The sequence below is a fragment of the Jaculus jaculus genome, chromosome X (assembly GCF_020740685.1).
Source record: "Jaculus jaculus isolate mJacJac1 chromosome X, mJacJac1.mat.Y.cur, whole genome shotgun sequence".
Lineage (NCBI taxonomy): Eukaryota > Metazoa > Chordata > Mammalia > Rodentia > Dipodidae > Jaculus > Jaculus jaculus.
In genome coordinates, this window is record NC_059125.1 from 128,205,707 (window position 1) to 128,349,885 (window position 144,179).

Genomic DNA, 144,179 nt, shown 5'->3' on the forward strand with positions numbered 1-144,179 from the left:
ATGGGAGACAGAATGGATGCTCCAGGGCCTCCTGACACTGCAAAAAACATCCCAGATGCATGTGCCACTTTGTGTACCTGCCTTTATGTGGCTACTGCATAATCAAACTAGATCTTCAGGCTTTGCAAGCAAGCATCTCTAGACACAGAGCCATCTCTACAAGTCCAAATTTTGGCTATTTACATGGGTTCCGAGGAATGAAACTAAGGGGACAACAGGTCCTCTGAGGCCTCATGTTTGCTGGCAAGCAGTCTTCCATGCTAAGCTATCTTCCTAACCCTGAAATATTTTTCCAACATAAAGAAGAATAAAGTACCATTTTCAGGAAAATCAATATAATTGACAATGATCACATTAAGTGAGCTTTTAGTATCAAAAATACAAATGTATGCTTTTTATCATTTGTATTTCCATTTTACATAGGTAAATAAAATTATGTGTATATGTATATGATATGAAAATAGAAGCAAAATTTTCCAAGAGAACAAAGAGGAATAACAAGAGAGGGAAAGTGTGAGAAGAGGAGGGTAGAGGTATATGAAGTAGAAAATGGATAATGGACAATATATACTTGTATGAAAATTATCATTATGCAACACAGTACTATGAACAATGAGTATATACAACAAAACTATTTTTAAAATATTTAAAACATTCTTAACATCTATTATGTAATTAAATGATATAATGTACACATTTATGGATGTGTATTGCCCCTCCCCTAAATCAGATAAACCACAATATATTCAAACTAAATATTGCAATTAATCACATACTCTATAGAGACTTGAACTTATTCAAATGAGACCCTGGGTTGAAATTGTCCCACTAGCTGTTAAATTTCATCATATTTTAAGTGTCTTTTATATTTTACTTAATTTGGTCTTTACATCAGCCATGGGCTGGGACGTATCTAAAAAAGATATTACTGTTGACTATTTCACAAACAGGAAGAAGTGGACTCACTGTGAACATAGGTAAGTTTGTGACAGAGCCAATATCTTCCCAAGGGCAACTGCATGTTTATCTGTGATAGTTTCTTACTCTATATTGTGTGTCATTTAAATGAACACTTCTTACAATTCTCTTGTGTAACACTCATAAAAAGTTTTGAAGTTAATTCCCATGGCTTGCCTTCTGTTTGCTTAGAACATTTGTTTTTCATTATTCTAAGCCTACAAATTTCTTCACTTACATATTGATGGAGCGTTCTACACCCTCCCCCCACACACACCTGCTTACAATTAGTATATAATTATGGGGCTAGAAGTTTGAGGTGATGTTAACCACCAAGCTTGCCAATTTCTTAACAATGTCCATTGTGGCACATTTGAGGTTCTGTAAGAAGTAGTTTTAATTACTCAACTTTGAGCAGTATACTGTGGCTAATCGTGCCTCTGGGGCCTGGAGAAACCTTATGCGACATGCAGAGAACAGTTTTCAACTGAAGATAGGAACATCAATTTTTTTTAATTTTTTATTTATTTATTTGAGAGCAACAGACACAGGGAGAAAGACAGATAGAGTGAGAGAGAGAGAATGGGTGTGCCAGGGCTTCCAGCCTCTGCAAACGAACTCCAGACGCGTGCGCCCCCTTGTGCATCTGGCTAACGTGGGACCTGGGGAACCGAGCCTCGAACCAGGGTCCTTAGGCTTCACAGGCAAGCGCTTAACCGCTAAGCCATCTCTCCAGCCCGGAACATCAAATTTTTAATGCTGAGACAAATGTCCTTCTATTGAAAGGGCCCTGTGAGATGTGTGGTCAGTCAGTCCTCTCTAGTACTCCTGCCCTGCCACTCCTATTTAAAGGCTAATCTATAGTTCCTAATCCACCACCAAGGCCTACTTCAAAAAAGGGTGACTATAGAGTTCTAACCTGCTGTGTGAGAATTATGAATTTGTGTATAACTCCAGACAAGCATCCAATGAGTATCATAATGACTTGCTTAGACCTTTGAAATTAACTATGCATGCTCTCTTTTGCTCACAAGTTTTTACACTAGTCACAACTTTTCAAAGTAGCAAAATATACTTCCACTAACTTAGTCCTAAACTGTTGCCCCTTTTTCAACCTCAACTCCTGCCAGTCAGTGTCAGAATTTTCACTTCATAAGAGAGTACATCTCAAAGGAAGATAAAGATCCCATTATTTTTTTCTTTCCACCTTAACCAGCATTTGTCCTGGTACCTAGGCCTACATATAATGTCATTAGTTGTCTTCCATAGAAAAGAAATTTTTACAACCTGCTAGAAAAAGTAATCGTTTGGGGGCTGGAGAGATGGCTTAGCGGTTAAGTGCTTTCCTGTGAAGCCTAAGGACCCGGGTTCGAGGCTCCATTCTACAGGACCCACGTTAGCCAGATGCACAAGGGGGCACACCCACCTGGAGTGCGTTTGCAGTAGCTGGAAGCCCTGGCGTGCCCATTCTCTCTCTCCCTCTCCCTCTCCCTCTCCCTTTCCCTCTCTCTCTCTCTCTCTCTCTCTCTCTCTCTCTCTCTCTCTCTCTCTGTCTCTGTCACTCTCAAATAAATAAATAAAAATGAACAAAAAATTTTAAAAGAAGTAGTCGTTTGGTTAGAAAGTTTTTCTAGATCAAAAAAATTGCTGTAAGTGAAATGGACCTCAAAAATAGTCTAGATTGCAAAAGGAGAGGCTCAGGGATGGAGAAATAGCTTAGCAGTTAAGATACTTGCCTTTGAAATTAAAGGACCCAGGTTCAATTCCCCAGTACCCATGTAAGTCAAATGCACAAGGGGATGTATGTGTCTAGTGTTCATTTGCAGTGGCTGGAGGCCCATTCTCTCTCTCTCTCTCTCTCTCTCTCTCTCTCTCTCTCTCTCTCTCTCTCTCTCTCTCTCCCTCCCTCCCTCCCTCTTTCTTTCTCTCTGTCCTCTCTTAAATAAATAAATAAAAATAACATATTGTAAAGAAAAAAGAAACTAACTTGTGCTGGAGAAATGGCTCAACAGTTAAAGACACTTGCTTATAAAGCCTGTCAAGCACAGTTCTAGTCACCAGTAACTAAATAAGCCAGAAAAAGTAGTACATGCATCTGTAGTTCCTTTGTTGTGGTAAGAGGCCCTGCAATGCCCATTCTCTTTCTCTCTCTTTCTCTCTCTCTCTGTCTCTCTCTCTCCTTGTCTCTCTCTCTCTCTCACGCACACACATACACATAAATAAAAATATTTTTTAAAAACGAAGAACTAACTTGACTCAAGTGGAGAGATCACATTAAAAAGCTATGGGAAAGCCAGAGGTGGTAACACATGCCTTTAATCCCAGCACTCAGGAGGCAGAGGTAGGAGGATTGCCATGAGTTCAAGGCCACCCTGAGATGAAATAGTTAATTCCAGGTCAGCCTGAGCTAGAGTGAGACCCTACCTTGAAAAACCAAAATAAAAAAATCTGTGGGAGAGAGCTGTGTGGGAATCAGTAACGCATCCTACATTTCTGTATTTTAGTTATCATATATGCATATTTATATTTTAAACTTGATTTTTTTGGTTAATGCCAGTGCCCCCCAGCAAACAATAAGTATCCCAAAAGTAAAATCCATGTCTGGATTTTCTTGTGTGGCATTGTGTCATTGCTATCAAGCATATTGCAGCATAGGTGCTCATCAAATATCTGTTGAACAAATGCATTCATGAATAAATGAATGCTAAATGACAGATTGTCACAGATGGCTCTGCAAGTCAGGTGATGAAATACAGACTTTATAGAGTTAGAAAAATGATACTATGGAAATAGTTGGAGAAGACTAGGGTAGAGTAAGTGGGACTGGCAAGGCAAACATAAGGGCTATTTCAGTGTGGGGATCAATAACACATGCCCTCTCCGCAATGCACTCTCTAACCCAGCTGTCCCCTGACAGACATTTCTTTACCAGCTGCAGGTTCTGACATGACACCAATTTTATACAGAAAAAATGTGAAGAAACTATGGTTCAAAATAAGAAAGAATTACTTCTTAGTTCTCTGGAAAGTCTTGCAGTGGCGTATAGAAGTGCCACGGACCCAATTGCTCTTCTTGTCTCTTGATTTGTTTTCTCTGTGCCCAAATGCCATTGTTTCTGTTTCCTTTTTTTTTTTCATGCAGCTCTGATTTGGCAAAATTTAATTGCCTGTTTGGGATGCAGTCCCTGAAGCTCTTAGAAGTTAATTATTTATTTCTGGTAAGGATCAGAAACTTTGAACTCAACTCGTGAGATAAATGGTCTGGTAGCGCTTTGGAATGTCAGCCTGTTTAAGATGTTGTGCAGCTCATTAGCTTATTTTCTGCACTTGAAATTGAATCTAGAAAAATCGGGGCCAGTACATCATGTGTAGGTCAAAGACATGAAATTTATAGCTTTAATTCAGAACAAAACATGCTTACAGAGACAGAGGCTTGGTGGTAACTTCCAGATAAACATACAGATAAGAGGCATTAAGACTAGATGTTGTGAAGAGGAAATATAGCACCATTTCCATAAACTAAAATATGCAATGAAGGAAAGTTCTGATCACCTGTGTTTTGTGGGTAACTAATTAATAATCAAAAGATTTTTTTAATTTAATTTATTAGTTTTCTTTTCAGTAAATACAGGCAGTTTGGTACCATTATTTAGGCTCATCTGTGATCTACCCCTCCCATTAGACCCTCCTTGTTAATGAAAATGGGTCACGCATTGTGGAGTTAGCCCCCAGTTATTGGTATGATAAATGTCTCTGCAAATCATGACCCAACATGTGACTCTGACATTCTTTCCACCCCCTCTTCCGCAAAATTTCCCTGAGCCATGTTGGGTTCATTTTTGGTCTGCTTCAGTGCTGAGGTGTTGGGGGCCTCTGAGGCTCTGGCTCTCTGATTTGGTAGGAGTTCATTTTTCTCTGCGTTGGTCTCCTTCCCCTTTGTGCTGGTATCCAGTTCACAGGAAAACATCACCCTTGCTTATTTCGCCAGTTGTCCTTAGTTTCAGTTGGGCCCCTTTTGAGGTATGTTAGGGCAGCTCTCTTCTTAGGATCTGCATCTATCTGGAAAAGAGAAGCAGATTCTCCAACAGAGAGTAAGGTAGCACCCAGAAAATTGAGATAACACTTACTTTTTTGATAGACAGTATGGTAGGTTTAGGCCCTCTTATACCCCGTGATTGATGGTAGCTTGATATTGTAGAGTGGGCTTGTGTTTGGGTATGGTTCTGACTTGTTTCCCAGCTCCAGCTATGGGTCTAGTACCACTGAGTGGATCAGTTAGCCAAATCAAGAGCAATTGATTCCTCACCATGGCTGTGTACCACTATTGCACTTGTGTGGGCATCACATCCGGTTATTAGTTGCTAATTAACAATAAGAAGACAAATACCCCACTCACAAAATGGGGCACAGAGTTAAACAGACAATTCACAGAGGAAGAGATACAAATGGCAAACAGACACCTAAGAAAATGTTCATCATCCCTAATCATCAGAGAAATGCAAATTAAAACAACTATGAGATTCCGCCTTACCCCAATAAGCATAGCCAACATCAAAAGGTCAAATGAAAATAAATGCTGGTGAGGATGTGGAGAAGCAGGGACACTCATTCACTGTTGGTGGGAATGCAGGATGGTACAACCACTTTGGAAAGCAATATGGAGACTCCTGAAAAAGCTGGCTATAGAAATACCAACAGACCCAGTTATACCATTACTAGGCATCTACCCTAAAACCTTCAAACCAAAAGCCAGAGAGATTTGCTCAACCATGTTTGTAGCAGCTCAATTCGTAATAGCTAAAAGCTGCAATCAACCCAGATGTCCATCATTAGAAGAATGGATAACAAAGATGTGGTATATCTACACAATGGAATTCTATACAGCAGTAAGAAAAAACGACATAAAGAAATTTGAGGAAAAATGGTTGAACCTGGAACAGATCATTCTCAGCGAACTTACCCAATCACAGAAAAAAAATCGACACATAGTCTCACTCATCTGCAACACCTAACCTGAATCTGCCCAAGATGCCTTACATACCCAGCAAGCACCTCATGGACTAGACAATAAGATGGATGGGAGGGCGGGGAGGGAATCAAAGGGTGGAAAACAGTAATCCGGACACAAACGGCAATGGTACCATAAAATTCTACTTCCTAAAAGACAGACCAAATGGCTGAACCTTCACTAGACCCTTACAGGAAACACCTGAACCACAAGACACTGGAGAGGGTAGGATCAAGATTTTTGTTTCAAATACAGTATCATATTCTTGAAAATATTTTTAGTCTATTACCCAGATTTAGTGTAGACAAACAGCATTAGGTCTTTTTGCCAACATAGATATACTCAGAACCTTGGGCATATCAGATTATATATTTTCAGGGTTCTGATAAAGAGTAAGATATAGTGTAGGTTATGATAGTTCCAAACCTGAAAAACCATGAATAATTGTTCTTCAATAGAGAAATATTCTGCTTTTGCTACTAGTTGTAAAAGCAATACATCTCTCCTGGAAATTGTATATTTTACTTAAATACACTGAGTGAAAATTGCTTGGTTAGACAAGACACAGTATATCAGCCTACCTGTGGAAGGGTGGTAATATTTATGGAGATGTCTCATACACAAACCATATCCACAGATGGCATGCTATGATTGTGGTCACAAGAACTAAGGGCAAGGACCCCAGACTGCAGATGAGAATTCAGCATGAACTCTTCCAAAGGAATATACACTGAGGCATTATGTGACTGTACCAGCTTTAATACCATGAGACAGTGTAAAGAAAGTAACCCCCCTTGGCTACAAAACCTACTTTCAGTACTTTGGACTGAGATAAGTGTCATCAATGGGTAGCCAATGAGATATGAATGCTGTGTGACTCTCACAGATAATGTTTACTAGTGGGTTCTCACTAGATGGGCTTCACTTCTTCCATATTTTATTTTTGTTCTGTGCTGTGCTTTATCTAAATCCCCTACTAACTTTAATACTAACTTTAAAAAAATGCTTGGTTATTGTTTGCCTCTTTTTGAAGAAAGGGAGAGTTTGGTTTAGTTGAGCTCCAGGCCACCAAGATATACTAATAAACAAATAAACATCACCAAGAGGCAAAAGATGTCTAGACTATTAGATTGCAAATTGAAATAACATAAGGTCTCAATTCAGAGCATTTAATTGACCTCCATCCTTCTTACATTATAATTTCTCTAGGAGAGATTAAATATGAATGTGTATGGGTCAAATGTCAGTGAAAAAGTTTGTCCAATAACTAAATGATTTAATTAGATACCATTACCAAAGGGAGCAGATCAAAGGGTTTGTCACCTGGAATTTGAACTAATCTAAAAGAATTTTTCTTCCTCCAGTGATTTCCAGGCATTTGAGAGTTTGAGAATTTTCCAGAAGAATTTTGTAGGGCAATCAATGGTTGTTCCAAATCTGGAGGGTCTTGGAGAGTTGTTCTGAGCAGGTTCATTCTGCTGCATCTACTAATAGTTGAGAGAGACTTCCAACAATGTGTGGGTAACAAGGCAAGGTTCTAACTTCCTTTTTATTTTCTAATTTTCAATTTTTTGATGGAGGTCCCTAATCATCTATCTGGTATGGACAATCTCTAAGAAAGCAAGTGGAAGCCATCAATTAAATGAAAATTAGGATGTATACATAATCATAGGTAATAGGACTAAGACAGGAAAAATACTAGACCCAGTTTTCCAGGAATCTTTTAATGGTAATTCTGGGATGAAGCACTCAGTACAGCCTTTGGAGGTCAATGCCAGACTAAATGAAAAATAGGTTCCTCATTTAGATGCTGAGTAGTCTATAAGTGTTAGGGAGAAATTGTCTTCAATTTTAGTTCCATGGATCCAAACATTGTGCTAATGAGGACAAGGCCATAGGCTCACTCCCAACCTCTACCAGCACACTTAACACCATTTAAAAACAAGCTTGTCCCAAAGGCACAAAATGATGACCAATTTCAATGAAATGGCTCATCAATTTATTCTAATGGGTTCATAAGGGACTGAGTGAAACTCTTTATAACTTCTCCAATATTGGAGAAACAAAATATATCCTATGGTCCTATGGTTCATTGGGAATGACAGGCTTAAATAAAGAGGGAAAATATCTACTATATTTAATAATGACCAGCAAATTCAGTAACTTTGTATAGTTATAAGAGCAATGTAAGCTGTTGTTTTTTATTATTCTAAAAAATATTTTATTTTATTTATTTATTTATTTACAATTAGAGAGATAAAAAGACGAGAAAGAGGAAGAGAGAATGGGCATGCCAGGATTTACAGCTGCTGCCAATGAACTCCAGATGCTACCTTTAAAGGTATGCCTGGTTCACGATACCTGAACTACAAGAGCCCTCAGAGATGACTTATGCATTGACCTTGACAACTTTATTGTGATACAATTTATGTATAATAAACCTTTCTAATTACAATGTACAATTCTATGAGATTTGTCAGATTCGTACAGTATAGTTACTCCAATTAAACTACATCACAATTCATCACCTCTAAAAGTTTCCATGAGCCCTTTTGGAGCTTACCCTTTCCTCCATTCCTAACTCCTGGAGACCAGTGATCTCATTTCTTTCACTCTGTCAGCTTTCATCTTATCAAATTGTCTATAAAGGAAATCATACCATGTGTACCCTACTGTGTTTATCTTTTCTCACTCACCATATTTTTGAGAGTCCTCTATGTTGCTGCAGATAACAGATATTTGTTTTTTCATATTTGTGAATAATAGTCCATTGTATAAGTTTACCACTTGTTTTTATAAAAATCCATTTGTACTGATAGAAAAAAGTGTAATGATGTTCAAACCTTAACTTTCATAGTCCTAATGGGTTCAGTTGTGCCTGGAGCCTACTAAGAGGGATGAAGTGTTCTATGAGTAATTCATTTGAAAAGGGAGTTATAAAACTAAAGAGAAAAAGTTTCTGATCAATAATCTTCTGAAGATCATGAATACTTAGAAGCAGATCCAGTGTTCAAACTCAGATTTCCTATCTCCTGGGCTCACTTTCCTTCAGGCAATTCCACCAAAGATGACAGAGTTATATCCCACACAGCCTGATGAGATACCAAAGGCAAACAGGTTAGAAAACAATATGAAACAACACACCTACTGATGGAGTAGATACTTGGTCATTCCTCATATCCTCACTTCTGTGGGTTGATGTGACCTTGTTTGGTGGTGCAAAGGAAGTGTTAGCATAGCAGGAAACTGCCTTATGTGTTTACTCACTAAATCAAAAAAATTAGATGAATGAAGCCACTTGCCAAAATAATTTTTAAAGGTTGATTTAATAATAAATGAAATATTTATTAAAATCTTATTCACTGTATTTGTTGGGAAGAAGGGATTCATTGTAAGGGGGATGGAGAGTGGGACAAGAGAAAGTGATAGGAGGGGATTGAGATCAAAATTCATCATATACAGGTATAAGAGTTGTCAATAAACAATGTTTTCAAAATTGCCCATAATATAATTGTATTATTAAATTTGTATTGATTATTTTAATTGTAAAATATATATAAGATATAAAATATTTATATTTATATAATATATAAAATTTATTAAAATATAACTATAGTGTTATAATTCAAAACATGTATGCAGTGTGTAACAATCAAATTGGGATACTTAATATTTCCATTTCCTTAAACATTTAAAAAAATCTAAGTTTTTAACCCTTAATAACTGTTTAATAATGATACATGTCTATGAGGTACAGTGTGATAGTTCAACACATGAATGCAATAAGTGCTGAATATCAGGGTAGTTAACAATTCTATCTCCCTACCATTATATTGGATTTTGAACCACCAAGTTCTTCTCTTCTAGTTCCTAATAAAATACAATGTTATTTTAAATTAGAATCAATCCATTTTGTAGTGGAACACTAGACCTTTTTAATTCTCTGTGTGTTTTGGTGCATGATATCTAACCATCTTCTACACCTATGAGCTGTTATGTACTGTTGAAAGAAACTGAAAAGTAAACATGTCTGTATGTACTAAATGCAGACATATCCTTCCTAGTATTTACAACCTGTGGATGGCTGAATCTATGGATGCAAAAGTCATGGACATCAAGTGCTGACTGCGTATTGCCACTGAGAATATATTTTACTACCAGTAATAAAAAATGTTTATGAAAAGCACATGTAGAATAAGACAACTAGAGCCAGATGAGCAGTTCCAGATCACTTCCAGACAGTGTTCCACAACTTCCCTTCCCCCATATGTAAGCACCAGGAACACCATCCAAGATTGCAGCAAGCCACACTATTCTATTCGCCCATTTCACCACACAGCGTCCAGACCACATGATCAGGTCCCAACTAAACTGGGCAACTGAGACAAGCCCAGAGTGTACAAAAGAGGCAATGGACTTCACAACTCAACCTAGTGAGATAGAAATTCCCCCAAAAGGTACCTGGGCTGATTTACACTGGGGCAGTGCATACCCTAAACCTAGGTATATAGGTTTGAACTGGAAGTGCTAATTTCATCTCCCTTATTAGGGCAGGTTGCTAGAACAACAGCCTAGGGAGGGAAAAAATTCAAAACCCATTCTACCAAAGCACTCATGCATATATATAGCATGCTGGTTTTGTTTGTGTTAGTCAATTGCACAGTTGGATTTTAAGTTTCTTCTGTATTTTTCTCCATCCACTATACTACTGGGATGTTTTTATTACTCTTCACACACATACACACACAAAAAAATTCATATACTGTCTTTCTCTTTTCAACCTCATTTCCACACTCTGTACCTTATGATACCTTTCTTTTTATTCTCCATGACTACAAACTTGCATAGCCTCAACAGCCTCTGAAATCTGTAGAAGCTAATAATATCCCAACTTTCCTCTTTCAGGTACTTGTGCCATCTCAATCCTCTTCAAAGTTAACATAAGCTCTCATCCAAATCCTCTCTCACTTCTAAGTAACCAAAACTCATGCATACTTCATACTAGTGTTGCTTTTTTTACCCACAAGCAAATTTTAAGTTCTAATGGACCATTATTGTTGATTCACTACTAGGACCTTCACCTAGCATGCATTCCACCAGTTTGGGTCACTCCAGCTGTTAGTTCTCTACTCTGGGAATAACATAGAGGCCATACCCAGCAACTTAAGCTCCTAGCATGAAGATAAAGCCTCTGACCTACACATCTAAGAATACAGCTGATAAAACAAATACAAAACCCAAGAAATGAAATAACCTAGGATGTGAAAATTTCAAAGCAATAATATCTTAGCAACAAAAATCAAGACAACATAACCTATCCAAAAATTATGATGCCATAGTAATGACTTCCAGTGAGACTGCATTAAAAAACTTATTATTATAAGTGTGTTCAAAGAAATTAAAGTGATTATATAAGAAAAAACTCTTGGAGCAACCCTAACAAAACATAAGACCTCAGCTAACTGAAATGAGTTGGTCTGAGTAAGGAAATACAAATGGTGAAGAAAAACTAATCTGAAATATTGGAAATGTAAAACATTGCAAGCCAAATAAAAAACTCCATAGAAAGTCTCACCAACAGAAGGGATCAAGCAGAGGACAGACTATCTGGGCTTGAAGACAAAGTGGAAGATTGAGAGTTTTTCAAGGAGGGGAAAGAAATTTATCAGGAGGTTTAAGTGGGAATTTCAAGACAGTCAGGACTCATGGAAGAGAACAAACATAAATTTTGGGGATACAAGAGGGAGAAATTTTTGATTATAAAGACACAGGTTTTTTTAATCCTAGAAGTATAGTTCACAAAATTAGAAAAAAGCTGTTAATACAGATACAGGAGTCATTTATAAAACCAAAAGGACAAGACCAGAAAAGAACCTCTCCTTGTCATATTGTAATTAAACTACTAAATATACAGACAAAAGTTACTATATTGAAACCAGCATGCGAGAAGTCAGCAATAAAGGTAGCCCCAACAAAATAATAACAGATTTCCAAACAGAAGCTTTAAAAGCCATAAGACAGCTGGAGAGAAAGCTTAGTTGTTAAGGCACTTGTCTGCAAAGCCTATGGACCCATGTTCAACTCTCCAGGTCCCACATAAGCCAAATACACAAGGTAATAAAGCAGGCAAGGTTGCACAGATGCACATGGTGGTATGTGTGTCTGGAGATCAATTTCAGTGGCTGGAGGCCCTGGCATGCCAATTTTCTCTCTCTCTCTCTCTCTCTCTCTCTCTCTCTCTCTCTCTCTCTCTCACACACACACACACACACACACACACACACACACACACACACACACAAAGGCCAATCTGTTGGGCTTGCCTCAAAAAAAGAAAGCCATAAGAGCTTGAAATTATGTATTTCAAGTTCTGAAAACCAACTGCCAACCCAGATTACCATATCTAACATAGCTATTTGTCATAATTGAAGGAGAAAAAACATTTCATGATTAGAATGATAAAGGAATACATGAACATTAACTCAGCTGTATAGGAAATACTTGCAAGGATCCTAGATTGAAGAGAAGGAAAAGCACATACATGAGGTCACATAAAAGAATAAATAATGCTTGAAAAATAGTTAATGCAAGAGAGAAATACAAAAGCACCAAGCACTACAAAACTAACAAGAATGACACAAATTAATATGCACCTTTAAATCATAACTCAGAATATTAGTAATCTCATTTCCCCAATCAAAGGACCTGACTAGAAAGATGAATTAAAAGAGAGGATCCTTCAGTTTATTGCCTCCAAAAAAAATTTCCCTCTCCGTAAAAGATGGCAAAGTGAAAGGATGGTAAATGGTATTTCACGAAAATGGGCCAAAGAAACAAGCAGGTGTTGCTGTTCCAATATCTGATAGGATAGGCTTCAAATCAACATTAGTCAGAAAAGATAGAAAAGGTTATTTTATATTGATCAAGGAAACAATCCAACAAGAAGACATTACAATTCTGAATATATATGTACCAAACATGAATTTACCCAATTTCATTAAACAAACACTCGTAGATGTAAAATCACAAATTAACCCAAGGATAATAGTAGTAGGTATCTTCAACACACCACTCTGACCAATTCACAGGTCAATCTGGCAAAAAATAAATAAGTAAATAAACAGAGAAGCATTTTAATTAAATGACATCATAAAGCAAATGGATATAACACACATCTACAGAAAATTCCATCCAAATTCTGCTGAATGAACATTCTCTTTTGTAATATTTTATGTATTTGAGAGAAATAAAGCTAGAGAGAAAAAGAGAATGGCCACTCCAGGGCCTCCAGCCACTGCAAATGAATTCCAGATGCATGCACCATCTTGTGCATCTAGCTTATGTGGGTCCTGGAGAATTGAATCCCGGTCCTTGGGCTTTGCAGGCAAGCACCTTAACTGCTAAGTCATCTCTCCAGCCCTGAATGCACATTCTTACAGCAGCATAGGGAGCTTTCTTTAAAATAGGGCATATATTAGTATAAAAAGCAAATATGGCCAGACTTGTTGGCACATTCCTTTAATCCCAGCACTCGGGAGGCAGAGGTAGGCGGATCACTGTCAGTTCGAGGCCACCCTGAGACTACATAGTGAATTCCAGGTCAGCCTGGGATACAGCAAAACCTACCTCAAAAATCTAAAACAAAAAAAAGTAAATATTAACAAATACAGAAAAAATTAAATAATTAAATATTTCCCTGTATTCTGTCTGACCACAGTGGAATAGATTGCTAATCAACAGCAATAAAAAATATAGAGCAGGGGCTGGAGAGATTGCTTAGTGGTTAAGGCACTTGCCTGCAAAGCCAAAGGAACTTGGTTCAATTCTCCAGGACCCACATAAGCCAGATGCACAAGGTGGCTCATGCATCTGAAGTTCATTTGCAGTGGCTGGAAGCCCTGGCATGCCCATTCTCCCTTTCTCTGTCTGTCTCGCTTTTCCTCTTTCAAATAAATACATAAAAATAAAATATTTTTAAAAATTAAGAAAAAATAATATAGAACATACACAAACTGATGGAATTTAAATAATTTTTTCACTGAAGAAATCAAGAAGAAAATAAAAAGTTGCTAGAATCACTGATAGTGAGAACACAACATACCAAAACTTATTGGATAAAATAAAGGCAGCCAGGAATATATAGCTTTCAGTACCTATATAAAGAAACTACATCACAAATAAATAGCTTAATAAGACTCCTTAAGCCTTGGGGGGGGGGGGGGGAAACAAGCCAAACCAAACATCAGTACAGGTAAAGAAATAATGAAGATTAGGGCAGAAAATAATGAAATGGCAACCAAAAATAATTTTTTTAAAAAATCAATGAAACAAAGACTTGGTTCTTTGAAAGGATAAACAAGATCAATGAACTCTTACTTAACAAAACCATAAAAGAGAAAGAAATCCCAAAACAAAATTTGACAAGAACAGGAAACCATTATGAAAGATGCCAATGAAACCAGGAAAACCACAAGGACATAACTTAAAAATATATACTCCACTAAAATGGAAAATCTAAAAGAAATTGATGAATCTCTAGATATATCTGACCTACCCAAATAAAGCCAAGATGGGATATATCATTTAAACAGATCTATAATAAGCAATGAGATCAAAGAAGTTATTAAAATTTTGCCAAATTAAAAAAAAATTGATCCAGGTGTGGTGGCATACTCCTTTAATCCCAGCACTGAAGAGGTAGAGATAGGATTATTGTGTTCAAGGCCAGCCTGGGACTACAGAGAGATTTCCACGTCAGCCTAGACTACAGTGAGACCCTACCTCCAAAAAAATCCAGGCCCCACTGGATTCACTGATGAATTTTACTAGGCCTTCAAAACACTAACTCTGTTCTCCTAGAAGCAAGGCTTTGCTTTCCTGATTCTGCCTTCTCTTAGGCTCGCCTAAGCTCACCATACCTTCCTCCTTGTCTTCTCTGATTGGTTATGCTGGGTTTGACAGCTCATTGTAACATTAGAGACACTGAAGATGTGTTCGCAAAACAAAACCAATAATAATTGCATTAATTTTTTTGTTCTATTTCTTTAAAAAAATAAGTAACACCAGCAGTTCTCAATTTATTCCATAAAATAAAAAATAAAGGAATATTTCCACATTTCTTTTATAAAGCCAATATTATGGCTGAAAAGATAGTTAAAGGAACTTGCTTGCAAAGCCTGAAGGCCTGGGTTCAATTCTCTAGTATCCATGTAAAAGCCAGATCACAAAACTAGCACATGAATCTGGAGTTCATTTACAGTGGCAAGAGATACTGGCATGCCCATTTTCTACTCTCTCTCTCTCTCTCTCTCTCTCTCTCCAAAGTCCCACATCCCACAACATCTCAGGAAAGCCCTATTGACACTGAGAAACCAAGGTGGTAATGAGCTGAAAGCCTACCTAGCATAATGCTAAAACATGCCATTCAGGCTACAGGGGGAGAAAATCATGAAGAATCATAACCAGCAGTGAATATTCTTGTCTGGCTGGTACAATACTGACAGATTCATTATGGAGGTAACCAACTACTCCCTAACTGGATTTTGAGCCTACTCCATGGGTGAGGGGTGCAGAATACATGTGTGGTACTTATTACCTAGTCAAAAGCCTAAGGTTTAGAGAGGGACATAGTGGTGCATGCCTTTAATTCCAGCACTAAGGAAGCTGAGATGGGAGGATTGCTATGAGTTCAAGGCCACCCACAGACTACATAGAGACTTCCAGATCAGACTGGGCTAAACCAAGACCCTATCTCAAAAAAAAGGAAAAATTGAATAAAACACTAAGAGATAGGAAACATCCCATGTTCATGGGTTGGAAGAATCAATATTGTAAAAATGTCAATCTTACCAAAAGTAGTCTACACATTTAATGCAACCCCCATCAAGAATCCAACATCATTCTTAACTGAAATGATAAACAAGCCTAAAATTCATTTGATATCACAAAACTCCTCAGATACCCAAAACAATCCTGAGCAACAAAAATAAGGGCAGAGGTATCACCTTACTGATTTCAGGCCATAGTAACAAAGACAGTGTGGTCTATGGAACAGAATAGAGTGTCCAGATATAAATCTATGCAACTATAGCCATCTGATTTTTAACAAAAATACTCACTGGAGAAAAGACAGCCTCTTAAACAAATAGTTCTGGAAAAATTCGATTATTTATATGAAGAAAAATGTAACATAGCCTTATCTCCCTCCTTGCACCATAATCAACTCCAAATGTATCAAAAGCAACATGAGACTTAAAATTCTGAAACTGCTAGAGGGAACAGTAGAGAAAGTACTTCATAATATAGGTATCAGCAAGAATTTAGTGAACAGTTTAAAAAGGAGATATAAAGTGAAGAGAAAGGAAGGGAGGAGGGTACTTAATAGGTTGGTATTGTATATATATAAGTAGAAGAATAGATTAACGGGGGTGAAAAGGCCCAAAGTGAGGTCAGGGAAAGAGATTGAGTAAAGGAAAGGTGGAGGGAAGGCTAATCAAAATCTAAGAGTATGCAAATAAATCATATGGAATCCTCCAGTTTCAGACAATGGAACACTCAGGAGCCATAGATAGTTGTTAGAAAATTTTCAGTGCCAGGGATGGGATACCTCCAGTGAGTTGATGGCCAGGGAGGTCCCTGATGCCCCCAAAACGTTATAGGCCACTGCCAAGGCCCTTGGTTTCCCACCAGGAATAGATGGTAAGACCCTATTGCTGAAGACTCCACATACTTGGGCTACAAGGCCACTGAGAAATCCTGCTGGAACTGAGCTGATAACCTCCTCCATGTATACCAGCTGACAGAAAGCTGGAAGAAGCCATTCTACATGTAGTTCAAGGGGAGAAAGAGATACCACCAGTGAAGATACTCAACAGTGGACACTGCAAGCCTTATAATTGGCCAGCCAGGCCAAATGAGCCAATGGGTGCAATAGTGGCATGTCTGTCATGGTGGAAACCAACTGCCCTCCAATTGGACTGGAGGCCCGCTCCATGGAGGGGAACACATCCCTGATACTGAAAACTTAAAACAGGGGTAGTCATGAGCCCTAGGGGTGGAACATCTGCTGATGTCTGGATAAGTATATATACTATGCTTATCAAACTACACAGTAAGCACTTCTCTTAATATTTATACCCTTATATTAATGCTACTCTCATTTTGGGTAGAGAATCTTCTCTTTTCAGATGGCAGTGACCTTGGGATGACTAAGAAGGTATCATAGTGCTGCAAAGAAGTGACTGGAGTACTGAGTAACATCTCAATCACACCTTCCAAGGCTCAGGGTCTAATGTGGAAGAAGTGGCAGAAAGAATGTAAGAGCAAAAGGAAGGGTAGGACTCCTTACAACGTGCTCCCTCCAGACATAAAATGGCCTGGATATTCATGACCTCATAGTGCCTGATACTACCTACACAAGACCATCTTAAGAAGAGGAAAAGATCATGACATCCAAATAAAAGAGAGACTGATTGAGATGGGGAGGGGATATAATGGAGAACGGAATTTCAAAGGGGAAAGTCGGGGGAGAGTATTATCATGGGATACTTTTTATAATCATGGAAAATGTTAATAAAAATTGAGAATAAGGGCTGGAGAGATGGCTTAGTGGTTAAACGCTTGCCTGTGAAGCCTAAGGACCCCGGTTCAAGGCTCGGTTTCCAGGTCCCACGTTAGCCAGATGCACAAGGGGGCACACGCGTCTGGAGTTCGTTTGCAGAGGCTGGAAGCCCTGGCACGCCCATTCTCTCTCTCTCTCCCTCTATCTGTCTTTCTCTCTGTGTCTGTCGCTCTCAAATAAATAAATAAAAAAATTTTTTTAAAATTTAAAAAAATACATAAATTCGCAGTGCTATTAAAAAAATTGAGAATAAAAAGAATTCAGTGAGGGCTGAAGAGATGGCTTAGCGGTAAGCGCTTGCCTGTGAAGCCTAAGGACCCCGGTTCGAGGCTCGGTTCCCCAGGTCCCACGTTAGCCAGATGCACAAGGGGGCGCACGCGTCTGGAGTTCATTTGCAGTGGCTGGAAACGCTGGCACGCCCATTCTCTCTCTCTCCCTCTATCTGTCTTTCTCTCTGTGTCTGTCGCTCTCAAATAAATAAATAAATAAATGAATTTTTAAAAAAAAGAAAGAAAAGAAAAGAAGAATTCAGTGAACAAAATTCCAATAATTCAGTAAATAAGTTTACTAATCAACCAATGAAACCTCTGGAAATTAGAAAGATTTGGTATAAGCAAAGGATGCTGCTAATTAAACAAAGAAGCAGCCTACAGAATGGGAGAAAATCTTTGCCAATTAAAGATATGACAGAGGATTTATATCTATAATATACAAAAAATTCCAATCACTAAATAATGAGAAATCAAACAACCCAATCAAAACAGTGAGCTACAGAACTGAATAAAGAGCTTTCAAATGAAGAAATATAAAACACCAAGAATTTTTAAATATTTTTATTTATTTATTTGAGACAGAAACAGGCAAATAGAAAGAGAGAGAGAGAATGGGTGTGTCAGGGCCTTCAGCTGCTGAAAAGGAATGCCAGACACATGCACCACCTTGTGCATCTGGCTTACATGGGTCCTGGGGAATCAAACCTGGGTCCTTCTGCTTTGAAGGCAAGCTCCTTAACCTCTAATCCATCTCTCCAGCCCTGAATTTTCTTTTAATGTTCAACATCTTTAACCATCAATAAAATGAAAATTAATCCTACTTTGAGGTTTCATCTCATTCTGGTTGGAATGGTTATTATACTAAAATCAAATGACAATAAATTCTAGCAAGGGTGAGGAGGGAAATGAACCCTTATTCATTTTTTGTATTTGCAAACTGGGGAAGCCATTATGAAAATCAGGGTGGAGGTTTCTAAGACAGGTAAAAATCGATATACTATATAACCTAGCTGTAATACTCTTGGTCACATATTCTAATGGACTCTAAACTTTACTATAGAAATACTTGCTCCTCCTTGTCCATCTCTACTCTATTCACCATAGCTAGGAGACAGAGTAAGCCCATCAAATGATGAACAGATAATGAAGATGTGGTACATATATGCTATGGAGTTTCATTCAGCTGTAAAGAAAATGAAATTATGACATTTGTATGTCAATGGATAGATCTGGAAAAGATTCAATCAGAGAATAGTTGGTTATCCTCATAATAGACATGCTATTTGTTTGTTTTGGGAGACCGTATAGGTCTCTTTGATCAACAGCTCATTGTGAATGTTAACTATATCCTGGTCCAGAGAATTACAGGCCAGCACCAGTGAGGTGGGTTTCTTGAAAACAGCAGATATAAGGGTTCAGTTATTTGATCCATCTTGATAACCTGTGCCTTTTGATGGGTGAGTTGAGACCATTAATATTTAAGCTTAACACTGTGAGTTTTTAATTAATTCCTGCCATGATGAGGTGTTTTATGGAGTTTGGTGCTTTTTTGTGTTTTGTACTGTTTTGAGCCTGGGTCTAGTTTGGGTTATTGTAATCTTCTTGTTGGCTCTTGAGATTGGTTATTTGACTGTTCTGTGTGAAGTATTCTCTCAAGTTTTCTCTGTAGGTTTGGCTTTGTGTTCATATAATCATAGAGTAGACTTTTTTCATGGAAAGTTTTCCATTCACCATCAATTATGATGGATATTTTTGCCGGGTAGAGTAACATGGGTCAGAAGCCTGGTTTTTTAGACTTTGAAGTGTTCTATTTCTGACCCTTCTGTCCTTCATGGTTTTCATTGAGGAATCTGACATAATTCTGATCAGATTGCCTTTCATGTTGTGAGTTATTTCTCTCTTATTGCTTTTAACACTGTGTTTGTTTTCATTGTTAAGAGTTTGAACTATGATGTGCCTTGGAGAGTTTATTCATTGGTCCTCTCTGGTGTTCTGTGGGCTTCTTTTATCTGGATGGGCAAATTTTTGAGAAATTCAGGAAATTTTCTTCAATAATTTTGTTGAAGATGTTCTCTATGCCTCTGGCCTGGATTTCGTCTCCTTCCAGTATACTCATGATCCAAGTATTTGATCATTTTAGGATATCCTACAGTTCCCTCATATTCTGTTCACTTGATTTTTTGAACTTAATGATGTTTTTGGCCTCCCAATCAATTTCTTTTGTCTTGTCTTCCAGGTCAGAGGCTCTGTCTTTCACATGAGTAACTCTGTTGGTGAGGGGTTCTATAGAGGTTTTTACCATTTCTATCTGATTTTTGTTTTCTGTTGTGTTATTTTGCATTGTGACTATCTCTTTTTTTTTTAGGTACAATTTCAGTTCGAATTTTGATTTTCTTGATGCTTCCTGGAATTGATTCTTGCATTTTATCAAGTCTTCTTTAAGCTTAATCAACCAGTTGTTGAGATCTTCCACTTCTTGAGTCACCTTCAATTCATATCTCTTTTGAAGGTTCTAATGTTTTCTTCCATCAAGTTAAGCCTATTGTCAAAAACTGTATACTCTAAGAGATGATTCTGTCCAATTGCATTGATACGCTTGTTGGTTCTTTGATGGCTTACTTCCAGTTCAGTGATTGTTTTGATCGGGGTCTCATTGGTTGTTGTGTTTTCAATTGGGACTGAATTTCTGTAGATTTTTCTATGATTTACTTGGAGGCTTCCATGGTAGGACTAGGCATCCTTGGTGGAGATCTCTCAGTTTTCTGATTTTTGTTGGCTTTTTTGTGTTGTTGTCTACCCATTTTAGGGAGACTCTTTATTTTATTGAGGAGGAGCAAGTTTTTGTCCTTTGGCCCATGCACCCTCTGACTTAGGTGAACAAGGATGTTGGTACACAATGGCCAGTCAGAATGTCTGAGGAAAAGGCCTTATCCCACAGCCCACACAGGTACCAGGCCTCTCCAAGTAAGGCACAATGGGACCTGCCAGGACTAGATAACTGGAAAGAGCTAGGGATCAAAGGTCTGGCCTACTCACTCCATGATGCCATGCCTGCCGCACACAGTCTGGCATACGAAACATGGACCAGGAAACTGGGAGGAGCAGGGAAGCAAGGATCTGGCCTACTCACTTTGTGCCTGCCTGTGCACCCCCCTGAGCAGAGAACCAGGACCAGGGAGCTGGGAGGAACTGGGAAGCAGGGTCTGGCCTACTCACTCCATGCTGCTCTGACTGCCCGCATACCATCTTATGCAGGGAACACTGACCAGGGAACAGGGAGGAATAGGAAAACAGTTCTGGCCTACTTACTCCATGCCACCATGCTGCCTACATACCATCTGGCACAGGTAACCCAGACCAGGAATCTGCCAGGAGTCAGGAAGCAGGGATCTGGCCTACTGAAAACCATGAAGGACAGAAGGGTCAGGAATGGAACACTTCAAAGTCTAAAAAACCAGGCTTCCAACCCATGTTACTCTACCCAGCAAAAATATCCATCATAATTGATGGTGAATGGAAAACTTTCCATGAAAAAAGTCTACTCTATGATTTTTATGAACACAAAGCCAAACCTACAGAGAAAACTTGAGAGAATACTCCACACAGAACAGTCAAATAACCAATCTCAAGAGCCAACAAGAAGATCACAATAACCCAAACTAGACCCAAGCTCAAAACAGTACAAAATGTGGTGTGCTTTCCTGCACACTTTCCCATGTAGAGAACCTGCTGGTGCATTTTTTACCTCACAGCAGCTGTTGTTATCAGCACAAGAGCTTCATAATAGTGAGCCCATCAACATGTTCTCATGGAAGATGGAGATAGGCAAAGAATGGCATCAAAAAAGAAGAGTAACTATTAAGAAGGAAGGAATTCTGTGGAAAGAGGGTGTGTGCGAGAGGACAAAGGAAAGTAATGGAAGAGGATTATAATCAAAATGTTTTATGTATAATGTCTAAAAATTATCAATTAAAAAAGGTTTAAAATGTTCAAGAAAAATGAAACTGAAGCCTATCATTAACTTATCCATTAAACAAATATCAAGCTTTTACTTTCATCCAGACACTATTCTGGGTTCTTGGGTAAGCTTCATTGAATGTGAACAATGGTCTTTATTACAGAAACAGTCATTCCAAAGTACCATTATGAAATAAATATAGATTGATAACTTATTAAAATCAGTAAAATATTCAAAGAAGAAATAACAGAAACTTCAGGTAAGGAGAAATTCATAAATTAAGAGAAACATTGAATACTCTAATAATCCTGCTTTAGTGGGAGAAATATTCTACTTTCCATTACAGATGAGCTTAAAGTGAGATCCATATTTTCAATAATAATGCCCTTTTCGCAAAATGGTGGCTATATCATTGGTTTCTTCATCTTTTATTGACTTTATTTAGGTACCCCTTGTAAACTAAGTGACGAAGTGGAATCTGGAGTTGGGGGGGGGTACTATAAAATTGATTGTGCTTCTAACTGGCCTTGTGACCTTAGCTATGTAATTCTCTGGCCTTTAAATTTGCTCACCAATAAACCTGAAAGGTAGTGTTTAGCTAGCCAAGGACCTCTCCAGTTCAAACATTTTCTGTTTAACTGTTATTTTATATAGGTTTTGCACCCTTTCCTTAAAAAAAAAAATGAAACCATTTCATCAATATACCCTGCAACTTGTTTTTTTTTCTACTTAGCACATCATGAATATCCATGCAGATAAATATATGTGGATCTTTCTCACTGTCTTTAAATGGTATCTTTGACTAGAAAAATAGGCAAGCGCAGCAGACATGTTCACATGGCTCTTGCCTCTCCAGCACTAACATTTTTCTAGGTATTTAAACTCTACATGTTTCTAACATGTTACTAGGTATTTAAACTCTAGATAATACTGAATTCAACATGAATATTCATTTATTTTAAATAATAGCATGAACTCTAAGAAGATGTGAAATGAAATTGATGCTGAGTTTTGAAAGCACTTAAGGTCAAATATTGTTTCTCCACTTGATCAATTACAGGCATCCCACAAAGCCTTCCACTGCCCTCCCCTAACCACAATCCCAGGTAGCTGGGTGGTGAAATTTCCCTTGCTTCACCCTCAAAATTGAGATGAAAGATCTGTTTGAACTAAAGGGATTTTATCAAAATGTGAGAAAGTTTGCAAATTGAAAAGCTGACTTCAAATATTTTTGATTGATATAAGAAATTACCTAACACTAGTTCCTTTTAATATTTAGAACTGTTTATATGTTTTATTTTCCCCCAAAGATTTAAATGAAAAATGGCTTCTGGTTTAAATCTCAAATAAAAGCAATGAGAAGCTGGGGAAAAAAAATATTTTTGATTGAAATATTAAAGGAGTCTAAGGCCATAGCATTCTGAACTCCCCTGATCTTTTCTCAAGCATTAAGAGAATTAAAAAAAAAAAAAAGGACACAGTGCCTGATAGGATTTGGCTTTTTAGTTGAAGAGTGGTAGCGGAGCAGAACTATTGAGAGCACATGCCCTGGAGAAAACAATGAAGCCAATCCATTCTGCCATTTCTTAACTCACATTATTCTCTGTGCTTTGATCTGCTCACCAGTGAAGTGGGGATAGATAGCAAAGCTTTTCTGGAACACTCAGAGTATGGTCAAGTAAACAGAAGCACTTCTAGTTATCTCTGGCAGGAATACACTTAATAAAGAGAACTAGAAGGCTACCAATCTTTAGAAAGGGCTATTTGTGATGAAATGCTGCCAGCAACTTCAGACACTTGCAAGAACCTTGTGAAATTTTACCCCCCAAAAAAATGTTGCCAATGATACCACTGAGGCAGGGGTTCCATGAGAATGTTCAGAAATCATTTAATCTCTCCTGACAAATCCTACCTTCTTAAACATGATGTCAGGAAGAGCCATGGTATATCTATTTCTCTTGTGTTTGCCTAGCTTCCTGCAAGTACTTTCTATAAGCATAATCCAAAGTGAAACTACACTGGCAAGAGTATTTGACAAATATAATATCTGAACCATAGGTATCAGTTAGAGAAGGCAGAGATGCTAATGAACATGACTTCACAGATCAGTCATAGGAATTCTATTAATTTTGATGACCGTGTTTTAGGCAGTATAACAGTTACTTTCTCATTGCTGAGACAAAATGCCCAACCAGAAGCAACTTAGGGAAGGAAACAGTTTATTTTGGCAGAATAGAGTCCATCATTGCAGGGAAAGCATGGCATGCCAGAGAGGGAACCTGGGGTCATATTGTCACACTGGCATGCAGGAAACACAGCAAAAGAATAGCATACAGGGCCTGGATATAACCTCAAGACCTGTTCATCATGAAATACTTCTTCTAGCAAATCTCCACTTCCTCAAGGTCCCAAAGCATTCCCTAATAGCAATACCAGACAGGGATTAAGTATTCAAACATATGAGCCTATAAGGGGAATTTGACATTCAAACCACCAAAGGGGGAGAAATATTCAACTCTCTACTACAGATCTGTATAGAGTTTAAAATGAGAATCCCATATTTCTTAATGGGGTAAACAGTATGTTAGCTATGTTACTGGATATCGTTATTGGTGTGTTGGTACATATATAGCTTACAAACAGTGACACTGAATCTGGAAATGGAGACTACAGAATTGATTCTGCTATTCGCTAGTTTTCACAAGTGTGGAAAGCTAATGCCCGCCCTGTAGTTAAAGTTCAATGTTAGCTAACATTATGGCGTGTTGCAGTCAGGGTTGCATTGCTGGCAAAAATCACCTGACCAAGAGTAGTTTTTGGATAAAAGGGTTTATTTTGGCTTACAAGCTCCAGGGAAAGCTTCATGATGGCAAGGGGCAAACAATGGCATGAGCAAAGGATGGACATCACCCCCTCCCCAACATAAGGTGGACAATAGGAACAGGAAACTATGCCAAACACTGGCAAGAGGACACTGGCTGTAATACCCACAAGACTGCCCCCATCAATGCACTGCCTCCAGGTGGCATTAATTTCCAAATCTCTATCAGCTGGGAACCTAGAATTCAGGACACCTAATTTTATGGGGGACACCTGAATCAAACCACTACATGGTGTCTGGGTCACATGAACCTAAGATGCCAGGAATTGGAGTACTTCATTGCTTATTAAATACTGCATTGTAAGGCTGCTTTTTCTCTTGAACATTAAAGCATCCATACATATATCATTTGATATACATTTGTGAATTACCTACCACTTAACAAGACCTAGAGTCATTGAGAGGCATGCTATGGTGAAAGAAGCATACTTGTTGCCTCTTTCTAAAGAGTTCATTGTCTTGGTGAGGAGGAAAGCACATACGGGGGAAATGTTACTCTGTGAATTTGTATCTTCCTAGTTATGCTTATACAGTGCTTTAGGTACCTTGAAGTTTATCTTACTCATGAGCATATATTATACCACATCATCTTCATAACAATTTTGTGACATAAGGAGTATCTGTATTATTATAAACATGAACTGCTATTTAGAAACGATTAAAAGATTTAGAGAGGCTGTCATGTTGCCAAGGTCAACAGAGTACAATTCTTCTGATCTTTCTGGATAGATCATCTTTCTAATGGGAGCGTGGTAGGTTCAGGAAATCCTTAGGGCAAAAATGAGTGGGTAGAAGGTGAGATTTTTTTTTTCTTTTTGCAAAGAAGAAAAATGGGAAAATGATGTTTTCTGAATGTCTGAAATCAAAATATGATGCTGCCTCTACTTATATGATGTGAGGTAAATTTCTGCCTCAGCTCCTTACCTATAATAGAAAAATAAACATAGGACTGACCTTGAAAGGTGGAGAAAAAGTTTATATTCAATAACTTATATAAAATCCTGAAAATTATTTCCATTATATAGAATAGTGAGGTCTACTTGGAGGTAGTTGGAGTTGGCAGGGTTGTGAAGACTCCATAACATTAAAGCTGTCAAAGAACACAAAAAGCACAGGTCAATTTGATATATTTTGAACATACTTTGCTTCATATGCTGATGAAATCAGTTATATGATTCAATTATATAAATACCAAGTTCATATAATTACAGGACTTGCAGAAAGGATTTATCTGCTATCTTGAGAGGAAAGAATGTTGAGTTGCTACCAACTGCCTGTACACCTGAGGCCTCATAAATCATCTGATGACCTTCAAGTGGTATCACCTCCTGACCAAGACCCATTGTCCAAAGAGCACCTGCTTAGATTAGTGGAAAGTCCGCAGGATAACATCCCATCCAATTGACAGCAGGCACTTTGAAATAACAAAATCATATCTGGACTGAGAAAAAGTAGCTTTTAAATATTTGCCTTGTGTAAATTAATATGGCTAGAGTTTTTTTTAAGTACTGCACTTTGACAGAATTACTCTTAGAGGCTTAACAAGCTGATTATTCTTAAAAGAGGAAAATTTTCAAGAAAAATATGGATTTCTCCCCATACTAGGACATTTTTTTTTTCAGTACACCCTATGCTATGTAAGTGGGAAATGACAAATTCCTAACAAGTGGTTTCCAGAAATACATCTGAAATGTTTTTAAGATTGTCAAGAGAAAGCGTAGTTTGAGGAAAGATATATCAAATACCCCCATTGGTTCAAAATTCCAAGATATTTGATGACCACAAGAGGTACTGAGCTGAAATCTGAGAAATGTTTCAGGAAATGTGGAAAAAAAGGTCTCTTCCAAAAAGTTGTGTCTCTTACAAGAAGATAAAATTTTAGGGAGGGACCAGAAAGCCAACATGAATGGGTATGATAAATTCTAAGAGGATTTGATTTACGTGGTTAAGATTGTCACATACTGGCAACATGTCCAAGAAAGCCTTCAGGAAGGAATCTTATGGGAGCCAAACTGAGATGATACAGAAGCAGCATGAGAAGACTCAGATCTCTGGTTCAACAGTTTGCTTTTTTTTTTTTTTTCCATATTTGAAAAGCAACCGTTTATTAGAACCAATACAAGAGTATGAAAAGAGGGAAAAAGAAGAGGGTGAAAAGGGGTTGGAGAATGAGGTCTGAGACGGATATCAGTTATGGAAACATAATTGTCTACTTTTTAAACATTTATACTTAAAAGGCAAACATATATACAGACCACTTATCCTTTAAAGAGATCCAAAGCAGACATGTTTGGCTGAAATGAAACTAAGAAACACAACCACCCCCCCCCAAACCACAAGTCCACAGAAAATTCAAGGTCTCACTTCCATTCAGGTACCTGGCTATATCCTGTGATTTGTTTCCTACTCAGGATGGCACAGTGCTGAAAGAAACCCAGCCTCTTGGGTCTCTGAGAGCCCATCCTATGGGAAGTGATGGGAAAGCCAGTAGGCCACGGTTGAGGCAACTACTTGGCAGGATGGGAGACTGCTCCCTCCTCATCCTCTGGGACGGATGCACGTGGTGAGTGAGAAGTAGGAGCAGAGGGCCAGAATGGGGCTGCAGGGAGCCTTACCTAAAGAACATGTCATGTGCCAAAACAGGCAGAGGCCATCCTTCTCAAAACACAACAACAGCAGGAAACCAGAATGACATGAAAATGAATGTACTTGCATTCTTATATGCCAAGAGTATACAAGAAAGAACTGGATGGGGGTTGAAAAGTTTGCTCAGTGGTTAAGGTGCTTGCCTGCCGAGAATAACAACCCAAGTTCAATTCCCTAGTACTGCCAAAAAGCCAGATGCACAAGATGGCACATGTGTCTGGAGTTTGTTTACAGTGGCTGGAGGCCCTGACACACCCATTTTCTCTCTATGTCTGTCTCTCAGCTTTCAAATAAATAAATAAAAATATTTTTTAAAAGTGGATGAGCAGGGTATGGTGCTCCATTCATGCAATCTCAGCAGTTAGGAGATTGAGGCAGGAAGATCTTAAGTTTAAGTCCAGCCTGGTCTACATAGAAAGAATCTCGCTAAAAGAAAAAAAACAAATAAAAGAATTGTTGGGCTATAGAGATGGCTCAGTGGTGAAGGTGCTTGCCTACAAAGCCTAATGACCAGAGTTCAATTGCTGAGTACCTACATAAGGCCAGATGCACAGAGTGGTGTGTGTGTTTGAAGACCCTGGTGCACCAATTCTCTTTGTCTCTGTGCCAGGCATGGTGGTGCATGCCTTTAATCCCAGCACTCAGGAGGCCAAGGTAGAAGGATCACTATGAGTTTCAGGTCAGCCTGAAACTACATAGTTAATTCCAGCTCAGCCTGGCTAGCGCAAGACCCTACCTTGGAGTACCCCCACCACACACAGAAAAAAGAATTATTTAAAGAGGAATTGAGTCTATAGGGTACAGGGACACACTGTGCATACTATTCAAATCAAATATCATTTCTTACATTGACTGACAGAGAATAAGAAGGAAGATGAACCGGGCGTAGTGGTACATGCCTTTAATCCCAGCACTTGGGAGGCAGAGGTAGGAGGATCGTTGTGAGTTCAAGGCCACCCTGAGACTATATAGTGAATTCCAGGTCAGCCTGGACCAGAGTGAGACACTATCTCAGGAAAAAAAAAAAAAAAGGAGGAAGATGAGTAAGAAGGCAAGGGTAGAAACTCCTCAGCCCCCAGCAATGCAGACGAGGTTGGAAAGCCTGTAGGTCTAAGAGTAAAGACTCCTGTACGCCTTCCTGAGGGACTTCTCAGACTCCACCTCTGCTGCCTGAAAGGTGAGACTGAAAATTTCCCAGCAAAAGGGCAGAGCATACATATCAGAGTGGCTATGGGCTAACTCCACAATGCATGACCCATATACCTCAACAAGGAGGGGCCAGGGGGAGGGGGTAGGTCATGGACAAACCTCACAATGGTAGCAACTTGACTGTATTCACTGAGTACAAAACTAATTAATTAAAAAATTAATTAATTTAAAAAATAAACAATACATTAAAAAAGAGTGGACAAACTTGCACACCACCTTTTGAAAAATAAAATCCCTTGCTTTTTTCCTTCCCTTTCTCCCTCTTTTTTCTGACTATACAGGAAAATGGGCTGAGAAGAAGAGAAATGCTGAGTATTTTCTATACCTGTTCCATAACCTAGGAGGAAGGACCCTCCTTGGGTAATTATTATCCAGCACTGCATCTTCCTCATACACCCCTTGGGAGAACTCCTTGCAGTGAAGGCTCTTGGAATAAATAATGAAGTTTTTGGATTGTTGAATGTACAATGGATTATTAGACTAAATACTCCTAATGTTAAAAGTTTTGCTCTCATAAAAATAAACACATAGTGTGGAAACAGAAAAGAGGTTATGTTGGGGGAGCATAAGGGAGATTTTGTCACCAGCTTTTTTAGTTTTTACTATAGTGAAGCTATAGTTAGTGTATGATACTGAAAAAATGTTTTGTCCCTATTTTCTGCCTAACAGTGGTGAGGTGGTACAGTTTTGGACTTTCATACTGAATGCATTTTGAAGAGTATTTGATGAGAGGTGGCATAATGAGCATAAGATATTCTACAGACTCCTGTTGCTTCCCTTCTCTCTAACATAACGAGTTGATTATCCCAATGCCTGGGAGAGAAAAGAGTCATATGGCCAACAATATGTCTATAGCGGCATTTAATTCTCAGCTTGTAACAAGACTTTACATACCAATTTCAACAATTTTTTAATCTGACCTATTTATTTAAATGAGCTCCTCCATAGAATTGCTGTCTTATAACAGTGAGCACTACCTCTTCAAATGGCATCTGAATTTATTCTGGGCATGAATTCTAACTCCTTCATTACTACTACAAAAAAGTGACTCTTGCTTTTAGTATTTAGGATGGGTAGATAATTAGATTAGATAAATGATTGATAAATAGATGATAGATAGATAGATACATATATACATAGGTAGGTAGGTAGGTAGATAGATAGATAGATAGATAGATAGATAGATAGATAGAGATAAACATACCACCCTACAATGCTATCTTTTCTTAATTCAATTCATGAACCAGTCTCAGTACACTTTGGTTATGTCAGTTTATTGTTACTTTTGGAAAATATAAGGATACTCACTTCCTGCTAGAAACTCCTCACAAAAATTACTAGTCTTGTTCATATTTTTTCCATGAAAGCTAGCATCACAGTAGTCCTACCCTTAAGTGTGGTAGCCATTAAAATTTAACTTTATTTTGTTCCTACATATCATAGTGAATTTTTATTCATAAGTGATTCCTAAGTAAATAATTTCAAAAAAAGATAGCAGTATTTACCACTATTATGCCTCTAATTTCTCTCTACTTCTAAACATATTGGATGGAATATGCAGAGCAATGTTAAATACTAGCAGTGACATGTTCTTCTTCTTATTTCTTTATTTCAGGCTGTTTGCAGGATTTTTCATAAAAATTATGCAGATATATATATATATATATATTTGAAATAAATTTCATATTAAAAATAAAATACCAAAAATAACTAGAAAAAATGAATAAAATGCCCAGAAGCTATATCAGTTAATTAACATAAAATGCATGAATATATATGTGAATATATGTAGAATCATCAAGAAATGTTACCTATTTTTCTCGTTAGAATTAATATTGCCACTAAGATCTCAATTGATCTTAATAAAAGATCGCAAAAATAGTGGGTGCTACCTATTAGATACCTTCCTCCTCTCTTCTTCCCCCCACTAGTAATGGGTATAATAATGACTATTAGTTATTAAGTATTGTCAAGCATATTTCCAGTGCAAAATCAAGATGGAGTGAGAAAAAAACTGGCTAAGGCGTCAGCAAGTCTGGGTTTTAGTCTGGGTTCTGCCAATAATGAGCTATGAAGCTCTGGGTGAAACACTTAACCTCTCTGGACTCCATCTGTCAGAGAGGGGAAAATATATTCCTTAACCTACCTCTCAGAATGGCTGAAAGATCAAATGAGATCATAGACATTAGTTGTTAAAAATTAAAAGCACATTACACATGCTATATGATGGTATCATTATCCTACAATTTAGGCTCCACATTTATTTCTCACTTCCACTTGACAGCCATTCACACATTGAATTTTATTGAGTCTTGATCTGAAATGACTCCCAAATATATTCTGTCTTCTCTGTCCTCAATGTTTCTGCTCTAGTTCATGGGCCCTTAAATGCTTACCAGTATGACTGTAACAGACACCCAAGTATATTTCTCTAATCCAGTCCAAGCCAGTCTTCTAGCCATCCTAACAACATCTCCAAAGTGGTATTGTAAAAGGGAAATCTCCTTATGTTATTCCCCCTTATAACCACACTCTCAAAATAGAAAGTTCTAGATGCTCTCTATTGCCTATAGAATATACACTGTGAATTAAAACCTCAGGTAACTTCTCCACACTCATCACTCACTCCATCTCCACAGAAATCCATACTTTCATTCTCCAATCATTTGATGCAATAGACATACTATGTGCACTCCTCCATCTGCCTGTAGCACTCTTCCCATCTTCTATGCCTACATAAATTTCAGCCACCCTGCAAAAGCCAAATCAAATATCATTTCCTCATTGACATCCTCCCAGAACTCATTCTACTGTACTTAACCATGGATGGATAATATTATTCCACTTTCCTTCTTGATTCTCAATTCATCAACATTCATGATTTTTCTATAATTAGTAGTTTTTGAGTGTTTATCCCCAATCAGGTGATAAGTTTACTAAGAAAAGGAACTTTGTTTTATAGAGTTCTCTCTTCCCTTACTAAGGCTGCTGTCACAGAAAGCATGCATAAAGAGAAGTTATTGAAAGAATAAGTGCAAAAACAATGTTTCTCTGACTATCTGTGGAAAAGGGTAGTTTATTAAAAAGGTTCAAGCTGCTGCATACTGACAGTTACAAAATATAATAAAAATATTATGCCAATGCCAAGTCATGTTAAAGTTACTTCCTACTCGCAGTTCTGTCTTTACCACACTGCAAACATTTTGAGGAGCATTTATTTGGCTACATTATGTGCAGTGATGCTTTCTTTCATACTCCTAAAATATATCAGAATTGTAAAGTTTAACAAGAATGCACATAAAAATAAGTACAGCATCTACTCACAGCACAACTGGGCAAGAACTCAATAAAAATGAAACTATTGCGATTAGGTATCTGCACAGGTGAAATAAAGTAATAGAACAGTAAAGGACAGGTTTCAGGATTATATTTAGATAGTGACAGTTTATATGACACTTCCAAACTAATCCATGAACACTGGGGAAAAGTGAGTTTCCAGAAAACACTAAATAAGGCTGAGACAGAGTGGAGGAAATCAAGAAGGGGAAAAAAGAACAGGAACCAAAGCCAGGCATGGTGGCTCACACCTTTAATCCCAGCACTTGGAGGCAGAGGTAAGAGGATTGCCGTGAGTTCGAGACCACCCTGAGACTACATAGTTAATTCCAGGTCAGCCTGGGCCAGAGTAAGAACCTACCTCAAAAAAAACTAAAAAAAAAAAAAAAAAGAACAGGAACCCTCCTATAGACAGTGTTCATTTACTTGAATGCTAAGTTGAAAGGTTTCATGGGGTCCCAACAGATTGTGGCCACTGCAAGAAGGAAGGATGGGAGGAAGGCAGGGAGACAAGAGGGAAGAGAATGGAAAAGAGAAGAAAAATAAGACAGACAGACAGAGAGAGAGAGAGAGAGAGAGATTGAAGAAGATAGAAAGAGGAAGAGAGAGAGGAAGAGAAAGTTAAACCCAAAATGAATATACAGCTGCAATTAAGTAGTGATATTTAATTGCCTTCTAAGCCCCTTTGTCTCTGAAGTCTCTTCAATGCTATCACTTCTTAGGACCCACAATGAGTAAACTGAGAAGGTAGGGCCAGAAAATGCTTAGCGTTCTCATCTTTTGTTCATACTTGAGAGCATTTGCTATCCTAGTTGCTAACAAGCTGAGGAGAATCAGGATACAGCCCATTGTAAGACACTGTGTAGAATAAAAGAATTCATATTAATCTTATAAAGCAAATCAACATATGGGTAGGAGGAAATGTCTCTGCATGTCATGTATGGCTCTCACATTCTTTCCACCCCCTCTTCCGCAAATTTCCCTGAGCCATGTTGGGTTTATTTTAGGTCTGCTTCAGTGATGAGGTCTTGGGAGCCTCTGTGTCTCTGGATATCTGATTTGGTAGGAGTTGAGTGTTCTCTGTGTCTATCTTCTTCACCTTTGTGCTGGTACCCGGTTCACCAAGAAAACAGTACTCTTGCTTGTTTCCCTAGTTATTCTTAGTTTCAGCTGGGGCCCTTTTGAGGTATGATGGGGTGGTTCTCTCCTTAGGATCTGTGTCTATCTGAAAAAGAAAAGCAGATTCTCTGACAGACAGTAAAATTAGCACCAGATAAATGGGATAACCATTATTTTTTTAGAGAGAATTTAATAGGTGTAGACCCTCCTCTAGGTCACGATTGGTGGTAGCTTGATAATGGAGAACAGGCTCATTTTTGGATATGGTTCTGACTTGTTTCCCAGCTCCAGCTATGGGTTCCTTTCCACTGAGCAGATCAGTTAGCCAAATCGAGAACAGTTGGTTTCCCACCATGGCTGTGTACCACTATTGCGCTTGTGTGAGCATCACATCAGGTTATTTGCTCCTAAGTAGGTTAGACCATGAGTTTCTTGGACAGATATTGGTCATTTTCCCCCAGTCACCCATGTAGCACCTTCTGGCACTAGACACACTGTCTGGGGACTGACTCTCTTCCAGCTTCCAGCCATGTCACTCCATCTTACATGCCAACAGCATATGGTTTTTCATTATTTTTGGTTTGTTTCCATGTTTTTTTTTGTTTGTTTGTTTTACTATTCAGGTAAGTCAGTTCAATTTCATGACAAAAAAATCAGTGATTTCTTACCGAGTATTAGGAAATGAGATGCATAATAGACTTACCGAAATGTAAATTCTGCTTTGCTGAAGTTACCAGCAGAGCCTTAACTCACTGAATTATTCTTCCATCCTCCAAATTCAAACCAAAACTAAAAGGACACTTTACTATGAGTGTTCCTTCTCAAAGAAGCCTTTTTTAAATTTTGGAGTTTAATTATACTTTATTTTTGTAGGTAATACAAAATAATGAGATCCATAATATTTTTCCAAATTTACCCACCTCTGCTCTCACGCATGCCTCCTTTCTTCCCACATCTTTCCTCCTCTGAAAGGGATATTCCCACTTTTATATCACTATATTCTCTTACTGTCTTGTCCTGCCCCTTAGATTTGTTCTTCCCCTTTCAAAAAAATATAAATATATCATAGTCCCCTTTCAGTTTTAATATCATATACATAGATACACATGTATACATGAATTTCATTTGAGATTCTACATGAGAGAAAATAGCCATTTTTCTATTTTGTGATGGGCCCATTTCATTTAAAATAATGATCTCCAATTTCATCCATTTTACTTTGACTACCATAATTTCATTCTTCACAGCTAAAAAATTCCATTGCATATGTAGACCATAATTTCATTACCCATTAATTTGTTAGAGTACAGCTATGCTGGTTTCATATCTTGACTATTGTGAGCAGTACAAAAATAATCTGTGATATGCTGATTTATAATTCTCCAGGTATATTCTCAGGAATGGTATAGCTAGATATAATGATTAAAAGTTTAGTTTAGGGCTGAAAAGATTGCTCAGTGGTTAAGGTGCTTGACTGCAAAGCCTAACGACCCAGGTTTGATTCTCCAGTTTCCTTGTAAAGCCAGATACACAAAGTGGTGTGTGCATCTGGAGTTCATCTGCAGTGGCTGGAATCCCTGGCACACCCATATTCCTCTCTCTTCTCTCTGTGTATATGTCTTCTCTATCATACTCTCTTTCTCTGCTGAAAAATAAATAAATAATATTCTTGAGAAGTTAAGTTTAACTTTTATCTCCCCAGGGGCATACATACTGATTTCCCTGGTGGCTATACCAATTCCTACTACAAACAGAATCATAAAAGAGTTTCCTTTACCCCACATCCTTGCCTACAATTAATGTTGATTTCTTTTCTTTTCGTTTCGTTTCTTTTTTGTTTGTTTTCTTGAGGTAGGGTCTCAGTCTAGCCAAGGCTAACCTGGAATTCACTATGTAGTCTCAGAGTGGTCTTGAACTCATGGTGATACTTCTACCTTTGCCTCCTGAGTGCTGGTATTAAAGGCATGCTCCACCACATCTGGCTAATGCTGTTTTCTTAACAACTATTCTGCCTGGGGTGAGATGGAATCTTTTTATTAAAAAATTTTATTTTTATTTATTTATTTGGGAGTCAGAAATAGGCAGGTAGAGAAAGAGAGAAAATGGTTGCACCAGGGTCTTCAGCCACTGGAAATGAACTCCAGACATGTGTTCCCCCTTGTGCATCTGGCTTATGTGGGTCCTGGGGAGTTGAACCTGGGTCCTTTGGTTTTGCAGTCAAGCACCTTAACTGCTAAACCATGAGATGGAATCTTTTTTTTTTTTTTTTTTTTTTTTTTTTGGTTTTTCGAGGTAGGGTCTCACTCTGGTCCAGGCTGACCTGGAATTCACTATGTAGTCTCAGGGTGGCCTCGAACTCTCGATGATCCTCCCACCTCTGCCGAGATGGAATCTTAAGGCAGTTTTAATTTGCATATTCCTGATGGATATCAATGTTTAACATTTTTCATATTTTTATTAGCCATTTGAACTTCATATTTTAAGAATATCTATTCATTTCATTGGCCCATTTATTGATTGGATGGTTTGTACTTTTCCTATTTCAATTTTCAGAATTATTTGTAGATTTGAGATATTGATCTACTGTCAATATATTGTTGACAAATATTTTGTCCTGTTCTAGAGGCTCTCTTCATTTTGTTCATGGTTTTCTTTACTATGCAAGGTTTACTATGCCCTCTTCTGTTCTCTGTGTCAGAATGTTGATAAACTCAATAATGTGCACATTGTATGGGGATAACAACATCCAATGTGAGGTCATGAATGCACCAGTCAGTTCATGTTGGGAGAACAATGCACCAAAGTACTTCTTACCCTGTGGCTCTTACATATTTATGCCCCCTGTTCCTGTGTTTGAGTATGTGATGGCTTCAGCAGTAGAGTCTTACCACCCAGTTATGGTGGGCAATAAAGAACATTGACAAGCTGGGCGTGGTGGTGCACACCTTTAATCCCAGCACTCGCGAGGCAGAGGAAGGAGGATCACTGCAAGTTCGAGGCCATCCTGAGACTCCATAGTGAATTCCAGGTCAGCCTGGGCTAGAGTGAGACCCTACCTCAAAAAAGCAAACAACAAGCCGGGCGTGGTGGCGCATGCCTTTAATCCCAGCACTCGGGAGGCAGAGGTAGGAGGATCACCGAGAGTTCGAGGCCACCCTGAGACTACATAGTGAATTCCAGGTCAGCCTGAGCCAGAATGAGACCTTAACTCGAAAAACCAAAAAAAAAAAAAAAAAAAAAAGCAAACAACAACAAAAAAATCAAAAAACAACATTGACAATAGCCTATATTGTTTGGAGGGCTCACAGGACTTTCTGAAAAAAGACTCACCAGATGTATGACCCATGTTGGGAAATGGGATATACCTAAAATAAGGCTTTAAAGCACAATATACTCCACTCCAGCAGATACTTAACCCCAAAATCTCGCCATGTTTTTTTTTCAAATTTATTTATTTATTTATTTATTTGCAAGAAGAGAGAAAATGGGTGGTCCAGGGCCTCTGACCACTGAAAATGAACTCTCTCTCTTTCTCTCTCTCTCTCCATCTATCTACCTATCTATCTATCTATCTATCTATCTATCATCTATCTATCTATCTGTCTATCTATCTATATATATATATATATATATCTTTGCCACTTTGTACATCTGGCTTTACTTATGTACTCAAGACATCAGGCTTTGCAAGCAAGTGCCTCTAACTACTGATCCATCACTCCAGCCCATATATTTATTTATTTTGTTTATTTATTTGTTTTTAGAGGCAGGGGCGCACTTTAGCTCAGGCTGACCTGGAATTCACTATGTAGTCTCAGGGTGGTCTCAAACTCATGGCAATCCTCCTACCTCTGCCTCCCGAATGCTGGGATTAAAGGCATGTGCCACCATGTCTGGCTATCTTTATTTTTAAATTATGTATTTTTTATATTTTTATTTATTTATGGAGAGAGAGAGAGAGAGAAGGAGGGAAAGACAGAGGGAATATAGGCATGTCGGGACCCCTTGCTGCTGCAAATAAAATCCAGACACATGAGCCACTTTGTGTATCTGCCTTTATATGAGTACTGGGGAATCAAACCCAGGCCAGAAGGTTTTGAAAGCAACACCTTTAACCTCTGAGCCATTTCACAGCCTAAAATTGTGTTTTTAACTAGCTAATGAAGAAGTCGGTCCCTATATGACATTTACATGTATAGCTTTTGTATCCTATCCCCCACCACTCCAGTATTCCCTCCCTTTCCCCTGCCTCACATATACCTTTTCACCTGTTGTATTCTGTTCCTGTACTAACCAGTTTAATACATCCTCTTGTAATCTCTCAATATTCTAACTTCCTGAGCTCTACTCAAGACTCATATTCCAACTTATATAAAGACCTAAAAATTCAAAACTAGGATCCACTTATGAGACATAACATGAAGCATTTGTCTTTTTGTGCCTGAGTTACCTCACTTAGTATTATTTTTCCATATCCATCCATTACTTGTGAATTTCATAGTTTAATTTTTCTTGACAGCTGAATAAAACTCCACTTTGTATATGTGCAACATCTTCATTATCCATTCATCAGTTGATGGGAAAATAGGCTGATACCATATCCTAGCTATTGTGATTACAGCAATAACAAACATACATGAGCAGGCATCTCTATAGTAAAGGCTAGATTCCTTAAGGGATATGCATAGGAGTGGTAGAGTTGGGCCTTATAGGAGATCTACATTTAGGTGTTTGAGAAACCTCCATTCTGATTAGCATAGTGGCTATATCAGTTTGCACTCTATCAATAGTGAATAAGGATTCTTCTTTCTCAAAATCCTTACCAGCATTTGTTGTCATTTGACCTTTTTAATTTTAAAATTTTATTTTATACTTGGAAATGTAGTCTATCAGGTCTTATCATGTGGTAATCATTATAGAGAGAGCAAAATTCTTAAAAATAAACAATAAAACTATACACATACTTATAATCTTCTTGTACACATATTTATAATCTTTTCCTGAATATCCAGTAAGATTTTTTCCTGTATAAGCAAGGATTAGCACCAGTAAAATAAATACATGATATTATTGCACATCATAAAAAATCTAACTAAAGTACACATTATTTTGCTTGAAAAAAAATTTTCCTGAAAAGTATTTCCTTAAAAGCTGAATCAACCAAACACCTGATTGCAGGTGCTTCCATAGCACCAGGTCCCAGAAGCAGCAGCTGATCTGATTTTCACACTGGTCTACTGCCTGGACAACCACCAGCTAAGTCATTCTGCCTGGTTGACCCACAGAACACATTGGTGGAATTTGAGCCCTAGTGTTCAAGTTCAAAAATGCTCTGTCACGTGGAGTTCCAAAAACCACCTTCTTTTCATTCTTCTGATCACAGCCAGTGCAAGTAGTGTGAGAAGAAATACAAAATTTGTTCTAATTTTTATTTTCCTGATGGATAAGGATGTATAACAGTTTAAGATGCTAATTGGCCATTTGTATTTCTTCTTTTGAAATTTCTATGTTCAGTTTGTTGGCCTATTTCTTCGTTGGGTTGCTTGACTTTTTCATTGCTTAGTTTTTTGAGCTCATTGGATATTCTAGATATTAATTATCTATCAGCTGGAGAACATTTTCTCCCATTCTGGAGGTGGTCTGTTGACTCACACAATTGTTTGCTTAGATGTACAATATCTGTTTAGTTTCAGGATATCCAATTTTTGGGTTGTTTGTCTTATTCCTTTGGGTATGGCAGTCGTATTCAGAAAGACTTCCTATATGGTATATGCCTATACCATGAAATACTCTCCTTACTCTTTCCTGTAGACATTTCAGGTTTTCAGGTTATATACTGAGGTCTTTGATCCATTTTAAGTTGATTTTTGTGCAGGATGAGCAATAAGGATCTATATTCATTCTTCAACATACAAATATTCAGTTTCTCAACACCATTTGTGGAAAATATTACCTTTTTTCCAATGTGTCTTTTTGGTCACTTTGTCAAAAATATGACAGCTACAGTTAAATGAGCTTACACCAAGATCTTGGATTCTATTCTACTGATGTACATGTCTGCTTTTCATGCCAGTACTATGTTAGTTTTATTACTATGGCTGTATAGTTCAACTTAAAATGAGGTATGATGCTACCTCCAGCATTATTCTTTTTGCTGAGGACATTTTGGCTATCTAAGCTCTTTTGTACTTCCATATGCAATTTAATGTTTTTCTTTATTTTCTGTGAAGAATGGTGCTGGCATTTTTAATAAAAACACAGGGAACTTTAATATATAAATATATTGGAAATTAGTAATATTTCCCTCAGATTATCTTCCCATGTTTCGCCATTGGTGCCATTCCACTGAGGGACCTCTCCAGTGGAGTATCAGTATTGACTACGGGATCAAGGTTATACCAGTCAGTTCTTGTAGGAAAGGCAATGCCTCACAATATACTCTCCCATACTATGTCTCTTGCAACCTTTCTTCAAAGATTTCCTTTTATAAAAAAAGATTTTTGTTTATTTTTATTTATTTATTTGAGAGTAACAGACAGAGAGAAAGAGGGAGAGAGAGAGAGAGAGAGAGAGAGAGAGAGAGAGAGAGAGAGAGAGAGAGAATGCGTTGCCAGGGCCTCCAGCCACTGAAAACAAACTCCAGATGTGTGTGCCCCTTGTGCATCTGGCTAACGTGGGTCCTGGGGAATTGAGCTTCGAACCGGGGTCCTTAGGCTTCACAGTCAAGCGTTTAACCACTAAGCCATCTCTCCAGCCCTCTTGCAATCTTTCTACCACCTCTTTTGCAATGTTCACTGAGCCATGGAGGGTATAAGTTTTCTTTAGTGTTGAGTTCTCAGAAGCCTCTGATTTTCTGCTTTGATAAGTTTAGCATCTCCTCAGTGTCTACTTCCATCTCACTTGAAACGATTCTCTGCCTAGCCACTAACGAAGTACACATATTTAATCTGACTCTTCCTCTGGGATCCTAACTGGACCCTGGAGGGTGTGCTAGGGATGCTTGGCCTTGTGCTAGGCAATACACTTCCTCTTCTTGTCATTCTGATGGCTCTTTGCTCTCTACAGTATTCACCACCATATGTAAAAAGTAGGTTCTCTCTTCAAGAGAGCAGCATTGACCAAATGGGATAAACATATACAATTTGAAGTCTGTTTTGTCATATATTAGTATAGCCACAACTACTTGTTTTCTATTTCTATTTGCTTGAAATATCTTGTTCCATCCTTTCACCCTAAAGTAGAATCTGTCCGTGACAGTGAAGTGAGTTGTTTGATGATAGCAAAAGGATGAATTCTGTTTTCTGATCCAGAGCACTAGACTTGCTCTTTTGATGTGGGTTTTATTCAATTAATATTCAGAGATTTTATTGAAAGGTATGAGTTAATACATGTCACATTGATTATTTTGTGGAGTTTAGCATTTTATTGGTCTTCATTTGTTTAACAACTATTTTAGATTTGATAATTGCTTTTCCCTTCCTGTTACCTCTTGAATATGTTTACTATTCTCTTCTGTATAAATTATTCCATCCAGTATTCTTAGTAGGGCTGGCTTAGTCCTCACACATTCTTTAGCCCACATTTATCTTGGAAATTGTTTTCTTTCTCCTTCCATTATGTGGGATACTTTTGCTGGGTGTAGTAGTTTAGGTTAGAAACCATCATCTTTCAATATTTGAAACCCTTCATTCCATGCAGTTCTGGCTACTAGTGTATCCATTTAAAATCAGGTATTATTCTGATTTATCACTTGTAATTGTGAGCTGCTTCTCTCTTGAAGCTTTCAGTACTCCTTTTTTGTGTGTTCAGTGTATTAAAAACTTATGTAATGTTGACAATTCTTTCTCTGGTCCTGTTTATTTAGTATTCTTAATGTCTGTTGTACCTTGACAAACCTCTTTCCCAAGATTTGGGTAATTTTCTTCTGATTTTAATAAAAGTGTTTTCTATGCCATTGATCTGAAGTTCTTCTCCTTCTTGAATACCCATGATTCAAACATTTAGTCTTTTAAGGTATCCCATAGTTCTCTTATGTTCTGTGCATACATTATTCTGATCTTCTCATTGATTTTGGCATCTTAATCTATGTCCTACACCTTTCCCTCAAGTCCCAATGTTCTGTCTTCCATGTGGTCTATTCTATTGTTAAGGCTTTCCATGGAGTTTTTTGTTTGAGTTATTGCATTTTTCATTTCAACCTGGTTTGCCTTCAGTGTCTCTATCTCTTTGTTGAGTTTTATTTTCCTATCTTGGTTTGATTTTCTCATTCATTTGGTTGATAGTTTGTGCTCTCTCGGAGTTAATTTGAGCATTTGTTTGTGTCGTCTTCAAATTCATACACAGAGACATTTCTCCTACCCATAACTGTGGGCTAACTCCACAATGCCTGCATGACCCATATACCTTAACAAGGAGAGGCCAAGGGGAGGGAGTAGGACATGGATGAGCTTAACAATGGTACCAACTTGACTGTATTCACTGAGTATAAAACTAATTAATTAAAAAAATTCACTCAGATATATAATAAGTTCTTTCAGTTAATTGAGCTTTCTTGGATTTCATTCAGGTACTTATTCATGCATCTTTAAAGTTTATTGCATATATTCATCACAATCATATTTGGGGACATTATATCAGGAATATCCTCTATGTAGTTCTTGTTGGAGGCTTCTACTATGGGAGTAGAGATTCTTGGTGGAATACGTTCCCATGGTTTGTTGTGCTACTTTTTTTGTATTGGGATTTGCCCATCTGGAGATATTCCATTTGTCTTATGGAGAAAGTAGTAACAGTGGCTCCACTCAAGATACTGGACGGGGCTGGGGATAATTCAAACTGACTGGGAACTTACTCATTTCATCTCCTGCATTGTGTGCCCAAGGTGAACATGTGGCTAGGTTGGGGAAAGGAAAGTACTGACCAGAGCTATTCACATGACACACATGAATCTGGGTTCAGGGTTAAGGTGGGGACAACTGCAAACTCAGTGGGCCAGGGCTTCCCCTGCCAGTAAACATGTGGCTGGGTTGGAAGTGGGGAAAAAAAAAAAAAAACTGAAATCGCATGGGGCCAGTGTCAATGCTGCTCCAATTATATGATGTGGTTGGGATTGCACACTCACCAACTTTTTTGTTTATTTCAGTACTAGGAATTGAACATAGGGCCTTACAGATGCCAGGAAAGCACTCTACCCAATGAGGTATATTCCCAAATCTACTCTCTTATCTTTTGGGTGGTATGGTATGTCATTGATCCCATAGCTCATTGATGTGGCTAGCCACATTAGCCAGCAAATCCCAGGGATCCTTTTGTCTCCACTTCACCAGTGCCAGGATGACAACCACACACCAACATTTCCAGCTTTTATGTGTGTGCTGAAGATCTGAACTCGGGTTCTCATATTTACACAGCAAATACTTTACTAAATGGGCCATTTCCTCAGTACCTCATTAGCTCATCTTGAAAGGTTTGGCAGAATTTGCCAATGAATCTATCCACCTTTGAGCCTCTCTATTTGGAGAATATGTGATTAAAGTTATACTTTCATTGGCTATTATGGATCAATTTCAATTGCTTATATCTTTGCGACTTAATATTGGTAGATCATTGTGAAACCTCTTCTTTTTTCCTAGATTTTTCTGCTGTTTTAGAATATGTTTTCAAAATATTCTATAATGTGCCTTGGGATTTCACTGGGATCTGTCTAACCTCCCTTTTTTCATCTCTAATTTCATGAATTTGAGACTTCTCTCATTTGGTTAGCTTTGGTTAGTAGTTTTTCAATTCTGTTCATTTTTTAATGGAACAACTCCTTGTTTGATTTGTTTTATATATTGTTCTTTTAGTTTTCACTTCACTAATTTTTGCCCTGATCTTTATCATTTCTTACTGCTTACTTCTTGAGGGTTTGGCTTGTTCTTGCTTTTCTAAGACCTTGAAGAATATCATTAAGTAACCTATTAGAGATCGTTCTGATGTTTTAACATTAGCACTCATAATTATAAACTTTCCTCTTACAACTGCTTTAGCTGTATCCCAAAGATTCTGACAAGTAGTGGTTTCATTTATATTTGATTCTAGGAAAATTTTAATTTCCTCTCTGATTTTATCAATGGCCTACTGATCACTGAAGTATGTTGTTCATTATCCAAGTAGTTGTTTAATTTCTGTGGTTTCTATTGCTATTATTTTCCAGTTTAATATTACTAAAACCTGATAAGATACAAAAAAAAGTTTCAATTTTGTTTTATTTTTAAGACTTGTTTGTTACCTAGAATTTAGTCTGTTTCATAGAAGTTCATATGGGCTGTTGTGGGGAATATGTATTCCATAACTGCTCAATGGACTATCCTATTAAGTCCACTTAATTTATGGTTTAGAAACTATGAAGTTTCTTTGTTGGTTTTCATTTTGTATAATCTATATAAAGATGAGAGTGGAGTGATGAAGAAGCTATTATTATTGAAGCGTGACCCTATGTTGTTATTAGTGTTTATTTTGTGATATTGGGAACCCCTACATTTAGTACCAATATATACAATCACTATATCTTCTTGATGAGTTGTTCTCTGTTAATATATAGAAGCGTTTCTAAACTCTTCTTATTTTGGTTTGAAGTCTAATAGCTATCTTGATAGCTACACAAGCTTGTTTTCAGAGACTGCACATTTGATAGATTGACTTTCATCTTTTGAGTCTTGGTTAATGGTTGATTCTGCAATTAGATGTCTGTCCTGTAAACAACTGAGAGCTGGATCCTGTTTGTTATTCTAGTCAGCTACTCTGTGTCTATTCATTGATAACTTGAATCCATTTACATTTAAGGTTCCTCTCATTCTGTGGTTGTTTGGAGTTCTGTATGTTCTTTGCTTCCTCCCCTACTGGTACTAAAGGTGTGCTAGCTTTCTGTGTTGGACCTGATGGAATCCAAGCCTACCTTTGGTCTTCTATTTCTCTCATGAAATTTATTCTATCTGTGTGCTCTTGTAATTGGGAATGTCTTTCATTCTCTACTATACATAGTATAACTTTGAATATCTTCTGCAGTAATAGCTTGGTGATCATGAACTGTCTTTGTACTTAACTTGAAATGTCCTCACTTCATCAATTTTTAAAGATAGCTTCATTGGCTATAACAATATTGGCCTCCACTTTAGGACTTGAAGTAGATCATTTCATGCTTTTATGGCTTTCAGGATTATTGATGAGAGATTTGATGCTATTCTGATATGTTTACAATTTTTGGTTAGATGCTATTTTCACCCTTACAGCATTTCATATTGCTTCTATGCTTTATATTTTTGACATCTTGACTATATGTTGTAGAGATATTTTTCTCTTGTCATATTTATTTGAGGTTCTAAATGTCTCTTGTGATGGGATTCTCAATACTTTCTCTCCATTTGCAAAATTTTCTCCTGCATTTTCATTGAGTAGATTCTCTAAAACAATAAACTTTTATTTAAACTCCTTATTCAACACTGGTATACATCACCACTGATCATAAAATGGAAAATGGAAAAACTAGAAGGAGTCTTTGATCATGTTCCAGAGTTACGGGATATTATAGCCATATTCATTTTCTTTATTTATTGTGGTTTGAATATGATATTTACTCATACTTGTCCTCTATCCCTGCTATTCTTTCTTCTGGTTGGTTGAGTCTTATTGTTAATGACTTCCATTGTGTTTTATATTTGATTCATTCAGTTGTCTATTTCCAACATTTGTATGAATGTCACTTTTTAATTTCAGTTTTGTTTATGTATTTTTTTCTGTTGCTGACTTTTTCCAAGAATATTTCTGGTTTTCTCTTCCATTTTTATTGAATTTTCCCTCAGTGTTGCTGACATTGCTCTCCAGGTGCTGGAATTAGTTCCTCTGTTTATATTCTTTTTGAGGTCACTGATGATTTTTACTAACAAGCTTTTGAAAACTTCACATTGCATTTTACTTATGTCAGTATATTTAATTTAAGTGGCTGAGAAGTTATGATCTTTTAGAGAAATCGTGTTGCCTTCCTTTTTCATGTTTCTTGTATTTCTGGGTTGCTACCCATCTGTTTTTGGATGTGTCTTCTAGTTTTATTTAGGGATCTTATTAAGTTCAATCCCCAGAAACACTCAGGGAGGAATGTTATGGTTAATATTGATTATCAACTTTACAGAATATAGAACCAAGCCTCTGAGCATGTATGTGAGAGAGTTTCTAGATTGGGTTATTTGAGGTGGGTAGACCCACTGTAAATGTAGGCATAACCATTTCATGGGCTAGGTCCTTGAATTAAATAAAAATGAAAAATGAGCTGAGTATCAATGCTCATTGCTCTCTGTTTCCTTGTTGTGGTTACAATGTGATTGGTGCCTTGTTTTCCACCTACCATATCTTCCCTGTGGTTGTGGACTGAATCCTCAAACTATGAGCCAATATAAAGCCTTCTATCCAAAGTTGTTTTGTCAGCTATTTTGTTACAGCAATGAGAAAAGTAGCTAATATAAGAAAAAAGGAAATGACTGTAACACCAACAACACAAAACTATAAAGATAGAAATACTTGTTTAAATGACAATAAAACATAAAATGAACAAACTCACACAAATTATATAGATTTTGCTAAGAGGTTCAAATTATTTGTGATAAATATGAAAGGTAATAATTAAATGCAATAAAGGGAAAACAGAAAATAGAAAAGAAAAAAGATTAAACAAAAGGAAATAAAAAGAAACATAGTAGGGAAGGATATTGGAAAGAAAGAAAAGAATATTGGAAATATTTTAGTAAAAAAAAAAAAAAAGAAGAAGAAGAAGAATGAGGGCTTTATCTGGATTTTTCCCTCTCAAGACCCTGCCAGGTGTAAGGAGTAGATCTTTCCAGCTTTGGAGCTTTTCTGTTTTTCTTCTACGCTCTCATATTTCTACTTTCTCTTAAAGTATCTTTCATAATTACAATAAAAGACAACAGAATAGATTTCCCAATAATAAGCGAGTTCAGAAATCAAAATTAGATAAATGTAACAAGGGGAATACAATGGCTCAGTGGTTAAAAGCATGTCCTGTGCAAGAATGAGGGCCTGAGGAGGCCTGAAAGACAATTCAAGTCCCAGGGCCCACATAAACAGATGGGTGTGACCACATGCATCTGTAACCCCAGGCCCATAGGAGAACAGAGACAAGAGAATTACGAGAGCTCACAAAAATGGCCAAGTTCCTGGATCAGTAAAAGACTCCTGCTTAAATAGGAATGAGCACAATAGTAAAGGAGCAGGACACTAAACATTCTGCTCCAGCCACTGCAGGCAAAGTGAAGGTGAGCACACAGGGTGCCACAAGAGCACATCCACATGTATATAGCATGCATGTGCATGTGCACGTGCACACACACACACATGCACACACACACACATGCACACACACACCACATTATACAAACACACACATAAGCAAAAAAGATAGACATATTAGCCTTAAAGACAATGTTATAACCTTGAATTACCACTATAAGTGTGGTAGGAAATACAAAAGGAAACCAGAGGGCAAAAGAATACCAGAAGCTACAAAAAAGAAAAAAAAAAAAGACCATCCAGTAATGAAATGAATGTGTAAAGAAAATTAGATAGATTTATGAAAGTGAATAAAAAACAAACAAGTTTTTAATACAATAAAGTAAAAATACTACAAAAGAGCAACAAAAGGAAAAAAGGGAAAGAAAATGGGGGAAAGAAGGAAGGAAAGAGGGAGGAAGGGAGGGAAGGAGGGAGGAAGGAAAGATGAGTATTGGATCAACTTCCTTTTCGGTCCTCAAAAATAGGAGACTTCCAATATTATACATGGTGGGGCAGGTATCTCCTGACCTCATGAACTTTTGTCTTTGTTATGGTTTATGCCCAAGATGAGCCTGTATTAGACAAGTGCCTAGTGTCTACCAGAGCTGTCTTCAATTCAGTAGCTTCCCTTTGGAAACAAATACCCTCTGCTGGCATGGAGCTTTTCAGCCTGAGTGCTGGATAAGGTATTTTCAGGCTCCTGAAAATCTCCAGATCACAATCCACAAGGTGACTGATCTAACTGGGCATATCTCTCAAGGGTCTTGGATGTGGGGGAGGCTGACCACAGCGCTCCTATCTGTACAGGCAGAGGAACTGACTTTGTACTTTCATGACCTTCTAAGTTTAATTATCCTGCTTGAGAGAAGCAGCTCTGCATGTGGAGCATATAGAGGTGGCCACTGGAGCTTCAGAGTTCTGGTGCTCTGTAGCACTGAGACAGAGAGGTGGCTAATCTCAGTGTCTCAGGGTTATCAAACTCCAGGGCTATTCTCAGTTGAGGAAATATGTTCCAGGCTACTAAGTGCAGGGCTGACTGACTGCCTGAACCCAGCTTTCAGCAACTTGCACTTATGAAATTGTTACCATCTGGCCTTGCCAATCTCTCTCTCTCTCTCTCTCTCTCTCTCTCTCTCTCTCTCTCTCTCTCTCTCTCACACACACACACACACACACACACACACACACACACACACACACACACACACACATATCCTTGGAACAAGTTCAATTCAGGCCTTCTCACTTGTGTTTTCTCCTTATTCTCAAGCCTCAGGTAACTCAGTTTTAAACAATTGAGTCCTTCTCAAGATAGCACAGTAGGGCTGCAGTCTCTTTCCACGAGAATTACCTATCTTACCCTTTAGAGGATGTTACTGCTTCCTGTTGGAAAGCCACAGAGCTGGAGCTGTATTTGACTTGACTTTTCTGTTTTCTTACACTTGTCAGCTGTTGTATCATCTCCTTTCCTTTCTTTCTCTCTTTGAGATAGTCTGTTGTTTCTTATTCTGACTCTTCTCCTTCACCAGGGCACAGGAATGCACCTTCTAATCTACCATCTTACCTGGCAGTAGAAGACCTTGTTTTCAAATATTAGTAGCTAATGAATGTACAGCACTAAATCCTATGAGGTAGATATTCTTATTACTTCAATTTTACTATGTAAACATATTAAGCAACCTCTTGGCAAAATTCCAAAAAAAATCCAAATATTGTCTCATACTCTTCATCACCACCCATGCTGTTTCATATGAGTAACAAAAATCTCTTTCTGCAACTCTATCCACCCTATAAAGTATATTTTGAGCTTATGTGTGCTTTTGGAAGAGCCCCAAGCATTCTTTAATTTTGGTACTAAAAGTGAAATGATCTTCCTAAAAATTACACTTTTACATGACACGTGGCTGGGAAAGCCTTCTCTGAGAAACATGTGTGAAGAAAAACCATGAAGTGTGCCCAAAATATTTCTAAAAGAATTTTTTAAACAAAAAAAGCTGTGAATACATGTGTGGGAATCTCTACATATGTCTAGTTTGTTTTGGAAGATTCTGGCTTATGCAGTGCTAACACACTGAATTATTCAGTGAAAATATGCAACTGAACTCATGTGACTTACTCAGATCATATAACATGAAAATGTGTTCTTTCACAGCTATTTGTCTTCACACTTGGGATGACATCTTTAAAGTTATAGGAAAGTATGGACTATAAAGAAAGCTAAATCTCTATGATTGAATATATTGCCAATCATGCATGAAATGTTAGTTCACTTAAAAAGATCTGTGCCTAGAAATCCCATTCATGTAAATACTTGTGATGTCATCAATGCATAAAGTCCAGATAAGCTACTTTCTGCCTCCATCTCACTCTAATTCTATTCCAAGAATCCCTTCAGGTTGATTCTATTTTCTGATTTCAAACCTGCAAGTATCTACCAAACAAAAAGAATCCTTCTGGGCTGGAGGGATGGCTTAGCAGTTAAGGCATTTGCCTGAAAAGCCAAAGGACCCAGGTTCCATTCCCCAGGACCCACATTAGCCAGATGCACAAGGGGGCACACGTGTCTGGAGCTCATTTGCAGTGACTGGATGCCCTGGCACACCCATTCTCTCTCTCTCCTTCCCTTCCTCCCTCCTTCTTTACCAAATAACTAAATAAAATATTTTAAAAATGATCCTTCTTTAGAAACAAACAAGACTCCCCTAGTAGGTCCGTGCTTGGTAATAAGAATTACCTTTAGGTAATTTAACATAGCAGCTAAATCCTTTGTCAGTTTTTCTGCCCTTAGTTCTGATTCTTATTCAGAGTTCCTGTACCTGCATCAGGTTGTATTGAAGACCTTGTTAAATTTCTTATTCTACATTCTGAATTACTTGTCCAGAATGCTATTCTGCCTAGTGACATTCGGAGTCTGGCCTAGGTAGACAATTGAGGAAAATTAACTACACCATTAGCCTAGATTTGTCTTTCTGCCAAGAACATAAAAAAAAAAAAACCTTACCATGCCGACATTGCTCTCACTAAGCCCTGATGCCTTATCAGTTTATTGCCATATACTATAAATACCCTTCAAACCTTATTTGGGACCAGAACTTGATCAAGAAATTAGAGAGTATCTAAGCAGGGCATGGTGGCGCATGCCTTTAATCCCAGCACTTGGGAGGTAGAGGTAGAGGTAGGAGGATCAGCATGAGTTCGAGGCCACCTTGAGACTACATAATGAATTCCAGATTTGCCTGGGCTAGAGGGAGATCCTACCTCAAAAAACCAAAAAAAGAAAAAGAAATTAGAGAGTATCTACAAAAAGCTTGACTTGAATGATGAGCTTTTCTGTGATATCTCTAATAATTGGTGGAACTAAACCAAAGTAAATAAAAAAGTAGATGATTGGGCAATGGTAAAAATGTTTGTTTGTTTGTCTTCTGATGCTAAAATAATATGTTTCCTCCTTTTACCACATCACTTTCCTTCCATGCAAAGTGAAAATTATGCCGGGCGTGGTGGCGCATGCCTTTAATCCCAGCAGTCAGGAGGCAGAGGTCAGAGGATCGCTGTGAGTTCAAAGCTACCCTGAGACGACATAGTGAATTCCAGGTCAGCCTGAACTAGAGTGAGACCCCACCTGGGAAAACCAAATAAAGAAAGGAAGAAAGAGCAAAGCGAAAATTGTAAGACTTAAAAAAGCAAGACATTGACGATCATTACTGAGGAACAGGATATGAATGAGACTGAATGCCATGAGATACTAATTATTTTTAATCATAATTTTTTACCATAAAATGCTCATTTCCTTCACTCCATTGAATACAGTCTCAGTCATATTAATTTCTTGATATTGCATAAGATAGAACTGCCAAATAAATGGTGTCGAATCATTCAACAAACATGAATTAAGTCCATATTTCATGTCATAGACTGTGTGAAGTGGTGAAAATAAGTCAGTGTGTGAAACACTCAGTGCCTCTCCAACCGAGTATGCAGCTCAACGTATAGTACTTCCTCAATATGTAGGAGTCACTGGGTTTGGTCCCAGTACTACCCTCACATACCTTACAATTTAGTAAAAAGGCAAAGACTAAATGGGCACACAAATATAAAAGCACATATAGTGATAAAAGTCATGCAAAGAAGTTTCAAGTGCAATAAATGATTGCAGTAAACAGACTTGATTTCAAATGGACTAGAGAAGTGTGAGAGAAGACTACTCCTAATAAGTTCCTTTATGATGAGATATCAAGGATGACTAGGAGTTCTGCAAGCAAAAAAGCATAGAAAAATATTTCTCACATGGAGAACACAGTGTGCAAAACCCCTTAGTTTGGGGGATTTCATGGAGGATTCTCTGGAACATGGTGAACTCAAAAGGAGACCTACAACACTGTGTTAGGGTCAGATCATTTCGAGTCTTAAATAGCACTGCTACATTTGATTTCATTCCAAGTGCAATTAAAAGCGCCCCCCCCCCCAGAGAGTTTTGAGCCTGGAACTGGCATGGTTATAATTATGTACACTTGTTAAATATGATTCTGGCTGCTGTGTATAAAATGTGACTATAGAGGACCAGCATGAGAGTCAGGTACCCTATTAAATAAGCTCATGGGTTAGTCCAGATGAGACATGATGGTTACCCTTGCTGGATGACATTTATAGACAGATTTGAAATACATATTTAATATAAATATACATGTCTGCATATATGAAAGAGCCAGTGGGACTTTGGGATTGATTAATGCACAGGGTAAGGAATGGTATGACCGGCCTGAGCACATGTTTTAGGTCATGGGTGTGTGTTGACTACAAATATCCATGGACGAGAAATGCTGTGATTCAGGGATCTCATTGAAATTGAGTGGTAAAACAGCTCATTTTTTTTTTGAGGGAATTTGTTCAAAGCATGTTTAAGGCAGAGTCCAACCCCCCTTGTTTTACAGATGAAGGAATTAATACTCATAAATGGATCGTTCTACTCTGTTAACTAATTTTATGCTTTATCTTCCAAATTAGAACAAAAGTCCAGGCAGCATCACTTGTTTTATAGACATGTCTTCCTAATAGCATCTGAAATAAGAACTGGAAACATAGCAAACAGACAACAAATGCTTTCCAAATAGAAATGAATTTCTTCTTCTTTCTCAACAAATGGGACATAACAGAGTCTGCTTGTTGATAATGCCAGTAAAAAGACAAGGTTCATTTGGGTGGGTTTGCTCAATCATTGAAAACTCCATATTTCCTTTAATTATACTATCATAGTGATATAGAAGATCATTTTAGTATGCCCCAAAGTTGAGGTGGTGACATTGGATCTACATATTTACAACCCTTTGTGTTTATGTCCAAACCTTCCTGCTGTTCTTTAGTATCTGTTACTCTAGCAATTCAGGGTCTTACTAGACTACTCCCACATTTCCTATGCCAGCTGTCAGGCCTAGATGCTTATTTCTGTGGATGAGTGCTTTCTCCCTGCTGTCATGACTTATGCTAGATTTGTTATAGTCTCCAATCCCTGTGTTTCACTCTTGATAGGAATTATTAGACCTTGGGGACCTTACTTCTCTGTAGCAATCACACCAAACCATGAATTCCTGTTCCTTTTCAAGGGTAAAATATGATCAACTACTTACCTATGCAGTACAGACCCTGTTAAAGTATATCAACTTTATGTTGCTGGCACAAAGTACCTGACCAAAATCAGCTGATGGAGGAAAGTTTTTTATTTTGGCTTATTGGCTGGAGGGAAAGCTCCATGAGGGTAGAGGGAAACAATGGCATGATCAGAGAGAGTGTGAACAGCACCTCCTGGCCAACATCCGGTGGAAAAGAGCAACAGGAGAATGTGCAAAACATTGTTAAGGGGAAGCTGACTATAAAACCCATAATCCTGATCCAACAACAAACTTCCTCCAGAGACTATAATTGAAAAATTGCCATCAAATGGGGACCTAGCACACATGAGTTTAGGGGGATATCTAACTCAAATCACCACTGGTCAGGATCAAGGTTCTCTTGCTGGGGAAACACCTAACTCTGGTCACCCAACTTCATGTTGAAGAAATCTCTGAGAAAGAACAAATATTTCTGGGTATTTTATAGAATAGTTACTCCCATGTCAAATCTGAATTTATGCCCTGAAAATAAGGACATTAAAATGCTTTAAAAATAATTAGAAAGAGTCCTAAAAAGACTCTAATATCCCGTGAAAGCTCATCTAATGAACAGCTTGCTATTGACATGAAAATAACAAGGTGGAAATAGTAAAGTATATTTTAGTAAGGTAATTAGTTTCAGGTACATTTTTCCTAATTCTAACAGACATGTAAAATAGAGCACTCTTGCACTGAGGAAAACATGATAAATTTTTAATAATGCATCTATTTAGCAAATTACAGAGGACAATTTTGAGAGCTTTTAAAATGAAATAATAATTAGTACATTTTGATCCTGGTAAGTTTGATTGTATTTTACTAAATGGGAAATTTTACAATATTCTAAGTTCCCTTTTCTAGGTGAGGAAAGTTGCATAATGGATGATTCTTATTGCAGTGCTTTCTAAGTGATATAATGGCTTGACCCAAGTTTAAAGTGATAAAGATTAGTGAGTAAAAAGAGGAAAATTGCTCAACTACCATGTATACCACACATAAGTACTCTGCTGAAGCAAGGAGCCTGCCAAATCCAAAGTCATGCTAAGAGCTACACCTAATGACCCCATGGACTTTGTTTAGAAGAAAGGACCATATTTTATCTGTTGGTGTACACTTCTCATTCCAAATTCTAAAGATGTTGGAGTTATTAACAAATTTAGCTCAGGATGAGTATCTTGAAAAACAAGCAAATAAGTGGAAGTGGTGGCATACACCATTATTCTCAGCACTCAAAGAAGTAGGAGGATTGCTGTGAGTTCGAAGGCAGCCTGAGACTACAGAATGACTTCAAGATCAGCCTGGACTAGAGTGATACCCTCCCCCTTGAAAAAAAAAATTTTTAAGTCAAATATGTACTGCACATTTGAGATATAAAAACAATGATGGGGCTTCAGGGATTGCTCAGTGGTAGCAGAGAAAACAAAGGAGAGTTGAGATCCATCAACAAGACAAGAAGATAACTAACTGCCCACCACGAGATTTGCCACCTTTTCCACATCTGCCATGGCCGAGAAGAACTTGCAATGGGAACATTATGAACACTGCTCTTACTGCTAACCTGATCACCAACTCCAGGGTAATGGTGACAGACACAGTGATCAAGCAAAACCTATCAAATCAGAAATCCAGAGGTCACAAAGAACTCAATGTTAAATGAGACTGCAAACGGGCCTGCCATGGCTCAGGGATCATTACAGAAGAGGGGATGGAAAGATTGTAAGAGCCACAGATTGGTGAGAATAGCCTGAGACACAGTCCCCATTAAGACTGACTGAGGCCTTCATGACCCCATAATAAATCCCATAACCCCACAGAAGAGGGCTCCAAGGCAAAGGAAATTGGGGGAGGGAATAAAAGATAATATGATAAGTAAATAGATATTAAAGACAGGAAGGAAAAGGAGAAGAAATGAAGCTGAATATATGTCTCGTGTACATTGATTATTGACTTTTCAAATCCCAGAATCTTTGAAGTTAGGTCAAGATGAGAATGAACCGGTCCATTTGTGGGTGGGGGACACCCCAGTAGGACATTCAGTAATGGAAGACTGAAGAAAAGCCTCAAAGTTTATTTTAACCTTGATTAACTCGATCATTGCTTCTAGATACAGCTGGACAGGCAGACACTTGAGACTCATCCCTTTTGTTTTATTCCACTAAGCATTCCTAGGATTAATCCTTTTTATTGTTTTGATCAACAACAAACTGTCTAGAGGCTATTATAAATGCAAATGGATAAGAGAACTATGTAGTCCCCCAGTAGACGACACTGCAGAAAGGGAACCTGCAGAGTGCAAATTTTGTTTTAGCCTTATGGGTTTGCAAATTCAACAGACTCTTGTGCAAGTTTAATTTCTGGTGTTTTCTAATCCTTCTCATTTAATATAAAGCACCCCTGAAAGTAGAGAGAATGTAATATTAAGTAACTAACAAGACACCACCAGCAGAGAAAGTCAAACACTATAGGTGAAGGCAGGGACAAACGTGATTCCTCAAATGGAAGGGGGAAAAAGGAGGAAAAACTGCCAGCCTAATACTTATTTGAGTTTGATCATTTTCATTAGGCACTAACAGGAGGTTGAGAAGAACAAGCAATGAGATGTGCCTTGTGCTGACAGAGAGAAATTTATTGAGGAGATGCAGGGACCTTTTTAGCTGTGAAAGAAAATTAGACAGGTAAACTAATATCTTTCCTTTTGATTACCTCAGGGAGGCATTAGACAGGGTGAGAGAAAGAGAGGAGGGAGAAGTGCATTACATCTGGAAACTGAGAACAAGATGCAGGAAGGTTTTTGGCAGGAAGTTAAGAGCTGATGAACAAAAAGTATGAGGTGATAAGAACAGCTAATCAGATCAAGATAGGTGTGATAACTGTCCTTATGCTAACCATTTACTGTGAAAACTGCCTCCTTCAATGCTTCCCTGTGAACAGATGTGGACTGCACTAAACAGAGAATACATTTGAACTGTCTTGTGCTTACCAAACAGCACTGTATGGCTTGCAGCTAATAATGGGCAACTCTGTCCCTCTGCACACCATCTCCCCATAGGGTGGGCAAAGTCCAAAAAAAGCTTTTTTAGAAAGTTGAACTACCCTTAAAACTTGATATAGGCCATAGAGAAAGCTTCCTACTATGGACTGGTATTGGCTAAGTGAGGAAAATGCATTTGAGACCCATCGATAAAACCACAACTTTTCCAGGAGGTTTTTCACACAAGGAAAATTCATACCTGAAAAAGGCCAGGAATACATTCTGCGAGTTTTATTGAGTTTGTCAACAATGTCACTGCCAAATAGTAAGAAAATCAAATCCATTACCTACAGAATGCCTGTTGACTTGACAAGTCATGAAAGCAGAATGATTGAATCTACTGTTTGTACCATATGGAAAGGACCACCCAGAAAAGTGTTCATCTGCTCCTTTATTTTGTTCTTGCTTCAATTAAAATAATCACCATATAAAATTGCCACTGATATATTTGAGTCATGGCACTGAATGACCATATGTGTCACCCCTATCATCATCTGTTTATTGGAAAATATAATAGTCTCTGTTCCACAGGGTAATATGAACATTGGATAAAGTTAGCCATGTAAAAGAGTTAGTATATTACTTATAAAATAGCTATCACTTTAGACCATTGACATTTATGATGATTGCCATCATAGTCAACATAAATAATATTGCATGACTCTAGTACTTAAGATAGCTGTTTATTGCAAGGCTAACTCCACACCAAGAATCATGAGGGCTGGAGAGATAGCTAGGAAGTTAAAATGCTTGCCTGCAAAACCTAGGGATACATGCTCCATCTCTCTCCAGACCCCACTTAAGCCAAAAGGCGAGGCAAGCACAAGGTCGCACATGCCCACTAGGCAGTGCAAGAGTCTGGAATTTGATTGCAGCAGCTGAGGCCCTGGAGCACCAATTATCTCTCTCCCTCTCTCTCTCGTTCTCTCTAAAAAAAAAATAAATACATTTTTAAAACTGCTTTAAAAAGAATCATGAGGAATGTATGCAGGCAGTGTGTGTGTGTGTATGTGTATGTGCATGCGCATGTGGTCAACAATAGGACACAGTCTGCCTCTTGATCTCTTCACTTATTCAAACAATTTTATTGAATATCTCTTAATGTTTTAGGTAACATTGGAGTTGTATGTAGAAAAGCACAAAATTATTGACCTTAAGGACTAAGCATTTTAATAGAAAGGCAAATATTAAATAGGTTAAACATATATAAGAGCATTACTCTTAAAGTTATTTTTATGTGTTAATATTATAATTTTCTTGAAGAAAATAAACAGGAAGCTAAAACAAAGAGTTATAGGTGCAACATTTTTGATATAATTGCAAGGTCAAATTTCTTAGAAGAGATATTTAAACTGAGAATAAAGGAGTCAAATGAAATGACTAATGTGAAGTTTTTATTTTTAACTAAGCCAAAAGTAAATTGGTTTTATGAACATTAGACAAACTATCCATCAGGGATTAAACAATAAATACTACGAGAAAAACTTTCTCTTCTTGGTTTGCTTTTCGTTTGTACTTTCAACTTTTATTTCTATTTTATTTTGACATTTCATACACGCACATAATGCATTTTGATCATATTCATTACCCTCTCTTATCCCTTCTCAATTTTACTAAACTCTTTCTTCTTCCCAAGTATTTCTCTATCTACTTTCATGTATTTTTTTGACCCACTGAGTTTAGTTAGGGTTGCATGCATGAACATGGGTATGGGGTTATTTACTAAGACTGTGGGAAATTTGCCCATGGAAAAACCACTGGAGTACATGACTTACTTTTTGGATCCTCCTGAACCCATGATGGAATATTGATGGGCTTAATTTTGTGCAAGAAAAAACGCCTGCTGTGAGTTCATGAGTGTAACTTCCATGTCCTGTCTAGAAGATAGCATTCTAAAGCAATCCTTCTAAGAAACTCCCCCCTCCCCTTACAGCCTCTTACATTCTTTTTGCCCTTTCTTCCAAAACTTTCCCTGAGCCTTGGAGAGGGGTGACATAGATGTCTTGTTTAAGGCTGAACAAAGAACAGACCCAGATTCTCAGCAGTTTGGACAGGTAAACATGTCTGCATTAACCTCTGGACACACACAAAAATAAATTATCTGACCATGGCTTTGAGTAACACTTACCTATGGGAATAGACATAAATATCTAGAAGGAAGTTTGGCAACATGTCCATTGATCATAATAGTACCAACAGTAGATTCCCATATAGGGGCTATGTACTCCTGGACATAGGATTTTGACTAGGTTTGCAATAGCAAGCATGAATTCGTTCCTATAGATTGCTCCTCATATCCACTCAGAAAGCGGTTGGTCACTCCATAACAGTCATGACACTATTGCACCAGTGGACACATCTTGACTGGTCAATCAGTTCTGGAGCATGCAGGGTCCACAGCTGTGTGAAACTGGTAATGACATTTTTCCTCCAGTAGTCTGCACACCACCTCCTGGCACTCTGGAGGAAACTTCGAGCTCAGTTCCACCCTGATTTCTCTATGTTCCACAGCAAAAGTAAGTGGTGTCATGAGCAATAGGGCCTTCCCATTGAGTTTGTTGGGCTACCGAGAGTAATAGCAATAACTTGAACTGTATGAGTAGGCCTCAGTGTCTTTCTTGACAAAAACTCATAGGGAGGTATCTCAACATTAGCATTAGGATTTTCATTTAATAACCTATAGCTTCTGGGAACAGTTTTATCCATGTAAAGAGCTTTAATCCAAACTCCTTTTAATTATATTTTAATTAGTTTACAAAGCAGTAGGTTTCAATATGACTGTTAACATCAAGAAAATGAATAGCCCAATCAAAATCTGGGCTATGCTCAGTGCCAAAATTGGGTCACTCTACACAGTGAGCTCTTGGTCCATCCCCAAAAACAATTCAGGCTATTGCCAAAGTACTTAGTTAACCACTAGAACTAGATGGTAGGACCCTATTGCTGAAGACACCACAGGCTGTGGTTGAAAGACATTGAGAAAAAGGCACCACAGGCTGTGGTTGAAAGACATTGAGAAATCAAGCTGAAACTGAGCTTTAAGCCAGCTCCCTGCCAGCCAGCTGTCATAGTGCTGGGAAGCATGACATAAGATGCTTGGGGATGAAAGTCACCAACTGCATGAACAATCAGTGGAACCTGAAAGCTACAAAATCAATCAGCCAGGCATAATGTACCCACCAGAGCAAGAGTGGCACATAAGTTATGGTGGTAATCAACTGTTCTCTGATTGGGTAGGAGGCCCACTTAGTGAGAAGCAATTAATACCTGGTACTGAGAACTAAGCCAAATGCCTATGGCTTGGAAGGTCTGTACTCTGCCTGAATGGAGAGGTTATGCCCATCAAAAATCTTCTAATAGTATATGTTTATCTCCTTTGATCAATTTGATTACAAAGGAAGAGATGGGTTGAATACAAGTGCTTCTCTCATAGTTAGCTGAAAAATTTCCAGGGAGATCCAGTAAACACTGGGAAGGCTCAAAGCTCATCAAAGCAGAAAATAAGAGGCTGACAAGAGCTCAACACTAAACAGTACTTATAACACAACCCTCTAAAGACTCAAGGAACAGTTCAAAAGAATGTAAGAGCCATGGTGTTGGAAGGTGTTCTGGGAGGCATTGTTCTACCCACAGGAATTGACTAGTGTAACCATGACCCTTCAGTGACTACCAGTCCCCAACTGCAGAGGGCCCTCAGGAGAATGGGCATGGTGAAGAAGGGATATAAGAGGATCAACCAATGGGAATATGAACAATTTCCAATATGTTATTAAAGTTCCCAGTAAATTTTTTTTAATTTTATTTATTTATTTATTTGAGAGCGACAGACACACAGAGAAAGACAGATAGAGGGAGAGAGAGAGAATGGGCGCGCCAGGGCTTCCAGCCTCTGCAAATGAACTCCAGACGCGTGCGCCCCCTTGTGCATCTGGCTAACGTGGGACCTGGGGAACCGAGCCTCGAACCGGGGTCCTTAGGCTTCACAGGCAAGCGCTTAACCGCTAAGCCATCTCTCCAGCCCCCCAGTAAATTTTTTTAACTGGCAATGGAAACTGAACATGGAATTTTTAAAAGAAGACATAAAAATGGCTAGTAAATATTTTTAAGATTGTTCAATATCCTTATCCATATGGGATATGCAAATTAAATATACTTTGATATTACATACCACCTCAGTCAGAATGGCTATTAAGAAAACAAATGAGGGCTGGGGAAATGACTTGGCAGTTAAGGTGCTTGCCTGGGAAGCCAAAGGACCCAGGTGCAATTCCCCAGGACCCAGGTAAACCAGATGCACAAGGGGGCACATGTGTCTGGAGTTTGTTTGCAGTGACTAGAGGCCCTGGCACAAAAATTCTCTCTTTCTCTCTATCTGCCTCTTTCTCTCTCAAATAAATGCATAAATAAAATATTTTTTAAAAATGAATGCTGGGGCTGGAGAGATGGCTTAGCAGTTAAGCGCTTGCCTGTGAAGCCTAAGGACCCCGGTTCGAGGCTCAGTTCCCCTGGTCCCACGTTAGCCAGATGCACAAGGGGGCGCACGCGTCTGGAGTTCGTTTGCAGAGGCTGGAAGCCCTGGCGCGCCCATTCTCTCTCTCTCCCTCTATCTGTCTTTCTCCCTGTGTCTGTCGCTCTCAAATAAATAAAAAAATGAACAAAAAAAAATGAATGCTGGAGGGATGGCTTAGCAGTTAAGGTGCTTGTCTGTGAAGTCTAAGGATCTAGGTTTGACTCCCCAGGACCCACATAAGCCAGATGCACATGGTGGCACATGCATCTGGAGTTGATTTACAGTGGCTAGAAGCCCTGGTGTGCCTATTCTCTCTCTCTCTCTCTCTCTCTCTCTCTGTCTCATAAATAAATAAATAAAATATTTTAAAAAGAAAACAAATGACAACAAATGGTGATGAAGATGCAGGAAAGAAGAACAATTATTGAATGCTGGGGAAGAGTAAACTGGTACAGTCACTATGAAAATCAGTGTAGATGTTCCTCAAAGAACTAAAAACTAAAATGGCCATATGACCATTCTGTCACGCTAGGGCGTATACTCAAGGGATTCCATACCCTACTACAGGGACACTTCACCATCCGTGTTTGTTGCTGTTCTATTCGCAATAGTTAGGAAATGGAATCAATCTAGATGTCTATCAACTGGTGAATAGGTCATGTAGTACATATACATTGTAACATTGTAGAATCTAATTCAGAAATAAAGAAAAATAAGACTATGCAATTCTCAGGGAAATAGATAGAACTGGAAAATATACTGAGGTAACAGGCCAGAAAGACAAACACTGCATGTTCTCTCTCATATGTAGATCCTAGCTTTGAATTTTCAGATTTGTGTGTTTAAATTGAAGTGATTTTACACACACACACACACACACACACACACATATATATATATAATATTATATAACTATAATACAGATATTTACATAGTTTATAGTCTTATATCCCTCACCTGTGTCACTATTTCCCTGAGGGCCCTCCTCATTAGCATCCTTGATGCTCATTGTGGGGTAACTAGGGCCTCTGTCAGTCTCAGGAGGGGGGTGTCCTCAAGATATTTCTTCCCACCCTTGGGCTCTTACAATCTTCCCACCCCCTCTTCCACAATAATCTCAGAGCCTTGCAAAGTGTATTAGCAGTTTGGTTTTAGTGTTTAGTTCTCTGTAGCCTTTGTATTCCTATTACAGAGTGTTTCAGTTCACCACAGTGTTGCTATTTCCCCAGAGCTGGTTGTCTGACTAGCAATGACAGCAGTTTCTTCTGGACTCCAGTAAATGTGAAACAAGCGTCTTTAGAAGGCAGAAAGCTGAAAATGGGCCATGAGAGGAAGGGTTGGGGGAAGGAGAGACATTAAGGGGAGGAAGCTAATAGAACACATACGACATGAAGGCGCAAGGGTAAGAGTAGGGGTAGAGCCGGGCGTGGTGGCGCACGCCTTTAATCCCAGCACTTGGGAGGCAGAGGTAGGAGGATCATCGCCATGAGTTCAAGGCCACCCTGTGACTATATAGTAAATTCCAGGTCAGCCTGTACTAGAGTGAGACCCTGCCTCAAAAAATGAAAAAAAAAAAAAGAGTAGAGGTATAAATGTTTTAAGCAGGTATGGAGATGTAGGGTAGGGAGAGGAGGGGAACAAAACAAAGGATGTGTAATATGAAGTGTGTAGAGTAAGGAAAAAATTATCCTAGGATGAAGCGGTAAAATTTCAAAGGCTCAAAATAAAGAATGAACCAGACATGTTTAAGGAATAGGAAGAAAACAAGGTATGTCACCTATTTCCTCATTCATTCGACAACAACAACTAATGCTGAGGAGATGGCTCACTGGTTAAAGACCCTTGCTTGCAAAGCCTTGCAGCCTGGATTCAATTCCCCAGCAACCAAAGCCAGATGCACAAAGTAGTGTATATACCTGGAGTTCATTTTCAGTAGCAGGAGGCCCCGGCATGCCCATTCATTCTCTCTCTCTCTCTCTCTCTCTCTCTCTCTCTCTCCTACTCCATCTCCATCTCTTTAAAATAAATAAATAAAAATATTCTAAGTCGGGCGTGGTGGCGCACGCCTTTAATCCCAGCACTCGGGAGGCAGAGGTAGGAAGATTGCTATGAGTTCAAGGCCACCCTGAGATGACAGAGTTAATTCCAGGTCAGCCTGGGCTAGAGTGAGTCCCTACCTCAAAAAACCAAAATATAGGTAGATAGATATTCAAATATACACATACCCAAAGACAAATAGAGACAGAAAGGGCTACATGTACTAGAGACATTATTCTAGGCTTTTGAGAGACACAATAAACGAGTAAAATTTTCTCCATGCTTATGTCAGTAGGGTGAAAATAATTCATAAAAACATATTTTTAAAAATTAAGCGCAATGGGAAGATATGGGCTCCACTTTTTATCTTTTAAGTAATTTCATTATGGACCTTAACATATGAACATATGGCAAATTGGTCATATTCCTATCAGGTTATTCTGTTTCGTACCCTCTCCTCCAACTCCCATTCCTCAGAGGGCCATCCTCACAGAAGGTGTGGATAATCACTGTGAGGTGGTGAATGTGCCAGTCCATGCAGGTAGGGAGAACATTTACAAAGCTTTGTGATGAGCATAACCTCTCCATTTAGCCAAAGACTCTTTAATTAGGTTAAATGGATTCCCTCTGGGCTCTGTGACCTTCCAAGGCATATAGTCTTTTCACTAGGTTCTCAGTACCAGGTATGAGTTCACGCGCACTGAATGGGCCTCAGACCCAGTCAGAGCCGAGCCTATTACCCCATACTTTAGGTGTCACTAATGCACTGTTGCACTGCTGAGTACATACTGCCTGGTTGGTTGTTTTTTTTTTTTTTTGCTTGTTTTTTTGGTTTTTTTTTAATTATTTATTTATTTATTTGAGAGCAACAGACGCAGAGAGAAAGACAGGTAGAGGGAAAGAGAGAGAATGGGCGCGCCAGGGCTTCCAGCCTCTGCAAACGAACTCCAGACGCGTGCGCCCCCTTGTGCATCTGGCTAACGTGGGACCTGGGGAACCGAGCCTCGATCCGGGGTCCTTAGGCTTCACAGGCAAGCGCTTAACCGCTAAGCCATCTCTCCAGGCCTAAATTGTTTTTAATTTTTTAACTCTTCAAATATTGCTAAACAACAACTATACATTGTATTCCGATAGATCACTGATACACTACCATCTTCCAGCAGGAGGTGAGGATTCAATTTACTCCCAAGACCTTTTTTTTTAATATTTTTTGTTCATTTTTTTTATTTTTTTATTTTTTTAATATTTTTTGTTCATTATTTATTTATTTATTTGAGAGCAACAGACACCGAGAGAAAGACAGATAGAGGGAGAGAGAGAGAATGGGCGCGCCAGGGCTTCCAGCCTCTGCAAACGAACTCCAGACGCGTGCGCCCCCTTGTGCATCTGGCTAACGTGGGTCCTGGGGAACCGAGCCTCGAACCGGGGTCCTTAGGCTTCACAGGCAAGCGCTTAGCCGCTACGCCATCTCTCCAGCCCTGGTTGGTTGTTTTTGTAGCTGGCAGGATCCTTTGCTTCTTCATACTGTTGATGACTTTTATCTGTGACAGTTAGCTGGCCGGGGGCTGATTTGCATCCCAGCTCCAGCTTGATTTCTCAAAGTCCCAGGATCACTGTCTGTGGTAACTTCAGCAATATGGTCTTGTCATCTAGGTCTGGTGAGTGACCAAGCACCTTGACAATGACCGGCATTGTGTTAGGGACCTCATGGGCCTCCCTGACCAACAGCTCACTGAGATTTGCCAACAATACCCTAAGGCATTAGGGTAAAGCTTTCTCCACCCTAGTAGGGTACTTCTTCCCAAATTCTCTCTTACTCTCTCTCTCTATTTTTCCTCATTTTAAGAAAGTTGTATCTTTTAATTATCTAACAAAGAAGTATGTTTCTATAGTACTTATTCATGCTGTCTTTAGTTTTGTATATCCCGCTCTCTCCCCTTCCCATTCCCCTGGCCCCCCCACCAACCTTTCTACTCCCTATATTCTGTCCCTCCATTTGCCTGTCTACTATTCCCTCCCCTCACTCCTCCCTGCTTCTCCTCTCTCCAAGCCAAATTCCAGCTTCCAAACCAGTACTAGTGATGCCTCCAAAATGACCAGGAAAGCCACAATAGCCCTGGAGAATTTGAAATTTGAACAAGGAAGATAACAATTCAAATATGTAGGAAAATGCTATGCCAGGCAAAGGTTATAAGGAAAAAAGAATGAAAATATATTGGCAAAACACCAGGAAAGGCAGTATTACTTAAGAAAAGTGAAGAAAAAAGAGAGAAGCAATAAGGAGTTCAGAGATGAGCAAGAATCCAGATTGTGTGGGTATTCCTAGATCATTGTAAGGGCTTTAACTTTCCTTGTTAAAAAAGAAAGAAAGTAAGAAAGAAAAGTAGCCAGGCAGATTACCCAGTGGTTAAAGGCACTTTCTTGAAAAGCCTACTTGTCCAGCTTCAATTCTTTTGCCACACATGTAAACTGGGCACAGAATGTGGTGCAAGCATCTGGCATTCATTTTCAGTGGCAAGAGGTCCTAGCACGCATGCGGGCGGGTGTACACACACACACACACACACACACACACACACACACACACGTGCGCAAATTAATGAATACATCAATTTTTTTAAATCAGGTTGAAATTTGGAAAAGATTTTAGGGACTATTCAACATAATGAGATACAGCTTGTAGCCTGAATTCCACTAATTTGGAACACTTTGGTAAATATCTTGAACTTTCTACTGAAGTTTGAGAATAAACAGTAATGTTCAAGTATTAAAGATTCACTTCAAAGGTACAACAGAGTCAGATCCCTATAACTGAGTTTAAAATGCAGGAAACAAAGCTCAAGATGACCAGCTTGCATTTTAAAAGTCACCTAGAGGGCTGGAGAGATGGCTTAGAGGTTATGGCATTTGCCTGCAAAGCCAAAGAACCCCAGTTGGACTCTCCAGGACCACACGTAAGCCAGATGCACAAGGGGGCACAAACATCTGGAGTTCAATTGCAGTGCTTGGGGGCCCTGCGCCTCATCCCTCCCTCTCTCTTCCACCCCTTTCTTTCTCTCAAATAAATACATAAATAAAATTTTAAAATATTTTAAAAAATAAATAAAAGTCACCTAGAACGAAAGTCCAAATACTCTCGAGATGGGAAAAATAATACTAATCTCTACAAAATACCATCAGCAGTATGCACTAAAATTAAATATTATGAACCATGAATAAAAAGGTAAATAAAACACTAAAGCATAAGAAACAAGTAAGTGGGGGCCTGGGTAAACTGTTTAGTGGTTAAGGTGTTTGTCTGCAAAGCCTAAGGACCCCAGTTCAATTCCCCAGGACCCACATAAGCCAGATGTACAAGGGGGCACATGCGTCTGGAGTTCTTTTGCAGTGGCTAGAGGCCTTGGCATGCCCATTCTCTTTCTCTTTATCTGCCTCTCTCTCAAATAAAGGAAGGAAAGAAAGAAAGAAAGAAAGAAAGAAAGAAAGAAAGAAAGAAAGAAAGAAAGAAAGGAAAATATAGAGCAAAATTGATGCTGATGTTGAATTAACATATTCAATAGGTATGTATAAGGATTTTAAGTGGTGATCAAAATAAGTGGAATAATAAATATTTCAACATAGAAGTCAAAACCATTATAAGAATCAACAGAAATTCTAAGACTAAAATGGATGATATTAGAAATGAAACTTCACTACATGCAGACATAAAAAATAGCTAATAAATTTGGAGACAGTGATATAAATTATTCCATATGGGAAAAAATAAATAAGACTTTTATATGACTGCCAATCACATTGAGTAAATTCAAACTTATAAAACACTTGCAGTCTATTAAAACATCTTAATAAATGTCAAATATTGAAGTCTAGCAGAGGATTTCTGGTCACAAAGGAAACAAATCAGAAATCAACAATACTAGGCATTCTCAAAAGCCTCCACATATTTAGAAATTAAACAGAGCATTGTTAAGTTACAGTTGGATAAAGGTAGAACTCACAGGAAAAATTAGACATCAAACTGAACGGGAATCAAAACACAATATGAGCATCTAAGGGATATAGCTGAAGCAGTGCCTCAAGGGTTATTTGTAGCTTAAATGCATATATTTGAAAAAACAAAAGGACTTAAAATAAACTATTTGCACTTCATCTGCAAAGAACTAGGAAAAGACGACCTAAACAACTTCATAGTGGAAAGGGCGGGGACAAAAGGAACTAGAAAACATAAAATGAATAAACTCGAGATTTTTTTGTTTGAATACACTGATAAAATGATTAAACCCCTTTCCAGATTTTTTTGATCAGAAAAAAATATACAGGGCTAGAGAGATGGCATAGCAGTTAAGGCACTTGTCTGCAAAGCCAAAGGACCACAGTTCAATTCCCCAGGACCCACATAAGCCAGATGCACAAGGGAGTGCATGCATCTGGAGTACATCTGCAGTAGCTGGAGGCTCTGGCATGTCCATTCTCTGCCTCTTTCTCTCTCTCAAATAAATTATATATACATATACATATATATGCAGAGAAATAATCACTGATTTGGGAAATTATTGAGTAAGAGATTTAAATTATTTTTATTTATTGGCACATATACAGGAAGGAGTCAGAGTCTCTTACTACTGCAAACATTACAGGAGAATTGAACCCATGCTGTTAGGCTTTGCAAGCAAGTGCTTTTAACTACTGAGCCATCTTTCCAGCTCCCTAGCTAGCTAAGGTCTTATTAAACTAACACTGCTGCAAACTTTTTAAATGTAGTAATTTTTTAAATGTACTATGTGGCAACACTGAGGAGGAAGTACAAAAGGGCAGAATCTGGCAAAATCCATGCTCAGAGGACAATTGTTGCCCAACATGAGTTCCCATTCTCTGGGATTTTATCCCAATATTATGAATAAACAGTATGATGTTGGAACAGTGTTTCTTTTGCGGGGATATAGAAAGCTGTATTAACAGAACAACAGTTCTGGAAGGAGGGAAGATTCCAAAAGGTAAATACTAAAGGAATGATTCCCTAAATTGTGTCTGACCACAAATGTAGCTAGTGCTGAGCCACAGAGATGATTCAAAGCAGATCCATGAAACAAAGAATATGAAATAAGATGGGAGTTTTCATCCAAGGTTAGAATTTGCATTGAAATCAAGCTAGACAATTGTCAGCTAACATAGTTGGTATATGCTCCACAATTCAGCATTTGTAATGCATATTATACAATCCAAAATCATCCAACATATAAAGAAACAGAAATACCATATATTCTCAATACAAAACCAAATCAGCCAATATCAACCCAAGCTGACATAAATAATATAATTGGATAGATTCACATATTCTAAATGACTTTTCTAGCTATTTTCAATGAAGTAAGAATAAAGAACTTAAAACAAATAAAACACAAAGTCTTAGGGGAAAAACAGAAACAAAACAAAGCCAAAATGGAATTATGAAATTGAAAATGCAATATCTGAAATTGAATTCACTGAATATACTTAAAGCCATAATGGAGATGAGAGGGGAAAGCCTAATTTAGCCTGAAGATTGACCAATGTGAAGAACTCAGAGAAAAATATTACAGATAAGAAAAATGAATAAAGCCTCAATGATCTGTGGGAGAGTGTCCAGCCATCGATCATAAATGTAATTGCATTCCTAAAACAATTAAACACAGAAAATGAGACAAAAATATATGAAGATAAAAAAGCTCAAATTTCCCAAACTTAAGCATCGATATAAATTTACAAACTCCAAGAATCCAAAATCATCATGTAAATAACCATGAAGACAGCCATACAGAAATAAATCATAGTGAAATTGTTCTCATCCACAAATGAAGAGCAAATCTCAAAAGCAAGAGGAGAAGAATAGCTGTATGCATGTGAAAAATAATTAGACTACTGGCCAAATCCTCAACAACAAAAAATAGAGGGCCAAATAGAGCAGAACAATATCCTTAAAGCCTTGAGAAAATAGCACCCTCAACCTGCATTCAATGAGAATATTCTGCATCCAGTGAGAATATTCTTTTTTATTTTATTTTATTTTTTTTTAAATTTTTCGAGGTAGGGTCTCACTCTAGCCCAGGCTGACCTGGAATTCACTATGGAGTCTCAGGGTGGCCTCGAACTCACGGCAATCCTCCTACCTCTGCCTCCCGAGTGCTGGGATTAAAGGCGTGCGCCACCACGCCCGGCTCGAGAATATTCTTTAAGATGAAAAAAACAAAAGAATTTTCAAATGAAAGACAATTGAGACAACAAATGGCTGAAGGGAAATTTTTGATGGAAACTGAGATTCTAAGAATGGTATGTAAAGCATCAGACATTATAAATAACTGAGTAAATAGCAGGACAATAACAGTAAAATACATAGCATTTTTATATGATATTGATATCGATAGCTGTAAAATAGGTACCAATAATAGCATAGAACAGAGATAGGCAAGCTTTTTATATAAAGAACTCAAAAATAAATACAAATCACTTTTTTTTTTTTTTTTTTTTTTTGGTTTTTCGAGGTAGGGTCTCACTCTGGCTCAGGCTGACCTGGAATTCGCCATGGAGTCTCAGGGTGGCCTCGAACTCTTGGTGATCCTCCTACCTCTGCCTCCCGAGAGCTGGGATTAAAGGCGTGCGCCACCACGCCCGGCCAAATCACATATCTTTCTCACATCTTTTTTGTTTTGTGAAAGGCTTGGGTTTTTGTTTTTGTTTTTGTTTTTGTTTTTGTTTTTGTTTTTGTTTTGAGACTACATGTAATCCAGACTGGCCTTAAACTCTTGATTCTCCTGCCTCCACCTCCCAAGTGCTATGAGATTATAGGCATGTGCCATCATGCCTAACTAAAGAATAAAAACCCAATAATGAGGTTTAAACCTAGAGCTTTATACATGCTATGCAACCAACCTACCATTGAGCTATATCCACAGCACCATTTTTTTGTTGTTTTTATAATCTCTTTAAAATGTGCCTGGCATGGTGGTACACACCTTTATTCCTTGCACTCAAAAGGCAGAGGTAGGAGGTTCATTGTGAGTTCAAGACCACCCTGGAGCTACAGAGTGAGTTCCACATCAGCCTGGGTAGAGTGACACCCTGCCTCAAAAAAACAAAACAATACAAAATTGTTTTGTCCTGGTGGGGTAGGGCATGCCTTTAATCCCAGTACCCAGGAGACAAAGGTTGGATGATTACTGTGAATTCAAGGCCACCCTGGGACTACAGAGTGTGTTCCAGGTCAGCCTGAGCTAGAGATAGACCCTGTCTCAAAAAAATTTTAAAAAGCAAAGGTTTATAAACAAACATTCTTAGCTTGAAAGACATACAAAAGTAAGCTGAAATTCAAATGAGGGCAGATTTTGGATCATAGGTCAGAATTTGCACATCTGCACATATATACATACATACATATTTTCATGATGTTGGCATAGACAAAGATTATCTGTACAGAACATAAAAGCACTAATCTCTTTTTTTGACAATTTCATACAAAAAGCACTAATTTCTTAAAACAGCCAAACTGAACTTCATTAGAATTTTCCAATACTTCTATTCTTCAAAAACATGCAGGAGGCTGGGGAGATGGCTTAGCGGTTAAGTGCTTCCCTGCAAAGCCTAAGGACCTCGGTTCAAGGCTTGATTCCCCAAGACCCATGTTAGCCAAATGCACAAGGGGGCGCACACGTCTGGAGTTCGTTTGCAGTGGCTGAAGGCCCTGGCACGCCCATTCTCTCTCTATCTACCTGCCTCTTTCTCTCTCTCTCTGTTGCTCTGAAATAAATAAATAAAAATAAACAAACATTTTTTAAAAGTACAAAAAACATACAGGAAATGAAAAGATATTGATAGATGAAAATATTTGGCACACCATTACATTTGGGATATGTGAAGAACTCATAAGCTAGTGAAAATAGTAGGATGTTTTCTTCCTATTTCATTCAAGGAGAAATGGAAAATGCCAATAGGCACATGAATTCTGGGTTACTTACCATCAAAGAAATGCAAATTAAAATCACATTAACAGCATGAGTTTAAGGTGAAAAGTGCATGGAAACTCTCTGGACTACAGAACTTTTTGAGTTCTGGAGTTATTTCAAAGTAATTTTAGAATGAGATACACACAGCCACCAGAACAGCTAAAATTTAAAGCATCAACAATACCAAATACAGGTAAAGCTGCAGAGGAACATAACCCTAATATATTGCTGGTAGGTTTATGAAACATTAACATTAACTTCAAGTTACATTTTGTTTTTAAAAATATTTTTATTTATTTTTTGCAAGTAGAGAGAGATAGAAGAGAGACAGAGAGAATGGGCATGCCAGGGCCTCCAACCACTGCAAATAAACTCCAGATGCATGTGCCTCTTTGTGCATCTGGCATTACGTGAGTGCTGGGGCATTGAACCAGAGCCATTGAAAGGCCCAAGAATTCAGAAGCCCAGAAATACTATCACGCTCCAAAGGGAGCTTAAGCGGGCCACCTGCATACCTCAAACTCCAGGTTTTACTCTCTGTCAGAAGCAAGTAAAGAATCCCTCTTCTCATTGTATCAGAGCCCACTCCTAATATAAAACTAGGTAAAAGGGCATGAGATAGCCCTCAAGGATGGGAAATGAGTAATGAAGTGAACCACTTATTTGGTTTCTGTAAATAGACTGCACCATAAACCTTAATAGCCTACACTGTAAGCCTTAGTAACTCGCACCATAGGCTGTAGCAGCCTGCCTCAGACCACCAAGGTCATAGGAGGCTGATACCATACTCTGTTACCCCCACCTAAGGAATTGCACAAGTGCTGACCTCCAAGGTCACAGGAGACTGATACCACACTCTGCTACTCCCACCCAAGGACCTGCGCAAACGCTGACCACCAAGGTCATAAACTAATTGGCTTAGAAACTATGGGGTGGCACCAACTGACTGGCTAACACCCTGCGGGGCTCCTAATATTAGAAAATGATTGGTCTAAGGCACAGGCTTTGTTAGAAACCCTATATAAACTACCCCATTCCTGCATTCGGGGCTCTGCAGTCCTCTACCCCTGTGCGGTGTACGACTGTGGGCCCCAGCGCGCTTGGAATAAAATCCTCTTGCAGTTTGCATCAAGACCGCTTCTCGTGAGTGAGTGATTTGGGGTGTCGCCTTATTCGGGCAGAGCGTGGGGACCCCCTGCGGGGGTTTTTTCCTACACCATTAGGCTTTGTGGGCAAGCATCTTAGCTGCTGAGTGATCTCTTTTGCCCCAAAATACATTATAAAATGTCATTAAAATCAAATTTTCATCTATCCTATAACCCAGTCACTAGTCCCAAAGAACTTAAAATATATATCCACAGAATGACTGATGCCTTTGAAGTTATGCTCAACCTAACTTCAAATCAAAAACACCATAAAATCTATCAATAGAAGAAATATAAAATTTGTGGCATTCTAATACAATGGAATATTACTTAATCAAAGAAATAATTAAAACCTAGTTCAAGCCAGGTGTGGTGGTGCACACCTTTAATCCCAGCACTTCGGGAGGCTAGGTAGGAGGATTGCTGTGAGTTCGAGACCACCCTCAGACTCCATAGTGAATTCCAGGTCAGCCTGAGCTACAGTAGTAAAACCCTACCTCGAAATAAACAAACAAACAAAAAAAACTAGTTCATGCAACAACATGGATATAACTAAAAAGCATTCTTTCAAAGCCAACACTAGTACTGGAGAGACTGCTCAGTGGTTAAGGTACTAACCTATAACGCCTAACAATCAGAGTTCAGTTTCCCAGTACCCATGTAGAGCCAGATGCAGAAGGTGATGCATGCATCTGGAGTCCATTTGCAGCAGCTGGAAGCCATGGTGCACTCATTCCTTCTACCTGTCTCTCGCTTTCCTTGCAAATAAATAAATAAATATTGTTTTTAAAAACCAACACTAGAAAAAGAACAGTGGAGCTAGACAGATGGCTTAGCAGCTAAGATGCTTTCCTTCAAAGCCAAAGGACATGGGTTCCATTCCCCAGGGTCCACGTAAGCCAGACACACAAAGTGGCACATGTACCTGGAGTACATTTGTAGTGGCTGGAGGAACTGGTGTGCCCATTCTTTCTTTCTCTCTCTCTCTCTCTCTCTCTCTCTCTCTCATAAGTAAATAAAATTAAAATTAAAAAGTATTTTTAAAAAAGAAAAAGAATAGTGACTTGTTGAGCATAAAAATTCCAAGTTGATTGAGGAGAATGAATACTGTAGACACAGTTCTATGTTTTTGTGACATTGTAATTACTTAGTCATATTGTATTTTTAAAAATTCATATTTTAGGGTTGGAGAGATAGCTTAGCGGTTAAGCACTTGTCTGTGAAGCCTAAGGACACTGGCTCAAGGCTCGATTCTCCAGGACCCACGTTAGCCAGATGCACAAGAGGGCACACGCATCTGGAGTTCATTTGCAGTGGCTGGAAGCCCTGGTGTGCCGATTCTCTCTCTCTCTCTCTCTCTCTCTCTCTCTCTCTCTCTCTCTCTGCCTGCCTCTTTCTCTCTCTCTCTCACTCTCTCTCCCTCTTTCTCTGTCAAATAAATAAAAAAAATTTTAAAAAATGAAAAAGATGAACATTTCATATCCTTAGAACTTCAAGTCCAATCCCAAGTGCACAAAATTTCGACCATGTCTTCTAGTTTCCCTTCTTTCTTTAGATGCATAGTCCAGCTATGTTTCCAGCTCTTAATAGAATGGGAATTCTGACCACAACGCTGCAAGTTTGGCCTCCAACTTATCCAGGCCATAGCTTCAATGGCAAAAATTATAAATACAATTTAACCATCCTGATAGACTTACAACATTTCAGGAAACCCAAATAATGGACTGTCGACCTTGGGCTGTAAAGGCAAGAATCAGACAAATAAAAGATGTTATGGCTCAGTGCTTCTCTTGTTGCTTTGCAACACAACTTATGGCCTGATTTGCTTTAAAGTACAAGGGCTTGTTGTTCCAAATGACTACTGCAGGACAATCTTTTTTTTTTTTCTTTGTTGCTTGTTTTTTGAGGTAGGGTCTCAATCTACTGCAGGCTGACCTGGAATTCACTATATAATCTCAGGATGGCCCCCAACTCATGGCGATCCCCCTACCTCTGCCTCCCAACTGCTGGGATTAAAGACATGCACCTCCACTCCCGACCACGATAATCTTCTAATGAAGCTTGATCAAAAAAATTGAAAGTATCCTAGGGGAACGTAGTTGCAGTGCCCAAGGAAGCATAACATGTATGAATACAGACACACACACACACACACACACACACACACACACACACACACACAGCTCTAGAATCTAGGTCTAAGGAATGCCATATCTACAGAATGACTGATGGAATACTCTTATAATTACCTCAACATCAGAGAATGCTTGCATTTAAAAAAAATAAAAATAAGGCTGGGGAGATATCTTAGTGGTTAAGAGCTTTCTTGTGAAGTTTCCCTGAGCCATGTTGGGTTCATTTTTGGTCTGCTTCAGTGATGAGGTGTTGGGGGCCTCTGAGGCTCTGGCTCTCTGATTTGGTAGGAGTTGATTTTTCTCTGTGTTGGTCTCCTTCTCCCTTGTGCTGGTACCTGGTTTGAGGCTCAATTCCCCAGGACCCACATTAGCCAGATGTACAAGGGGGCACATGTGTCTGGAGTTCTTTTGCAGTGGCTGGAGGCCCTGGTGTGCCCATTCTCTCTCTCTCTCTCTCTCTCTCTCTCTCTCTCTCTCTCTCTCTCCCTCTTTCTCTGTCTGTCACTCTCAAATAAATAAAAATAAAAATAAAAATCAATTAAAAATGTAATGCTTAGGGCTGGAGAGATGGCTTAGCGGTTAAGCGCTTGCCTGTGAAGCCTAAGGACCCCAGTTCAAGGCTCGGTTCCCCAGGTCCCACGTTAGCCAGATGCACAAGGGGGCGCACGTGTCTGGAGTTCCAGGGTGGTCTTGAACTCACAATGAACCTCCTACCTCTGCCTTTTGAGTGCAAGGAATAAAGTTCGTTTGCAGAGGCTGGAAGCCCTGGCGCGCCCATTCTCTCTCTCTCCCTCTGTCTGTCTTTCTCTCTGTGTCTGTTGCTCTCAAATAAATAAATAAAAAATTTTTTAAAAAAATATATAATGCTTAAAAAATATATATATAATGCTTGCATATACAAATGGTATCCAGTTACATCCTCTCTGTTTTTGAGTCATGAAAGAAATATATATATATATATATATATATATATATATATAGACAAACATACACACACACATGTGTGTGGTGTTTTCCAGGTAGTCTGGCTCTAGCCCAGGCTGACCTGGAACTCACTATGTAGTCTCAGGCTGGCCTCGAAAGAAATCATAGCTTTTGTTTGTTTGTTTGTTTTTAGTTGTTTGTTGTTTTGAAGTAGAGTCTCACTCTAGGCCAAGGCTGACCTGGAATTCACTATGAAGTCTCAGGGTGGCCTCGAACTCATGGCAATCCTCCTACCCCTGCCTCCCAAGTGCTGGGATTAAAGGCATGCGCCACCACGCCAGGCAGAAATCATAGCTTTTTAAACAATGTTATTATTTATTTGCATTGGGGAAGAGAAGGGGACATGTCAGGACCTCCTACCACTGCAAACGAACTCTAAGTGCACATGCCACATTGCGCATCTAGCTTTACGTGGATATGGGGAATCAAACCTGAGCCCATCAGGTTTTGCAAACAAATGCCTTTAACCACCAAGCCATCTCTCTAGTCACCAAATCCTTTTATTAATATTAACATCCAATACTACTTCATAAACACTTGAACCAAGAACTGCTGTACATTGTTTCATTTTATTCCCGAGACCATTCTATTGCATCAATGTTACTGTAATCCTTTCATTTTCCAGATGAGAAAACTGAGATACATAACTTCTGTTAGAGTTCACACAATTAAAAAGCTACAGAAGCAGGATCTCAAAGGAGAATTGTCTGACAACAATGCCCTTGCTCAAATGCCAAAGTCATGCTGCTTTCTTGTTAAGTGTTTATCGTGTCTATAGCCTAGGCTTGCTCACAAAAGGAGTCAACCCCATGGATGAGCTCCTGACATTTTATAGTAAAAATGATACAATTCATTTCTCTGCAACATTATGAAATTGCTTCCAGGCGAGAAAAGGTGGGATGACTCACTTGAAGAATCCAGTTGTCAAAATATTTACCTGGATAGTCTGTAATCATTGTGGAGCAGGCAACAGAAATAAGAAGCTATTGCCCAGGGACTCTGTGCCTTTGGGTATACAAAGGACAAGAAGTTCTTGGCAATTGAATTACTAATCATTAAATGTTTGCTTTCTTATTTAAGTGTCTGACTGCAGTTGGAAATGCTTGTGAATTCCAAGGGAAAGCCTGCATGGGAACGTAGTGTGATTTGTGAAGTGTTCCAAAACAGCAGATCCAAGATTTAAGACTTGGTTTCTTTTTTAGATACCACATTCAGGTGCCTCCGGTGCCAACTTTTGTATGTGAATTTAATTGTCATTGTCTTTTTAGCAATTTCACACAGGTCAGTACTGTATTTTGGTCATATTTACTTCCCCATTACTCTTTCCATTACTTTCATCTCCCTCCGCCTCCAACTAATCCCTTTCTTCTTCACAATTCATCCCCTTCCTACTTTTTTAAAAATTTTTATTTATTTAAGAGTGACAGACAGAGAAAGAGGCAGAGAGAGAGAGAGAATGGGCGCGCCAGGGCCTCCAGCCACTGAGAACGAACTCCAGACGCGTGCGCCCCCTTGTGCATCTGGCTAACGTGGGTCCTGGGGAATCGAGCCTTGAACCGGGGTCCTTAGCCTTCACAGGCAAGTGCTTAACCGCTAAGCCATCTCTCCAGCCCCCCTTCCTACTTTTATGTCTTTATTTTTTTTTAATTCTTTTTGTTCGTTTTTATTTATTTGAAAGTGACAGAGAAAGAGAATGGGCGGGCCAGGGCTTCCAACCACTGCAAAAGAACCCCAGACGCGTGCGCCCCCTTGTGTTTCTGGCTAACGTGGGTCCTGGGGAATAAAGCCTCGAACGGGGGTCCTTAGGCTTCGCAAGCAAGCACTTAACCACTAAGCCATCTCTCCAGCCCATGTCTTTTATTTTTGTGACTTACTGAGTTAAATTGGGGTTGCTTGCTTGAGCGTCAGTGGGGGGTTAGGTATTGGAGGAAGGGAAACTCACCAGTAGCCACACCATTGACAAAACTGTTTCCCTCTACCAGCAGCTATTGTCAATAACTCCTGGGGAATGAGCGGGGCCTTCTGAACTCTGCCCCTGCCCATGATGTTAACTGATCCTGTCGTGCAGGTAACAGCTACGGAGAGTTCCTGAGTGCAATGGTCACGGCATGGCCAGGACCCAGCATTCCACAGCACTGCTCCCCCTCATCCTCTAACATTTCTTCTGTGATACCCCTAAACCATGGAGGGAGTGATGGTGATGTCTCTTTTAGAGCTGTGGCTCCAAATCTTACAAACTGAAGCTTCTATATTCACATAGGCAGTAGAGCCATCATTTATTTTTCAGGAAAAAAAAAGTCACCTTTCAGCTTGTGACACGGTTATGAAGATTTTTTTTTACTTATTTCTTGTGATAATAGATGGCTATTCAAATTAACCCCATTCATTCAAGTATTTAACATCAATATATTCGCATTCAGAGATTAAAAGGAGCTGTTCTGTTTCAAGAACTTCTTATTAACTGTTCTTATCTGGTCAGATTTCACTAAGCTGGCCACAGGAAGTTGTAGATCCTAGCGCTGCCCGGATATTGGACTTTCTCCCACACATCTGCCGGGGAACTGCCAGCAGTTATTGCTGTCGGAGAATTATGCAGTGTGTCTGGGCTTTGGGGTTATCTGATCAGCACAGGCATTGGTGAGTAAAGTTTATTTTTTTTTCCTTAGCCAAAGAATTATAAACTCAGAAGCATACGCCTGTAATAACCTAAAAGGTCATCTTCTTTAACTTCCAGTTAAAAACCTACTTCATTTGGGCAGTACATTTAGGCTTCTGTAACAATAACAGGCTAGAAATAAATTTGAGTTCTGCCTATATACCAGGAATGTTTTTCTCCACTATCTCATTTAGTATTCATATAATCACTCTGAGTTAAAAATTATTTTACAGATAACAGAACCATTAGGCGGCTTGGCCAAGTTCACTTGGAAGTAGTAAAAAAAAAAAAAGGTTTCTCTGAAGAGTCTATATCTTTACATAGCATATTTGTTCCTCATCATCTCAAATATTTAGAATAAGTCCACCCTCTGATAGTCCATCATTTTATTTCTGAAGGTAAGCTCATACTTGACAGACTATCCACATCAGTATTCAATTCAGAAAATGTGGTTATATCTCCCTTCTGCTTTTCCCTTTTCCATTCTCAACAGCCACAAATCTACTTGTGTTTTAATATAAGTCCATCAGCAACATTAAGAAAAAAAAAATTTCTTGTTTAACAGAAACAAACCTGGCCATCAAATCATGGAATTTTAAGACAAAATAAAGACCTCTCTTGTAGACAATAAAGTAAAGAAGTATCAGGCTGGAGAGATGCCTTAGTAGTTAAGCGCTTGCCTGTGAAGCCTAAGGACCCCGGTTCGAGGTTGATTCTCCAGGACTCACGTTAGCCAGATGCACAAGGGGTTGCACACATCTGGAGTTCCTTTGCAGTGGCTGGAAGCCCTGGCGCATCCATTTTCTCTCTCTCTCTCTCTCTCTCTCTCTCTCTCTCTCTCTCTCACTGTGCCTCTTTCTGTCTCCGTCACTCTCAAATAACTAAATAAAAATGTACAAAAAAAATTTTAAAAATAATAAAAAATAAAGTGAAGAAGCAAAGATATGATTATCATTATTAAGAAATAAATTTGAAAGGGACTGAAGGACCCCCAATGAAAATGTATACCTACTCTTCTCTGGCTCTATAATATTGAATGGCTATTGTGTTTGTTGGACTTTCTTGTTTAGTTATATAATTTCAGAATTCAACTCCCCCTTATCCAGTACATGGTTACCTCTTCCAGGGAAAGTACCATGCCTTTTCTTTAATCTCTGTTGCCTTTGAAAGTATCTATACATTTATTTTTCTAGGATGTAGCATTTATTAAAGACCTTCCTTTTTATAGTTTTATTTATTTATGTGTGTGTGTGTGTGTGTGAGAGAGAGAGAGAGAGAGAGAGAGAGAGAGAGAGAGAGAGAGAGAGAGCGCGCATGGGAACACCAGGACCACTTGCAAACGCATTCCAGTCACATGTGCTGCACTGTGAATATGGCTTTATGTGGGCACTTGGGTATTGAATCCAGGCCATCAGGCTTTGCAAGCAAGTGCCTTTAATCACTGAGCCATCTCCTCAGCCCTAGAGCACTGTTTTAGCCCTTAATATTATACTAAGCACTGGATATACATAAAAAGAAATCTTAGTCTCAGCCTCAATCTAGTGGCAAAACATAACTATAAACCAATAGTTGCAATTTAATGAAGGGTGTTCTAATCGAAGTATGCACAGAGTGCTTTAAAACATAACAGTCATCACCGCATCATGCACGCTGCAGGGGCTCAATATCCACCTGATAAATTTCATTTGCTCAAATAGAGGGTTTAGCTCAGTAGGAAGTAGAAAATGAAACAAGGCTTTGGAGTATGGTAGAGATATACTCAAAACCTAAGATTTCTCTAACAAAATAAAAATGTCTAGCATAGAGGAAAAGGGTAAAAAAGAGTAGTTTCCAATTTATTGCAAGAGTTTAGGTAAAAGATACATGGAGGGCTGGAGGGCTGGCTTAGTAGTTAAGGCATTTGCCTGCAAAGCCAAAGGACCCAGGTTTGATTCCCCAGGACCCACATTAGCTGATGCACAAGGGGGCACAAGCGTCTGGAGTTTGTTAGCAGCAGCTGAAGGCCCTGGCATGATCATTCTCTCTCTCTGATAAAATTTTTTAAAATTAAATTTAAAAAAAACCCAAAAATTTAAAAAAAAAAAAGAAAAATGAAGGAGTTAGACAAGAGAGACTAAGATGGAATGGAAAAGAGGATCCACATTGAAGAGGCAGTGCCTAATAGAATGGTCATAGAATCAGCCAAGGTGTCCAACAACTGAAGAATAATGTGACTGATAATATCCACTGTTAACTTGATTGGATTAGGAATCAAGTAAGAAATATGCCTCTAGGAGAGAACTTCCCAGAAAGAGACCTGCCCACACACAGAAGGCAGCCCTTTCTGCAGCAGCTGAGATATAACAACATCCTGCCCAAAACGCGGGACTTTGAACCTGCCTTCCTTTGCTCCTTGCTGTTAAATACATAGACCTTGACATTGGAACCCAACTTCTTTAGCCTTAGCCTACTAATGTGGAGTGAAGACCAAATGCTTTCCAGAAGCTCTCTAGGCCTCCAGTACAAGATTGGGTCTATTGATGCTCCCACTGTCATGGACTGAGTAGCTTCTGAGTTCTCAGGCTCTTCAGGGTTCAGCCAGCAGCGATTGTTGGACTACCCAACCTGTATTATAAAAGATAGTCTAATAAATTTCTTTTGTAATATATATGTATTCATTCTTTCAGTTTTGTTCCTTTTGCAAATCCTAACATAAATGGATAAAGAAAACACAGTACACATACACAGTAGAATTTTATTGAAGCATGAAGAAGGACAAAATTATGTCAGTTGCTGGAAAATGTATGCAACTGTGCATCATATTAAACAAAGTAAGCCAGACACTGAGAGATGAATATCACCATTCTCTTATTTGTGGATCCTAGATATTATACAGATACATAAAACCATTTATACATATGCATGACATGAAAGCAGTAGGAAGGACATTAGTTGGGATAAGGGGAGTAGAAGAAAGGGTAGAGAATATGATCAAAGAACATGATATACTTGTATGAAATTTTTTTGAAATACAGTAGTATTATAATTAATACACATCAAGAGAAAAGAAAGAACACATGGTAAAAACTTGAACTTTAGTGATTGATCAGGGAAAGAGCAGCAAAGAAGCCTGGTGAATAACTTTCCCAATTTGTTTTATTAGGTGCTAGTATCAGGAATAGGGAGGAAACAATGATATTTTAAAATAGAATGAAACAATGACAGGTGTGTTTTATTTTTTTTAAATTAACTAGGTATTATGATTTATGCCTGTAATCCTAACATTTGGGAGATTAAGTCGAGTGGACTGCTATGAGCTCAAGGCCATCCTGGTCTATTCATACATGAGTACCATATCAGTTATAGTTGAATTGCAAGTCCCTGTCTCAAAGAATATTAAAAAGTCTTCATTTCTTTTAGTCTGGGGCTCAGGATGCCAAATGGGCATGTGAATCTTGAGCTAAAGAAATGTTTAAGTTTGAGGAGTCATTAATACAAAGAATTTGATGAAGTTAAGGTCAGATCTATGGACAGAGTAAATTACAGAATGGAGTTCATCAGTAAAGAAAAATGAAATTACAAAATTTGCAGGGAAATGGATGGACCTGGAAAGGATTGTACTTACTGAGGTAACCCAGGCCCAGAAACTCAAGTGTAGCATGCTCTCTCTCATATGTGGATCCTAGCTACAAATGTTTGGACTTTTTTGTGAGTTGGAATGAAACTGGCTAACAGAGGCCAGAAAGCTAGAAAAGGGATATAAGAGAGGGAGGAGAGGGGAGGGCTTAAGGGGATGGTATTGTATATATGTAAGTAGAAGAACAGATTACAGGAAGGGGAAAGGCCTAAGTGAGATCAGGGGGAGAGTTTTAGAAAAGGAAGGGTAGGGGAGTGTTAATCAAAATCTAAGAAGGTATGAATAAATCATATGCAATCTTACTATATTGGACAATGGAATACCCAGAAGCCATAGATTTTTTTTAGTAGAATATTTTCAGTGCCAAGGATAGGATACCTTCCAGTGAGTTGTTGGCAAGGGAAGTGACAGAGGCCCCTCAAAACATTAGAGACTATTGCTGAGACACCAGGAATAGATGTTAAGACCCTATTACTGAAGACTATGTGCTTGAGCTACAAGGTCACTGAGAAATCCTGCTGGAGCTGAGCTTTAAACCTCCTCCATGTAGACCAGATGACAGAATGCTGGAAAAAGCTATGCTGCATGGAGCTTCATGGAAGAGAAAGAAGTCATCAGTGGAGATAGATAACAGTGAACACTGCAAGTCTTAAGTTGGCCAGCCAGGAAAATGAGCCAACAGGTGCAATATTGGCACATCTGTTATGAAGGAAACCAACCACTCTCTAATTTGACTGGAGGCCCACTCCACAGGGGGGAATACATGCCTGATACTGAAAACTTATGATGGGGTAAGTCATGAGTCTTAGGTGTATAATGCCTGCTGAGGACTGGCAAAACACATATATTATGCTCACCAAATTGCCTGGCAATTTTCTTAGCGCTTACACCCATGTATTAATGCTACTCCCACTTTTAGATAGAGACTCTTCTCTTTTCAGATGGCAGTGACCTCTGGGATTACTCGGAAAACACCATAGTGCTGAGAATAATTGACAGAGGAGAGCTCAGCACTGAAACATCTCCATCACACCTCCAAAAGCTCAAGGTCCATTGGGGAAGAGGTGGTGGAAAGAATGTAAGAGTCAAAGAAGGGGTAGGACTACTTACAATGCACTCTTCCAGCCACAAAATGGCCTGGATATTCATGACCTCCCAGTGCCTTTCAACTACCTACACAAGAACAGTATAATAGGAGGAAAAGATGATGATATCAAAATAAAAGAGAGACTGATTGAGAAGGGAAGGGGATATGGTGGAGAGTGAAGTTGTGAAGGGGAAAATGAGTGGAGGGGAACATATCATGGTTTATTGTCTATAATTATGGAATTTGTCAATAATAAACATTTTAAAAAGAAATGAGTAGGAAATAGAATGGTGATTATTGGGACTTCAGTTTCCATATCCTTCCATGTTTATAATGGCATTGCTGTATGACTGCTTTGGATAACTCAAAAAAGTAGCTTATGTCACTGCTAGATAGAAGGTTAAAGAAGCAGAACAGATATCACTATGCTTCTTTTATCTTCATTAAAGTGTATGTCAAGAAGAATACACCATCATTCTGAGAGCCTGAGGAACTTTCTGATACACCTGTGGCATGAGCAAAATATCCACAAACTATACAAAACATATCCTTGTAGTTTCTAGTCACTCAAATTGTAGAAAATGTTTGGTTACTGAAGAGCAAGCTACTTTATCTTGAATGTTATTGAAAAATTAGAAATATAAACATTTAGAAATTATAAATAAAGAAGCTGAAATGGGAAGTTGGAATGGGAATGAAGCAAAGGGCATGAAGTGAGCCCTGATGATTTTGTTATAAATTAGAAAACTGATAATAAAGTAAAATCATATATGTGAGAATTGACTCAAGATAAAATTGATTAAAAGGCCTGGAGAGATTGCTTAGTGGTTAAGGCACTTGACTGAAAAGCCTACAGATCCAGGTTTCATTCCCCAGTACCCACATAAGCCAGATGCACAAGGTGGTATATGTGTCTAGAGTTCATTTGTAGTGGCTAGAGGCCCTGGCATGCCTACTCTCTCACTCTATCTACTTCTTTCTCTCACTGTCTCTTAAATAAATTAAATAAATAGAAAATGGATTAGAAGATGAAATGAAAATTTACAGAAGCCTTCCAGTCCAGATATGGCATACTTCTTCATTTTTGATGCTATTATAAATTTTATTTGAAATAATTTTCAATATATATAGCTGGTATATAGGAATATACCAACTAGACTACTGTCCCTCGGTTTATTTGGGGATTTGTTGCAGGACCCTCAGATATCACATCCTTATATAAGTGCATAGTATTTGCATATCACCTCCCACAGCCTTCCCCAAAATGATGTCCAGATTCACTATACTTCCCGCCAAAACCCTGAAACAATATTTTATGAAAATCGTGAAGTTTATTCTACCACACATGTAGAAATCCAAAAGACCAAGAATAGCAAAGGCCCTTGAAGAACTAAGTTGAAGGACATATACTACTAAATGTGGAGGGTAGTTATAAGGCTATTGGGGACTAAACACTGTGGGACAGGTGCACAGCCAGTGATGACATCAGGGGGACACATGTGTCTATCCACCCAGCTGAAGTCAGGATTGCTACTGTAGAAAACAGGGCCTGCAAATCGGTGTCTACCCAATTTACTGATGTTTGAAAGGCAGCTGTGTATTCCCTCCTTGGGAGTATTTCCACTCTGCATTGAGGTAAAAGTCAGCACCACTTGATGTGATGAGGCTTCAGGATCAGTAGCACATTGGCATATAGTTCTCACACCTGTAATGACTGCTAAGCAGCATCAAAGCAGGTATCTGCCTCCTTAAATATGTGTACTACTTTATCATATATATGGAAGAAAATATTTAAAAATTAACAATACAAAAAAAAACAGAAGTCACAGTGCTAAATTGTATTAGATGAAATGATGACTAAAAACCCTACTGTGGAGGACCCTCACTGGAATTGAGGTACGGGAGAAGGAACATAAGAGAATAATCCAATGGGAATATGACAAATTTATAACATGTTATATAAGAAATTTCTCAATAAAAAAGCTGAGAGGGCTAGAGAGATGCCTGTGCAGCCTAGGGATGCATGTTTGAGCTCTCTCCAGATCCCACATGAGCCAGACTCACAAAGGTAAGGCAAGCACAAGGTCGCACATGCCCACTAGGTGGCGCAAGCACCTGGAGGTCAATTTCAGTGGTTGAGGACCTGGCGCACCAATTCTCTCTCTCTCTCTCTCTCTCCCTCTGTCTTTCTTGCTCACTTGTTCTTGCTCTCACTCTCTCTAAAAATAAAAATAAATGAATAAAAATTAATAAGCTGGGAAATAACACTAGATTTGGCCATTAGTAATCCATTATTCTAACAAGTTCATCCTGTGTTCAAAATAAAGTAGTTAACAGGGAATGTGGATGTACAGCTAACTAATGAGAATAACCACAGTTTAAAGACTTGGTGAGGAGAGAAAACTGAGTAATGAACTTATTTATTTATCTATTTGCAAGGAGAGAGAGAGAAAAAAAAAATGCCAGGGACTCTAGCCACTGCAAACAAACTCCAGATGCATGTGCCACTTTGCACATCTTGCAGTTTTGTGTGAGAGAGTTGCTGCATTATGCCTGACTGTGTCCTGAGAATGTGTGCAGGGTACCACTTGTGTAGAAATGGACTGGTGTGAGCAGAAGGGTATGGCACAGAAAGAAATGAAGTTCATTTCAGGCTGAAAACAGCCCCTAGCAGAAAAAACATGGACATTTTTGAACGTAAGGGGCCTGAATGCTGAAGAAGTGTCCTGTTCTTCATAGTCAGCTTGTTGGTTGGTTGGTTTGCTTACTTGCTTGCTTATTATTTGCAAGCAGAGAGAGAGAGAAAGAAGAGAGACAGACAGAGAGAATGGAGATTGCAGGGCCTCCAGCTGCTGCAAACGAACTCTAGATGCATGCACCACTCTGTGCATCTGGTCCTACATTAGCACTGGGGAACTGAAATCTGATCATCAGCCTTTGCAGCCAAGTGCCTTGACTTCTAAGCCATGTCTCCAACCCTCAAATCAGTGTGATTCAGCCCTAGATTAACAAATTTGCTAGCCTACCTGGTCCTACAGAATATAACAAATGCAGGAAAGAGAGAGTCATTGGATTTGCAGTGTGGTTTCTTTTTTTTGGAAATGGTCATGGGCAATGTGAAGCAGGTTTGTTGGAAGTCTCTGCATAGAACCCCAAAGTGGCCATGGGGATAAACCAGTAATTGCAGAGGAGACCCAGTGGAAATACCAGGACTATGGGATGGCTGCAAAAGAAAGCTGCCAGCTCAGGATTGCTCCCCCAGCTGTGAGCAGCCTAGCTGTAAGGAAGTGTAACTTCACAGACAAATTAGAGATGTCATATTTGGAGCTATAGAACTTGATAATTTGTCCTGGTTTTTTGTTTTTTGTTTTTTGTTTTTTTTTTAGATCTTGTTCAATCTTTCTTAACTATACCCAATGCCATATTTGTTTTGTACTGTAGTGTGAATGTATTATAGTGTGAATGTTTATTCTGTGACATTATGGGGTTCTTTTTGCCTTTTTTTGGATTTATAGCTCTGTTAAGAGATCGTGGGCCATGGGGATGGTTAAGTGGCATTGAGATTAATAAAATCTATGGGAACATTTAAAGTTGGACTGGATGCATTGCATTTTACATCATGGATGGTCTTGAGTTTATGGGAGTTAGGGGTGGAATGTGGTGGTTTGAATTAGGTGCCCCCCATAAATTCATATGTTCTGAATTCTTGATTCCCCAGCTGATGGCATTTTGGGAATTGGAGCATACTAGAGTAGGTATGTTGTCTGGGTGGGCTTATGGGTGTTATATTATAGCCAGCTTCCCCTTGGCAGTGTTTGGCACACTCTCCTGCTGCTATTGAACACCTGACGTTGGCTAGGAGGTGATGTCCAGCCTCTGCTCATGCCATGTTCTACCCTGCCATCGTAAAGCTCAGGCACGAGTCTGTAAGCCAAAATGAACCATTTCCTCCCACAAGCTGCCCTTGGTGGGATGTTTTGTACCAGCACCAGGAAGCTAACTACAAGAGGAGTCATTTTCTTCAGGGGTGGAGCCAATGGTAAGTTGCCTGTACTCCAGTAAAGTGACTAGGGAGTTATTCCCTAATCACACTCATGCAAGCCACCCCAGTTAAACTCTATAGATCACCAAAAAAGTAGGAAAGGGGGCTGGAGAGATGGCTTCATAGTTAAGGAACTTGCCTGCAAAGCCAAAGGATTCTGGTTTGATTGTCCAGGATCCACATAACCCAGCTGCACAAGGGGGCGCATGCGTCTGGAGTTCTTTGTAATAGCTGGATGCCCTGGCATGCCAATTATTTCTCTCCCCCGCCCTTTCTCTCAAATAAATGAATAAAATATATTTTAAAAAGTGGGAAAGGGAATAGTTGGGAAGAAAAGGGGCTTCAGCAGAAGTGGGAAGGGGAGAAGAAAAATAACGTGTGTAAATGTGATTAACACATATCATGTACATGTATGACATTATCAAAGAATAATTTTTTTTTTGGTTTTTTAGAGGTAGGGTCCCACTCTAGTCCAGGCTGACCTGGAATTCACTATGTAGTCTCAGGGTGGCCTTGAACTCACGGTGCTCCTTCTACCTCTGCCTCCCGACTGCTGGGATTAAAGGCGTGCGCCACCATGCCCAGCTCAAAGAATAATTTTTAACTCCTAAATGAGAACAATTTGTATAGATGGATGAGCTCTATTATTCACAAACACTACATTTCTGAACACCATATCCTATCAAATAAGATTTCGGGCTGGAGAGAAGGCTCAGCTGTTAAGGGCTTGCCTGTGAAGCCTAAGGACCCCAGTTCAAGGCTCGACTCCCCAGGACCCCCGTTAGCCAGATGCACAAGGGGGCGCATATGTCTGGAGTTCATTTGCAGTGGCTGGAGGCCCTGGCGTGCCCATTCTCTCTCCCTCTCTCTATCTGCCTCTTTCTCTGTCTGTCGCTCTCAAATAAATAAATAAAAATATGAAAAATAAATAAATAAGATTTCATAATTACTAAGCCTCTAATTCTGACTGCTGATCCTCATCCTTTATTGGTTTAGGCTTCTTATTTTCTTTCCTGTGTGGGGTGGAGGGTGGTGTATGCACATGTGTGTGCCCATACAGTGCCCAGCACACTCATGCAGTGGTGTGCACTCGCCTGCTGCAGACAGAGGAGAACATCAGGGGTCCCTCTCCACCACTCTTCCAGTTCTTACTTGAGCCTGATTTAATGTTTCAGGAGCTTCTCGTGTTTTAAAATTAATTTCTAATTTCTGCTAGCCCAGGCAATTCTCTAGTCTCTGCTTCCATAGGACTGAGGTTACAGATGCAGGTGGCCATACCCAACAGTTAATACGGGTCCTAGGTGTTGAACTCCAGTCACCTCTCTGGCCACCTCAGATGTTCATGCTTGCACAGGAAGTGCTCTTAACCACCAAGCTATCTCTCTGGCCCTAGGTTTTTCTTTTAAACTTGTTTTACTTTTTGCTGGTGCTACACTGAGCCTTGTGTAGAAATGTCCACCTCACTATTGTTTTCTAAAATTATTTTTATTATAATTAACATTGAATTTACAAATGAATGGGATGTATTATAACATTGTATTAGTCAGGGTTCTCTAGAGGAACAGAACCAATAGAATGAATTGTATTAAAAAGGGAATTTGGGCTGGAGAGATGGCTTAGCGGTTAAGCACTTGCCTGTGAAGCCTAAGGACCTCAGTTCGAGGCTCGATTCCCCAGGACCCACGTTAGCCAGATGCACAAGGGGGCGCACGCGTCTGGAGTTCTGCAGTCCCCGGCTGGCCTTGAACTCACAGTGATCTTCCTACCTGTGCCTCCGGAGTGCTGGGATTACAGGCGTAAGCCACCATTCCTGGCTCATATTTTAGCTCTTATGAATACTGATGTAATAAACATGGGCTGCAAGTAGCTTTTTGGTAGAAAGGTTTCATCGCATTTTTTTTATATAACCATCAGTGAAATTGTTAGTTCATATACTGTTGATAGTATAATTTCAGGGGGTATGAATGAGGACATGAGTAATGAATCAAGGAAATTGGGATAGCTGATTTGGAGATGTTATCAAGCTAATTTCCACAACCTTGTCAGCACCTATCTTTTATTGTTGAAAATAGTCTTTCCATTGGGAGAGATGCTATGGAATGCTATCTTACAAGCATGACATAGTTGTTGCAGTCAGGAACTCACAGTGACGATTATAACTGGCACAAGATCCACACAGTATTGGGCCCACCAACATTCCATCATGAATTATGGAAAAGGGCATGAGGCCTTCATCCCTCCTTCTGGAGTTACTGGCAGTTACTCATGGCTGAGGTAGTGGAAGACATTGTCTGTAGTGGTACAGCCACTGGTAAGATCCACATGCCCTGGGAAATAAACCCCACTTGTGCTCATTCGGGCAACTCTAAATAAAGCCAGTGGGACGCACACACACAGGAAAAAAGATATCAAAATAGAGGAGAGTCTAGTTGAGAGGAAGAAGCTCAGTGGAATGGGGAGGGGGAGAGAGCTCAAAGGAAAGTTATAGGAAGGGATTTTGAGAAAAATACATTATATACATGTATAAAAATTGTCAGTAAAATATGGAAAGAAAGAAAATAGCCATCCTAGTAACTAGGTATGAGGGGACATCTCACTATAGTGTTGAATTGCATTATCATGATGATTACTGAGTTACAGCCATTTTGCTCACACCCATTGTCAAGGGACTAGCATAACAATAACCATGTAGACCAGTTGAAAAAACTGAGAACTCAGAAATAAACCCAAACAATGCCCTCTCAAGATATCATATTCTGCTTGCTAGGGTCTTCCAACAAATGTTTTAGGTGGGATCTTTCTTTTTGCTCTTGTTTACACCAAATATTCCATATTGAGATTATGTCCTGTGGTTAAAAAAAAAAAAACAAAAAAAAAAACAAAAAAAACCATTGCTTGGATAGCTGTCCCTTTATCCATTCTCCCCAACTTCGTTGGCAATAGCTCACTGAGTTTTATCCAAGTGTTAGCATATCTATCTAAAAGAGGACAGGTTTTATCTTCTCTGGAAGCTTTATTTGCTTAAGTGACTAATTTTTTTTTGGCATGAGCATTCAGATGTGTGGTTTGGTGTGTGGTGTGTGTGAGTATGGTGTGTTTATGTGCAGTAAGTGTGAGACATGTGAACTTCTATGTGCTGATGTGGTGCCTCATGTGCTCACCTGCACAGGCCAGAGGAGAACATCAGGTGTCACCCCCTCCACTGCTCACACTCCTGTTTTTGCCTTGTGACAATGGAATTTCTTACTGATCCCAGAGCTTGCCCTTTGCAAGCCCATGTGATTTTCTGGTCTCTGCAGCTCACAGAACTATATATATATATATATTTATATTATATATATATATTTATATTTATATTTATATTATATATAATATATATGTTTATATTATATTATTATATATAATATATATTATATACATTATTATATTATATTATTACATATATATTCATATATATATGTATGTATGTATATATTTACATGGGTTATGGAGATTTAAACTTGGGATGTCTCAGGCCACATGAGGCCCTAATGCTTGCACAGGAAGCAAACTTAACCTCTGAGCCACTGTCTAGCCCACCTTCTTTTCAGTGAGATACATTCATTTGGCACATAATGACATTTTGTCTATGATTACATATTCAGCTATAGTCCCATAAAATGATCATGGAGGTAGAAAACTCCTAACCCTTAGTAACATTGTAGTTATCCTAACCTCACAGTACAACACAGTAATCACCTGAAAATGTACAAATCCGTAGCAATATAATTATACACCAAAGTGACACTGGTAACAGGTAATAAGCAATACTGAGAATAAGTGACTGCTATTTGTCTAAGTTTACATCTTACTACACTTCATCATTATTTTATAATATATTCATCTTTAAAATATTGATTTATCGGGCGGGAGAGATGGCTTAGCGGTTAAGAGCTTGCCTGTGAAGCCTAAGGACCCCGGTTCGAGGCTCGGTTCCCCAGAACACACATTAGCCAGATGCACAAGGGGGCGCACGCATCTGGAGTTCGTTTGCAGAGGCTGGATGCCCTGGCGCGCCCATTCTCTCTCTCTCCCTCTATCTGTCTTTCTCTCTGTGTCTGTCGCTCTCAAATAAATAAATAAATAATTTTTTAAAAATATTGATTTATCTATTTGAGGGAGAGAGAGAAGGAGGGGAAAAGACAGAAAAAAAGAATTGGAGCACCAGGGCCTTCAGCCACTGCAAACAAACTCCAGACACATGCATCACCTTGTGCATCTGGCTTATGTGGGTACTGGCAAATCAAACCTAGGTTCATGGGTTTCACAGGCAACTGCCTTAACTGCTAAGCCATCTCTCCATTCCTAGAATGTATTATTAATTAAGAAAAAAATCTTTCTGCAAAACAGGATGGCATATTAGACTGGCCGCAACTCATAAACAGGCTTACCACATCCTTGATTGCATCAAAGGGTCGTCTTGAGGGCTTGGCCTATACCATCTAGGTATATGTGAAAACAATCTTTTTAGAGTTTCCAAAATGAGGCATCGCCTAGTGCTGCATTCCTCAGAATGCAACCCCGTTTTTGACTGATGTGTGATTGTATTCAAAATGTGAGAAATTGCTACAGTGCCCATAAAAAGAACAAGTGAGCACCTCTTGTATTTCCCTTCCTGTCTCCTGACGCTTAGAATGCAAACGTGGTATCTGGAGTTCTGATACCTATTCCGGCATTATGAAAAGGAAGGCAGATTGTTTGACTGGAAAGAATGTGATTCCATGCATATTGCAGAACTGCCATGGCCGTCCCGGCCTTCCCATCTTCGGTTATCTATTATGTGATGTGCAAGAATCATCCACCTCATTTAAGTGATACTAGGTTTCTGCCTCTTGCAGCTGAAAGAAATTCTGACACATTCTTACTGCTAGTGTTCTATGTCTCATTGAAAGTGAGCTATCCTCCACAATGTTTCAATGCTCAACACTTCTTCTCTACATATGTCAGGGACTTAGATATTAACAGAATTCAAATCCTCGCACTTTAGTCATTCTTTTGCTGCCTACCTACAAATTTGTTACTGTCCATTGCTGTCCATTTTACTTAATTCTCCACTTCAAACCATAACGACAGAAGGCATTCCACACAATGGATAAAGAATGTTTCTCCAAGATAATTAGATGTTGGTCACAGCGAGTTCAAGCTCTTGAACACTGTCACTTTCTCATTTAGAGTCATGACAGTCAAAGTCCTATCTATAGCTCAGGTATCTCCTGCTTTCCTGACCTAAATAAATGATGCCATTACCCACCTGGGAGACGTCTTATAGTCCTTGTTGCCTTCATTTCAACTTATAAATATTGTCTAAGTTTTGGCTCTCCTACTTGGATGAAAATTGCGTCCATCTGTAGACTTTCATCCCATTGTGACCCCTTTCATGCTGGCCATCATCTCTTAACTGCTTTGGCCACTGAACTACCTGGAGGTCTTTTCACAAACCTACTCCAATCTGATTATGGTGTTGCTTAGTTTTCTGACCCAGGTCAGAATATGCCACTCCCTTATTACAAAGTCCTATTAGGTGGAGGCACAAAACTCAAGTCTTCAGTGGGACATGTAAGACTTTCAAAGATCTGAGCCCAGTCCATCTGGCTGCTGTGGCCTCTGACTCAGCTTTACAAACATAGTAACACCCCCCACAAATTCTTCACTTTCAACTCTGTGCATTGGATTGACGTAGCATCTTCAAAATTCATGCAGTTTTTAACTAATGACGCCAGTCCTCACTTCTCAGTAAGTATATCTCTCAGGGCTGGAGGGATTGCTTAGTGGTTACAGCATTTGTTTACAAAGCCAAAGGACCCAAGTTTAACTCACCAGGATCCACCTAAGCCAGATGTACAAGGGGGTGCATGCATCTGGAGTTCATTTGCAGTGGCTAGAGGCCCTGGTGGGTCCATTCTCTCTCTCTCTCTCTCCTTGCAAATTAATTATTTAATTAATTAAAAATTTTGAAAGAAGAATTTAAAAAACAAAAGTATGTTTCTCATAAGACTTATCTTCTCCACTCACTATTTATCTCTAGGCTTAGAGTCAGATCCTCCATCATCAAGGTCCCCACACAAATTCATAACTCTTCAGTGTATAAACTACAAACATAGTACTTTCCATGAAGCTAAGGGGCTTAGCAAGCATGGAGAGCAGCATCTACCTGGGCCAGCATTCAAGTATATACATGCTGCTGTCTGAACTGCCCCAAGTAGTCACATAGACATGACTTATGATTCTCTTCCTGAATTCCTAACATCCCCTTTGATGTTCCCCTCTAAGCTTGGGGTTTGGATTGATTGAAACTCATTTCTGGGAATGCTTCTAAACTAGTGACTTTGCCTTCTAATAGATGAGATAGGTTAGAGGAGCTAGGCACCTCATCAAAGCTGATATTTTTCAAACATTGAGGACCATTTTTTAAAATATTTATTTATTTACTTATTTCAGAAAGAGAGAGGCAGAGAGAGAGAGAGAGAGAGAGAGAGAGAGAGAGAGAGAATGGGTGCTCCAGGGCCTCCAGCCACGGCAAACAAACTCCAGATGAACATGACACCTTGTGCATCTGGCTTACTTGGAGCCTGGGGAATTGAACCTGGGTCCTTTGGCTTTGCAGGCAAGCACCTTAACCATTAAGCTATTCCTCCAGCCCCTGAGGGGCATTTTTAACTGATCCCTTTGTTTGGCCTAGGAGTCTCATGTAACTGGAACCTACTCGTCACAAAATTCAAGATTGCAGAGAAAATATTGTCTGGAAATCCTGCCTTTGACATTTTTCCTTTAAAAGTTTTTAGTTATTTATTTATTTATGAGAGAGAGAAAGAGAATGGATACATCGGGGCTTCTAACCACTACAAAGGAACACGTGTGCCACTTTGTACATCTGGCTTTATGTGGGTACTGAGGAATCAAACCCAGACTTAGACTTTGCAGGTAAGTGTCTTAACTGCTGAGCCATCTCTCCAGTCCCAATTTTTCCTTTCTAAAATTATTTTTATTTTTATTTATTTTTTGCAAGCAGAGAGAATGATAGAGCCAGAATGGGCATGCCAGGGCCTCTTCCCACTGCAGATGAACTCTAAACGCATGTACCACTTTGTGCATATGACTTTACATGGGTACTGGGGAATCAAACCCAGGTCATCAGGCTTTGCAAGAAAGCACTTTTAGCCACTGATCCATCTCTCCATGCCCCCTCCCTTTGTTATTTTTATTTTTAGAAAGTAAGAATCTATGCCTGTTTTCATTCCAACTCTCACCCTGATACAAGCCCCAGGTCAAGTGGAACGAATGCAGAGAAGTTGTCCTGTTTTCTGCGCAGTGAAGAAATGGGAAATTCAATATGTGTTTACAATGATAGGGAAGCAAAAATAGCTCATCTCACGCTACATTGCCAAATGAAGGATAACAGAGACATAAACATTGTCCTTAGAAAGATTCTTTTAGGAGAAAAGTATGAATCGAATCATTTACTGAAGCACCGTTTGAACAGATGGTGTGATTAACAGCTAACATGTAAGCCATCTTGGGAGTTTATGGAAAAGTAAACAAGGGCAACTAAAAAGAAATCACTTCATTCCCCCAAAGGTTCTTTCATTCATTTCACCAGGAAAATTGGAAAGTCTGTGTTTTGCAAGCTGCATCTCCTTATGGGAAGTTATAAGCGAGTGGGTAGGAGGGTCTCTTTAGAACAAGCCCACGAAGATGCAGGGTTCAGATACAAACTTGCCACCAAAGGAATGAGGGGGCGTGAGCATCTGGGTCTCTCATGCACTCACTCAGAATTCTCCATATTTGGTATCTTGAATGACCTACTTTTCCTAGAAAGAAGGAAAAGGTGGAGTTTGAGAATCAGTCATGATCCTGTGAGGTATTGTCCATGCACTGGCTCCTCTAGGACCAGTCAAATGTCCCTGGAAGGCATGTGTTCGAAGACCAAATTTCCCAATCAAGAAACTGAAATTGAAGGAGGAAATGACCTGCCCAGGCTACACAGATACATCCTTTGTAAAGCTGCCATTGAAACCCTGACCAGTGGAGTTCTGTGGCTCTGAGGGATGGCAGCTGACAGTAGATAAACAATACTAAGCATGGAATGGAGAGATGGCTTAGCGGTTAAGTGCTTGCCTGTGAAGCCTAACGACCCGGTTCGAGGCTCCATTCCCCAGGACCCACGTTAGCCAGATGCACAAGGGGGTGCATGCGTCTGGAGTTCATTTGCAGTGGCTGGATGCCCTGATGCAACCAGTCTCTCTCTCTCTCTCTCCCTCTTTCTCTCTCTGTCTGTCACTCTCATATAAATAATTTTTTTAAAAAAGAGTATAAGCAGAATGTCTGGAGATACAGGGATAAAAGTGAACTCTGCTTTTCTCTTGAGAACAAAAGCAGCTGCCTTATACACCATAGGTTCTAGTCTTTAAAATATAGCTGCTGTACCAGGTGGTCTCTAGCATCATCATTTTAGTATAAACTTGTGGTTTCCCTTGTCCCGTTATTTTTTTTTTTATTATCTCACATGACATAAGAAGAAAGTCCTTATGCTGAGGATATGTTTGGATACCTGAGGCCTTCTGCCATTCCATATGAATTTTGAGATCATTTTTTTAGTCTCAGTGAAGAATGATGCTGGTAATTTTATTGGTATTGTATTAAGTCTGTATATTGTTTTTGGTAGAATTGCCATTTTGCACAATATTAATTCTACCTACCCAGGAACATGGGAGGTCCTTCCATCTTCTTAAGTCCTCTATTTCTTGAGTGTTTTTATGTTTTCATTATATAGTTTCGTCGTATCCTTTGTTAGTGTTATCTCGAGGTATTTAATTTTTTGTTGCTGTTGAAAGTGGGACAGTCTCACTGATTTCTTTCTCTGTACATTTGTCCTTTGTATATAGAAAAGCTACAGAGGAATTGGGGAAATGAGCAAGAATGCTGCACTCCCAGTTAAGCTGCTCTCAGCACAAGGGTGATGGAGAAAGATACTGAGGACACTCAACACCTACCAAACCAGAGATCCAGAGGCTTCTAAGTGCCCAACACTGAAGTAGACTTAAAATGCTCCCAACATGGCTCAGGGAATTTTGAAGAAGAGGGGGCGGAAAGATCATTAGAGCCACAAGTCAGGACAATTTGCATAGAGACATTGCCTCTCCCCCATAACTGACTGCTGCACCCATAATGCATGACGTACAATCCTCATGGGGTTGACCAGCATTCCCAATGAGGAAGGCCTCTTCAGAAAAGGGGCAGGGAGGAGGGAAAGGATAGTACCAACATGTGATGTTTACATACAAAATATGTCCATATCTAATAATGAAAAAGAAGAAAGTCCTTAGATACTGGTGTTGCTGAAGCCATTGGGCCACCACATAGGCAAACGTTTAAGGAACTAATGGAGGCTTGACAGAGTTCTTTCTGTACTCCCATCCCTAAAGCACATGTCTCTGGGGAATTAACCACTGCCTGATGCTGCTGTGTTGCTCACCCACCTGATATTTATTATCTGCAGTAATATTTGGAAACTGTGCTCTTTAGATATGATGGCTTGAATTATATGTCAGATGTCCCCTATAAACTCATGTTTCTGAATGCTTGATACCCAGCTGGTGGCAATTTGGGAGGTGAAGCCTTGCTAGAGGAATTGTGCGGTTGGGGGTAGGCTTTGGGGTTTTATAGCCACCTCCCAGTTGCCAGAGATCAGCTCACTCTGTTGCTGCTATTTTCCATCTGTTTGTGGCAGAGGCGATGCCCAGCCTCTGCTCATGCCATGTACCGTAATGGAGCTTTCACTCAATACTCTTCAGCCAAAAGAAGCCCTTTTTCCCCATCAGCTGCTTTTGGCTGAGTACTTTATCACAGCAATGGGAATCTAACTACAACAGTAGATACTGTGCAAACAATGGTGACTAAGAAGGATATGGTATTTCTCCTTTCAAAATTAAATCCAGTGAGGAAATGCAGAAGTGAGCAGATACAAAGAAGCATTAAAAAAAAAAGAAAGAAAGAAAGCCAGGGCTGGAGAGATTGCTTAGAGGTTAAGGTATTTGCTGCAAAGCCTAAGGATCCAGGTTCAATTCCCCAGTACCCATGTAATCCAGATCTTACATGTCTGGAGTTCATTTGCATTGACTATGGCCCTGGCATGCCAATTCCCTCTCTGTCTCTGTCTCTCTGTCTGTCTGTCTGTCTGTCTGTCTGTCTCTCTCTCTCTCTCTCTCTCTCACTCTCTCTCTCATAAAAAAAAAATTAAGAAAAGAGCCAGAGCTCTGCCTGAGAAGTCTAGGTATGCTGGGCCAAGGCAATGGTGTTGGTACCAAACTAAATCAATAGTCCTTAGCCACTCACATGTTAATCTTCATCCAGGTGGCCATTGTAGACTGACTTTCCTCTCATCTTGACATTTAATGCCATTACATGTACATGCAGGTTTACAAGGAGAGCAATATTTAGCAATAATAATACAGAAATAAACCATCTTGGGCATATTGTTATAAATATATGAAGGGCCTTCTAATGTCCTCACTGCAATTAAACTCTGGAGGCTTTAAATTTGTTTCCCTTCACAGTTTTCAAACCTGCGGTACTGTCTCTGCTATCAAGTACTTGCTCTCCTGTGTGGATTTTCTTCTTTTGTTGTTGTTAAAGTTGTTGTTCACTCATTTCTTTAAAAATGTTCCCCACTCCTCTCTCCCACTTTTCCTCCTTTTGTCCTGTGACCTTGCCTGAACATCCACGAGTCTATCCCTCCTTCCCAACCAGGCTGGGAAGGAGAAAACACTTATCTTGACTTGGATATTTTTCTTCTTGCCTCCTATCTGTGTCATGCTTTGGGAGTATCTTCTCACTTGGATTATACGAGATTCCTCTTTGATCTCTGAATCCTTCACTACTTCTTAATCCTCTCTTGTCTGTTATTTGAAGGAGCTTCTGTGTCTGATCTTCCATGAGTGTGAAGAACTGCTTAGATATCAATTTCCCCTAAGTAAACCTCCCAAATTATGATTTCGGTCTAAATAGACTCAATAAGTTTTAATTAAGTATTGAGTCCATTTTATCAATTCTTTGTTAAAATAGGATAAGGACACAAAATTGGAGTTCACAGGTGTGGGAGACTTCTTCTTAGCCCCAAAATCCTGCATCATATTTGACAACTAAGAAGGCACTAAAAGAGAAGGTAAAATTATTAGCTACTAAGACTTTTTCGTAATCACATGGTCCAAATCGACTGTTAGACTTTGAACAGTGAAAAAAAAAAGTGGTTTTCCTGTAAGTATGGGCTTTAATAACTCTGATGGTTTCCTTTCCTCTGGATCTAAACTGGTCTTTTCCAACTGCATGAAATACTATTTAGGCAGTATAGGGTGAAGAGGTACCCAAAAGTAAGGAGAGAAATATCTTTAATTATTCCCTTGTAGTCTCCACTTTGCTAAATATCAAAGAAGAATCTAACTTCTCGGGCTGGAGAGATGGCTTAGCGGTTAAGTGCTTGCCTGTGAAGCCTAAGGATCCCGGTTCGAGGCTTGGTTCCCCAGGTCCCACGTTAGCCAGATGCACAAGGGGGCGCACGCGTCTGGAGTTCGTTTGCAGAGGCTGGAAGCCCTGGCACGCCCATTCTCTCTCTCTCCCTCTATCTGTCGTTCTCTCTGTGCCTGTCGCTCTCAAATAAATTAATTAATTTAAAAAAAGAATCTAACTTCTCCTTATCTCTTGCCCAAAAGATTTCCATAGATTTGTTTGTTTGTTTTTCATAAAGAATATCAGTCCTTCCATAGGAAAAAAAATTCCCCTTTCCTAGAATTAAGATTCCTCAAAGGATTAAAATTGAAACTGGAATTGTGGTTGGTTAAGCTCAAATCCAAATATTTGGATTATCCTGGCAGGGTGCATGCTAACTCCTAATTCTACTCCCTTTGCAAATTTCTCTGCTTAGAAACTGGGGACATTTGAAAGTTTGGTGGATGAAAAATTTGAGAAATTTCTGTGAAACTGTTTTTTTCTTTCTGTTTGCAAAGCCAGTAAAAAGGCCAAAAAAAATAATAAAACGAATAATGCTGAATGTAGACTGTTGACTGAGTTTTGTCAGGATGACTTTTGTTCTGTGTAACATTGTTTTGAGTTTTAAAATGCTAATGATCAATGCTAGTCTAGGGGAATGAGGATTCCACCTGGAATTGCTGTGCTGGGTTTATAAGCGTCATCTCTATGAGCTCTTACTGGATTTGTGGCCATCACTTTGGACTCACCTCAAGATAATCATTGTCAAATGAGGATCCTTCTTTCCCACTCAGTATTAGACACTCCCCTACATGAGAAACACTGCCCTACGCTCAAGCTCAAAGGATGGTGGAGATAGAGATTTAAGGGCATAGCATTGGATCAGCATTGTTGACCCCTTGGAGATAATATTAGAAAATGACCTTACAGCTCAAGAGATGAGCAAGTGCAGCAATAATAAGGAAAATAGTGAAAGACTTCCCACTTGCTTAAGAACTAAAAGTCACAAAAACAACAAAGTCAGAAGAAAAAAAAAAATGAAGCCCTCCCCATCACTTCTGGCACATCAGCCTCAGCCAGTGCTCTTCCTGAGCCCAAGGTGCAGATTGTGGGGTGTAGCTCTCCACCTGCTCCCTAGAGGCCCCCTGTGTACTATAAGTTCATTGGGAAATGAAGGAGCCAAACAACCAGGTGGAGTAGGACATGGTTGAGGAACACTTCACCTGAATGGTAGGCACAAAAGTCACCTGAAGGGGGCGCTCCAGGACCTCCAGCCTCTGCAAACAAACTCCAGATTACATGGGTCCTGGGAATCGAACCTGGTCCTTTGGCTTTACAGGCAAACACGGTAACTGCTAAGCCATCTCTCCATCCTCATGCTTGGCTTCTTAATGTACCTCTTTGAGAAGGAGTCCTACTGAGAGAACCAGAAACGGGAAGAGCAGCAGCCCTTGGTCAGTGAGGATCCTGTTTGCTGCATCCGCATGGACCAGGAGTGTCAGAACAGCAACGTTTTCCTCTTTTGTTGCCTGCAGTCCCTGGCTATCCCACTGACTGTGCTGTGCCCAAGTGAGGGTGGTGCCTTCAAAGAGATGGATGAGAACAACTAGGGCCATGTGGTATATGCACCCTGTGGATCCCAGAGGTTGGCTTTGCCAACACGATGTTTATTGAGCCCATCAATGTCGTGAGGAACATCCGCCCTTGCCCGGTGGAAACTGACAGGCCACCTCTGTAAGTAGAAAGGTGAACGCCTGTATTCAGTCTCACAAAGAAAATTTCTACCCATCATTCCATGTGACATGTGCTCAGAAGGCTGGCCTGCATAGTAAGATTGAGTCAGAGAGGGAGCCTACGGGTGGCAGTACCACGTTCTCTGTCAGAAAGAGTACTTACTGTGACGTTCATACACCTCCCAGCTGTACCCGCAGGCCTCTGAACAGTTATGGAGATGTTGAAATGCAAAATGGTGTCGAAAAGACAGCTCAGGGCTGGAAAGATGGCTTAGTGGTTAAGCGCTTGCCTGTGAAGTCTAAGGACCCCAGTTCGAGGCTCGATTCCCCAGGACCCACGTTACCGGGATGCACAAGGGGGCGCACGCGTCTGGAGTTCGTTTGCAGTGGCTGGAGGCCCTGGAGCGCCCATTCTCTCTCTCTTTCTGCCTCTTTCTCTCTCTGTCTGTCACTCTCAAATAAATAAAAGAAAAAGAAAAGAAAAGACAGCTCAGTCAAAACAGTCAGGTCCACATCCCAAGGTCAGGAAAAAGAAAAAAAAAAACCCCGCTAAGAAAACACTGGCTGACATAGCAATAAAAACAGCATGGTACTGGCATAAAAACAGGAGTATAGACCAGTGGAATAGACTTGAGGACCCAGACTTTGGGTCAAGCAACTATAACTACTTGATATGCGACAAAGGCCCTAAAAATATAGGCTGGAAAAAAGACAGCATCTTCAACAAATGGTACTAGACAAACTGGATAACCACATGCAGGAAACGGAAACTTGATCCACACATTTCTCCAAGCACTAAACTCAAGTCCAAATGGATCAAAGACCTCAACATAAGACCAGAAACTCGAATACTACTGGAAGAAAATTTACGAAGTACTTTACATTATATAGGAATGGGAAAACACTGCCTGAAAAAAACCCCAGTAGCTCATGATCTTAAACAGTCACTCAACCAATGGGATCACATGAAGCTGGAGAGTTTCTTTACGACAAGTATACAATAAGCAAAGCCAATAGATTACCCACAGAATGGGAGAAAACTTTTGAGGGTTATCCAACTGACAGAGGCCTAATCTCTAGAATCTACAAAGAACTCAAAAATCTAAACAGTAAGAAGTCAAATACACCACTCACAAAATGGGGCAAAGAGCTAGCTGAACAGGCAGTTCACAGAGGAAGAAATACAAATGGCAAACACACACTTAAGAAAATGTTCACCATCCCTAATCATTAGGGAAATGCAAATTAAAACAACTATGAGATTCCACCTTACCCCAATAAGGATAGTAAACATCAAAAAATCAAATGAAAATAAATGCTGGCGAGGATATGGAGAAGTAGGAACACTCATCCACTGTTGGTGGAAATGTAGGATGGTACAACCACTTTGGAAAGCAATATGGACACTCCTAAAAACGCTGACTATAAAGATACCAACAGACCCAGTTATTCCCTTACTGGGCATCTACCCTAAAGCCTTCAAACCACAGTTTGCTCAACCATGTTTGTAGCAGCTCAATTCGTAATAGCTAAGAGCTGGAATCAACCCAGACATCTATCACTAGAAGAATGGATAACTAAGATGTGGTATATCTACACAATGGAATTCTATACATCAGTAAGAAAAAAATGACACAATGAAATTTGAGGAAAAATGGTTGAAGCTGGAACAGATCATTCTCAGTGAACTTACCCAATCACAGAAAAAAATCACCACATAGTCTCACTCATCTACAACACCTAACCTGAATCTACCCAAGATGCCTTAAATACCCAGCAAACATCTCGTGGACTAGACAATAGGATGAGTAGGGAGTGAGGGGAGGGCAATGGAGGGGGTGGGAAACACAAATCTAGACCAAAATGGCAATGGTACCATAAAATTCTACTTCCTAAAAGGCAGACCAAATGGCTGAACCTTCACCAGGCCCTTAGAGGGAACACCTGAACCACAAGACACCAGAGAGGGTATGATGAAGACTAACCTTAATCTTATACAGCTTCCCGCCCTCCCTCTCCCTCTCTCTCTCTTCTCTCTAGCTCTTGTATATTAGTTATCTTTTTCCTCCTTTTCTTAGTGGGCACTGACCTGTAACTCCCAGTACCAGAATGTGGCTATGATCCACAATGAGCTTTTGATCAGAGAGACCTACAATGTTTCCTAAAAGAAAGACAGATTTCTGTCAGAGTACTTGATGACCTAACAAAGACACCTTATGTGGTTGACACATAAAATGGAACGGCATGGCTGGAAGCTGGAAAAGAGTCAGTCCCCAGACAGTCAGCACATCTAGTGCCAGAAGGTGCTACATGGAGACGGGGGGAAAATGACCAATATCTGGCCAAGAAACTCATGGTCTAACCTACTTAGCAGCAAATAACCTGCTGTGATACCCACACAAGTGCAATAGTGGCACACAGCCATGGTGGGGAACCAACTGCTCTTGATTTGGCTAACTGATCCCCCCAGTGGTAAGGGACCCATAGCTGGAGCTGGGAAACAAGTCAGAACCATATCCAAACATAAGTCCACTGTCCATTATTAAGCTACCATCAATCATGGGCTACAAGAGGGCCTACACCTATTAAATTCTCTTTTAAAAAGTTAGGGTTATCTCGTTTGTCCTGGTGCTAACTTACTCTCCGTTGGAGAATCTGCTTCTCTTTTTCAGATAGATGCAGATCCTAAGGAGAGAGCCACCCCATCATACCTCAAAAGGGCCTTGGTTGAAACTAAGAAAAATTGGCGAAACAAGCAAGGGTGCTATTTTCCTGGTGAACTGGATACCAGCACAAGGGGGAAGGAGACCAACACCGAGAAAAATCAACGCCTACCAAATCAGAGAGCCAGAGCCTCAGAGGCCCCCAACACCTCATCACTGAAGCAGACCACAAATGAACCCAACATGGCTCAGGGAAATTTTGCGGAAGAGGGGGCGGAAAGAATGTCAGAGCCACATGTTGGGTCATGATATGCAGAGACATTTATCTTACCCATAACTGTGGGCTAACTCCACAATGCATGACCCATATACCTCAACAAGGAGGGGTCAAGGGGAGGAGGTAGGTCACAGATGAGCCTAATAATGAATGGTACCAAACTGACTGTATTTGCTGAATACAAAACTAATTAATAAAAAAAATTAAAAAAAACACTGGCTGAACCCTGTGAGGTCCTGCTAACAATGTGGGCTCCATATATTCTCCCTCAGAGATTAAATAGAATAGTGGATCAGGTACCCATTCAGCTGAAGAAGCAGTTTGTGGAGGGAGCCCACAGCAGGCTGCCTAGGGATGGTACTCCCCTGCTGGGCGGCTCCAGTCCAGCTTGTAGTTGCGGAGAAACAAACGCACAGCAGAGAAAAAATAACGAGAAGAAAGATATCAAACAGAAACTTGCAGTACTGGCAGTGGCGGAGAGGGTGCGAGCCTACTGATCATGCTACAGAACAAGTGGGAGAAACTCAAGCTATGGAGCTGCTGCTGACACCCCCCCACACACACACACACCGAAGGTGCTTCTTGGGTGGGTCCTGGAGCAGCTGCCTAAGGACCCTGCAAAGATCTTCACCCCTGCGCTGAGTTTGAAGGAGGTCGGTACCATATTATCTGGATCTCTGTAAACGTCCTATGGTCTTTGTCACGATGAGCAAACCGCTAGCAGCTCAAGGGTATGAAAACCTACATGTGAGCCGGGCGTGGTGGCACACGCCTTTAATCCCAGCACTCGGGAGGCAGAGGTAGGAGGATCGCCGAGAGTTGGAGGCCACCCTGAGACTACAGAGTGAATTCCAGGTTAGCCTGGGCTAGAGCGAGACCCTACTTCAAAAAAACAAAAAAAAAAAAAACAAAAAAAAAAACCTACAAGCGCTTGAGAAGGATTTTTATCTCATTTTAGGTAACTGCAAGGACAGCTTGGCTTACTGAGCCGTGGTGAGACTGAGATCGAGGAGGTGTTCTGACGCAAGCCTGGCCAGAGGTGGACAGCACCAGGCGCCTGCCTGAGCTGAGCAGCCACTCACAGCCTCTAGGCGGCCTTTCTCCTGGGAAGACATGGAGAGGTTGCTGGCAGGGCCATCCTGGTACACGTGAGTCTGGAAGAGCAGCTGGTAAACTGGACCTCACCTGCGCCATGAAGTCCAGCAGCTCACGGACTTAATAGGCAAACCTGCTCAAAAAAAGAAAGAAAGAAAGAAAGAAAGAAAGAAAGAAAGAAAGAAAGAAAGAAAGAAAGAAAGAAAGAAAGAAAGAAAGAAAGAAAGAAAGAAAGAAAGAAAGAAAGAAAGAAAGAAAGAAAGAAAGAGAAAGAAAAATAAATTAAAAAAAGAGAGAGAGAGATTGCAAGCCGGGCGTGGTGGCACATGCTTTTCATCCCAGCCCTTGGGAGGCAGAGGTAGCAGGATCGCCATGAGTTCAAGGCCACCCTGAGGCTACATAGTGAATTCCAAGTCAGCCTGAGCTAGAGTGAGACCCTACCTCGAAAACCAAACCAAAACAAGCAAAAAGATTGCGCTCCTCCCTAACAAGCTAAGCCAGCACCACAGTCAGTCCTCACGAGGCTTTAAAGAACACGCTGCTTTGAGTGTCTAATAATTTTATAGATCGTGCTCTTGGCACAAAGTACCACTCATTTAAGAAGATGGGATATAAATTTACAATGACAAATGTGTATTTTAAGAACGAAAATGACATTATTTGGAATGTTACTTTGTGCAAAGAGGAGAATAAATTTAGGCTGTGTGCATGACTTGCAAGTCACCAAAAACACTTCACCAGCTGATACAGAGCAAAGTTAGGCCCTTATCATCTCCAGCTCCACTGACTCCCAGCAGGTTATTTATTGTAGCAAGGGTATTCATTTGCTTTATAATGAAAAATAAGTTTGCAAAAGTATATTGATATGCATTTTTTATTAAGTAGAAACTTTATATGACACATCATGTGTTCGTACCATTATTTCCTGCTCCCTGCTCCCATTTTTCTGAGGGCTCTCCTCAGTAGGATTGCTGGAATTCCCCCTGGAGTTCTGGGTTATGAGATGAGAGCATCAGTTAGTAATTGTAAGGGGGGACAATGCCTCTGGACTTCCCCCCTCCAATTGCTAGCTCTTACAATCTTTCCAGTCCCTCTTCTGCAAAATTCCCTTAGCCATGGGGGAGTGTGTTTGAAGTCTACTTTAGGGTTGAGGTCTCAGCAGCTGCTGGATTTCTGCTTTTGTGTGTTTTGAGTATCCTCAGTGTCTGTCTCCACTGATTGACAGGCTCACATTTGAAGCAGCACTCATGTTCAACTCGTCAATTCCTCTGTGGTTTCACCTGGACCCAGGCTGATGTGCTAGCCATGGTTTATCTCCTCAGTTCTCACTTCCTTCTGGAAAAAAAAAAAAAAAAAACATTCTCCAAAGGAGACTGAGGTCAACACAGGTTAAATGGAATAAGCATTGTTAATTAAGAGAGATTTTGATGGGGGTAGCCTCTCTTTTGGCTAAAGACTAGTGGGAGCTTCTCATTGGAGTCTGTGGTGGTTTGATTCAGGTGTCCCTCATAAACTTAGGTGTTCTGAATACTAGGTTCCCAGCTGGTAGGGATTTGGGAAATAACCTGCCTCCTGAAGGAAGTGTATTGTTGGGGGCATGCTTATGGGTATTATAGCCAGTGTCTGGCACACTCTCCTGTTGCTATTGTCCACCTTATGTTGGCCAGGAGGTGATGTTCACCCTCTGCACATGTCATCATTTTCCCTGCCATCATGGAGCATCCCCTTGAATCTACAAGCCAAAACAAACCTTTTTTTCCCCAAAAGCTGTTCTTGGTTGGGTGGTTTCTGCCAGCAATGTGAACCGAACTGCAATAGTAATGCTGGTACTGAGCGGTGGTGTTATTTGCTGCTGGACACCTGACAGTGTGGCTTTGGCCTTTTGGAGATGATTTTCATGAGGAATATGGAAGGATTTGAAGACTTGACCTAAGAGATGCCTTGCAGTGCTGTGGATATGGCTTGATGGACTGTGAGAAAGAACTTATGCAAGGACTGGACTAGAAGCAGTCTGTGTGACAGGCTTGCTGTTATGGCTGTGTCCTGAGAACTTGTGCGGGGCTGTATTGCATAGAAATGGACTGGTGTGAGCAGAGGGATATGGCACAGAAAAAAAAAATGAAATCTTTGGCCCTAAACTGCAGGCCATTCACCTGTAACTGAAAGATTAAAACCATTGAAATTAGGCCAGCTGACCTGCACTGGGACAACAGAAAGACTCTTTTAAAGGGGCCTGAATACTCAAGGAGTGTCCTGTTCTTCAAAGTCTACTTTATCCCCCCCCCCCCGGATTAACAAATTGGCACCCTACCTGGTATTATGGAGTATAATAAATGCAGGAAAAAGAGGGTCATTAAATTTGCAACACAGTCTTGTGTTTTGGAAATGGCCATAGGCAGTGTGAAGCAGGTTTGCTGGATGACTGCATGGAGACCCAATGGAGTCATGAGGATAAACCATGGGCTGCAGTGGAGACCCATTGGAGATCCCAGGACCACGAGATGGCTGCCAAGGAGAGCTGCTGGCCCTGGATGAAGTTTTTCAGGACTCTGAGTAGCCTAGCTGGAAGGATGGAATTGGAACTCTAGAGACGTCTTGCTGGTTAGAATTATCAGACTTGAAGAATTGTCACTGACTAGAACTGTAGAAAGGTTCCTCTTTTTCTACATCCTCACCAGCATTTATTGTCATTTGTTTTCTTGATAATTGCCATTCTGACAAATAACATGGAATCTCAAAGTACTTTTAATTTGAATTTTCTTGGTGGCTGAGGATGTAGAGCGTGTTTTTAGATATTTATAGGACACATGTATTTCTTCTTTTGAGAACTCGCTACTCAGTTCCATATCCCATTTTTAATTGGGTTGTTTTCTTATTATTTGAGGTTTTTTTTTAGTCCATTGCATCTCATGGATATTAATCCTCTGTCAGATGTATATCTGGCAAAGATTTTCTCCCATTCTGTAGCATGCTTCTTTGCTCTATTCACAGTGTCCTTCAATGTGCAAAAACTTTAATTTCATGAAGTCCCAATGGTTGATTAGTGGTTTTACTTCCTAGTAAAACCAAGTGAAGAAATCTAAGCTTGAGGCTAAGTTATCATATGTTTTTTTAAGTTTTTGGTGTTTTGAATTACTTTTTTCTTTTTAATAATTTTTAAAATAAACATAAAAATAAAGACTTGAATTATGACATTTTCCCATATGTATATTATGTACTTTGCTCATATTCATTCCTCCACTGTTTCTACTTAATACCCCTTCCTCCCCTTGAATAATTCCCCTTTCTGCTAAGTGTATATTGGGAAGAAACAAAAAGATTTCAATTAACTTTAAACTTTGGGTAAATTGCATCTTCTACTCATTCTATAGGCAAGAAAGAAACATGGTTTATGCAAGCACCAGATTTGCTTTCTCGGCTTCCTTGTTGTTTCAGGTAGAACAAGCTTTTGGAAACATGGTCTTTGGGGGACCCCTGGCAATGTTTCCTAGTGATTCCTTTCCATCATCTGTCCTTCTGCCCATTAGCAATAGCGCTCCAGTTACCCAGGGATGCTCATAACCTCTGGTGCAGAAGGAGACTGGAGTGCGTTGGCAAGCAGCTGTCAGTACATCTGTGTGTGAATTGGTTTCAGTGAAGGAAACCTGAACTTTTGACATGATGGGTGCTAATTCCTGCTAACTGCTCACACCTCATAATTAGATTGCAGAAATTTTACCACAGGGTAAGGGGATACAAAAACTGGCAGATATCTTTAAATACAGCCTCCTCTGAAGCCTCTGAGTTTAGAAACTATGAGATAAGAGGGAAGGTTCTAGACCTTAGTTCCATCAGGGATCCACAAGGCACAGAAGGTCATAAAGGAATTCTGTTTGAGTAGAGGCTACAAAACCTGTGCATACCCAAGGAACTGCTGCTTGCTGTAGCCTGAAGGACATGAGTGGTTCCAATTAACAATATTCAAAATGTAAAAGTAAAGAGTGTTCAGAGTACTAGCTATAATTTGAAGAATAGTCACATATCAGCTATTTCCAGACAGCAGTTGGCTTTATGACTCAGGTTGCATTGTAGCACAATCATTCCATTCACTTCTGGGTGTTCATTTTGTTGGCATGTGTGCATGCTCACACATGTATGTATATATGTGGAGTATGTATGGTATGGCATGTGATACGATCTGTGTGTGGATATGCTGAGACCAGAAGAGAATGTCAAGTATTTTCCTGAAATGTTCATCTGTATTTCCATTGAAACAGAGTTTTTCACTTAACCACTTTTGGTCAGTGATCCCCAGAAATTCTCCAGTCTCTACCCACACACATAGGACTGGGGTCACAGAAATGCATGGCCTTACCCAACTTTTTACATGGGTGCTAGGGACTCTAACTTCAGTAGTCTCAGGATATCTTAGGCCTTCATGTTTGCATAACAAACACTTGTCCACTGAGCCATCTCTCCAACCCATTTCTAATTTTTTTTCTATGTCACTTTTTTTTTACATTTACTCAAAAAGAATTAATGGCAGGCTAAGACATTTAATTCTTCACTTATACTCCAGCCACCTTATCTTTTGGTCTTTCTCAGATTGTAGACCTGTGACTCCATTTCTAATGCCCTTCATTTCTCTTACATTTGCTTAGTGTTATCTGCCTATTCCAGACTTGTTACCAATTGTCTGCCAGAGGAAATGAGAGGAGCTATGTCTGGAAGTAGTAATTTGGCTTCATGATTGCATATCATATCCCAAATAAAGAATAATACAGTAAACTTCAAATTTTAGTATTTAGTATCTATAAGCAAATTTCTCCAAACATTGATTAATCAGTTTTATATTGGAAGAATGTCTCCAGTATCATGCCCACAGCCCAGTATTTTTTTTTACATCTTTAATGACTTCAACAAAAAGCCTGAAGGCAGATTTGTCAAATTTTTGATAACACAAATAAAGCAAGATGGGATAGGTAAAATTTTTGAATATCTGAATTAGTATTTAAAAATAACACAATGTACTGGAACTCTGAGTCAAGCTGAATAAGATGGAGCATTGCTGGTCAAAGAGTAAAGCTGAGTCTTGAGGTTAAAAGAAAATCAATTGTACAGTTACAGGAAGCAGAGTAAACAACTTGAAAGATGTTCATGTCAAAAAACAATCAGTGCTGGGTGTGGTGTCATTGCCTTTAATCCCAGCACTTGGGAGGCAGAAGTAGGAGGATCACCATGAGTTTGAGGCCACCCTGAGACTCCATAGTGAATTCCAGGTCAGCCTGAGCTACAGTGAGACCCTACTTCAAAAACCTGGAAAAAAAAAATCAGTGTTGGGCTGGAGGGATTGCTTAATGGTTAAGGCATTTGCCTGCAAAGCCAAAGGACCTAGGTTTGGTTCCCTAGGACCCATGTTAGCCAAATGCACAAGAGGGTTCACATGTCTGGAGTTTATTTTCAGTGGCTGGAGTCCCTGGCACACCAATTTTCTTTCTCTCTTTCCCTCTTTCTCTGTCAAATAAATAAAAATAAAATATTTTTAAAAGATCAGTGTTAGTTGCCTTTGTTCACTGAAAAATATATTATGAAGAATAGCTGTCTATCCTAGATGACTTACCACAAGAATATTGTCACAGTCCATATTAGTAGATCTGGGTTTGTGGTTGAAGTGTTTTGAAAGTCTGTCATCTGAGATGAGATAGGACTAACCACAGCATGCTTAATATAGAGAACAGCTTTCTCACTGTGATTTTTATGTCATAATAAGTTTTCATGATAATCCCAAATCCCACAAAGAGATTGAGATGTTTCTTTCCTAGGACACAAGATTTTCACGATTGAAACCATGAAAATCCTAGACAAACACAAGTGTTGTTCACACCACACTATGTTTCAGCCACAGTTATCTCCAGTCTGCTTAGCACATAGTTCATGTGCCTTGCCTTCAGATCTGAGGGCTTACTCTGCCTAGGACTTTCTTCTCCTGTATTTTTGCATGAATATTTTCTTTTGGTGTGGTCATCTGAATCAGATGTCCCTCAGAAACTCATGTGTTTTCAGTAATTGGAACCCAGCTGGGGCCAATTTGGGAGATGGAGCCTTGCTGTAGGAGGTGTGTTGCTGGGAGCAGGCTCTGGGGTGTTTTCACGCAGTTTCTCCATTATCTCATTCTCTTGCTGCATTCTGCTAAGTGCTGTAGCAAGAGGTAATATCCACCATCTGCTCTACCATCCTTTCCTTGACATCATGAAGCTTATACTCAAGACTGTAAGCCAAAAAAAAAAAACCTTTCCTCCCATTGGCTGCTTTTGGTTGGGTGTTATGTCCCAGCAATGTGAAGGTAACTACAGCATTTAGTCTCAACTCAAATGTATCTCTCCTTGAAACTAGGCATCAGTAATAACAAGTTTGTTCTATTACACTCTTTCTTATCAGCCATTTTTATTTTCTTCATATAAATTGTTACTTTCTAAATTATGATTCTTATTATTGACCTAGCCCATTAGAATTTAAGTGAAATAAAAGAGGTATATACATATTGGCTAAACAGAAATGGACATATAGAAAGAGCTCAGTAAGTATTTCTTTTTACTAAGTTGGTAGGTGGATGAATGGATGATACTACATGATCATAAAGCCTTGATTGAATTCTCTGGCATATATGCCAAAATATTCTGATAAAAGGATCATGGAATAAGGAAAATCGACATACCTATAAACTTTCAGATGAAAATACACAGGTCAGTATATTGTGTCAATAGGTCTAGTAAACTCCCATTACAACATACGAAAGCTGTTGTCAATTGGACCTTAGACTTATATAAGTAGTATCCATACCCAAGAGATTTGATTTGGGGCTATTCATGTGTTCTGTGCTGTGCTCTTTAAGTGAAAAGGTCATCTTAAAGTTTTTGATCTTAAAGTTCTGGAGACTTGCACAGTGGTCAAACTACCACCAGAGACTTTAAGAAGTTAAAAGTTGAAAGATGGGCTGGAGGGCTGGCTTAGCAGTTAAGGCATTTGCCTGCAAAGCCAAAGGACCCTGGTTCAATTCCCAGGACCCATGATAGCCAGATGCACACAAAGGGGCTCATGCATATGGAGTTTGTTTGCAGTGGCTGGAGGCCCTGGTGCGCCTATTCTCTCTCTCTCTCTCTTTCTCTCTCTCTCCCCCTTGTTCTCTGTCAAATAATTAAGTAAAATATTTAAAAAAAATTGAAAGACATAGGAAAAATATCTAAGACCTCACAGCCTATTTCCATTTTGGAAATATTGTCCACAGAGTTTCTTTCTATTAGGAACTTCCAAATTATGTGTGATTATTTTCTTCCAAGATTCGGGTCAGTTCCATCATAATTAAGTTCATAGCATCATTTCTCCTCTGAGATGCTTTGGCCTACTGAAAACTGAAATTGTCATCAAGGTAAATCCCAAGATTATCAGATTCCCTGCTTTTAGCAGAATGAGACTTCCATCAATTGCCTGGAGAGCTGAAGCCTTCCCTCCCCACAGTAGCTGGCATCTATGCCAGTTCTGTAATTTTCATTAAGGAAGCATTAGCCATGTCCTCTGACAAATATTTCCTTGATGTCACTACAATTTCTCCCAATTTGGATTCCCCTGCAATTGTTCACCATCTTACCTTAATATCTTGAAATTTTTCATGGAGATTTAGTTTGTTTGGAACATACTGGGAGAGAAGGGATAGCATCACTCACCTTGTGCAGACAGATAGAATGAATGACCACAAATCACGGTGTGAAGTGACTGGCTGGAAACCCTCCTCTTCTGCTGCCTTTCAACAAAGCCCTGCTCTATTAATCAGCATACCTTTTGTAATGAGAAAATAAGTTTTAAAATTTCTGGGGTTAGGGAGATTGCTCAGTGGTTAAAGGTCTTGCTTGTAAAGCCTGAGAGCCTGGGTTCGATTGCCTAGTATAACATAAAGTCAGATGCATGAAGTGATGCATACATATGGAATTTGTTTGTAGTGGCAAGAGGCCCCAGTTCACCCATTCTCCTGCTCTCCTTCCAAATATATAAATAGAAATATTTTTTAAAGATTTAAAATTTTAAGTGGGTTTTTTGTTATTTGTGTTTTATTTTTCATTTTTTAAATTTTTATTTGTTAGAGACAGAGGGAGAGAGAAAGAGAGAAAGAGAATGGGCAAGGGTTTCTAGCCACTGGAAATGAACTCCAGACACAGGTGCCACTTTGTGCATCTGGCTTACGTGGGACTTGGAGAATCAGACCTGGGTCCTTAGTCTTCGCAGGCAAGTGCCTTAACTGCTAAGCCATATCTCCGGCCCAAGATTTTAAATTTCTGGAAATATGTTATTCCAAGTCATATGGCCAAAAGGTTAGTGTGACTAAGGGCCTAGCATCATAATACCTTAATGGAGGAATACATGTAGTCAGAGTGACATCAGGAGCCTTTAAGTTTAATAATCCAACAAAGCATCATAGTCGCAATAATTTTTCTGCCTGGTCCATGACACAAGGGTATATGTTCCTTTGGTACACATCACAAGTTTTTACATGGACTGAGGACATGACTCAGCAATTAAAGCAGAGGTTTGATTCTCCAATGTCCAGGTAAAGCCATGTGCACAAAGTGGCACATGCATCTGGAAGTCATTTGCAGTTGCAAGAGGCCCTGGCATGCCCATGTTTGGAAATCTCTTGCTTCTCTCTCTCTGCAAATAAATAAATTAAATATAAAAGATTATTTACAAAAGAGTTTTTATGGCAAAAATATTTTTACTTTTAAAATTTCCTCTTTTTAAAAAGAAAATACCTGATAAAATAGGAACAGCTCAAATTTGAAATTCAAATTCAAGATCTTAGGCTCCTAAGGTATACACTTAGTATGCTTTCTATTAAATGAGATTTAAAGTCCTTCAAGTTAAAAAAAAATTCTTATAAACTCGATTGGATTTACATTCATACTTGGGAAAGAACCTGGTTAATTAACATAGTATATCACAGGATCCCAGGTGACACTGAAGTTATTTTACAATCACACTATGAAGTACATGTGGGTCTCTAGAAATCTTTCATTTTCATTCTTCATTGCAACAAGTTGAACATTCAACCTGTTCAAAGGAATGAAGGTGAATGACTGAAACACTGCCTAGTCAGAAGTCTCTTTTTGATGAACTTGCCCTTATTCCTCTCCACCATGTAAATGCCAGAATCATGGCTATAAGAAACAGTCACTGAAAGTCTCATTAGCCAAGTTAGGAATATGAACTTTATTTAATGAGCTGAACATAGCAGATGTCTCCTGCTTCATTTTCTCCCTCCCTGTTGGCACTGAAAGATTTAACTGCAAAGTACAGACATTCCATAAATCTATAAGTAGAAATTGTCAAGATCATCAATTCTTTTTTATATGTTTTTTCTTTTTTATTTATTTATTTGAGAGAGCAAGAGAGAAAGAGACAGAAAGAGAGAAAGTAGGTCCTGGGGAATCAAACTAAAGTCCTTTGGCTTTGCAGGCAAACACCTTAACTGTTAAGCCATATATCCAGCCTGAGATGATCAATTCTTAATCCACCATGAAATGACCTTATTTTCAAAACTCACTCTTAGACTTGAATTGTGACTTCTTTTAATTCTACTGAAGTAATTGTAATCTGTAAATTGATTGACTCTAATTTGGCAAGTACCAATAGGATATAAAAAATTTATTTTTATTTATTTATTTGAGAGCAACAGAGAGAGAAAGAAGCAGAGAGAGAGAGAGAGAGAGAGAGAGAATGGGTATCCCAGGGCCTCCAGCCACTGCAAACGAACTCCAGACACATGCGCCCCCTTGTGCATCTGGCTGAAGTGGGTTCTGGGGAATCAGGCCTTGAACAGGGGTCTTTAGCCTTCACAGGCAAGCACTTAACTGCTAAGCCATATCTCTAGCCCAAGCACTAATATTTTAAAAGAATCTCCAATGCCTGGGGTGGTGGCCCATGCCTTTAATCCCAGCACTCGGGAGTCAGAGGTAGGAGGATTGCCGTGAGTTCAAGGCCACCCTGAGATTCCATAGTGAATTCCAGGTCAGCCTGGGCTAGAGTGAGACCCTACCTCAAAAAAAAAGAAGAATCTTCATATAATCATAAAGGACATAGCCTCAATTCATTTTTATGTGGCTGGGAACAAAATAGCAGAATTTTGGACACTCCAAGAAGAAATATTATTTTAATATTTGTATAGGCAAAGAAAAATACATATCATGAAGTAGCATCTAGATTATTATTATGTATGCTGGAAAATGATTTTATTGGTTTTTTGGGACACCAACCTTTTGTGATAGCCTTATTACAAGCCACCTCTGTGTAAATAAAAGAAAAAGATATTCAAACAAGTAGAAATAAATGTGCATGATTCATCAGCACAGTTAACTCAACATTTTCCAGCCTTAGAACCACAACTGATAGGAAGATTTATTACCACAGCTGCCTGTGTTAAACTTCTTTCCCTCGCAGTTAAAGGAATCAAATTTCTTCTTGGAGATTAGTCATTTGTGGGGGTGTCGCCAACTGCAAAATGCTTCTGTTATGAATGAGGCACCCTTCTCTACCGCTGTCCTCCAGCCCAGGAGTCAGTGAGTAATTTCCATCTCTTTAATGTGCCTTTCCCGCCTACCATCAGGAACAAATTTTAATGACTTACGCAGGCAAACTTTCTTTAGTTGTTACTCAAACCTAAAACTTCAGCTTGTGCTGGTAGTGGGAAAAACTCACAGGGAAAGGTGTGGTGAAAGGACATTTGGCACATGTTTATAAGAATGAACTCCAAGCTAAAGGAAAGGTATACATGGTGAGTGAAAGCAGCAGACAAGCTAAGATATCTTGGGTGGCTACAAATGTGCCAAGGCCTGCTACTAGAATCTTCTTTTATTCTCCAAATAAATCAGACACTTGAAAACATCAAGAATGCCAGGGAATGTAGAGATGATTCCTGTTTTCTGCTACATACTTTATTGAAATTATCTTATCTCATACTTAGAGTCATACTGCAAGAAGCAAATGACCTTCTCATTTCGCATATGAGGAAAGTAACTTTCTCAAGACAATGCAGTTCATTAGGGCCTAAAAGTATTTGGGCTAAGATCCAGCTGGATCCTTGCTTGCTTTCCATATTTCAACAGTCTGGCTTGAGCGTGAAGAATTACTCAACTACACACAGCACTGATGTCAGTATCCAGTTTGGAGAGACTGACGCTGTATCTAAATAAGAAAATCCGAAAGCCAAAAGAGACTTCACTGGGTCATCTTTCTGTTGCAAAATTGGTTAAATTCTGTCTTTTCTTTTTTACACTTTTGGAAACATGCATTTAGAATTCACTTGTTGCTCTTCACAATTTTTGATTACTGTTGCTTTAATGGGATCTTGCATCTGGTAGGGTTTGTTTTTTTTCTATCACCCTTTATGCTTTTGTTTCAAACCATATGAAGATGGTAGGACCTGCACACGTTACATTTCTGTCAATTGAAAATAGCTGGAAGAAAATGGAATAGAGAGGAAGATTTCAATAAATCCACCAGTTGCTTGGTCATGTCAATGTGGGTAGCACTGTTTTGCCATTGAATTGGCTCGTTGCTTTTACCTATATATGTACTTTCTAATTTATAATCTATTCAGATGGTTCTATAAGACATATAAGAACAATGATCAAAAGATTGAATAGTAGGGCTGGAGAGATGGCTTAGTGGTTAAGCGCTTGCCTGTGAAGCCTAAGGATCCCAGTTCGAGGCTCGATTCCCCAAGACCCACGTTAGCCAGATGCACAAGGGGGCGCACGCGTCTGGAGTTCGTTTGCAGTGGCTGAAGACCCTGGCGTGCCCATTCTCTCTATCTGCCTCTTTCTCTCTGTCTGTCGTTCTCAGATAAATAAATAAATAAAGATTGAATAATAAAGAACTTTCAAGCATTCACAATGAGATCCTTGAGTTTAAATTATAAAGTTGTTTAAATTTATAAATCAACTTAAAGCTGGCAAAACACATTTTGGTGGGGAGGTGGAGTATATTTGATTCTTTTGCTTTAAGGGGGAAGTCAACCATCTAGCTAAGCCCCTTTATGGGAGTGATTATGTTTGAATTATTATTAATGATTGTCTTTCTTGATCATATGCAAATACCTGGGCTCTAACAGTGCAAAAAAAAAATCAGCCTTTAATAGTCATGTAAGTTTGTATAAGACAAAAGGCAAGGAGAAGATACATTTCCACCATTAAATACTTGAACTGCTGAGACTAACTGGGTATAACAAATGACAGAAAATAATTAATTAGGGCAACAGAGCATGAAGCAGCAAGCCACTGAGATGATCTTCTAATTTCCTCATGTAGATGACATTATGGTTTTGTCCTCCTTTCATGGCAATTGAGCAAATGGGCAGTCTCTGAGGTGATGGGATTCATTTTCCCAATACCTTCAAATTACAGCTGCCTTTTTGTGACTGCTATTTTTTCCACCTGGTCACAGTGGTTAGGAACGGCTTTATTGTTATTGTAATTAGATGGGATTCTTAACTTCATATGCTTATGGATATTTTTCCTTAGTAATCTACCCATTCCTACTATTTGTTATTTCACTAGCTGGGAGCCATATGTACTGACCAATGCTTCTAAACCTTCTCTACCACCCCCTCTACCAGCTGTCAGGCCCAGATGACTACATCTTTCCTTCTAGGGATTAATGTCTTCTTCTTGCTGTCATGGTTTATGCCTGATTTGTTCCAGCCCCCAGTCCCCTGTGTTACACACTCATTATGAATAATCAGGTTTGTATACAGTTTGGCCTTGGGAACCTGGACCAGTGCCTTCTCAGTAGAATCACACCAATCATTGCAATTCCTGCCCATTTTTTGTGGGCACAATATCATCAAGCATTTTACTGATGAGGCACAGGCCCTGCTAAGACTTATCAGCTCAAACACTCCTGTCCCTGTGATTCTGGGTCTGATTCTGAACACGTACCAGCCTCTGCCTATTTTTATTCTCATTTCTCTCCTCTGCATTGTGGTTGCCCTGCCAAGGATCTGTTCTATGGAGGCCAGACTCATAGCTTTCTCCACTGGTGGAACCCACCTAACTCTGATCACCCAGTTACATGCATGTGGAACCTCAAAAAATTACCAGAGGAGGACAGGTTTTCTCAGACATGGAGCAGTTCCTTTCCTGTCAAATCTCCTTGTTTATGCCCTGAGAGTTAAACATGCAAAGGTTGCACTTAGGAAGTTAAACAATGGAAATGAAAACTCCTAATGGTGTTCTTCAACTCCCATGATGCTCAAGAGGGAAATAAAACTGGACCAGTTGTGTCAATTTGTGTTTTTATAAAGACGGTAAGGGCAAAAAAAAAAAAAAAAAAAAAGTAGGAACTCTCTCCATGCTCAGAACTAGCCATCTGTTAACAAGTTGACCGAGTCCAAAGCCATGAATGTACCTAAAGCAGTTCCAGAGAGAATAACCGAAGTAGGTATGTGAAGATGGACACAGTAGTCATAGTAACCCATCAGGAAGAGTTTTTTTTGGTGTATAAGCCACAGTATCTTTTTTTATACCATTTTTTTCTTTATTAGTTATGTACATACTCAGTGCATAAACAGCGCATGTTGGTACCATCCTTACCCTCCTCCATGTCCTCCCCCCTCCAAAGGGACCCTCCTCATTGTGGATGCCAGTTATCCCCATGGGGACTGTGAGTCATGCATTATGGGCGTAGCCATCAGTTATGGGGAAGAGGCAATGTCTCTGTGCATAATGTCCCAACTTTTGGCTCGAACAGTCTTTCTGCCTCCTCTTCCGTGAATTTCCCTGAGCCATGTTGGGTTTATTCTAGGTCTGCTTCAGTGATGAGGTCTTGGAAGCCTCTGTGTCTCTGGATCTCTAGTTTGGTAGGAGTGGAGTGTTCTCTGTGTCTATCTCCTTCACCTTTGTGCTGATGCCAGGTTCACCAAGAAAGCAGCAGTCTTGTTCATTTCCCTAATCAGTCTACGGTTTCAGCTGGGGTCCTGGGCTGAATCTCTCCTCAGGTTCTATGTCCATCTGAAAAAGAGAAGCAGATTCTTCAGTGGAGAGTGAAGTCAGCACCAGATAAATGGGATAACCATTATTAGTTTAGAGAGAATTTAGTAGGTGTAGGCCCTCTGGTAGCCCAAAATTTGTAGGAGCTTGATATTGGAGAGCAAACTCATATTTTGGATATGATTCTGACCTGTTTCCTAGTTCCAGCTATGAGTTCCATTCCACTGAGTAGATCTGTTAGCCAACCCAAAAGCAGTTAGTTACCCATCATTGCTGTGTTGCACTTGAGTGAGTATCACATCAGGTTGTTTGCTGCTGAGTAGCTTAGACCATGAGTTGCTTAAGCCACAGTATATTTAAGGTGCAAATGTTTTGTAATCAAAACATCTCCATACATGCCACACAAGGTAGATAAAATTTAACAGAAGACTGTGATTATACACAATAGCATTTGTTCATCATAACATTTTATAGGCATCTGCTCTGATTTGAGCCTAAAGAACTAATGGCCCCTGGATTCCCATCTTTAGGTGACAATATTTCATGGTCAGAAGTATCTGCTGTACATAAGGCAATTTATCCTTAAACAGATGGTTTTCAATAAATAATTCTAGTGCATACTAGAATTTCCTATCTTAAGGTTGTTTACATATTATAAATATTAATAAGTGCTCTCTCAACCAACATTGTTTTTCAAATATGAAATTTCCACAATATCGATTTCTTCTAAAAATTTCTAAACTGAAGTTCCTATTCCTCTGCCTTCTTCTGTTTCTCTGCCTTCTCTTCCATGATCTGCCTTACCGACCCTCTGGCCATTTCAACTCCCACTTCTCATACACATTCATGAGCTTTCGCATTTCTACTCTTCCCAAGAGTCTTTATGGCCAAGAATATGGTTATTTTTCTCTTTTTCTTCATTAATAAGATACAATATGCACTCTCTATTGTTGACAGCCAACATTTATTAAATACTTTGCATCATGGTAACATTTTTTTCTCTCTTAATTTGGAACAACTGACTCCAGAAGTCTTCTGTTACAGTGCATTGAAATGGTAGCTATGTCTTGCTTCTATAAATATCCTGGGCTGGAGAGATGGCTCAATGGCTAAGGCTCTTGCCTGAAAAGCCTAACAATCCAGGTTTGATTCCTCAGTACACCCGTAAATCCAGATACATAAAGTGGCATGTGCACCTGGAGTTTGTTTGCAGCTGTTGGAGTCTCTGGCATGCCATTATCTCTGTCTCTCTTCTCTCTATCTCTTGCAAATAAATGAATAAAATAAATTTAAAGACAAAGCATCCTTTCCTCCCACAGCCTTTGCTTGGGAAATCAATTCTTTGGTCACAATATTTTCTATCTTTAGCTTTCAAAAGATTGGTCCTTCCTGAGGTTAAATAAAAAATAGGGGGGCTGGAGGGATTGCTTAGTGGTTAGGGTGTTCGCCTGCAAAGTCAAAGGACCCAGCAGGTTCACTTCCCCAGGATCCACGTTAGCCAGATACACAAGGGGCGCACACATTTGGAGTTCATTTGCAGTGGCTGATGGCCCTGGTGTACCCATTGTCTGTCTGTCTGTCTGTCGGTCTGTCCATCTGTTTTTCTCTCTCTCTCTCCTTTCCCTCTCTCTCTCTTTCTCTGTCAAATAAATAAATTAAATTAAATATATTTTTTAAATAGGGGGCTGGGAAGATTTCTCACCAGTTAAAGGTGCTTGCTTTTTAAAGCCTGCCAGCCCTGGTTCAATTCCATAGAAACCAATGGCAAAAAATGTGGTGCAAGCACCTGGTATTCATTTGTTTGCAACAGCAAGAAATCCTGGCATGCCTATACACACACTCACATGCAAGCATGAAACACATGCACACATGCAAATAAATATTTTTTTTAAAGCAGGCATGGAGATGAACACCTAAAATGCCAGCATTCAGGAGACCAAGATAGAAGAATGATGACTAAAGGTTCGTTGGAGATACACAGTGAGTTCAAAGTAAGCTTGAGCTACAAGGAAAGAAACCAAGGGCTATGGGTATAGGCAGAGTGCTTGCCAAGCATGTGCAGGGCCCTGAGTTTGGTCCCTAGCATTAAAAACAATAATAACCTATGAAATCACCTCTTCCCATAAGTTTTTTTGCCTCTACCATGGGCAAATAAAGTGTGACACCAATTCCCTGATTATTTGCTGCCCAAAGATCAAGACAAAATCACCTGACAGTAACAATGCTTTCTTGATCTTTCTTCAATATCAATTTTCTTCTGAATCAATTTTCTTAGCTATTGAGAAGGATAGTGTAATGTGCCTGCCATTTTCATAATGTACATTGTTGAAGCACAATGCATTGAATACAAAGTTATTTGGATTTTGCATAATAAAATAAAAAACTTGGATTTGCATTTAAGTTCTGTATTTAGTAACTATGACACCTCGGGCAAATTGTTTGACTGCATTGTGCATCACTTTCCCTATTTGTAACATAAAGATAATAATGGTATCCTCCTTACAGCATTTTTGGAAGGATTGCATTGACAGAATATGAATTGCTTAGAATTTTGTTGGCTTATAGCTAGCTTTGAGCCAATGTTAACTACTATTGCTATTTTCTGAAATCTTCAAAGTACTCCTGTTTTCCAGAGTTGAATTCCTTTATTCATCTTCCCCTCCCAAGTGTATAATAAGAATTCTCACTAGCCCGGTGTCTAATTTTAGAATGCAGTAATATCGTATTTCCTTCTGGCTCTCATTTTTATGGCTTTGCTCTTAATCTACTTGACTCCTATTCCAGTTCCTCTGACCTATGCTTGATATATTTAAAGTAGAGACAGCCCCAAACTTAGGAATGAGTTATGTCCAAAAGTGAACTCGTAAGTCATCAGCTTGGAACTCGGAGCACGTTTTCCCATGGAGACAGGGTAGCTACATTCCAAGGGCAGCTCACCAACACCTATTTAAGCTATCATCCTATCACCAATACTACTAAAAGTCCTAAGACGATTTGTTAAAGTATGCTTATTGGGAGATAGGTTTTAAGTCCCCATTGAAGGTCCTAACAGGCACTAAGAGGTGGGATGGATGCTTCCAAATAAAATCACCTACACTGCTGTACACAGTAGTGTGCACCAGTAATCCTAGCCTTGAGAGGCTGAGACAGAAAAATCAGGCATTGAAAGTCAGCCAGGGCTCCATAGTAAGTTCTCATCCACCTTGAGCAGCATAGCAAGATACTATGTGAAAAAAAAATCCGTTGTGCATAGAGGTGGATTTCATAAAGACATTTCATGCAAGTATATCATGGGCTTTCATCACCCTCCCTTTACTCCCATTCATCCTCCCAGACAGTCTCACTTCTACTTTCATGCACTATCTACACAAGCAATTTTGTGTATCTGTATAAAATCTAATATCTGCAAATGAAAAAAAGCATGTAATAGTTGACCTCACAAGGCTGATTTATTTCACATAACACAAAATACCTCATCTGTAACTGAGAAAAGTCAACCAAGATTATAAAACTACTTAAATGAAGAGTCAAGATGACAGAGCATCTGAAAGCAAAAGAGGGGTATTGTCAGGCACTGCCAGGCACAGAGTGGAACCTTCAGGAGAGGGCTGGAGCTGCCAGGCATGGCTAAGGACCCCCAGGCTACAGAAAGCCACTTCCTCTCCAAGCTGGACACACCTGAACTTAGGCTTTGCAAATAGTCCTGTGACCTTTGGACAGTTACCTAGGAAACTATCAGCCAGTACCTCCACACAGCCCATACCCCTGAAACCCTAGATCACCAGACACCCCACCACCACCACCACCATTGCCTATGTGCTGGAATGAATGTCCCCATATGCTAATTAGGCATCAGCAAGCAACCTTGTACATCCAATCCCCTTAGGACCCTCAACTGCTTATAAATCCATTTCCCTGACAATAAACCGAGAGCTGCTCACCAAAACTATCTTGCAAAAGTCTACTTTTGCACGCTCACCACCTCGGTTGCCTAGGACACCTTGGGGGACCATGGCCAGCCCAAGGACCCAGGAACCCATCTTTTTTATGCCATCTTTCTCAAATCCCACAGCCTCTCAGAGCTCTCCCTGCGACCAGGAGGATGTCATCATGTCCTTAATGTTCTACTTCACTATAAGAGTAGCCTATCATTTGGGAGTTAGCCTTTAGAACATTACTTTTGTTTTCCATCCCTTTGTCCTTTGCAGAGTTATGTTCCATACCTTTGCCTAGCATTCTAAATGTTCTTTTAAATATTTTAATGCATTTTTTTAAGTTTTTGTATGTATTTGTGTGTTCCTGTGTATATGCATGTGTGCATGTGTGTGAATGCACATGTATCACAGTGCACCTGTGGAGGTCAGAGGACAGCTTTCACGTCAGTCCTTGCCTTTCTTCCTCAGTTGAGGCAGGGTTCTCTCTGTGTATCTCCCTCTACTGTTGTTCTTTGCTGCAATCCTATAAGCTTCCAGGAAATTCTCCTGTCTCCACCTCCCATTTAGGTGTCAGCATACTGGAATTATAGAAGTCTTCCTTGACTTCTAGCTTTGAATTATTTATTTATTTATTTACTTATTTATGTATTTATAGAAAAGAGAGAGTGGATGCACCAGGACCTCCAGCCACTGCAGACAAACTCCAGACACATGCACCACCTTGTGCATCTAGCTTACCTGGGTACTGGAGAATTAAACCTGGGTCTTTAGGCTTTCGAGGCAAGTACCTTGACCTCTAAGCCATCTCTCCAGCTCAGCTTCTAGCTTTTTATTGTGAGGTTTGGAGATCAAAATCAGGGACTCAGACTTGAGCATCAAGTGCTATATCCACTGAGAAACTGGCCTAGCCCTAGCATTCTAAGATCTAAGGGGATTACAAGCCAGAGGCCTTGTAGGATGACAGACTCCTGTGGGAGATGCAGGGGGAAAGAGAACAAGCTGGACCATGGACCACTTTCTGTTTTCTTCTGTCATCCTCCAAGTACAAATTCAGATGATACTATGGAGAGGAACTATAGACTTCATAGCCTCACCTTACCCAACTGACCACATTTACCTGGAAAATACTACCTTGTAGCTTCTGCCTTTGCCTTGAACACTCAAGGGAAAAGTTATTGACAATTACAGAAAAACATAAGAATTATTGCACCAAAGTTATGGTCTCTGAAATTTAGTAAATGACTTCACAGATATTGAAAAATAATGCTATTTAATAGTAATCTGCCTTAAGTGACTGACATTCTGTACATACACATTCTAATGAATATGAGGAAATACAGCATTGTGCAAAGAATTCTCAACAAAGCACAAAAGTAACAATGTGTTTGTGGCTAGGTATGGTGATGGCACATACCTATAATCCCTGCAGTCAAGAGGACAAGTCACACAAATTGAGAAGTTGAGATAAATCTGGGCTACACAGAAGGTTCGAGGCCAGCCTGAACTACATAGTGAAACCCTGTCTCAAAAAACAAAAACAAGGGCTGGAAAGATGGCTTAGCAGCTAAGGTGCTTGCTTGCAAAGTCATGTTTGACTCTCTAGATTCCATGTAAGCCACACATACAAAGTTCAGGCAAACACAAGGTCACATATACCCACGAGGTGGCACAAGCATCTGGAGTAAAATTGCAATGGCTGAGGCCCTGGCATGCCAATTCTCTCTCTTTTAAATAAAAATAATTAAACAAAAACAAGGTACTATAATGCTGAAAAGAAATGATAGAGGAGTGCTCAGCACTGCAACATCTCTATCACCCCTTAAAAGGCTCAGAGTCCATTGTGGAAGAGTTGTCAGGAAGAATGTAGTCAAAGGAAGGGTAGGACTCCTTACAATGCAATCTTCCAGACACAAAATGACCTGGATATCCTTGAACTTGCAGTTCCTGACAGTACTTACACAAGACCATCATAATGGGAGGAAAAGATGATGACATCAAAAATAAAAGAGAGACGGATTAAGAGGGGGAGGGGATATGATGGAGAATGGCGCTGTGGAGGAGAATATGGGTGGAGGGAATTACCATGGTTTACTGTCTACAGATATGGGAGTTGTCAATAAAAAATGAAATTTTAAAAAAAAAACAACCTTTTTTTTCTGAATATCAGTCACTTGCATTTCCGTATCAGAGGGCTACTGACCCTCTCCATTCTGCTGATGCTGGATGATTTAACAACATTATACATGGGATCATTTATATCTTAAACATTTACTAAATGGCTGCTTTATATTGATACAAATACATTTCCTGCCTTGGAGAGGCTCACAATGGAGTAAGAGAGCAAATAAGCTCACTGAAATACTGTAGGTACTGAGATCCACCTTCATTTAAGGATAGAGACCTGTCCTAACTGGGCTACTCAGAAAACATTTAATAAAAGGATGATAGTTTTAGTAGAGTCATCGGAGAGTTTGCCAGTTGGAAAAAGGGGACAATTTTAGTGGGTATAGTATAAACAATAGAAGTACAAAATCTTGGGCTGGAGAGATGGCTTAGCACTTAAGGTGCTTGCCTACAAAGCCAAAGGACCAATGTTTGATTCCCCAGGACCCACATAAGCCATATGCACAAGGTGACACATGCATCTGGAGTTCATTTTCAGCAGCTGGAGGCCCTGGCATGCACACACACACACACACACACACACACACACACACACATTCTCTCTCTCTCTCTCTCTCTCTCTCTCTCTCTCTCTTTCTCTCCTTCCCTCCCTCCCTCCCCCTTCTCTCTCTCTCAAAAAAAATAACAACTAAAAATGTATAAACCCTTGTTTGATATTTTTTTCAGATTCTACCAACAATTCAATATAACTATAGCAGAGGGTATAGGAAGTGGCTTTGGCCATACATAAGACTTGAGGAAAATCAACAGAATGGATTATATGGAAAGTGCTATGCTGTATTAAGCAACTTGTACTTCATTTATTCTATGGGTCAGCAAACTACATCCTCAAGGGCCAAATCTAGCCCTTAACTTATATAGCTCACACAATAATAAGGGTTTTCAAATGTTCAAAAGATGTAAAAAAAAATCCAGGAATATTCTATGAAGACAATGTGTGTCTTAAAAGTCTAAAATATGGGCTGGAGAGATGGCTTAGCAGTTAAGCGCTTGCCTGTGAAGCCTAAGGACCCCGGTTCGAGGCTCGATTCCCCAGGACCCACGTTAGCCAGATGCACAAGGGGGCGCATGCATCTGGAGTTCGTTTGCAGTGGCTGGAAGCCCTGGCGTGCCCATTCTCTCTCTGTCTCTCTATCTGCCTCTCTCTCTGTCACTCTCAAATAAATAAATAAAAATGAACAAAAAATATTTTTTTAAAAGTCTAAAATATACATGACCTGGCCCTCACAGAAAAAAAAAAAAAAAAAAGATAATGCCTCCTCCAGTAGGTAGTGGGACACCATCAAAAGTTGTTCAGCCAGCTGGTAAAATGGTTAGCACTGTGTTATAGAAAAACCACTAGTAGTAAATGCAAAGAGCTAATGGAAAATGTGTAGGATTGGACACAGTACCAATTAGGAGATGATTAAAGTAATCTAAGAGCTCAGATAACCCTGAACTGGGCTGTAGCTATAGGGCTTTAGAGAGGACCTATATAGTAGTGTTTACCTTCTCTTTTTTTCATTTCACAGGCAATTCCATTGACATTCAACATTTCTCAGGAACACAGTCTTTAGCAGAAATATAACATATATTCTAGATCTCACTGAGCATCGTTCATTTCTTTCCTAACATCCAGTAAAGAAAAAGAGAGATGGACAGAATAGTATCCAAAGGCACATCATTGTATTTTGTTCATCAATTCTAGATGCTTCTCTGATCAGAATAGAATTTTGTGGTGTACAAAGGTACATTTTATTCAATCCGTGCACTTTTATTTAAAGACACTAAGTATCCTCTGATTTCCTGCATGGACTCTCAAGTTCACTGATCACCTGTCACTCCTTTAGACAGCCTTTAGGTGTGTCTCATGCTTCATGAATCATACTATCATGAGAGCTAACAGGAAGATTTTGAAAAACATTGTTCAGAAATATCAGCGACATCCAATTGCTAAGTTTTTCTCTGACCAAATACTAGAGCAAATAAAGCACAGATAAACATTTGCTTGCCCCATCCCAAACCATCTTAGCATAATAATATATAAATTTTATTCAAGATATTTTCATGACTAACACCTTATTTGAGCATCACAGAAATGTAAAATCACTTAAGAGATGAGAAACTCAAGGATTTTGCAGCTAAAAAAGATTCACACACACACACACACACACACACACACACACACACAGTTGTATCTCCAAGCTGGCAGATTTACCACTATTCTGGGTCCACAAAGGATATAGACCCATATTTTCTGATCAACACCTTGCTCATGATACTCACTCACATTCTGAACTGTGAAATCTCTTGCTGAGTCACACTCATTTTCTGCTCTGTTAAGTACCCCAGTATTAGACAACATCCTTTCATGTCTTATGGCTTCCTAAAGAATTCCTGTAACTGACTTGTGAATCCCACCTAAGTGTCATTATAATCTCTCAAACACAGGCCAACCCTCCACTGTTCTTGCATATGAGGCAATGTCATCCACCTTTGTTCTTTTTCCATACGACACAGACTCAAGCTACTGGGGACATTTATCACTTGCTCTTTGATTTTTCCTGTATTCCTTTTCTAATTTCTTTATCCCTTTTTCTATATTATCTTTTTGTTCTAAAATTGAAAATATCTTTTCTTCTCTTCAAGGCATTGGATTTACTTCTTTCCTTGAGAGCTTTCTTTAAATGATTTTTTCATCTCTATCATCCACTCTGACAGTATAAAATGAAAGCTGGACTTCTCTCTCTCTCTTTGAAAATTTCTCATTGTTTTCAATCTTTCTGTTACTTATAGGAATTTGCTCATCCTCCACTTCTGTCAAATTTCCAAGCTTTTTTTAAAGATTTTTTTGTTCATTTTTTATTTATTTATTTGAGAATGACAGAGACAGAAAGAGGCAGAGAGAGAGAGAGAGAGAGAGAGAGAGAGAATGGGCGCACCAGGGCTTTCCAGCCACTGCAAATGAACTCCAGACACGTGCACCCCCTTGTGCATCTGGCTAACGTGGGTCCTGGGGAACTGAGCCTCGAACCGGGGTCCTTAGGCTTCACAGGCAAGTGCTTAACCGCTAAGCCATCTCTCCAGCCCCAAATTTGCAAGGTTTTAAGAAATTAATTTCAGCTATTACCATTGCATGAACAGAAGAGGTCCTACCTTTCATTTTATATGTTGAACCTCTAGTGTCTCTTGTATATAAATCCTGTCAGTCCTACGAGACCACTTCTTTTTTATGAAAGCATAGTACAACTTCCAAATAATCTTCCTTCAATTGTACATTTTTGCACATAATTTTTTAAGTATTCAGCTTCACTGGTCAATTTCCAATTATCTCTGAGTATGTTCTCTTTCTCTGAGATGTAATTGAAATGTCCCTTTACTCCAAAACCACTTTACTTTATGAAGAATGAAGAAAAGGCACTGCATCCTTAATTTACAAAGCCAAGCTGTTCTCTTTTCTAATTAACATCCTTGAACATGTATTCTAATTTGGATCTCCTACCTTTCATGTATCTGCATGATAATGCTAAATCACAGATTCTATTCATCTTTTGTCATCTCATCTTTCTTTTCAGTAACAAGAACCCCAAAGCCAGTACCTAAATGTGAACAACTGGAAAGTACTATGAGTAAGCAACTACATGCTACTGATATACAGGAATCATGACTTCCTCCTGGGAACTAAGAGCTTTAAGATAGAAAAATTTAGCCGGGAGTGGTGGTGCATGCCTTTAACTTTAATCCCAGCACTCAGGAGGCAGAGGTAGAAGGATCGCCGTGAGTTCGAAGCCACCCTGAGACTCCATAGTGAATTCCAGGTCAGCCTGGGCTAGAGTGAGACCCTACCTCGAAAAAACCAAAAATTAAAAAAAAAATAGAAGAATTAGACTTAGGCTTAGAAGCAAGGTAGGATTTCAATAAACAAAATATAGTGTGTGACATGATCATACTCCAAGTAGCAAGTAAAATGAACACAAGATAAAAGGTGTGTAATTCTTTGTATTTTCAGAATGGCCCGTTCCCATTGGCTGAATGGTGGGCTGTAAGTGACATGCATAAGGAAAGGTAAGGAGAGGGAATACTGTGAGATACTACCAGCTGAAGGAGTTTCGACTTTATAGTAAAGAATAAACCATTAGAAGTTTGAAGAATAGGAGCAACATAGTAGCTCTCTAGTCTTTACTGAAAGAATGGATGACCAGGTCAAAGATAAATCCATACGGACAAAAGTGGTATGCTTAAAAAGGAAGAAAGAAAAAGTTAGGAATAAAGGGAGGAGGAAAGGGGACCTATGGCTTTGGTAAAAGGTAACTAGAATTAGTTTTGGATAACTGAATATAAGATGTTTGAAAATCATTCAAAATAATTATCAAATACATAGAGATATATTTTTTAAAAGGTTAGACATACAGATAAATACTGAAAATCAACCAGAGGGGCCAAAATTGTAGACTATGTGTAATTTTGCATAATCACCATTACTCAAATCAGAGAAACGATCAGAAAGAACATTCATGAAGAACCACAGGGGTGTGGTAAGAAACAGGTTAAGTATAAAGGCAGTTGTAAGGGAATTAGAAAAAAAATCAAGACATTGAAATGTTACTGAAGCCAAAGAAAGAGAGAACTTAAAGAACGAGGAGGTGATCACCAATCCTAGCTGCATCAGCTACATGGAAGACAGTGAGTTCTGAGAATCATTCAACTGGACAATTAGAATCCTTCAAACAGGATGTGACAGGAAGTTGGAGGTGCTGAAATCATAGTGAGGAGAGAAGGGACAGGAAGCAATGTTTGGGAATGATAGATAGCAAACAAGGTAGCTCATGAACGCTCAGGGATGACAGGATAGAAGCTTTTAGAATTACCATCCTCTGCATGATTGTAAACAGAAGGGAAGTTGGCACATATAAGAATCAAATGTATATTTCCATTTGGGAGGGAATCAGGTAGGCAGAAAGGGGAGAGGTAGGAGGGGAAGGAAAGAAATAATTGAAAATACAGAGTAAGATTAATTGTATTGAATGCAATAGTGTTTGTTCCAGTAAGATCCTGACAGATCTGGAAGAAGAGACATTTTCCACCCATGCACTTGCAGCGGTTCTTCTAGCGGGTAAGGATGAGGGTGTTTCTTTGAAAGGAAAGATTCAGATACAGAAGAGATGAAGTTGAAAGGGGTGTCCCCCACCCCACAAAGACTGACTGCTACTCTCACAACTCATAACCCACAACCCCATGGTGAATACCTGCAATCTCCCTAAGGAAGGCCCCTGGTGAAATGGGGGCAGGACTGAAGGGAAATGGTGGTACCTACACATGATGTGTCCATACGAAGTTTCTACTTAAAACAAAGAAAGAAAAAATTGACAGGGTGAAAAGGAATAAACAGGTCTTACTCCTCTCTGCTGGAAATTTCTATTCCGTCTCAATTGCTTCTGATTCTGTGGCTAGGTCGCCATCTTCAGGGAGCCTGTAGGACTTACTCTCCTGTGTGTGCCATACCCCTCCTTTCCTGTTTGGCACATTTTCTATGGCGCAAACCCACGTTTTCTTTTTCTTTCAGTAACCACCAGTTTTGCCCCAGCTGTTTCTTGCTGTCCTTACAGCGTCATTATTTCCATTAGTCCTTTATCCTTACGTAATATCTACTTCAGTTCGTCACCTCAAAAGACACTTTGTCCACACATAGTTTTTTTTTTTTAATATCTCCTTTTCATAAAACCCTTCCTGATTAATGAAGACTTCTGGCCAGTAATTACCCCATTTTCAAGAGATTGAATTATTATGGGAAATAACAGCCAATCAAGGGACAGTAGAGATGAAAACTTGAACATGTTAACAGGGTAAGGAAAAAGAGGCAATTGTTTTGTTGTTTTGTTTTTTTAAAAAAGGATTTCTAAACATTTTATAAAATAGAGATCCTGATTCCATATCAGAAGGGAGGAAATGTAAAATAGAGCACAGGTAGAAAACTAATCGTTTGTTTTTTTGAGTGTTTTTATTATTTCTTTGCAAGGACACAGAGAGAAAGAGGAAAAGAAAGAAAGAGAGAATGAACATGCCAGGGCCTCCTGCCACTGCAAAAGAACTCCAGATGTATGTAGCACTCTGTGTATCTGGGTTCTATGTGGGTACTGGGGAACCAAACCCAGGCTATTAGGCCTTGCAAGCAAGTGCCCTTAATTGCTGAGCTATCTCTCCAGACCACAAAGATAGTCTTTGGCATAATGAGGGACACTTTTCTGCTGACGCACAAAGGAAGGACCCAATATCATGGGTTAAATACAAGAACATTTGTAGGAGAAAAGGTCAAGAAAGTCAAGTACTGAAAAGAAAGATAAAAATGAAGGAGCAGAAGGTAGGAGGAGATTCATAGAAGTTTTATAAAAAAACATTACAGAAACTAGAAGAAAGAACTGTCTAGCAAAACATAAGATTATCAGACAACATAGAGAGTTCAAATTGGAGTTCATGAATATGTAGACATAAATCCTCACAGAGGTGAGCTCTGTATCTGAGTATACTTAGCAGTCTACATGTAGGACAGGATGCCTCAAATGCTGTATACATGTTGCAAAGGAATTGAATTAATTCTGATGAAATAGAAATAGGAATGGATTGGAGTGACCCAGGAACATATGTTCTGCTTGAAAACTGGTGAGAGAACCAGATCCCTATCTCTCACCCTGAACAAAAGTCAATTTCAAATGGATCAAAACCTTAATGTAAGCCAGATGTAGTGGCACACACTTTTAATCTCTGCACTGCAGAGGCAAAGGAAGGAGGATTGCCATGAGTTCAAGGCCACCCTGAGAGTAGGTCAGCCTGGGCTAGGGTGAAAACCTACCTCAAAAAAAAAAAAAACACCTTAATGAGATGGCTTAGCAGTTAAGCGCTTGCCTATGAAGCCTAAGGACCCCGTTTCAAGGCTCAATTCCCCAGGACCCACATAAGCCCGATGCACAAGGTACAGCATGCATCTGGAATTCATTTGCAGTGGCTGGAGGCCCTGGCACGCCAGTTCTCTCTTTCTCTCTCACTTGCTCACTCTTGCTTTCAAATAAATAAATAAAAATTAAAAATAAATTTAAAAAAAGAAGTGATGCCAACAAAATAAATGAAACCTCATGAACTGAAAAGGCTTCTTCCCAGCAAAGGAAAGAACTGAGTGAAGTGACTGACCCCAATATGGGAGAATTCTTTGCTAGCCTTACATGGTACATCAGATTAATATTTTCAAAGCACAAAGAACTCAAATAATTAAATAACAAGAAACCAAACACCTCCATCAATCAATGGGCTAATGAAATGAGAAGACAGTTCTCAAAAGATGAAGTTCAAATGGCCAATAAACATATGAAAAATGTTTGGCATCTTTAGCCATGAAAGAAATGTAAATAAAACTGCATTGTGAGATTCCATCTCAGCACAGTTACAATGACAGATATCAAGAAAACAAATAATGACCTGGGGAAATGGCTTAGCAGTTAAGGCGTTTGCCTGTTCATTTCCTCAGGACCCACGTAAGCCAGATGCACAAGTTGGCACAGGCGTCTGGAGTTCCTTTGCAGCGGCTGGATGCCCTGGCATGCCCATTCTCTCTTTCTCTCTGCCGCCGCCGCCGCCGCCTCCTCCTCCTCCTCCTCCTCCTTCTTCTCTCTCTATCTCTCTCTCTCTCAAATAAATAAATAAATAAAATATTTTTTAAAAAACAGAAAACAAGTAACAACAAATGCTGGCAAGGATGCAAATAAAAGGGAACCTTAGACAAGGCTGGCGCGTGTGTGTGTGTGTGTGTGTGTGTGTGTGTGTGTGTGTGTGTGTGTTTATATAGAGAGAGACCTGCTGTAAGACCCAGCTATACCATTCCTAGACCCAAGACTCCAAGCCAACATATCACCACTACTTGCAATAAATGTTTATTGAAGCACATCTCACAATAGTCATTATGGGACCAACCTAGGTGTCCATCACCAGAGGAATGAGTAAAGAAAATGCACTTTAAATGCACAATATAATTTTGCAGCTATAAAGATGAATGAAGTTACCTAATTTCCAGGAAAATAGATGCATGAGGAGATGATCATACTAAGCAAATTAAGTCAATCCTGGAAAGTATCACATTTTTCTCTCATTTGTGAGTCCTATATTTTATGTAGATACATAAATTATATATGTATGGACAACATGAAAGTAGAAGTGAAATTGTCAAGGGAAACAAAGTGAACTAATAAGAGGAGAAGGGCTGAGGATATGGCTCAGAGGTTCAATGTGCTTGCTTGTAAAGCCTGAAAGTCCAGGTTCAATTCCCCAGTACGCATGTAAAGCCAAATGCACAAAGTGACACATGTGTCTGGAGTTCTTTTACACCAGCAAGAGGCCCTGGCATGCCTATGCCCATATTTCACATTCTTTCTCTCTCTCCTGCTCCCTCCCTCTCCCTCCTTTAATCCCTCTCCTTTTCTTCTCTCTCCCAAATAATTTTTTTTCTATGAAATAGAGGAAAAGAGAAGGATAGCATGATATGGGGAGCATATATATGTTTAAAGTACATTAAATGCCTGTATGAAAATAACCTTATGTACCCAACATAATAAAATTTTATTAAAGGAAAAAGAAAATGACAAGAATTTTCTATAGCTGGAAGCATGGTATATTTGACTAGAAAAGTTAAATCAACATCTCACAATTAAAATTCTTATGTCTTTGACAATGGAGATCCACTAAAGAATTTTGATCAGAGCAATCACTTGATCAGCTCTGTGCTTTGAAAACATCATAACAGAATATCTATGGGTGGTGGGAACTGAAAAAGGAGGGATTATAGACATGGAGCCCGCCAATTCAGAGGCTATTTCAATTGTGTAGATGAGCAGACCTGAACAAAGGCATAGACATGAGCACAGAAATGAAGAAATGTATTAGAGAGACATTTAGTTGCAGGTAGATTTGAAAAAAAAAATTAGCCAAATATGATTTTTATTTGAGCTGTATTTCTTTTTTACAGGTCCTTCTTTCTTGCTTCCATCTGTGGTGATAAGCGCTCCCTACCTGGAAAGTAGCCAAGAGGCAAAAGTTCAAGATGAAATGCATCTGCAGCTCATAGCACATTCTTGAAAGTTGAACAGTACAGTGGAAAAAGTGTGTACTTTGGAGCCCAGGCTCTGACCTTTTCTCTACCACTTAAGATCTGCATGACTTGGCTGCTATCATAGTGGCAAAGATTGCATCTGCCTTCTTTTTACTGAAGTCATTGTACATAGGTGACTTTTAAACTAGTATTATATAGGTTTACTGTGCTTTAAGTAGTCTATTCATCTCAGGATACATGGGGTGGGGGATTATCCCTGACTACAGTTCTACCATGGATCCGAGTAGACAATTGGTCATAGATTCATACGTATGTCAGAGGAGCTGGATTTCATAAAGTCAACTATGCTGGACACTGAAAATTACTTCCAATGACAGACATGAAATCAGTTGCTCTAGTGATCAAACCAGATGGATTCAACTAGAACAGAAAATGGGATGAGGGCGTCCATGGGAGTTTGAGTATGTCATTTAAAGATAACCATTTTTAGGTAGTCAGCTAAAAGGACATTCAAGCAGCAATAAAATGTAATTAGAACCCTTAGTAAACCGAAGCGTATAATACTGTAATTGAAATAGCAAAGTCTGTTTCATCTCTAGTCTCTTGAGTAAAGAAAAGGGCTATATTTCTCCCTGAATATCCAAATTGGAAAATAATTGGGTCCCTCAGAGCTGGCCCAGAAGGTCAGGTATGAGAGAATTCCACTTGTCAGTCCTACATCATATTGTTCAATTTCTAGCAGTTGGACAAATTGTACTATCATGGAATAGTGAAAGGTGGGCAGAGAAACCTCCTCTGCACCTTTTTGTTAGTCTGCCCCTTGCTTTCCAAAGGACATTGATGGAGGAACTAGCTCAGAATGAAAGACACTGAACAAAGGGTCACAAAGTACACAATTGTGTGAAAGACCTTGAGTCAGATAAGTCCATGTACTGGATGACAACAAAGAAAGTAAGAGACTGAAAACATGAGCAGCATAGCATGGTCCTCTCCTTATCCTCCAGGGTAAGGTCTCTGGGTGACAGATTCTAGAAAGGAAGCATTAAACAACTATAATGCCACATGGAAAATGTTGCAATAAAGGTAAACAGGACTCTATGACATTGCGCTGACACCTCTCGTAGGCTTAGATAAAAGTATGCAGAGAGAGGTTCCAGTAGGGTATACCCTCTGAAAGGATTTTTGAAAGATGAATAGCTTTTACCTGATAGAAACCTTGTAGCAGGCATGGCCCACACAGAGAAAACACCTGTCTAAAGGTATGAAGGCATGAAAGACAAAAAGTATTTGCAAACTGTAGGCTTCTCTGCTTGGTTAAACTGTAGTCTGAAAGAGTGGTAGGAGGTTGCAAGACAGAGAGGAGAGGGAGTGGAAGGTCATGGGCTGGCCCATGAGCAGGAAGCGGATGTGAAAGGCCTTCTGTGGCGCTATCCTATCAGCTCCATATATGCAATCCCACTACTAGTTAAGCTCCATGAGAACAGAGACTGTATGTACATCATGTATAGGTTGCCCATCAATTTCTCTTCAGTGTTCCATAGTACCAAAATAAACACCTTGAGCCGGGCGTGGTGGCACATGCCTTTAATCCCAGCACTCAGGAGGCAGAGGTAGGAGGATCGCTATGAGTTCAAGGCCACCCTGAAGTGACTCCATAGTGAATTCCACGTCAGCCTGGGCCAGAGTGAGACCCTACCTCAGAATAAATAAATAAATAAACACCTCAACGGGAGCATAAATCAGTCTTATACTAAGGCATTTAAACATTATTCTAAAAGTTATGAAATCCATTAACTCATTTCAAGTGAAGGAATGACATAGATTTCGATTTTTAACTACACCCTTGATGATGAGTGGAGAAGGAATGGAAGAGGTCAATGCTGGATACGGGGAGGATGCCTATTCAGCTACTGCAGTAATCTACATACACTACAGAAAATGGTGGCCATAAACAGGGAACTTTGTAATTGGGCAAACTCAAGTGATATTTACAAAATACAAATAATAGGACAGGGTAATTGGATGAGGAGATAGAAGGATGGATAAAATGTCAAAGATATGAAGCTTAAAAACTTGAATAACAGAGATATATTATTTATAAGATAGGAAATACGCAGGTCTGTGAGACAGAGAAGGGATATCACGAGATGGGAATGTGAAGAGAGTATATGGGAAGAAAACACAGAAAAATACTAGCTCCACCTTAGAAACTTTAAGTTGAAAGCATCTGAGAATTATTCAGGGACCTATAAATCTAGGAGCCAGTTGTATGCTTCCCTGAGACTCCTAAGGGGGAAAAAAATCTAGAAATTTTGATTTGGGAGTCTGCACATAGATGAGCCTTGATATTTAATACCTCCTCTCATGGTTCAGTGATTGACTAGAAAGCTAGACCACTGTAGTCTGAATTTCTAATGAGTACTCCTCTTCCTAACGTCTCCTATCACAGTCCAGGCCCCAGTAGCACCATGTGATAAAGCCCTCTGGAGACGAGGCAACATTCGCTGCATGCTATAGTTACTATGGCTTGTACTTAAGCACACAACAACAGCATACGGGTGCCCTCTACTGTCTGTGATGATACACACAGGGGCCCCGTTAGAACAGAGTTGTAAACTAGAGCTTTTTACCAGCTCACCACCCTGTCATTTTCACTCCTGGGTAAAAATCGTAGCAACATGCCAATCCAGATTTGGGGAAATTCCGTATTCCTCGGATGATTCTGGCCCTACTTTCATAAAGAGATTGTGTACATAATGTATTTTTTAGTAGCCTAACCAATTACATGACCACCTATAGTGTCATTTGACTTACCAAATGTCTAATCAAATCCTCTAGTCTTTGTCCTCTGAAAAACTCACAGAAAAATGACCAAATGGATTGATCAGACTCTTGTTATTTTATCAATAAACAGCTTCAAGGGTATGAAACTAGATATGTCTGAAAATCTAGACAAACAGAGGCACCCACTAGCCAAAGCGGAGCTGACCACTGTGTCCACAGGTGCCGCCACCCCCCTTTGTATGCTAATGAAAATGTATAAGTGAAGAAGGTAGAAGGTTATTTTCGACTGTTGTCTACAAAGGGCAGCAACATGGGCATTTCGCAAGGTAACTTTTGGGTAGTACACTCCACTGTCCAACGGTGGCCAGATCCTACGTTTGTGCTGCTTTAACTGGATCCTTTCCCACATATCCTACATTGAGACAACTACAGATCATTGACTTAAGATGCTCAAGAGACAGCATGCCAAAAGTAACACTCACCGTTATTAGTGCACAGTGTTACTGCTCATATGTACCCCCTTTAAGGATAGGGATCGAACTACCTCACTATATGCAAGAAAACCTGTGCTATTCGTCTGATTTGCGATTCTCCCTTCAGTTCTAGCTATAAACTCTGTGACCCAACATTATAAATCATTTCACCCAGAAGTCTAGGTAATATGCACCCTATCAGAAGGTTCTTTCAGAACTAGAGGCAGAATTAAATGTGACTATGATTAACCCAGGACCTGTTACCCATGGCTATATCAAGTGTCTGAATTGTTCCTCTAAACTTAAAGCCAATCCCTTCCGAGATGGTATGGAGAACAGCTTGAGGCAGCCACACACCAAGTTCCTAAGCTAGTGTTAGATAGACAAAATGAGGGGGTGTACCTCTTTGGGGCATTACCTCAACCTCACAACAATAAGCTTTCAACCAACCCACATCTATTGATTTGGAAGCTCCCAGATCATTTTGGCAAACCAACGCTTTAAAAAAAAATCATGGGACTGGAGAGATGGCTCAGTAGTTAAAGGTGCTTGCTTACAAAGCCTGATGTCATGGGTTTGATTCCCTAGTACCCACATAAAGCCAGATGTACAAAGTGGTACATGTATCTGGAATTCATTTGCAGCAGCAGGAGGCCTTGGAGTGCCCATTCTCCTTTCTCTCTTTGTCTCTGTCTCTCTCTCAAATAAATAAATAAAAATCATTTAGCACGCTTAATAATTTGTTCTGAAAAGTTCATACAACCCTTTGAAGTAGGCACTACCATAATAAAAATACAACATAGGGGCTGGGGAGATGGCTCAGTTGGTAAAGTGCTTGTGAAGTTGAATCCAGCATCCCCAGCACTCACATAAAATCTGGACGCAGTGGCATTTGCCTGTAATCTCAGCACTGGGGAGACAGACAGGGGAGTCTTTGGATTTGCTCTTTAGGTAGCCTAGTTGAATTGGTAGGCTCCAGGTTCAGTAAGAGACCCTGTCTCAAAAAACTAGAGAATGACTGAGGAAGACATTGACCTCTGGCCTACACATTCACATAACATACATATGTATATACATGTACACGTACTGCCCCCCCCACACATATCACAATTTCAACACACACACTCACTTGTGTCAGTCCCTGTCAATTAACTCTCCCTCTAAGACTCAGAAAACCACTAACCCGATTTTGCCACCAAGAATAGATCTGTCTTTTACGAAGCTTTATATAAGTTGGAGCATGTTCTATGTAGTCCTTTATGCACATATTCTTCAATTTAATATTCTTAGATTTTTCCATGCTCTTGCACATAGTGGTAACGTTACTAGTGTTCCTAAGCAGTATCCCATCTGGATGTGCCACAATAGTTTGTCAATTTTTGGCTAATGAAAATGTGAGTTGTTTCCAGGCTTTGACTACTTTCGACAAAATTGTGAACATTCATGTCCAATTATTTGTGTGTACATGTGTTTCATTTTTCTTAAATACCCAGAAGTTGAATGGCTGAGTCACAAGGCAAATGCATGCTATTTATGACACTGGCAAGCTGCTTTCTAAAGTGGCTGTGCCATTTTGCATTCCCACCACTATGGATGGGAGCGCCCCTCACGTGACACTCTATTCATATTTATAGTTCAGGGTCTCTAAGTTTAGGCATGAGAGTGTTACTGTGATTTTTCATTTGTATTTCCTATCACTTTCCTACTTTCATGCTTTTTGTGTGTGTGATCCCATGAGTTAAATTATGGTTGCTGGCATGAGCATGGGTGAGGGTTATTTTCTGGGGTATGGGCAACTCCACCGAAGAAAACGTTTCCCCCAGCAGGGCTTTGTGAGTTCCTCCCCCTTCCAAGACAGAATGTTGTGCAGGTCACTAGTTGCCATATGTTAATGACATTAACAGTTGCATGTGTCCAGAAGACAGCATCCCACAACACTCCTTCCCATCCTCCAATTCTTACATTCCTTCTGTCTTCTCTTCTTCCTGTTCCCTAAGACTTGGAGGGGTGGTATAGATGTCCCATTTAGGGATAAGCACACAGTAGTTGCCTGTTGTGGTGGTTTGATTCAGATGTCCCCCATAAACTAAGGTGCTCTGAAGAATGCTATGTCCCCAGCCAATGGTAACTTGGGAATTAAAGCCTCCTGGTGGCAGTGTATTGTTGGAGGTGGGCTTATGTGTATTATAGCCAGTGTCCCCTTGCCAGTGTTTGGCACACTCTTCTGGTTGCTGTTGTCCATCTGATGTTGGCCAGGAGGTTGATGTCCACCCTCTACATTATTTTGTTTCCACAATCTTTGAAGAGTCCAATATGACACTGACTTTGAAGAGTATGATTGAAGTAGTGTTTGATTCAAGAAGTATACCTACATCTTCTGTTTGTGGATAAACAGGGCACCAACAGTATTTTGAGGCATGCCCCTGATGCTCTGCCTACTGACAAGTCAATAGTTCAACCTATCTCAATAATATTGGCTAAAATATACAACATTCTTTCACACAAAAATCCTCTTCCAAAGAAATAAAGATTAAATTAGCAAAACTATGTTAGGAAAATAGTAATAAAAGAAATTTTCCTTATCTTGGAAGAGTAGTATGTTTACAATCCAGCTAATATTCATAAAATTGCAAGATAGGTTGCATTGCTCCTAAGGGTGGAACAAAGCAAGGCTATCCATTCTCAACACACTAATTCAACATAGTCATGTAAGTATTAGCTATCACAATAAGGCAAGACTAGAAAAGAAACATATTTTCCTGATATATATAAGAAAGAAATAATACATCTCCACGTTAATTACAGATAACATGATGATATACATAGAATATACCTAGGAATTTATTTTTAAAATCTCATAAATGGATGTGAGTTCAGAAAAGTTGCATAATACAAGACCCTACTGCTGAAGATGCCAAACGCTGTCAGCATGAACCATGGAGAGACCTGGTTGGAATCCAGAGGAGAGCCAGTCTTCAAATAATTAGCCCATCTAGTGCTGGAAGGCGCTACATGAGCTACCATGGGAAAGTGGCCAACATCTGTCCAAGCAACTCAAAGTCTAAGCAACTCAGAAGCAAACAACATGACATGATGCTCACACAAGTGCACTAGTGGCACACAGACAGGATGGGTAACCCACTGCTCTTGGATTAGCTAACAGATCCGTTCAGTGGAAAGGAAACCCTATCTGGAACTGGGAAACAAGTCAGAATCATATCCAGATAATTATTCTGCTTTCCATTGTCAAGCTCCCACTAACCTTACACTATAAAAGAGTCTAAACCCTTATAATTCTCTCTAAATTAATAATGGTTATCCCATTTAACTGGTGCTGACTTCACTCTATGTTGGAGCATCTGCTTCTCTTTTTCATATGGGAACTGGACTTGAGGAGATAAACAACCCAGCACACTCCACCCCAGCCGCAGCTGAAACCACAGAGGAATTGGGGAAATGAGCAAGAATGCTGCTCTTTTAGTTAAGCTGCTATCAGCACAAGGGTGATGGAGAAAGATACTGAGGACACTCAACACCTACCAAACTAGACATCTAGAAGCTCCTAAGTGCTCATCACTGAAGTAGACTTAAAATGCTCTCAGCATGCTCAGGGAATTTTGTGGAAGAGGGGGAAGAAAGATTGTTAGAGCCACAAGTTGGGACATTTTGCACAGAGACATTGCCTCTCCCCCACAACTGACTGCTGCCCCCATAATGCATGACCCACAATCCTCATGGGGTTGACCTGCATCCCCAATGAGGAAGGCCTCTTCAGAAAAGGGGCAAGGAGGAGGGAAAGGATGGTACCAACATGTGATGTTTACATACAAAATATGTCCATATTTAATAATAAAAAAATCATAAAGATAAATATATAGGGCTGGAGAGATTGTTTAGCAGTTAAGGCATTTGCCTGCAAAGTCAAAGGACCCAGGTTTGATTCCTCAGGACCCACGTTAGCCAGATGCACAAGGGGATGTATGCATTTGGAGTTCATTTACAATGGCTAGAGGCCCTGGTGTGCCCATTCATCCTCTGTCTCTCTCTCTCTTTCTCTGTCAAATAAATAAATAAAATATTTAAAAAATAAAAATAAATTATTTTTTTAAATCTAAGCAAAGTATTTTCTGGAGGTACATAGACGCCATATATGTACAAAAACAAACAAATAAATATATGATAGGTAGTTAGAAGGATATATACCAATAAAATATCTTACCCGGACTATGAAAGGAATTATTGTAAAATTTATTTGAAAACTCAAAGGTGCTAGAGTGGCTCTCTTCATTATTCTCTGCTATTAAAGACAAACCATATACTCTGACCAAGAGTGAGAGCAGCTTTGATACAGGGAGATATGTTTAGTGATGTGAGAAACTTCTTGGTGTGTGTTTCATTCTATTTATCCAGAGAGCACTAAGGGCTTCTCTCTGGGGTCTGTGAGTTTCCTAGCCATGGGGTTCTGACTTAGTTCCCAGTACCAAGTATGAGTTCTCTCTCACTAAGCGGGTCTCATGTCCAATCAGAGTGCAGTTGGTTACCCAGCTAGGGCTATGTGCCACTATTGCATAGCTGTGTGCTTTTTACCCAGCTGGTTAGTTGTGTAGCTTATAGTATCCCCTGCTTATTCATGTTATTGGTGATCTTTATCCCCTGGAAGATCCCATAGCACCAGCCCTCTCCATGAGGGTCTACCAGGATAGAAAGTGAAGATTATAAGAGCCACAAAGGGAGGGGTAGAAATTTCCTGAAGCACAGTACCATCCACAGAGATTAACTGAGGTCTTTTAATTAAACCACACTGAATGCCAATAACCCCAATGAGGAGAACCCTCAGGGAAAGTGGGTCCAGAAGAGGGGATATAAGATTATAACCTTTGTACAAAAAATTAATAAGGGCTCCTCCCACCTCCCTACTCCCTGGTCTGGGTTGCCTGCATGGACAGTGTGTGGGTGGGCGCAGCAGTGTGGTGTGAGTAGGCAAGACCCCTGTTTCCTAGCTCCTCCAACCTCCCCAGTCTGGGTTTCCTGCGCTGATCTGCATGTAGGTGTGTGCAGTGGTCTGGAGTGAGTAGGTCAGACCCCCTGTTCCCAGGCTCCTCCCACCTCCCCAGTTGGGGTTCCCTGTGCCAATCTGTATGCAGGTGGGTGTGGTGGTCTGGAGTGAGTAGGCCAGACCCCTGTTCCTGGGCTCCTCCCATCTCCCCAGTCTAGATTCCCTGTGCCTGTCTGTGTGCAGGCTGGTACAGCGGTCTGGAGTGAGTAGGCCAGACCCCAGTTTCTGGGATCCTCCCACCTCCCTGATCTGGGTTCCCTGCACAGACAGTGTTCAGGCAGGCCCAGCCATGTGGAGTGAGTAGGCCAGACCCCTTTCCTGGTTCCTCCGAGTTCCCTGGCCCAAGTTCCCCTGAGCTGGTCTGTTTGCTGGAGGGCATGGCATGGAATAAGTAGGCCAGATACCTGTTCCCTGGTTCCTCCCAGTCCCCTGTTTCTGATAGGTCCCATTGTGCCTTGCTTGGGGAGGCCTGGTCCCTATGCGAGCTGTGGAATCAGGCCTTTTGCTCTGGTATCCTGACTGCACTGGGTACCAACATCCCTGTTCACCTGAGTCAGAGGGTGCCTGGGCTAAAGAACAAAACCTTGATTCCTCCTCAATGAAATAATAGTCTCCCTAAAATGGGTAGACAACAATGCAAAAAAAAAGCCAATCAAAGTCAGAAAACTGAGAGATCTTCGCCAAGGATGCCTTGTCATACCATGGAAGCCTCCAACAAAATCATAGAGAAATCAACAGAAATTCATTCCCCAAATGAAAACACAACAACCAATGAGACCCTCATCAAAAAATTCACTGAACTGGAAGCAAACCATCAAAGAACCAACAACTGTATCAATGAAAGCAAATCATCTCCTAGAGTGTTAAGCTTTTATGACAGTACACTTAACTTGATTGCAGAAAGCATTAGAACCCTCCAAAGAGATATGAGTAAATTGAAGGTAAGTTAAGAAATGGGGGGAAAAAAAACAGTAACATGTGCTTGTCTGCCTCCTCAAAAAAAAAAAAAGAAAAGAAAAGAAATGGAAGATCTCAACAACTGGTTGATTAAGCTTAATGAAGACTTGATCAAATGCAAGAATGAACTAAAGGAAGCATCAAGAAAATCACAACTCAAATTGAAATTGTACCTCAAGAAAGAGATGGAAACAATGCAAAATAACACAACAGAAAACAAAAATCAAATGGAAATTATAAAAACCTCTCTAGAACCCCTCACCAACAAACTTACTCATGTGGAAGACAAAACCTCTGAACTGGAAGACATTGATCAGGTGGCTAAAAACTTTATTAAATTCAAAAAAAAAAAAACAAGTGAACAGAATATGAGGGAACTGTGGGACCCCTAAAATGACCAAACACCCAGATCATGGGCATACCAGAAGGAGAGGAAATCAAGGCCACAGGCATACAAACCATATTCAATAAAACTGTTGAAGAAAATTTTCCAAATCTTTCTGAAGAGAGGCCCATCCAGATACAAGAAGCCCACAGAACACCACACAGGACCAAGAAGAAATTCTCCAAGGCACATCATAGTTAAAACTCTTAACAATGAAAACAAAGAAATTTCTCAATGGAAACCCTGAAAGCCAGAAGGGCCTGGAATGGAACACTTCAAAGTCTAAAAAATTATGGCTTCCAACCCAAGCTATTCTACCCAGCAAAAGTGTCTGTTTTAGTCCAGTTCGCATTGCTGGTAGAAATCACCCAACCAAGAACAGCTTCTGGGAAAAAGAGATTTATTTTGGCTTACAGGCTCGAGGGGAAGTTCCACGATGGCAGGGGAAAACGATGGCATGAGCAGAGGGTGGACATCACCCCCTGGCCAACATAAGGTGGACTACAGCAACAGGAGGGTATGCCAAACACTGGCATGGGGAAACTGGCTATAAAGCCCATAAGCCTGCCCCCAACAATACACTCCCTCCAGGAGGCATTAATTCCCAAATCTCCATCAGCTGGGGAGCTAGCATTCAGAACACCTAAGTTTATGGGGGACACCTGAATCAAACCACCACATTCCGCCCCTGTCCCCCATAAACTGATATCCATACATGATGTAAAATACAATGCTTTCAGTTTGACTTTAAAAGTCCCCATAGTTTTTATCAATCTCAATGATGTTCATATATCCCCATAGTTCAAGATCTTTTAACTGAGCCATAATACCAAAATATAACCTCAAAAAACCCATAATGGCACAGAATAAATATTCACACTGCAAAAGATGGCATTGGGCATAGCAAAGAAACATTCAACCAATACAAGATTTAAAACAAACAGGGCAAACATCAAACTCTGTAGCTTCAAGTCCAGCAACTCAAACCAGTGACAAATCTTCAAGTCTGATAATTCTAACCAGCAACAAGTCTCTGGCATTCCAATTCCGCCCCTCCAGCTAGGCTACTCACAGTCCTGGAAAACTTCATCGGGGCCGGCAGCTCCTCGGCAGCCATCTCATGGTCCCGGCATCTCCACTGGGTCTCCACTGCAAGCCACGGTTCATCTTCATGGCCCCATGGGGTCTCTATGCAGGCAACCAGCAAACCTGCTTCACACTGCCCATGGCCATTTCCAAAACACAAGACCGTGTTGCAAACTCAATGACCCTCTTTCCAGCATTTCTTATACTCCACGATACCAGGTAGGGTGCCAATTTGTTAATCCAGGGGGGGATTAAAGCAGACTTTGAAGAACAGGACACTCCTTGAGCACTCAGACCCCTTCAAAAGAGTCTACATTCTTCTTGTTGCCCTAGCGCAGGTCAGCTAGCCCAGTCTCAAAGGTTGTAATCTCTCAGTTGCAGCTGAACGGGCAGCAGTTCACCCAAAGATTTTCCTTTCTGTGCCATATCCCTCTGCACACACCAGTTCATTTCTACGCAAAGCAACCCTGCACAACTTCTCAGGACATGGGCACAAGAGCAAGCTTCTCACACAAACTGCTAGCCCAGTCCAGGCAAAAGCTCTTTCTCATCCTCATAAGCCAAACCTCACAGTACATAGTTCTTACTGCCTTCAGGTCTTTCAGCTCTGACCAGGATAGACCACAAGCTGTACTTACAGCACTGCAAAGCATCTCTTAGGCCAAGGTTTCAACTCCTTCCACTTTCCTCTTGAAAATCAGCTCCAAAAGGCCAAAGCCACACAGTCAGGTGTCTAGCAGCAATCCCACTCCTCGGTACCACTTTACTGTTTCAGTCCGGTTCGCATTGCTGGTAGAAATCACCCAACCAAGAACAGCTTCTGGGAAAAAGAGATTTATTCTGGCTTACAGGCTCGAGGGGAAGTTCCACGATGGCAGGGGAAAACGATGGCATGAGCAGAGGGTGGACATCACCCCCTGGCCAACATAAGGTGGACTACAGCAACAGGAGGGTATGCCAAACACTGGCATGGGGAAACTGGCTATAAAGCCCATAAGCCTGCCCCCAACAATACACTCCCTCCAGGAGGCATTAATTCCCAAATCTCCATCAGCTGGGGAGCTAGCATTCAGAACACCTAAGTTTATGGGGGACACCTGAATCAAACCACCACAGTGTCCATCAAAATAGATGGGGAAAGAAAAAGCTTTCCATGAAAAAAGTCAACTCTATGATTATATGAACACAAAGCCAAACATACAGAGAACACTTGAGGGACTACTCCACACAGAACACTCAAAAAACCAATCTCAAAAGCCAACAACAAGAAGACCACAATAACAAAAATAGAACAGGCCCAAAATAGTATAAAACACAAGAAAGCACCAAACTCCATAAAATGGCTCATCATGGCAGGGATTAATTCAAACCTCACTGTAATAACCTTAAATATTAATGGTCTTTGGGCTGGAAAGATGCCTTAGTGGTTAAGCACTTGCCTGTGAAGCCTAAGGACCCCAGTTCGAGGCTCGATTCCCCAGGACCCACGTTAGCCAGATGCACAAGGGAGCGCACACATCTGGAGTTTGTTTGCAGTGGCTGGAGGCCCTGACATGCCCATTCCCCCTCTCTATATATATCTGTCTCTTTCTCTGCCTGTTTCTCTCAAATATATATATATAAATGGTCTTTAATGGTCTTAACTCATCCATCAAAATACACAGGTTATCAGGATGGATCAAAAAACTGGACCCTTCTATCTGGCGTCTTCAAGAAACCCACCTCATCACTAAAGATAAACACCTACTCAGGGTTAAATG

At 39.6% G+C, this 144,179-nt stretch overlaps 1 pseudogene; it reads left to right on the forward strand.

Annotated features, from left to right (window-relative positions):
- Positions 1-897: 897 nt before the first annotated feature.
- On the forward strand, positions 898-106,038 carry LOC101603278 (annotated as a pseudogene).
- Positions 106,039-144,179: the final 38,141 nt, after the last annotated feature.